Genomic DNA, 144,179 nt, shown 5'->3' on the forward strand with positions numbered 1-144,179 from the left:
GAATTATTCTAATTTGATTCACATGTTTCTTTTTAGTATTTAAGAAGGGAGAAACGTTTGCCAAAACCAACACTCCATATGCTGTGGGGGTGCCCTTTTTGTGCTGTAAATCACTGGGGCATGTGTCGATGTGTGCATGATTATATTCTTGTTTCAGGCACAAACCTAACCTTACTCCCTGTTTTGCCAGTCACTGTCTTTGTTAAAAACAGATTCACAATTGCTTTATTAAACCTTCTTGCTTTCTCCAATTTGATTGAAAATGCACCATTTGCCCACTATTTTTTAAACCCCCCCGAACACCTCTGTGGTGATTCCGGCTCACTCGCTACGCTCGCTCGCATTACCGTGTCACTAAAGCAGGAATGTCAAAAAAGTGTGTCACCAGCATGAAAAGTTTGGAAACCTGTGCAATAGAGAATGGTAAAAGACGGCAGAAGTAGCTGACCTCAATGTTGACGATCCACTGTTAGCCCGCTCACCTATTGTAACTTACTAGGCTTGGCCAGCTGGGTGCCCAGTTATCTGTGCAGAGCTCAATTCCCAGCCAATTCCTCTGTTGGTCTGCAAGGGCCGTCCCCTACAGCTGGGAAAGGTGACACAGGTGTCACAGCTGAGGAGTCTGCCACAGCGGTAAACTCTGCCAAATGCCGAAGCCAACTACAATAGCAGCAACTGTCACTGCCCACCGCCCTGCCACACACCACCACCAGTCCATCTCCATGAGCGGGCCAGACACTGTTGCAGCAGCAGGGAGCAACACCGGTACTGCAACAGTGCTGCAGGCAGTCATGGTAGGGAAACCCAACCATTTACCAGGTCAGCAGATGTAGGGGGCAGTAAGAATGCGGCCCAATGCAGCAATGTTTTCTGAAATATGTTCCGAGGTAGGTGAAAATGGGAGCCCCAGAGCTCGCCAGCTGCTCACCTCAATCGGTCTCAGTAAGCAGTGAACAGCAGCATCCTTTCCTCACAGCTCGTGGCCCCTTTTCCGCATGTAACATGTGGAGGGCATGAGCGTGGCGTGGGAGGAGAGGAATCATTGTATCAACTCATCATTCAAGCGGATGGGTTGCTTTGACATGTCCATCTTTCTTTTTTAATCTGTTAAAACAAGTGGCCTTGTACAGCCTGGGGCTGATGCCCATAGAGTACTGTGGATAGGGCCTCCCTAAAGCCAGTCCATGCAGACAACCCCCATGTATGTCCAAAAGGCTTGCACAGTTGGGTTTTGCTGACATTGTTGGTTAGTTGCAGGGATTTGTTGTATTTCATTATTTACATTTTCTTTCTGTTGCACTTCTTCACAAGTACGTATTACAGAGCTTAAGCTAGAACAGTAACAGTATTGAAAAATATATGCTCACAAAAGAGCATAACCTAGAAAAGCATTAATGGTAAAACAGTAAGGAAGAGGGTTAAGAATGTACACTGAATAAAACAAAGGTTAAAATGAGGCTATGACTCTCTTTGAATAAAACACCTCTTAATTTATGTTTGCAAAACTTTAGAAATTCAGGTGAAAAACAGAACGTGCATTTATGGTTTTTTATTAAAACTAAGGAAATACTGAAATTTGAAAACTATTGTTAACTTGCACAAGAGCCATGAAATCAATAACTCATACACGAAATGCAATGTGTATGACAACACAATATTCATACCAATAAGTAAAACTACCTAAATGCACAACATAGAACATACTTGTCTTCTTTTTCATAGAGCTAAACACAATATGATAAATAATCTCATTTATAATATTTACCACATTTGGAATTTCATCTGCCAAATCAAGAAAAAGGGAATAAACATTGAATTAGGTTTGCAAATAATGGTTTACATGGTTTCGCACAAGATATTTATTGCAGTCCCAAACATGCGTATAAAATATTACTAATTGCGATCACTACTGTCTAGTTATAGTTAGATCTGAGTTACCGTAGAAAGCAGGTTTTTTGTTTTGCTAATAACTTTTAATGCTGTTTTAAGAATCTTCCTAAAACTTTAAAAAAACAAGTTCATACACTTTTTTCCAGCCTTCAAGGTTTTGAGATGATTCATTGAATAGAGGTCAAGAACAAGGGGAGTCCCAAAACATTGATTTTCTATGTTAGTTACCGTAGGGAATTTGGGAAGTGATACGGAAAAAATGGCTGAAAGGAAACAATCTCGCAAAAAATTAGAACTTTACTCAGTCTGCTTTTTGGTGTAACTCCGTTTTGCCATTTTCTAGAAATTCGCATTTAAAGGGGTGCTACATTTGGTCATTAAGGGGTGAATAAGATAGTGATATCTTGGTTGTTGGTGTCCAGATATGCTCTCATTGGGCACTTTAAAGAGGGAAAGTCAATCCTGATGGGCTGCCACAGCATGAGCAGTATGTTGTGGCAGCCATTACGGGGCTCAGGAACCTGGGGGCATATGTATCAAACGATTTTGTATTCGCAAACGCTGCGATTCGCAAAAAAACAGCGTTTGCGAATACAAAATAGCAAAATGAGATGTATGAGCCATATCAGCATCGCATTCTTAAGGAATCGCTAATTTTGCAATTTCTTCATTTTGCGTAAGCATTTAAAAAATCACATATTGCGATTCCTTAAATGCTATGTAACACACACCCAAGTTGTGCGATTTCTCCTTAAGAAATCGCAAATTACCACCAACTTGGTGGTAATTTGCAATTTCTTTGAAAAATGCACTTTTTGGCATTTTTCAAAGTGCCATGTGGCGCACATACATGCCCTTAGGGCATGTATGTGTGCCATATGCACACACATGCTAATTTCAGGGGTGCATCAGGGTGTCATCATGACACCCTTGCACCTTTGAAATTATTCTCAATTTGCGATTAGCAAATTGCGATTCGAAATTTGAGAAAGACTTCCCATTCATTGCTATGGGCCTCATGGCCCATAGGAATGAATGGGAAGGTATTCCTTAATTGCGATTTCGCAATTTGCTAATCGCAATTAAGGAATTTTAAGAATTTGCAAAATATGTGCGAATTTTTAGATACATCCCGTTTTGCAATTCTCAAATAGCGATTCTCAAAAAATCGCTATTTGAGAATCGCAAATGGAGATTTTGATACATATGCCCCTTGGTCACTTATTGAAATGCATTATTGTGTATTCCAGGATTTGAGTGTCACAAAATAACAATATAAATCACTTGTTGCTGGTACCATGCTAATTTTAGGAATTGTGGTATGATTTATGGTGATTATTAGGCCTGGGCCAAAGTTCTGTTCCGCTCACGGAAATTGCGATAATTTGGCATTTTTGCGTTCCGCTGAAAGCGCGAAAATGTCAAAATTTCTGCAATCCGCATCTTACCGGTAATTTTTTTCTTGCTCGCGCTGTAAAAAAATGCATACTCGCGTGCGCGCGATCGCCTTACCTGAATCCCCACGTTCGCCAACAAGTTTTCCCGACTCGGTCGCGTTCTCCACGAGATGTTGGATTGTTGGTAGCCATTCTGCGCTGTCTCGTGACAGTTCGCGTCCACATTAACGTCATTTGTCGTGCGATCACGTCATTTGTCGCGCGATTACGTCTTTCTTCTCGCGATCATGCACCGCGAGAGTATGAGAAGATTGAGATCTCGAACACGTCATTCTCCACCGCGAGTGAGAGCGTGAGGACGCGGGCACGTCATATCGAACGCGAAAAGGAGAAAGAGACCCCAAACACGTCATATCCAATGCGACAGGGAGCGAGAGAACGCAATCAAGTCATTTTGGACACGCCATCGACAACCGGCGGAAGTAATGTGAAGCTCGAGAACTCGAAAATGTAAAAGTTTCAATTTGGAAAAGAATATCAGCTCTAGCAGCATGAAACCTTCTGCAAATGATGATTTGGGATGAAAACAACTTCTCAGATTGACATTTGGCTGTCCTTTTTTGTGCAAGGAGTCCTTTTTTAAAAAGGTGGGGAGAGGGAGGAAGTGCCACAGAATCTCCAACTTCCTGTTCCTGTCCAGCAGGCTCCTCCCAGTGCTTTGTCCATCTCCTGCTCATTCTGCCTTTGGACTTTGAGCTGCAAAGATCACTCTTTTTGTCTGCTGCATCATTGCAATTGGATTTGAGGATTTTTTAATTGGATATTTTACAAGTAAGTGGTTGTTGTGTCTGTTTGATTGTGGCCATTGCAGTTGTTGTAACTACAATTTATTTTTGGTAACTATCATCATTTCTTTTTTTTTAAATGTTGTGGGTAGTAGTAGTCAGTAGTAGGCAAAAGCTAGTCATGGCCTCATGGGAGAGTGCATGATGAAGCAACTGTTCCTTTGGTGTTTTTTTTTATGTATTTCATTTTCAAGCATCATTTAGGGCCTGGATGGCATTGGATTTAGTTGGGAAATGTGTTTTTTTGGGGTGGGCTTTCTGATGTTGTTGGGCCTGGCCATGTGGCTGGTGGCCATTTTGAAGCCTAGGCCTGCAAGCTTGCCTGGCCTTGTCTGCCAACAGGCCTGCTTTCATCCAGTAGGATCAGAGCAGGTAGCCACAGCTTTATTAATCAAGGGTTTTCTGTGTGGTCTGTTGAATTTAGACATCATTTAGGGCATGGATGGCATTGGATTGAGTTGGGGAAGTGTGTTTTTTTGGGGTGGGCTTTCTGATGTTGTTGGGCCTGGCCATGTGGCTGGTGGCCATTTTGAAACCTAGGCCTGCAAGCTTGCCTGGCCTTGTCTGCCAACAGGCCTGCTTTCATCCAGTAGGATCAGAGCTGGTAGCCACAGCTTTATTAATCAAGTGTTTTCTGTGTGGTCTGTTGAATTTAGACATCATTTAGGGCATGGATGGCATTGGATTGATTTGGGGAAGTGTGTTTTTTTGTGGTGGGCTTTCTGATGTTGTTGGGCCTGGCCATGTGGCTGGTGGCCATTTTGAAGCCTAGGCCTGCAAGCTTGCCTGGCATTGTCTGCCAACAGGCCAACTTTCATCCAGTAGGATCAGAGCAGGTAGCCACAGCTTTATTAATCAAGTGTTTTCTGTGTGGTCTGTTGAATTTAGACATCATTTAGGGCATGGATGGCACTGGATTGAGTTGGGGAAGTGTTTTTTTGGGGGGTGGGCTTTCTGATGTTGTTGGGCCTGGCCATGTGGCTGGTGGCCATTTTGAAGCCTAGGCCTGCAAGCTTGCCTGGCCTTGTCTGCCAACAGGCCTGCTTTCATCCAGTAGTATCAGAGCAGGTAGCCACAGCTTTATTAATCAAGTGTTTCTGTGTGGTCTGTTGAATTTATACATCATTTAGGGCATGGATGGCATTGGATTGAGTTGGGAAAGTGTGTTTTTTTGGGGTGGGCTTTCTGAAGTTGTTGGGCCTGGCCATGTGGCCAGTGGCCATTTTGAAGCATAGGCCTGCAAGCTTGCCTGCCTTGTCTGCCAACAGGCCTGCTTTCAACCAGTAGGATCAGAGCAGGTAGCCACAGCTTTATTAATCAAGTGTTTTCTGTGTGGTCTGGTTCCTATTGGCTTACTGCTTCCATCCATCCACCCCCTTTGCCAGCAGCAGCTCCATGGATGCTGAGATGCTCAAATAATTTAATGGCAAATAGGGTCCACCCCACTTCCATTACATTTTTATTTTGGTGGTTCTTATTAACTTTCCTATCCTTCCTGTGAGTGTAGTGTGTGACTGTACACAGTAGTATAACATAGCCCTTGTTATAAAAAAGTCATAAATGGCTAGACTATATCTTTTGTTTGCACTAGTACAGTAGTAAGTAACTGAACCACAACAACAAATGCAACATTTCACTGATGTTCTTCTCCTGGCTTATTTGCTTTTAGGTGCACAAAAAGCCAGAGGAGGAGGTGTCATCAGCATCACCCGGCTACCCGTTGTACTGACAGCCAGACAGAAGTCCTGCTGCGCATCACGTCCACGTCTGACCAGAACTTGTTGTGCATCTGCATCCTGCCTGACATCTGAAGAAGATGGCCCCAAAGAAAGGTACCAGGTCCAGTACCAAGAAAGTTGCCGGTGAGAAGAAGGAACAGAAAAAGGTGCCATTAACCAATGTTATTTTTGGCACCAAAAAAGTTACGCCTGCAGCAGCGTTGTCCGGGAACCAAGCTGGGAGCAGCACCTCAGCACCAGCGGTCCAACCCCACCAACCTAGACCCAAGGGCTTTAGTGTCGCAGAGGTAGCCAGTCTACTAACGAGCAGCGATGTTGAAATGTCATTATCGCAAAGTAGTACACAATCAATGCAGGTGGAAACTCAGCAGATATGTGTGCAGCCGCAACAAGAACAGCAGCAGCCGCAACAAGAACAGCAGCAGCCACAACAAGAACAGCAGCAGCCGCAACAAGAACAGCAGCAGCCGCAACAAGAGCCCACCATAGTAGTTGCTGCTCCTGACGTAGGGGCATTCAGGAAATCGAGCTTCCTGCAGACAAAGTGGAGCAAACCACTGTTTCAGAAGATCTATTGTCTTCCAGACCACCAGCAAGGAAAAGGAGGCTTAGTCCATCATCTTCTTCTTCAAGCCCCGCTTCTGATGATCGTGATGCCACTTGGCATCCACCAGCTCAGTCTGAGAGTGATGCACGCCACAAGACAATTCTTCTGAAAAGGAAGGTCCCAGAAAAACTTAGTTATGGAGGTAGATGTAGAAGAGGGAAGGCTGCTACTGAGTGGGATGTAGCACGGATATCACCAACACAGGTTACACCACCACTACCTCCAACTGCCATATTTTCCAAGGCCCGGCAGGGACCTACATCCAGCTCAACCATCTCAGTAGGTAGTGGTAGTAAAAGTCACAGTGTAGCTGCACCGGGTCACATTCCAAGCACACCCTCCAGTTCATCTGGTATTGAAAGTGGCACATCCAGCAGTGCCAGAAAGTTCTTCTCCCCAGTTTGGAACTTATTTTCTGTAGGCACCAAGGAGGAGAACGTTGCTATATGCTCAATTTGTCTACAAGGTTTTCGGCGGGGTAAGCTTGGTACAAACTATGGTACCGGAGGCCAAGCAAGTCATCTCAGAATACACCACACTATCGTATGGGAGAATCACCTACTTCAGTTAAAAGAAAGTAGAAAAACTCAACCCATTGAAGTTGGTCAGGAAGAATCAGGGAGCGATATTATTGCGGTGGAAGGTGAAGAAGAGGGAAGCATTTCTAGCCCTGTCCCCAGTAGTGTATTGGCACCGCCCACATCCTCCTCAGTAACATCTGAGTGGCACCGCAGTAAGAGCCATACTCAGAGTCAGGCTGAGACACCAAGGCGACCGAGTACCGCAATGAGACAAACTGTGTCGTTGAGCCTAAGTGGGTTAATGAAAACAACAGCACCACAAAGGAAAGTAATCCAGCCTTCCATTGAGAGCATGCTTAGGTTGGAGGGGCAGTTCCAACGCAACCACCCCATGGCACGGTTGTACAATTCGAAGCTGGCTAAAATGTTAACGCTGGACCTTCTCCCTTTATTTTTTGTGGAAGGGGTGGGTTTCCTTGAATTTGTGTCAGCCATCTGCCCTAAATGGAAGGTTCCCAGCCGGTCCTATTTCGCAAGAATTGCTGTTCCGGCACTACATCATGATGTGCTGGAATTGGTTGGACAAGCTTTGCAGCAGAGTGCTGTTCACAATATCCACCTAACAACAGACATGTGGGACAGTTGCCAAGCCACAGATTACATGTGCATCACTGCACACTGGGTCTCTTTTGTGGGGGTTAGAGATAAGCTATCTGCACGAGGTGCAGTTGACACAGCTGCTATTTTTAAAGGTACTCGTAAACATGCAACTGTAGCCATGTTCGCCATGGAGAAATCTCATACGGCTGTAAACATTTTGCAAGAGTTTCAAAGCAAGGTTTTTGAATGGCTGCGCCCAAGAGGGCTTAGTATTTGTTTTGTTGCCACAGACAATGTCAGAAATGTACTTAAGGCCATGGAACTTGGTTACTATTTCAGGGTTCCGTGTTTGGCGCACTGCATAAACATTATAGTTCAAGACTTTCTGAAAAAAGAACCCATAGTCAGCAACTTACTGGCCATCTGCCGAAGAATATGCACTAATTTCAGCAATTCTTTTAAAGCTCAGAAGCAGCTGAGCATCATCCAACGTGAATATAGGATGCCAGTCAAAGCACTCATCCAGGAGGTGGCAACACGTTGCAACTCAACGTATTACATGCTTGATCGTCTGTTTGAGCAGTACAGGCCACTCCATGAATATATCTGGAAAAGAGGGGATGCTACTGTTGTAGGCATGAACCTTGAGATGGCGCAATGGAGCCTAATTAAATGCCTGACTGAGATGCTTCGTCCTTTTGAGGTCTTCACACGTGAAGTCAGCAAGGAGGACTTTACAATGGGCCAAGCTATCCCATTATTGCAAATGCTAGAGCATCAGCTGAAGAAGGTGTCTGAATCACACAAAGGTGTAGAGTACAAAAGGGAAGCCTATGACTTGGTGGAGAGCTTAGCATGTCGCTTAGCTGAAAATACAAGGATAGAAAATAAAATTTTGTCACAAGAACATTACATTTGTGCCACAATTCTGGATCCACATGCAAAATTTGGACTGAAGACATTCTTTGCTTTTTCAGAGATTGATGTTGCCCGCTACAAAACTTATATAGCTGAGGCAGCCAGTAAGTTGGAAAACGAACGGCTGCTAATTAAAAGCCCACAAGATCAACCCACAAGATGTACTGCAGCAGGGCATGCAGGATCAAGTACAACTTTGTCGGCTGAGGGCAGTGCATTTGGATCACAACACTCACCATCACTATCGACAACAGCAACAATAACTGGATCATTAGGCCCAGTAGAATCATTAGACGATTGGTCTGTACAGTTAGGCATTAATAAGCACATTGCTGATGCACAGAGAAAAGAGCCCGAAAGCTTACCAGCAGCACCCCTGAACATTGAGCGGATGGTCCAGGCCTATCTGGACGACCCAACAGAGGTGTTCCTTGATCAAAACCCATTGCAGTATTGGTATAGGAAGAGGTCTGAATGGCCACTGCTCAGCAGGCTGGCGATAAGCTATCTGGCTTGCCCTGTCGCAAGAGTCTCTTCCGAACGTGTTTTCAGTGATGCTGCTTCCATTGTAACATTGAGAAGGGCCAGTCTCTCGCCCAAAAACATGGAGAGGTGAACAATGAACAAAATGAATCAGCACTTCATACCACCGAATTACACAATACATGAAGCAATGGAGGAAGATGAGGACAGCGGCTCAGGTGACGGAAGTAGTGTGTCACATGATTACCTACTACTGGCTGACCCCCAGAGTTTGAGGACGAGCTATACTTCCCTTTATTTGTGTGTCTGTAGTTCCGGTTACAAACTTGTGAATCACAACAAATCCATTACCACCGTCTTCTACTCTTCTTATTTAATATACAAGTTTCAGGTGTCTGCAATTTGACAGTACAGTCCTCCGAATCCAGCTCCTCCACTCCATCATACTGAATCTCCCGCCCAAATCCATTGCCCTCATGAATGATGATTGGATGATGGGAAATAGAAGAAAAAATTAAAACTTTCCTAGTCCCGTCAAAAGAAGTGGAGCATGAATCAGATGACTACTATAGCTATCCTCCTTTCAGAGCCGAGAGAGACTGCCCATTAACTGAAGATGAGATGGAACAGGTAATGATTGATGCCATGCATTGGACGCAGAGTTGCAGACTGAGTGATTTTGTTGTGTTTGTTGTGCATGAAGTTATGTCATTGTGCACTAATCATCTTTCTACAGTACACACTAAACTTAACTCAAGGTGAATTTTCCCCTTCTTGCAAATAAGAAATGTGTACTTCTCCTGCAGCTTGATACATTGCTTTTAATTCAATACATGAAGGGGACTCAATCTGCGCACTGAGTATGATTGACAACAGCACCGTCCATGATAATGATGGCGAAAAAGACGGCCCTTTAATTAAGAGGAGAGGGAACAGGTAATGACAATTAATGGCATGCATTGGACACCTGACTCTGAGTGATTGGTGTTTGTGTTTTCGTTGTTTGTTTGTTGTGCACAAACTGAAGTCAAAGTGTACTAGTAGTCTTACTGTACACACTAAAGAGTGACTCAAGTCAATAATATTTCTACTCTTGTTGTGTAATAACATTTTACTTCTACTGCTGGCCGATCTTCACAGTCAGTCAGTACAAGTATCAGAGATGATTGATGGAATAATAACAAGTCAGGAGGACGTTTCATGAGTGGCATAAAAGTTAAAAGCCTAAAGGTAATCACGTCAACAACCACAGCAGACCCAAATGTCTGTGTAGAAGTGGAGTCGAGTGTAGCGGTGGGATGACTGCGGTGCATTGATTTACTAACTTAAACTGTAAAATGCTATGTTTGGAATGGATAATGTGCTTTGCCTTTGTCCAACTCTTTAAAAAAATAAAAAAAAAGTACTCTAAACGTAGGATGTGCTACTGCTAAGCAACGTGCCGTCAGGCCTGTCACTGTGGGCCTGTTCTCTCCTGTTATTGTTGAAGATCAATGCTGGAAACATACTAGGGTAGAGATGATGCATACATGCCACCTCGGAAAGTGTTCTTGCTGCACTACACCATAATTTGTGCATTTGTTTCAACTTTGTTTCTCAATATCCCCTTTGTTTTTCTATCTACAATCACAGGCCGGGCCTTGCCCTATACTTGGGAAAACATTACAATGCACACTTACCTTACCAATAAATCAACATTTTTTTTCCAGCTGGGCAGTGGCGAGTGGCGACACCCAAGATTGATGGACGAGAGGACCAAGAGGAATGCCAAGATGCAAATCCAGTCTACATTTTTGACCAGGATAACACAGTAACAGTATTAACTTTCATCTTCTTTTAAATAATTTGATTCATTTTTTGTCTACAATCTTTACAACAGTGTGTTCTTGTTGTTGTTACTATCATCATTAGGTTTGCTCTCTGTTTACGATTCTTCCCTACCAATATATACAATTTCTATTTTCTATCTGTAAAAGTATTAAGGCCGGAACAAAAAAACAAGAAGTGTATGAAATCCGGGTCTCTCATCATCATGCATGCATTTCCTTTTCCTCCCTTAACATATGGATATGGTAGTCTTCAAAGATTGTCGTTTGTTTGTCCATGCATACTGTTTTCACTGTCAAACCTTTCCCCAAACCCCCTTCCCATCCATTCAACAAACCCTAACCCTCTTCCCCCTGGCTGTGTGACTTATTGTCGAGGTGTGACTAAATTAAATGTACACCAATACTTAATCACACACTTGCTGGGGCAGATGTGGCGAAAGCAACAGTACTTCAATTTCAAGGCAGAGCGATGATCTTCTTCTGCTTGCCCACGCATGAGTAGTATATTTTAGAGGTGATTTTATTTAACAAAGGAACATATACCTCAGCATTAATTGCCGGCATTGATTGGATTTGTTGTCATTCCTCATACACAGCACTAACTGTTAGGCTGTAGGCCTAGTCCAGTGACTCGACACAACTATAGTTTGTAACTCTGTCTAGTAGGCTATCCCAACCACCACTCTGTTTTTCTGTCAAATATTTGAGCATATTATTGTTGCTCGGTAAGTTCTGTACTGTACTTCATTCTACTACTCCTCTAACAGTCTCTCAAAGGCGATTGACTGTCTCCTTTTCTATTTTTGCAAATGCTGCCGCCCTGCCAGTGTCTACTACTACTACTATGCCACCACCACCCCAATCATGGCATGTATGAAAAAGGAAACCATCTTCACCATGCAGCCAGTGCTGTGCCACAGTTGGACATAAACATCAAGCACCGGTAAGAGAGAAGTTTGGGGAGGCAGAATTAATAATGGACATGTTGTCAATGATTTCATTTTCACACACCAGTCCAAAGAATGCATAGACTAGAGGACAGACTGAAAGTACTAGAAGGACAAGTCAATGAGTGAGGTGTGTCGCATCTATCTGTTTGTGTCTTATACAGTCAGCCAATTATTTAAATCAAACACAGGCTATGGGCATAGATGATGTTCGAGGTGCGGCAATTGGTCATTTCGGTCAAACTGATAGTATGTTTGTTAATATTGATATTTTGCCTAACCAAAGCGTTGGGGCAGGCTTGACAAGAGCCGCATCGATGGCTACCTGTGATGGGGCGAAGGCCAGTGATGGAAATTTGGCGAGAGGAGGGAGGGGGTAACCATCGATGTGATTTTTTGCCCATGTGACCTGACATACATTGGCGAGACTGGAAGGGAATGTAGACTCAGGATGGGCGCACATAAATCTAACATTAGCATAAAAAAACCTGCCGCTCCCTTGGTTTCTCATTGGATTGAATATGGCCATTCAGAACAAGATCTTAAATGGGTTATTGCGGAAAAGATACATACCCCTGCAGGCAAGGATCCTACCACCATTAGAAGGAAGAGGGAGGTCTTTTGGATATACTCTCTGAATGTAGTTGCCCAGGGTCTCAAAGAGTCTTGCCCCTGGGAAAACGCTATCACATGATGTTATTCCATGTGACCTACCAGTGCACTTACTTTGTGTTTCCTGGTCCCCTCATTGATTTATTGAGCATATTTTCCTGCCTGTTTTCTCCTTCGTTACGTTGAAACCAAATTTAGCTACATGCCTTAACTACTCTTATGGCCTTGTTTTAGTCTATGTTATTCAGTTCCAATATGGCCGCCTCGCCTTCAAGCCTTAGCACTGACTTAGTATGAGTCCCTTTTTTATCTTGGGAACCCTGTATACCAACGCGAGACTTCACATTATTGGATCCAGCTCGCGCCCTTCAGTATTTAAACCCTGGCTCTTGAGGGAAAAAAACTCTCCTGCAATCCAGCCATATCCCCTTTGGGATCGTACATTTGGATTACCACCGCCAGAGCGATCTGTATACTGATGGTAAGGTCACCACCACTAGCCTGGTTGTCTAACCTCCCCTCCGTCCGTGTAATTTGTCGGATAATGATTCCAAGCTTGCACGACGAATATAGTCCCTTACAGATGACCATTTGGCTTAAGTCTAAAGTCATGTCTGTTTCATAGACTTTCTGACTAAGAGATATAGCTAACTGTCGGTCTTGTCTGTTATATGGACTAACTTCAGCATCCCTCCCTTCCCGGTTTCAAACTGTTCCATCATGGCCGCCTCATTGAAAGTTCACTATGCGTCCTGAAACTAGTCCTATCTTTATTTTTAGATTCCGCCATACCCTATTGGATCCGAGTTGCATCCAAACATGGATCTCTTGAATTAACTACTGCGGAGAACCGTTTTGCGCTGATGAGGAGGATACTATTTGACTTTTCATATAACAGTGGCTTCTACTGCCAGGTAAGCGTGTTGTCCAGTACCCCCTAGATCTCCCAAGAGAATGTTACCACTCGGTCCCTCTCCTCCTCCCATGAAATGTTGATTTTTGATCCTTTCACCTATAAAGCTATTTATGCCTGTATAATCGGTCCAGATCCCCTATAGAAATCTTCTTTCCCCCCCCCCCCTTTCTCCCTTCCCATTCTGTATCGGATACTGATAGAAGCCCTAGCCAATGTTAGTTTGTGTGACCCTCTGCAGATTATCGGTATGGCTTCTGTCTATCTTACCACCGTTTCATTATCCACTCTATTGCAGGAACGTATTTATCCCCATGTCCTGTTTTTCTGGATTTGCATGTCCCGCATCGCTAGAGGAATTATCCTCTGACGCACCTAATCCCCTGTACGGAACTCTGTTCTTGTTGCGTCTGAACGTCTTACCTAAAGTTGACCCTATCATGGGTAAGCCGCATTACCTAGTAGAGCTGTAGTGATCCTGAATCTGGTACTGTCTAGATTTATCTCTTACCCCCTGTCCTGTTTGTTACTGTTTTTCCCTATATATAGAACTGACCTGTTGAGCTGTCTGATGCTCGTAATCGTTTTTTGAACATTACTAATAAGAGCTGTCTCTAAATATATACCTGGCTTAAAGGTATTGCCTGTTTCCTATTTCACCCCCGTCTTCATTTTTGGTTTATAAATAGCTTTTGCTTCGCACTTTCTCTATTATTCTTTACCCCACTTGAACTTTTGGCAACTTTCTGCCTATACTTGCACCCGTTGATATCTTCCTCTATTCGGCACTGGAGTCTTATTACTTGTCGATGAGCACTTATTCCACTGGGTGTACTTTGGCCTCAGTCAACTGAATTATTGTACTAAATAGATCATTATTATTAATATATCATTTATGTTTGAACCCTGGCCTAACTGACTCGTATCGTAGATTTCTCCCCTTTAGCCCTTGTGACCGTTAGGGTCATACTTTAATGCCTGAGAACCTTGGTGGAGATAAAATGTTGTCAACCATGTTTTTAACTTGGATGCTTGCTTAAGTTTTGATTTATTTTTTCTTGTTTCATTAATTTGATGATTTAACTTTAGGTTTCCTTTGTGTGTCCCACACGTTTACCATCGTCGTTGCCCTGATGAAGGTGTAGCCCTGTGTAGGCAAACACCGAAACGTGCGTTGGCTCTCACTTTTTCGTGCCTACCTGAAGACTCCGCCTGTCCTTAAAATCTGGGAGTGCACGAGTCCTGTGTAATCTTTATTGCGCCAAATTGTATATTCTTTTGATGTTAATTATTTTTAATCCAATTGTAAAATAATGTGGATTTGTGTTAGTATGCCTTTTGTTGAATACATGCGTATGTTGTGTGAATGATTGTATGTATGACTGTAGAGTGTGGGACGTCCATATATTTGTATTTTGGAACCTATCATCTTTTGTGTATCTTCTGTGTAAAGATTATGATCCTAACGTTTGTTATTTAAATAAATTATGTGTTGATAACTTTCTCTCCTTCGTTCCTTTGCCTCCCTGAGTCAGCTTTGGCCTGTGGTTTTCTTTGCATCCTAGACCCTAATTTTGGCTAACACATATCACTTTAGTGTAGGCAGTCGGCTTTCTTCTTTACATTTGGTTCTAGTTGTCCCCTAATCCCTCTGCCTACCCATTTTACCTACAGGGGCCCCCCTTCTATTGGGTGGAATGGCATGGGAACAAGATGTCACTGGTTGCAGCTTTGTAGCAATTTTCTGCAATAACTCTATGATGATCTCCTTCTTCTGTGTTTATAACTGAATCACCTCTTCCTCCCTGAGATCAATAAAGCTAATCCTCTGGCGAAAGATACTCTCTTTCCTCCTTCACAGTTGCTGGTGTTGTCGTAGATGATAGCTTACTCCACGAAAAAAAAAGTTGTGGATGCCAAATTGTTAGGAAATAATTGTGCTTATATAAGGTTGCCGGTGCATTTCTTCTTGAGCCTGTGAGGACTATGTGTAGCATTCTGGTGTATTTTGAGCACTGAGATACACTGTGTGAGGCTGATTGATGTATTGTCTACTTAGTAAATACAATTGCATTATCCTTGCATTAAAACACTAAAATCTGTATGATGTGAGCAGACGTAATGGAGGACTTGGCCATGTCAGCAGAAAAAAGCAATGTAATTCGACTATTGGGTCACTTTGCAAGTATGACTTAAGCCATTGTGTTGTCTGCATGAATTTTTTCCAATTATGGACAACGCAAGTGTTTATTAAATCTGCCCATGATCTTTTCTGCAAGGGAAACTCTACAACATAGCAAATCCCATTCCGGGGACTTCAGCAAAATATCTAAGTGTTTTGCATACTTTTAAGACATGAGTGTACGATTTTCAAAGGTACAAAGAAGATGTGGAAAGTTTTTGGATTGTCCACCAATTCAAAAATCCATGATGCAAGTAAATGGCTACTCTTTTACATTCAATGCCAATCTAATGTCTCCATCTGAGACATTCGGGATAATTGTTGTCTGTGTGAATCAAAAAGCTGTCACAATTCACCATATTTAGATCTATATCCCACGGTAGATTTCAGAATATGCATCAAACAGCCTCTAGTTAGAGGGCTGGGCCTCTTTCTTCACAGACACGTCTCTGAGAGAATGATACAACTGATTTTGTATGTTGATAGGAGAGCGAGAGAAGATTTTTGGGATCAATGTCCTTTTTTAGGAACTTCCTATATCCTGCAACCAATCCCTCCTTTGCTGAATACTGTTCTGAGGGTGCACACTGGACCTGACAGCAGTGTAGAGAGTCTAACCCCTGTCTGAGTTTCCCGGGATCCGGAATAAAGGATAACTTAGGAACTACATTCCTGAGTCAGGCTTCCTGAGCCTTACAAAGAGACCCACTACCTTTAAAACAGCAAGGCACTGGACTTTATTTTGCACTGTATAATTATCATCCAACCACACAATAGAATTATAAGGGGTAGAGTTACTAATATTTCATGTGATTCTGCACAGATATCTGGAGCATTTCTGCTCCTTCCTTGCGCTGAGGCTTCATACGCCTCTTCATATTTCCTCTTTCATATTCCTAATTACGACCTGCCGAATAAGGAGCTCTTCCCACTCCATCTAGCAGTGTTAAGAACCTAGGGTTCATAGTTGATGAGTCACTATCCATGAAACAACCTGTGGCTAAGAGGACATCCACCTGTTTTGCAGTTCTTAAGTGGTTAAAAATTATCCTGTGGCTGATTCCTTTCTCAGCACAGAGGACAGTGATCCAGGCCCTTCTGCTATCTAGACTGGACTATGGGAACATCCTGTATCTGGGAGGCGACAAATCCACTATCTACAGACTGCAACTTGTGCAGAATGCAGCTGCCAGTCTTCTCTATCGCCTACCCAAGTTTACCTCAGTCTCCAGCCCTCTTCTCAATCTTCACTGGCTGACTGTGTCGAACCGTATCAAGTTCAAAGCACATTGCTAAATGTTTTGGGGTTAATCTGGATCTGCTGCTAAATACCTCCTGGACTTGGGCCACCTATACCATCCTTCCCGTCCCTAGAGATCCTGTCTGCAGACTCGGTTTGTTGTACCCAAAACCCGTCTGGCTCGTATCAAAGGCCGTTCTTGTTCCTATTAAGGGCCACCACTATGGAGTTCCTTGCCAACTCCCTTGAGAGATTTGACATCCCTTTTTACTTTCCCTAAGGGTCTAAAAACCTTCCTTTTCTAACATACTTGTAGATCACTTCTTTCTTTTCCCTACTTCCGCCCTGCGCCGGGAAATCCCACGGGGTAGCTGCGGACATTATACGTTTGTAATAATAAGAATAAGAATTAAAATAAGAATAAGAATATGTTTCAGTTGGGTAGGTGCACCAGTTTGGCACAAACCCAGGTTTACAAGTCTTTGTAAATCTGAGTTTGCGTCAAAATACATGGGTGGGTACATGTGGGAATGCCCATGCTCCCCCCAAGTAAAGCCTACTCGATGGAAGGTAACACAAGACAGCATGATGCTCTGTGTTGCATTACTTTGTTTTCACTAAACCACACAAAGCTGTTCAAGGTGGCTTGGTGTGACTTACTAAATACCTGAAAGGCTTTTGTGTCAGTTGCAGCGCCACAAGAGTAAATCTGGGCCCACATTTTTAATATTACCATTTAAAAAACGTTCGAGCAGTTACCATTTTTAAAACACAGACGGACATATTGGGTCAAGTATTCTCCAGTGTATATTAATCTCAATGCCTCACAATAGAGAAGAACCCTGATAAATTACTGAGTGATTTAAAGTGATACTTTTCATTTGTTCAAACTAGCACCCTATTTTTGCAAGAGAGAAATACTTCCTGCAGCCATAATTTATATTTAAGCAGAAAATCCTAATGTTGAAGTGTGCATTGCTTAACTTTCCCAAAATGCAAGTAATGCGTGTGGATATATTCTTATCCATTATTCAAAGGGCAACGACAAACATTCATGCCACAAGTAGGCCCAGGAATAAGCACAAGAATTTAGGACGTGGTAAACAGACTTTTCCATATTAATACGTGATTTTTAAAAGAGTAAATTTCAAATGTCACGAACTGTTTATGGTTTGACAAAATGTAAATGTTCAGTCTTGCTATTTAAACTCAAGTACCTGTTTCCACTGTGCTGCTTAATGGTGCAGTTAATTTGAAGGCTGAGAGGTGCACGACAGCATTACGATGTAATTAAAACATGCACGCAGTATTTTAGTTACAAGAATGTGCTTCAGATAAGACAAGGTCGAATACCCTGAAAATAGTCAAGGATTGCAAACCGGTGCATTCTTTGCAGAGGTTTTCTTCTTCTTGTGCAAGTTTGTTTCTAAGTTTTCTTTCTTTTAAAAACACAAAGCTCGGAAGAATTTTTCAGCTTATGTTGCTGGCATTTCAAGTCGGAAATAATCTTTTTTGTGTGTGTTTGATATGCATAGGAGGGTTGAATGATTTTTAAAAGGCGTGTGCTTTTTCAATGTGCGAGGTCTGCGATTTCACATTTGGTGTGCATGCGTGTGTTCACTTTAACTTTCTCAGTAATCAAGCTTTTCTGACATTTAAAACGGAATATCAGTGTATTCAGTTTTCCAATAGTGGGATGATTTACATAGGTACAATATTTTCTTTCTGCTGAGATATTTTAAAAATAGGACCCCTACTTTGAGCCTTCTGTTTGTATACCATTGATCCTGATGTTGTCATGATATTTGAATAAAATATCTAGCTTCTCTAACACAACTTTCTGGCTATGCTCCTGAAAACTGTCTTGTAAATAAATGAAATAAAAATACACATCTGCTCACATGTAAACATCTAAATCATGCTTTATGCAAATTAGGTTCTTATTTGAACACAGCATGTAGATGACACTGTAATGTGTAGAACAAATAAAGACAAATCAGTTCGGCAACCTTGATGACTACAAAGGTAACATCACTAAGACACATATAATATACTCATTAGCTGTAACTCTTTAAAACAGTCACGTTATATTTCTGTAGGCATTTCCCCAACTGTATATGGGACTCAGGAAGCTCATATGAGATAATAAATCCGCAAAGATGCCTCTGGACCAATGTGGGATGCCCATGCCAAACCAAATATCCTCACCTGGTCTCAGTGGGCGAAGGAAACACCCATCATTGGTTCACAATAGGTGGCAATCTCAATATTTTCAACCATCGCACCATGGGGCTAGAAAGAGGTTTGGGAAGACCTCTCTGCCCCATGATGACAAGACACACACCCTTCCCTTTTGGGATAATTTTGGTAGTAGAGCTAGTTCACAATGCTTGTTGTGAGACATGGGCAATGAGATGCGCGCCTTATCTGGACAGCTGTAAATATTGAGGATGTTGTCCCACTTAAGCTTCTGTTACAATCTTATGACTTCCATACGCAAATATTTTATATACCTACAGAGGTGAATTTTTTGTAGGAGAATATTTTCAGCAGACGTTGCGACTGAAGCTTTATTGTAGTCATTGGTAAACATTTACATCCATTTCGATGCTGAAAGTTTACATATTATGCATTGGCAAGGAGAAAAATGACATCCAGCTCAGTCTAACGAGGAGGTCACATATGACTATTTATGCAGTCATCTCATAGCTTGTTAACCAATCCTTAAAAAAGATCAGTAAGTTAGTTATATCTGCAAATTGAAAGGTAAAACAGGGCAAGACAGTGTTCTACCTATACCAGACGCAGGTAAAAATTAACACAGGTTGAAATGCATAACATGCTCAAATTAGCTTCAGTGATGCATACCATCTGCAGGCTTGAAACATATGTTCTGTAAGAGTGAATTGTTAATGAATTGGCATGAAATATATGGTTGGTGTATGAAACATATCCCCCCTTACATTTACCATATATCATGCTGAGTCTGATGGAAAGTAGTGAACTTGATAGATTGGATTTTGTTTTTACCATTATGGCTTTAGCCAGGCTTTAGCTAGGGTGCCATTACTCATTTGTAAATTTAAGCAAAGGAGGGGAAATTCACTCTTCCAATGGACAGATTGCTTTGAGGATAAGATATACAACCCACTGCAACAATAAAACGTATTTGACAGTGGCAACCTGCACTATTATTTAAAGGTTTAGATTTATACATGTACTCGCCATTGGTATATGTATGGCCAAGTGATAACATCTGTAAGACATTGGGAAATTGTTTGAGAAGTGTGGAAGCCCCACTCAGGCAACAACCACTATTCTTGTCAGGGTGAACCATAAAAAGTCACTAAATTAACTGGTTCTTAACTGTCTGGTAGACAGGCACAAGCAGTCAGGCTTAATGTAGAGGCAATGTGTGCAACACTTTTGCAATAATGAAGTGACACAACACAAGAACATCCCAAACCAACATAGAATAGAGAACATTTTGATAAATAAAATGATGCCAGAATGACAAAACTCAAATCAGTAGGACCGTAAATATGTAGTTTCGAGATTTTAGTAGATATAGTATCTAAAATCACAGCAGGGGAAAGTAACTAGCGCAAGAGGGCCAAGATAGAACCCGAGTCACAGGCAGTAACCAAAATAATCCAGCTGAAAGAGATACCTATTTAAAGTCTGGCATGAGGTGTTCCGTTCATGGTAAAGGGGGACTCTAGGAACAGGGAGAGCTTTGCAGATGGTAGTCAATGTAGCACGAAGAGCAGGCTGGGCTGTGTGGGGTGTCGTCACTGTAGCGTGAATAGCAGTCCAGGCGTTTCTGATGATTGGTGCTGAAGCTTCGCATTGGAGGCAAACACGAGCTGTTGTTTCTGTAAGGCGAAGTGCAGATCTTGTGTTGCCAGTCAGGCCTGGCAGTCTCTGTAGCACGAGCTTGCTATATCTCTGTAGCTTAAGCAGGAGGTCAGCCAACTGACTCTTGATGTCACACAGGCCAGCCTGGGATGAAGATAAGCAGCTCAAGTTTTCTGATCAGACAGCAAGGCAGTTCTCAAGCAGCAGGGCAGTCCTCCGGTAGCAGGGTAGTCCTTCTTTTGTAATGTTCACAGACCTAGGAGACTTTTGATATGTGGCTCTGGAGGTCCAATAGTTATACCTGGTGCTAGTCTTTAAGTGGGGGGGACACCCTGCCTTACCCCCATTTCTGGTGCAGGAAAGCTCTTGCCTTCACCTTTCTTGACTCCAAGAAGTCTGGGGTGACAGATACAGGACAGGCATGGTGTAAGAGTCCATTGTGTGGGCAATGAGACAAAGCCCTTTGAAATGTAAGTGGGACTGGGTACAGCCTCTCCCAGTCTTCCTGCCAGGATGTCCCACCCTGGCCACACACAAGTGACCTTTGTTTTACTGTCCAGAAGCAATACACAAACTCCAACCAGAGCCATTCACATTCAAGTGACCCAGGATACTGACAGAAGGCACAAATGGTAAGGATAAGAAATTGGCAACTTTCGAAAATTGTGATTTAAAATTTGACTTTACCATTAAAGAGAATGTTAAAAAGAATTAATGTGAGTGTAAACAGTAGATCTCTATCTGGTCTCAATACACAATTACCACATAATAAATGTAATATGGTAACCCAATGTTAATTAATGGGGGAGATAGGCCTTCCAAATGTGAAAAAGGACTTTAGCGTTTTTACTGCCAGGACATGTAAAACTTAAGGACACATGTCCTGCTTTTAAATGCAAGTCATCCTTCTCCAGAAGCCTTTAGGGCCCTTTGTATGGGTGACTTAAATGTATGAAGAAGGAAGGATTATGCCTGAAAAAAGGTTTGGTTTTTCAGGTCAAAATGGCAGACAAAAACCTCAGTACACCTGTAGTGACAGGCCTGAGACAAGTTTTAAACGTCTCCTTTGATGGGTGGCACAATGAATGTTGCAGGCCCACTAGTACCATTTAAGTTATAGGCCCTGGGACATGTAGTACCATAAACCAGGGATTTACAAGTTAATTAATTGTGCCAGTAAGGTGTATGCCAATTTACCCTGTTTGAAGGAGAGAGCTCTAGAACTTTAGCAGTGGCCAGCAGTGGTAAATTGTGCAGAGTTGAAGGCAAAACGTTTTGCTTAATACCATACCTATGAAGCCAGGTCTAAAAGCATCATTGTTTTTCATTTATTTTCAGAAATAAAAAGTTTGACAAGGGATGTTAAAGTATCTATTTCAATTTCAGATTCTAAAACCAGTAAGAAGTCCCTCCAAAAAGTAAAATAAAAAAATAAATTGTAATGAAACAACTCCATTTTATTTGCCTCTATACCCTGTGTCCGAAGTACTACTCGTATCAGAGCTAGACATCTTTTTGTATGAGTCCATGGTATCTCAGACCTGAATAAAATCCTTTGTTGATAGAAGGAAATAAAACAGGAAAGACCAACATAGGCCAATGAAGAACCAGTGGAGTAACATAGTACGGATGGTAGTGAGCCAGACGCCATACAGTCATATACCACCATCAAATATGCACAAAGGAACTCTAAACTCAGTATTCTTTATGCTCAGAATGTTCTGGATGGTTGTTCCCGTGGCTCTTTTTCCATGATTTTTTTCTGCAGTTCTGTCTTTGCCATTATACCCATGGGGCTTGCTCAAAATGCATGGGGAAGTGTAGCATAATAGTACAGCACAGCTCTGCCTAATGAAGGCCTAGCTCTTTTCTCTATAACATGAAATGGAGAAGATGTGAAATTATGCCATTAGCCACATCATGTAATTACGCACAATTTGCAATAAAATGTTGCTGTGAATTCATGGAAACAGCAGAAAGCAAGTTGGTGTTGTTCCTGGTGCTTTTGCCTTGCGCACCATTGTGACCTTGAGTCAAAAATTGAAGCAAGGACTCCTGCCCAAAGATCTGGTGTGTATTTTCAAGGAGCACTTTGGGAGCTAACTTGTTCCTTGATCATCCTAGTCCCCTAATTTAACAATGTCAGTGTCTCCTTGTATGACTTACCTGGCTATTGGAAGCCCCATATCTCAAGACAATGCCTGGCAATTGCTTATTTAATGTGCTGCATCAGATAATCTCAAGTAGACCTCATGCTGTTTGTTGTAGCTTTCCCTTTAAGCTGTAGTTCTGTCATGGAATGTGATGACATGGGGTTAGAGTGTATAAGGGACTGAAGGGACAGTTGGAGCTGAAGTCTGCTGTCATTGCTGTGTATTTGGTGGGTGTTAAGAATAAACACTTTAAAGAGACTTCTTGTGGATCATCTTTATAATACTGTTCAATAAAAGTGCTCTGCCTGCTGTGCTCATCTTCACACTATGTCAGTCTTATCACCCTCTCTGTACAGTTGCAATGGGTACACCTTTGTTGTGAACACCTTGATAAATTGATCTATGTTTGGGAAATTATAATGAAGATACTCAATATTTCTGATAATCTTTCTTGTGACATGCTTATTTGTAAATCAGTCTCATTATCCACTACATTGTCAGAGTTGCATAACAAATTATACGATGTTTTACTGTCTTCTGCCCTCAAATCAATTACAACAAACTGGAAAAAATGCATCTTTACTATCAGTACCCTTCTGAGGGTGATTGAATATTTTTAATAGCCATGGAACCGATGTAACTCTCATTGGTGTTATGCATGATAATTCTGCTTACTAAGTATTTTGGAAACCACTTGATAATTACACTGCATTATTTTTATTTTGTCTGCTATTAGTAGTTTATAAATTAGTATGTTACATTTAATATGCTCCCTTCTCTGAGTAGTAGCTCTAGTTTGCTCCGTTACACTTGAGTTCTTTCGTTCAAACAATTAGTATATTTTATATTTTGGTTTTACAGGTACATTCCTCATTGCAATATGTATTTCAATAATCCAATTTTAACCGTGTTGGTGTTATTTTTAGCATTGTCCTTTCATTCCCCAAAAAATTCAATAAACTATTTTGAACCAGAAAAATTGACATTTACTAATACAACTTTTGAAGTTCAATGGTTCATCAGATAATATACAGGAAATATGGAGCAATGAAACCTGTAAACCAGCATGCACTGCAAATAATTCCTCTATTTCTGAATAGAGCAAAACATTTGTTTTTCATCCTCTATTAGATAATTTTCATTAATCAGGTAACACTGGCAACAGTAGTCAGTTAATAGTAAATTGTCATTATGGAATATACATATTGATGATCGCCACAAGGACACATTTTGTAGGGCATAAGTAATATCACCAGCTTCCAGTCCTTAAAACACTTGTCTACTCCAGACAAGCAGCAGACTATTACAAGATCTCTGATGGCATGACTGGAGCCCAATATGTGCATCCTATAGCTTCGATGACCCCTGATTAACTTGTTAGCTGCTATCACATCCACAATGAGTTGCTAAGCAGAAAAGATGGCTATTCAAGTTATCATGCCGAATAAAATAGGGAAATAAGGAAGGAAATACATCTATGGAGATTCGACTTGTGAAACACACTATGAAATGCACCTACCATAAAGCACACCAGAAAGCAGATGCTGAATGCCTGTCAGTGTGCACTTATCCTCTTCCCCCCCACAAGAATAACAACTTTCAGGTAGTACTTTATCCTGAATGTAGTACAGAAAAGGTTTATTACTATAGTTGTGAATGATCTGAGGCTGGATCCAAATAATGATGACGTTGGTTCATTTTCCTGGGTAGATCAGTCACTAGACATTGAAACCCCTGAGTATGCTACCCTCATTGAATGAATCTTGGACTAGTGACTTCACTGCCTTCAACACCAGAACCTTCTCAGGAAATGTTCCTAAAGTATGGAATACCCTACCAACACCAGTAAGACTGGCTCTATCTCTGTACCACTTCATGGGGCATATTCTCAAGGATCTATCGCCGAGTTATCGGCACTTTATCTCAGCCAAAGTCGCGATAAATTCATTGCCTCATTCACAAGCTGGTGCAAACAGCTGATACCACCAGTTTACCTGCGATAGTAGCCGCAAAAAACATTACCAGGGATTACCCCGGCAACTATAGCTAATGAGATGCAGAGTAGGCGTTCCCGAGCAAAAAGCCGCAACAAGACAATAGCTCAACATTCTCAATGACCAGCCAGATCTGCAATAAGAACACAAAACATGCGATGAGGCGCGTTAGCAGGAAGAAATTAACACCTGCTCTGAACTTGTGCAAAGTCGGATGACAACCTGCACCAGAAAAGGAAGCCCAGACCACAGACACACCTGAAGAACAACAGATGTCATGGAGCCAATGATCATGCAGCTCGGAGCCCCAACAGGACCACAACACGAATGCACGAATGCTGCATCTGTTGGAAGCTCTGCCAATGACAGTTTTGCGAATCAGTTACCGTCTGAGTTTCCGGCTTGTGTACGTACGTCACATGCATCCAGCCCTGGTTCCACTGTCGATCATGCACATTCAAGTGGCCCATGGAGGTCTGCCTATCCAACACAACGGTAGCTGAACTGGATTATGACTTGTGTGTGCGCCCCTGTTGGCCCACAAACAGGAGTGCAACCGGGATAGCCATGCATGGGATGCCCTGATCTGTGGCATTTGTGCTGGCAGTAGTGGATGGGAGATTGCACAAGTCATCAAGTGCAGTGACCACATCGAGGCACTACCCTATTGGGCTGTGTTGCGGATCAGTGATCGGAGCACATCTGTCGGGACCAGTTAATGGATTGGCTCTCCCTCGTGTTCCTTGAATTCGAGAACGACGTACTTCTGGAACTGATTGCCTATGAAGCAGCACTTGCACTCATGGATGAGTAACTACCTTCCAGAAGCCACAACTGATTGACACCCAGAGCACAGTCCCAACAAAGTGTTGCATCGTGGAGGAATGGTCCCATACGCCAGAGCAACAGTGGACATGTCTGCATTTCGCTCAGACTCAGAATGAATGTGTGTACACCTACGCGTGTTGTCACATACCTGTGAAAGGTGTTGCAGCCCCATGGGCGGAGCTGCACAGCGTTGGTTGGCAAGGTTCCAAAATCTGACATACTGCTGGAGGGAGACTACACACATGGCAATGTAGCACGACATGTGACCTTGTTGGTCCCTGTCACCTGCTCACTGTCAGCATAGCACACAGTCGGCCCAGTCTGGTCGTACAGCTCCATGCAGATCCCATGGGCTGTGAGTTGTGTCCCCTGACATGGGGCTATGAGCAGATGCCAAACATCACATGACTCGACCAGCAAGGCAAGGTGGGCTGAGACCGTTGCCAACCGTAAGGATATGTGTTCATTTTTACCTCCCCATTTCTTGCACCTCGACACGTTCCCATTCTGCCTGTAAGTGTCTTAAGCATTTATCTGCCTGTTGTGGCCCATAACTTGCCCATACTGACACGCACATGCTAATAAAGTCTACGCAACTGCAACAGTGTAAAACTGTGATGAGTGTTGATCAGTATGACAAATCGTGTGCCTCAATGAGCATTGTCCGTACACAGGGAGGGACAGACTGCACCTCGTACATAGGTGGTGAATCCCTATTGGCAGCTTCACCTCTGTGAGCCAGACATTGTGTTTGGGATAGTTGCTGGTAGACCTGTGCTCTTACGTGTCTTCAGAAATGTGAGTATGGTGTCCAACTTCTTGCCATGTGGATCTATATGATCCATTAAAACAGACTGTGTCCACACTGATGTGTGTGAGTACGTCATGCAAAGAGATGTTCTGTAGCCACATGCGATGGGGGACACTACTTCAGGCGGCTACCGATTCTGACATTTACACACACAGCCCCATATAATACATGGCCATGGGGCTACGTCAAGGGATGCACGATTGTTATTCATTTGCAATGAGGCCACAGCTAGTTCACACCTTCACATTCATCTAATTGTCCATGTGGGTCAGGGTCAAACATGCGCACTGATGACATTTACCAGGGTGTACCTTTTTTGTGCAATCAATGTCCCTACATTCATCCATTCTTGTACACAAGAGTGAACATAGACTTGACACATCTGTGTGATTTGGAATGTTTTATTCACATTCTGTGGAGTGTCAGAGCTGGAGGGGTACATGGCCAGTTCAAGCCCACATTACGTGGTTGCCTAGTGGTGGGATAACCAGAGTCCTCGGGGGAATGCAAAGTTAATTTGGAGAGGGAGAGTTCAGTCCTCAGCTTTGCTTTGTCATTGGTACAGGAGCAGATATGACAGTCCATGTCAGGGTCCAGGTGAATGTCGCAGAGTGTTCTGGGGGACAGTGGGAGATGTTGTTCCAGGGCATGATGCATAGGGCTAACCCAGGCAGGGACAGGCCATGTGGTGGCTATGGATGCTACTGTCTCCTTACTCACACAGTCATTACCCTCCACATCTTACTCCTCTGAGACGTCTTCTGTGTCTGGTGTGTCAGGTGTGTGTGGTGGTGTTATGGCTGCATCACTGTGGGGCACTGACACATCAGGGTGTGAAGGTGTTAGGGCTGCATCACTGTGTGCCAATGACACATCAGGGGGCAGAGATGTGTGTGTCGAAGTTCCAGCAGCAGTTATCTGGGACAGGCTCTGTGGCAGCAATGGCATGATGCAGATCTGCAAGGCCTGGAAGATCCCAGCTACATCTTGCGGGTGTGCAGCCGTGGTAGCCCTATTTCCAGCCTGCATTCACTCCATCGTCTCCATTGTCCTCCGCATCTGTGCCAACTCTGAGCTGTAATCACTGGAGCCTGTCTGACTAGACAGTTCTTGTATCTGAGTAATGGCCCCAGCGAGGTAAGCGAAGGATTGTCGGTGAGCATGGTGCGGACAGTGGGTGTCCTTTAGGGACTGTAAGTGGTCCCTGATGGGACTCAGACACCCACGTATGGCATCAAGTTTGGCTGACACGATGTCGAAACCCCCCCGCAGCTGATCAGCCATCTCCTCCTGGCATGCTCACACAAAGCGTTGGAATTCCATGTGTTGTTCATGGGGGTCCTGTGAGCCAGCCATGGTGGTGTGTGCTTCCTGCTGTGTGGTCTGTACTGGGGGTGGGGTCACCGTGATGCAGCTGGGCTTTCCTGCACCTGGGGATGGAGTCTGGAGGCTGTCCACAAGCCGTTGGAGGGTGTCTGGGCAAATGTGCAGGGTGTCCTCTTCATTATCACTGTAGAGATGTGTGGTCTGCTCTGCAGGAGGATTTGATTGTCCCTCTGCAATGTAACGGTGAGGTGCAGGTTAACAGTGTGTTCCATGTATGTTCATGCATTGTACATGTTTACATACAGATTGCATGACAATACATTGTGACTGTTTTGGAGGAGCTGGCTATTTGATGGGAGACAGTGGACATTTTAACTACATGACGATGTGAGGTTGTACTCGTACATTATCATCTCACAGTGTCATGCAATGCCAAATGTAATTGGCCAGTTTCTATGCATGAGCAGCACCAGTTGTGTCCTCTGTCCTGTGGTGTAGGTGTTGCACTTTGTACCCAATTGTCGTCAATGTTGATGTACTGTGATTGCTATGTGTGTGTGCTGTATTGTGGGTGAGTCGGCCCTGCAGCTCTGAATTGGCGGCCCCTTATCCCTTTGAGTCGGTGTGCCTTTGACTTGTGTGCTCTTCGGGTGCTGTGATGCTTCCGACTTGGGTCATTGGTGCTCTTGGACATATTTTGTACTCTTGTGCATTGTTTGTCTGCAGATGTGTTTTTGACGTCACGGGTTGTAGGTGCATGTGGATGTGTCAGAGTGTGACCTGGTCCTTTATGGATGTGGTCCAGACTCAGCCACCTCAAAGTCATGTCATGTATTGTGGTAAATAATTTAATTACCGGGACTTAATTTGATACAGAAACATAATAAAAATAGCTCAATAAATAAGAGGCAGAATCCGTGGTATTAGAGGTTCGGAATGGGCTTTATTCCAATGGACGATTCGAATCGGTTGCTCCAAGTTCCATCACCACGAAGGTTCAGGAAGTGAAGTACATACATTATTGATAATTAATCACTTTTATACAATAGGCATTACAGTGAAGCAAATGCAAGAGGCGTAACAATTGATAGTGTAGCAAAAGTAGGTGTAACTGGGTGTGACTAAAGAACGTCATCAGGTGTGATGTCATAATAGGGTGGTTCCATGAAAGAATTTCGCAATGTCAGCAGAAATACTTGGCAGAAATGCGCGCACAGCAGCATGACGTGTGATTGACGTGCAGCTAGGGGGTGAAGGGGACTTGACATTTAGCTCTACATGTGGCGACAGATGTCTGGAGGGTCAAGTCAACCTAATCCCAAATCATATCTAACATCCTATGTTTAAAGAACTATGTTATCCCAAAAGAGAGGTCTCTTAGAGTAGAATCTTATTCTATACTGACTATACTGACTGTTAGTGCGTGTACAAGCGTCTAAGTGTCTACACTAGATGCGAGGGCAGGAATCTTCCATAGTAACAGGGCTATGAATTACTTGCATAAAGACAGAGAAGCCGGGCCTTTGCTCGGTAGCTGGGAGAATGTTTACTTAAACTACTAGACAGGAATGCATTGGGCAGGGAGCGGAGCAGATAATTTCGAAGGTGAAATACAGTTTCTTGGCAGGCAACAGGCTGATGTCAGGCATCGTGAGCCGCGCAGGGAATGAGACAAAGTTCATGGTCACAAATGCAGGCTCAGACTGGAGCTTCAGAGACAGAAAGCAAGAAAAGCTTGATGACAGAATCAGGGCCTACTTGCCTGGACTGTAAAATGGCATAAGTGAACTGTATAAAGCCGGTGGCCTTTCATACTTAGGAATGGAATATCCAGCCTATTCATGGCGGATCCGAAAGAGGACATGTTGACGGTGGACGCACATGAGTTTGCGTCTTTATAACTGGAACTGGAGGGAACATACATGTACTTGTGATTCATACATGAAACCGTTGGGGTCCAAGATAGGGGACATAACTGATCGGAAAAATCCATATTTCCACATTCCCTCCTTGTCCCCTACTTGCCCGTCAAGAGATATCAATCTTCATCAATCCATTGATCTGTTCATATAGCATCATTTGTTCTTCTTTTTTCTTCTGGGACGAATGAAATCTTGGTGATGGAATACACGATGTGGCACACAGACCACAAATCGCTGGTCCACATTGTAGGCATAGACAGCAACTGAATAGTATGAGAAAGCCAATACCTAGGAAGGATAGGACCTTCCATCCAAAGGTAGATAATACACTCCAAAACCAACCGGACCAAGTCCAGGTGCCTGGATTCTGGTGTATCTGGCTTACAATCTTATGAAGGCGGGTTATGGCTTTATATACAGATGGCGAATTTTCTGGTATGAAAATGCAACAGCTTGATCCGATGACCCTACAAGCTCCGCCCCTATCGGCCAGGATGACGTCAAGGACAAGACGATTCTGAAGCACAACAATCCGCATAGCAGACTGTTCTTCTGTTAAATTGCCTAAGGCGGAAATAGTTTCGTTCACTACTGCTTCAAGGGTTCTAGTTAATCTACGTATCAGCTTACTATTAGTAACGGTACCTATATAGGGAAAGAGACCTTTATTGAAATCTGTGTATTTTTCCCATGCTGTTTCAGTGTAATCGACTATTGGGAGATCTCTCCTTTCTCTATTGTGTACTAAATGAGTATTTCTGTGATAATCAGGAGGAGCTAGGAAAACAGGTGGCAAAAGGAATCCAATGTAGCAGGTACCATCCCAATCTAGAGGCAAACGTACATATGCCGTCTGACCACATATAAAATAGGAATGACGGGAAGCTCTAAATGTCGACTTGCCTTGATCACTGAATTCTATTACAGTGGTGCATCTACTATGGCCCATATGTATGGAACCATTCTTTCTTACACATAATTCACCTTTTACTGGAAATACTGACATGGCGAGCAAAATTGGAGTAGCTTCAGATTCGATATTTAGGATCATAAGATTAGGCGTAAAATTACCTAGTCCATAAACTTCATTTTCTAGATCAGTTCCTGTTCTCTTGGGAAGTCCCTCCTTGTTAGGGTAGCAGACTTTAAGTAAAACTAAGTTTAAATTTCCCCATACCCAGTTGTCTTGATAAACTGCAGAATTTGAATCTAAGGAATTAATTAAACTAAACCATGCTCCACAGGAGCCGTTGTGTGTGAACGGGTATGGAAAAAGAGGTAGAATTCCTTTATAATTCTGATAGGGAGGGAGTCGGCCACATATCCAACAATTTGTAGCATTGCTAACCTGATGGGAATGATGTAACATACTAATAAACGTATTATTGCGCAGCGCAAATCTATAAGACAACTCAAGCGGAGGTAATTCACTAAAAGAATGTTCAGCAGTAACATTATAAACATGTCTAGAAATAGGATAATATATGTGCAACAATATACTTGCAATAATTATTAAAAGACTTAAGAAAAACAAAATTAATAACGTCACTGTGCAATGACTACGCAGTGATTTACAGTATGCATGTCGTTTCAACATTTTTCGGGTTTTTTCTCTATTCAGGTCTAAGGGATACATGTCAGAGACAAATTCAACCGCTTCACCTTGGAGAGGACTTAAACAATCAAATTGCCCGACTGGTTAGATCTGAGTTTTAGTTTATATTGTTCGTGACTACTTGATTCAACCAAAGGAAGTTTTGAGTCAATGGGTGAAGACACACGAGGTGTGATTTTTACATCCGATGGTAGTCCATAAAATTTCTTGATATGACTTGAATGTACCCAGCCTTTCCTGCCTTCGATCTTCACGGCTGTCCTTGTGGTGAGCAAGACCAGTTGCGGCGACCTCCACCTAGGATCCAGCTGAGTCTTTCGATCAAAGTTCCTCACCAAGACCAGGTCCCCCGGAACTACGTCATGGGGTTTCACCTCAGTGTTGTCAGGAAAAGCTGCAGCTACCTGTGAACGACAAGATTGTAGTGCAGACATCAAGGAAGCCAAATAATCTGTCAGCATATTACAGTCAATATCAGTTATTTTACGTGGTATAGGCGTCCCCCACATATTTGGTGGTCTGCCAAAGATCACCTCATACGGGGATAGCCCTGTTCGAGAGTGTGCTACCATTCTCATGTAAAAGAGTGCAACTGGTAATGCTACTACCCAGTCAACACCTTTCTCCCTGCATATTTTGGACAATCTAATTTTCAGGGTCTGATTATGTCTTTCCACGAGTCCTGCTGCCTTGGGGTGTCAGACACAGTGGAATTTCCACTGATAGCCTAACAAAAGTGAAACGTGTTTCATTAGTTCGGATGAGAACGGCTGGCCGTTATCTGAGTAGACAACACGTGGTAAACCGTATCGTGGGAAGAATTCTCGAACTAACTGTTTGGCAGTAGTCGGGGCAGTGTAATCTGAAACCGGGTATGCCTCTGTCCAACGGGAAAGAGCACAGACAACTACGAGAACATATTTGAATCCTCGACATCGTTCCATCTGGATATAATCCATCTGGAGGACTTCAAAAGGGTGATCAGGAGGCTGAAATCCACCCTGTTCTACGGGAATGCTTTTTCCTGGGTTGAACTGACAACAGATCATACAGGTACAAACTTTTTGTTTGGCTGCTGCTCGTAAATGTTTGTTGAACCAAATGTGTTGAATGCTGTCTAGCATAGCTTTTTCTCCTAGATGTGCTGGACTATGGACAGTGTTAATAATGACTTGGACCATCGAATCAGGAAGGAACCACACAGATTTTTCCTTCGTCATCCATCCTTGATCCGTTTGGATCCCTCCTAATTCAGTCCATTTCTTTATTTCGTCTGGAGTAGCGTGTGTCTGTATGTCAATTACATCAAGAGTGGGATCCTTAACCATCATGCAATGTGTTGGCGTCGGGACTTTTGTCTTTGTCATGTCGGATGTTTGAGTTTGAGCAGTCTGTTTAGCTGTTCTGTCAGCTAGATCATTGCCTTGAGAAATGATATCAGTAACTTTCGTATGAGCTTTACATTTCATAATTGATATTGCAGTGGGTAGATGTATTGCATCTAATAAGGCATGAATGAGGGGTCCGTGCTGAATGTGGGCACCGTGAGAAGTTAAATAACCTCTCTCTCGCCACAGCACGCCGAAGTCATGTACAACTCCGAATGCATAACGTGAATCAGTGTATATGTTGACTCTTTTATTTGTGGCTTGAATACAGGCTTGTGTCAGAGCGACGAGCTCTGCTGCTTGAGCGGACAAGGTATTTATGCAATTTGTTTCAATGATTTCAGTGTCTGTTGTGACTGCATAAGCGGCCACTAACTCTCCTGTACTTGTTCTCATACATGAACCATCTACATACAACGTTAGGTCTGGGTCTGACAATGGGACATCTGTCCATTGTCAGTCATGAGCTAGTGGGTCTGTTCCGATTACAGGTAAAAGTGTGGCAGGATTCAATGTGTTACAACGTCTGATTTCTATATGTGGCTGAAACAATGTTAATTCATACCCTGTAAGTCGCGCTATAGTCTTATGTTGTGTTTGCGTTCGATTCACAAGAACCTCTACTGCATGTGGTACTTGAACTGTCAATGGGTGTCCTAACACTATGGCATCGCTTTGTCTGATTGCTAAAGCTGTTGCTGCCACTGATTTCAGGCATGCAGGCAAAGCCTGAGCTACGGGTTCTAATGTACTAGAAAAATAAGCACATGGTTTGTGGGATCTTGCCTGTTCCTGTGTGAGTACTGACAAGGCAGTACCTTCGCGTTCTGTAACAAAGAGTGTAAACTGTTTATTATAACATGGTGTTGCTAAAACCGGTGCTTGGCATAAGGCTTTCTTTAGGCTTTCAAAAGCTTGTGCATGTTCCTGAGTCCAAGGGAGAACAGTCGATGTGGCTGCTTCCTGTGTTGTCAATTGAATGAGTGGTTTTGCTAGAAATGCATACTGAGGGATCCACTGCCTACAATATGAAGTGAGGCCTATAAAAGCCCGCACCTCCTTTTGTGTCTTGGGTATTGGCATGTTAGCTATTAACTGAATGCGGTCGGGTGTAAGCTGCCTTCCCTCCTTGGACAGCGAGTGTCCAAGATAAACAACTCGCTGGGCACAGAATTGCAGCTTAGAAGGGGACACCTTGTGCCCTTTTTCGGCTAGAAATTGTAAAACTGTCAGTGATGCTTTTTCACATTCAGGTTCGCTTCGGGCGGTGATCAGCAGATCATCGACATATTGAAGCAGGGCAGTGTTTACTGGCATGTGGATACTGTCGAGTTTCAGTGCTTGGCTATAGATGCTGGGGCTTTCTGTAAATCCTTGAGGTGCGCGTGTGAATTTAAAGCTTCGTCCATTTAAACTAAATCCGAACAAGTATTGGCTTTCCGGATCTATAGGGACGCTGAAAAAGGCATTCTTGAGATCAATTACAGTAAAGAATGTTGCTTCAGAATCAATAGCTGTCAGTAATGACGAGATATCTGGGACCACAGGGAATTGTGGCACAATGCATTTGTTCAATTCGCGCAGATCAATAACCAATCGATATACTGGCGGGGCCTTTGGATCTGTTCGTTTAAGAATCGGAATTATCGGGGAATTACATACATTGGAGTCTGTTTCCACAACCACTCCTTGGGCAATGAGTTCGTCAATGATTTGTAGTAAAGCCACTACAGCATCTGGTGGTAACTTGTATTGTCGCATTCGTGGTAATACCACTCCTGCCCTTAGTGTAACTCGATATGGTGTAATATTCATGTAACCAACATCAGTGGGGCCTTGTGCCCATAAATGTGTAGGTAAAGTCTGCAGTCGGGGATCCATGTCTCGAGACACATAGTGACCTTTGAAATCACGTAAAAACAATCTTACTCCTTCCGGAGAACAACATATTATAGCTTCTAGAGCTTTCAGTGTTTTTATACCTAACAAGTTTTCTGGACATGATTTAGTAAGCAATAAATCTGTATTTCTGGTCAAGGGTCCTATCGTAAGTGGAAGAGGCTGTGATACTTCATTAACAATAGGTTTTCCTGAAAAACCAAGGGAAATATTCTGTGAGCCTGAGAGGGGTGCCCCTGGAACTTCACTGTGTTTTATTGTTGTTCGACTTGCCCCTGTATCAAGTAAAAATTTTCTATCTTGGCCTAATAATTCACTATGTACATAAGGTCCTTCTTGGTCTACAGGGACCTCGATAAGGGGTAAGTCAACTTCCCTCTCTAGGCTGGTTCATGCATATCGTTGATAATCAGGATAGTCATACTGTGCGGTCTGGTACAGCTGTCGTGTCGTGGTTTGTGTGGCAGCAACCGGCAGCGCTGGTGCAGCTGGCACAAACTGTATAGACTGTTGTGGAGCTGGCATGGACTGTGCATGCTGCGGGGCTCCTTGTTCATTCTGATCCTGTCTAGGTGGCCGTGGTCTTTCCTGTGTTTTACCTGTGGCGATATTACGCTTCAGGACTGGGCAATCGTGTATGTAATGTCCTGGCTGTTTACAATAGTTGCATGTCCCTTTTACAGGTCCTGCTGACTCACCGGAATGTGTCGTACCCTTTTTATGTCCTTCAGCTGGAACTGTCTGAGAGACTAGCATTTTCATTTTCGTGTCTTTCATGCGTCTTTGTTCATGTTCTTGTTCCTCCCTAATTCTATTGTAATGGTACTGTAACATTTGTAACATTTGTGATGGGGTATTACCTTGCCAGGTACTCTCGAATTTTAATACTCTATTCTTCACTTGGGGCAAGGAATTTTCAACTAATTTTGTCACAAACAGATGTGGGTATGACTCGCTACTTGCTTTTATACCACTATTTATACCAAAACATTTTTCGAATCGGGCATAGAAATCACTAGTGTCTTCATCTTGCTTTTGTTTACAGGCTGAGATTGCACCCCAGTCTTCCTTTTTCGTGGTTAATAAACGTGGCAGTACCTGTACTAGTAAACCTGGTAGTGCTTTAGTTTTGTCCCCAAGCCCCGAACCTGGACCTCGGGCCTTTTCTTCATTTTCTAATGCTGTCCAATCTATCTTTTGGTCTCCTACCTCCCACTCTTTTTCCTTGAGTTTTTCATAAATGCCAGCAGGCATTAATACCTTTAATATTGTCATAATGTCGGGATAGGTATACTCTCCCATGAGTAACATGTCTTTAATTTCTCGGTGGAAACCCGCTGGGTCTTTGTCATGACTGGGTACCACTTTCTTCATTTCTAACAATTCTATTTTTGATATGGGCGTATATACAAATACACGTTTAAACTGATTGTCCTCGCCCTTTATTGGGTGTACTTCTCGTAAGGGATTCTGTCTGTCCATGTAATACATCGGTCTTTCCTTGATGGGCAGTGAAACATGTTCTGGACATACAAAAAGAATGTACTGCTTTCTGGATTCTAGTATTTCCTTAATTAACTTAGTACCTGAACCTCTCCATCTATTCGTGAGTAATTCAATCAATATATCAGGTAAGGGACCAGGATCTGAATGTTGGCTTTTATATAGTATAAGAAGTTGTTGAATCATATAAATCCCAGCTAAACGCTGTTCATCTGGGGTGAGGTTCAAAAATGTGTGTGCTACTGTATCATCACCATATTTTCCGGGACTGTCAACCCAATGAACGGCTGACCTGGCTAATTCTTGTTCATCCATAGAATCGAGTAAATGATAACCCCTTCGTTCTCGCAGTAATTTGTCAGCGGCTTGGAACGAATGCTCGGGGGACCTTATATTTATTATAGGTGTTTTGAAATTCCTGTTATTATCTGGACATATCGGACGTATCGGGTCAGTAAAACATCTAGTACTATTACAAGATCTTCCTCTACCTACATAGGCTATGGTTTCTGACTGTCCTGTGGACAGTCCTGATCCTTCCTCCTCCTCGTTTTGTTCAAACTGGTCTACCGCTAATCTCTCTTCGTGTAGGCGTTCTATTTCTTTACGGATCTTTCTGCACATGGCTATTATACATTTTTGCCTATCATGTCTCCCTTCTGATATATTCTGGCTCCATCTGGTAAGAGTTTCCATTGTTTCCGGGTCTACCCCCGGTCGGTCTTGATTTCTGATCACACAATTTATGAGGAAACGTAACAGTTCCCCCTGTATCTCCACTTTCTGGTATTCCATAGCTCTGTTAATACTTTCAGAATCTCGCTCTGTTTGGACAAAATGATATATATTATCTAGATGCACAGTCATTCCTGGTAACTTCCCTAAATACACCGCGGCTCGTCTGATACGTAATGATGCCATGATCATTTCGTCCTCTTTGCCGGGCACAGGGTCATATCTACAATCTATAAGAAGTTCCTTAAGCGTGCGGGCATTTATGAGTTTAGGGGTACGTGGATGTGCTGACTCTTGAAAGGTAAGTTTATTTACTCTGGGTGGCGTAGAAAAAATGTTGGTAGCACCTCCAGTAGCCCCGTCTGGAGTATCGGGCGTGAAAGGATTCGTAGAACGTGATACAGCAACTATAGGTGTGGGCACAGCTATAGAAGTAGCTGTAGGAACAGATGTGGAAACAGATGTGCTTGCCGGAATTTGTGTCAGGATTTGCTGTTGTAGAGATACAGATACAGGATCTTGGCGTTGAACCTCCCCGGCCGACGGTCTATGTGGGGCGGGGTTAGCATACTCGGGAGCTGCGTCATCTAAATATGAGGAAAGAAAAACATCTTCTGCGGTTCTAGGATGCCCCTTAGGATGTACTTTTATTGGAAATAATGGGGGTGGCAAGTCTTTTGGTATCCCCGGAGTAGCCTTAGGTAATCCCTCGGCCAGAAGGGGATACATACCCTTCATAAGGGCATTTCTTTGTCTGTCTACTTGTTCTGATTTCACTCGTGTACCTTCTTCAATTAATAGATTTTCTCGGACTTTATTTGAATTCTCTTTACTCTTCTCTTCCTGTCTACGTGCTTTTTCTGTACGTCTATACGATTCTTTACGCCATAACTCAACGGCGTCTTTCTGTGACTGTCTGGCTTTCCTTTTCCATAACTCTTCCTCTACTTTCACGATGCAATCTGCATCCCAGGTCCCAGCTGCGGGCCATCTCTGACTTTCTGGTAATTCCTTAGTGTAGTCTACCCATAGATCAAGAAATAATATAGCGTCTAAGCCATGTTTATGATACATGAAGTACCCTGGAGTGTCCCTAGGAGGAATGGGAACAGCTTCTTCGAGTACCCCTTTTCTAGTTGTGATCTGTCTTAGTTTCGAAAAGAGCGGCATATTGAGAACTGGTCTGATACTTGATCTTGAACAAACTTAATACAATAAACCACGATAATGAACAGTCATTCACACCACAATATGCAGGACGTATTAACACATTTAACATTTAACATTTAAATGAGCAACAATGATGATGACGATTCTAAGGAAACTTAATCACTAAACATAATACTCGGCATTAACTGAATTATTCTGAATTTATATACTTGATATACTAGATATACTGCTAAACAGTACAGATACACTGCTAAAACAGTGCAGACCGGATTTGTGTACCCAAACCCGTCTTGACCGGCACAACCTATGTGCACGTCAGAACGCCTCCCCAGTAATGGTACTCACCGGGTAGCTCGGAACGGAAGGCCTCGGAACGGAACTGAACTGAACTGGACCGGACTGGACTCGACTCGAAAACTTCGGCCACTTCGGGACATCGGAAACTTGGTGGGCCTCTGTATACCTCGGATCTTGCTCTCTCAGCTAGGCTCTGGTCGGGATACTTCGCACTTCTCACCGCCTCGTCTGGGTGTTGATCGCAGCCTCAGTCGCCCCCGCTTGACCGGAGGGAGATACAGGAAATCCTGCTGGTACGCGTTGTTGTCCGTCCAGCTGTGGCAGGAGACCGGGCCTGCAACGCACCGCCGGCGCGTGAGATGAGAAAGTGTCCCTATTCGGGCGCCATTCATGTGGTAAATAATTTAATTACCGGGACTTAATTTGATACAGAAACATAATAAAAATAGCTCAATAAATAAGAGGCAGAATCCGTGGTATTAGAGGTTCGGAATGGGCTTTATTCCAATGGACGATTCGAATCGGTTGCTCCAAGTTCCATCACCACGAAGGTTCAGGAAGTGAAGTACATACATTATTGATAATTAATCACTTTTATACAATAGGCATTACAGTGAAGCAAATGCAAGAGGCGTAACAATTGATAGTGTAGCAAAAGTAGGTGTAACTGGGTGTGACTAAAGAACGTCATCAGGTGTGATGTCATAATAGGGTGGTTCCATGAAAGAATTTCGCAATGTCGGCAGAAATACTTGGCAGAAATGCGCGCACAGCAGCATGACGTGTGATTGACGTGCAGCTAGGGGGTGAAGGGGACTTGACATTTAGCTCTACATGTGGCGACAGATGTCTGGAGGGTCAAGTCAACCTAATCCCAAATCATATCTAACATCCTATGTTTAAAGAACTATGTTATCCCAAAAGAGAGGTCTCTTAGAGTAGAATCTTATTCTATACTGACTATACTGACTGTTAGTGCGTGTACAAGCGTCTAAGTGTCTACACTAGATGCGAGGGCAGGAATCTTCCATAGTAACAGGGCTATGAATTACTTGCATAAAGACAGAGAAGCCGGGCCTTTGCTCGGTAGCTGGGAGAATGTTTACTTAAACTACTAGACAGGAATGCATTGGGCAGGGAGCGGAGCAGATAATTTCGAAGGTGAAATACAGTTTCTTGGCAGGCAACAGGCTGATGTCAGGCATCGTGAGCCGCGCAGGGAATGAGACAAAGTTCATGGTCACAAATGCAGGCTCAGACTGGAGCTTCAGAGACAGAAAGCAAGAAAAGCTTGATGACAGAATCAGGGCCTACTTGCCTGGACTGTAAAATGGCATAAGTGAACTGTATAAAGCCGGTGGCCTTTCATACTTAGGAATGGAATATCCACCCTATTCATGGCGGATCCGAAAGAGGACATGTTGACGGTGGACGCACATGAGTTTGCGTCTTTATAACTGGAACTGGAGGGAACATACATGTACTTGTGATTCATACATGAAACCGTTGGGGTCCAAGATAGGGGACATAACTGATCGGAAAAATCCATATTTCCACAGTATTGTGACTGCAGCCATGCTATCTGTCATGCAGTGTAGCGTGTGCCATCTTACCAGCCATACGAAAACATTGATACTAGAATCAGACAAAGTGTGGACTCAACGCAGCCACACAAACTGTAATTCACGTAACGTGATCTACCTACTTACCTGCAGCTGCGGCCTCCGATACATCGGTATGACCGCCCGCAAAATAAGAACTAGAGTCACAGAACACAGGAGCACAATCAGGTGCAAGAAGAACATTAGTAAACTGACCAGTCATTTCATCACCCAGGGACACACTCCCAATGACCTGACCTGGACCATCATCGAACAACTACCGGAACTGGCAGTGCTTAATGAGAAGAAATTACTCAGCAAGGAACAACGTTGGATATATCGCCTATCCACCCAAACCAATGGCCTCAACGACGCCATACCGTGGAATTCAGTCACACCCTAGACCTACACTAGTCACAATTACCTCGCCTGTGTGCAGTGGTCAGTCCCCCGTGCCATAGTCCCTCTGTACATAGACATAGATCATGCTCCCCCTTGTGTGTACCACTAGGCTGCCATTATCATGGGCACATGCTTCAACCCCCCTAATACTGCCATGTCAACTTTAGCGCGCAGCGCCTAGCAGCGCATGCACATTAAGCAGTGATTAACGGGCCGAATCACTCTGGGAGGCGGCGCGTCCCACAGGCATGTTTCCCCAATATTAGCGCATACATAGCCAACGCTGATCCCTTCGCGCCTGCGCAGATAAGACCACACCTAACACGGGTGTTGCCCCTTTCCCCGTACCAACAGCGGCATATTTTAGTTGCTACATGTACCTTAACGCAATCGCGCTATCATACTGAGCATATGCAAAAGACTAGAGTACAAATCACCTGCATTATAATCACGCATTCATACTGAGCATGTGCGAGAAACTAGTGTGCAAATCATGAGCATGAGCAACAACATAGCAATCGCGCTGATATACTGAGCATGCACGAGAAACTAGTGTGCAAACCACGAGCATGAGCAGCAACAACACAAAGGGGTAGTCTTTCCACCCTTACTATTCCCACAGGTGCTCTTCATTACCTTGTTAACCATAGTATAAAAAGCCCACACGCCGACAGGCTCATTCTACCGGAGGACGACGGCGGGGCAACAGGTACAAGGCAGGCACTGACCAGAAAGACTGTGAGTATGACAAAACCTGACAAGCCTCCAAACAACAAACTGGGTAAGCGCTTCTTTCCTCACAGGTCCCTACAGCCTATCTCTTTTTCTCCCATAGGGTCATCCCCTTACCGCTTCCCTCCAGGAAGCCTTGGCTAATAACCCAAAGCATAAGAACAATTTTCTTGCGCCCTGCCACACTAAGTCAACTCCTTTCAGTGTGATTTCCGTGTTTTAGCCACACCACGCTCCTAACTAGTCGCGTATTTTCACTCTGATGGCACCACCAGTACCATCACACCTAGCCGACTATAGTCCTCTCACCCTGCACTATAGATCCGGCCACCTAAGCATTGTTGACCATATGTCTAAATTGACTACTGACTCTCTCTGTAAATGTTTTGTCCTTGTTCTTAATGTTTGTTTGTACAGATATGCATGAGAAGGGAATCCCCCTCTCACATATAGAAAAACGCCTTAGTGAGTGTATCACATAGTCTGTACCACAACACTAAGTCTGTTTTATTTCACCACACCTTTTTTAAAACAACGGTCCTGAGGAAAGCCAGAACACTCTAAGGCACTGGCTGAAACATGTCGACCATCTGAAGGATGCAGGGGGCAGTAACTCGCCACCCTGATGCATGGAAATAGCAGGCCTTTCGCTGGTTTTCATTGATTTTTGTATCGCGCTTGGCCTTATCACAGCTTATTTTGCGTTTGTGTTTCACATTTTTGCAGCGTCGCGTTGACTTTATCGCGGACATTCGACACGAGCCTATCGCATGGTACTTCCGGATTGGGAATACCACTTTACCACGGTGTTATTTTCCCACGATAGACTGCGATGTGAAGAGTTGCGTTAATATAAAATTGCGATGGGTATCACACGTTCTTGAGAATATCCCCCCATATGTTTACTGAAAGATTACCTGATAATACAGCAGCTCAATATAAAAACCCATTGTGTCATTTTTTACCTTAAGGCCTCTCTTGTACCACCTCTTAAAGTAATATGGCGTGACCACTCTACAAGAAGAATCAAAATCCTTAGACCTTTTCTCTCAACTTTTAAAATAATTATAGTTTCTCCTGCCTATCAATCATGGCTATTCTGCTATCTCATCACTCAAAGAGAAGAATGCTTATCACTTTGATCATTCTATCCAGATGCTTTGTTTATGCAGCACTATATGGACCTTTGTCCAATCAAACTTGTTATTTACTCACAAGCTCTCTGATACCTAATCTCCTTCAGTTCAACACTGCCACTGTCCACTTGCGGCACTTGCCTGAACATGGAAAATCCCATCTCTAAAACTAATCCTTGGCAGCAGTTTCCTTACTGTGTGACCATCTGTTGGACTTGGCCTTTTTTGCATGGTCATCCCAGAACTTTTTGCCTTCCTCCTCTATTTTTTCTGACCTGTTGTTGGTAGTTTTATGACTCTGGGCATTTTACCACTGAAGATCAGTCCTAAAGTGCATGTTCTCTCTCTTATAAACTTGGTAAGATTGGTCTACATCTGTTTGGCATATTTAATTTACCTATAAGTCCCTTGAACAGTGGTATCTTATATACCCAGGACTAGCAAATTAAATACTACTGGTGGGCTTGCAGCGCTGCTTGCGCCTCCCACCGAAATAGCCTTCCAAACCTGTCTCAGGCCTCTGCAACTGCAGGGCCTGCGTGCACAGTTTACTGCTGCCGTGGCATATAAAGTGGTTGCCACGTCTGCAACTCCCCTTTTACTACATGTAAGTCACCCCTAAGGTAGGCCTTCCTATGGGCAGGGTGCTGTGTAGGTAAAAGGTAAGACATGTGCCTTAACTGTGTGGCATGTCCTGGTAGTGACAAAGAGCCTATTTGTTTTTTCACTACTGTGAGGCTGCCCTCTCATAGGGTTCCATTGGGAATTCCCTGGTATGTGTTTCAGTGGTAATTCCTGACATGAGAGGGGTAGCGTGTCCATGTTTGGTATGTTTGGAATAGTCGTTGTAAATCCTGCTTATTGGTGACAGCAGATTTATTATTACTATTTTAGAAATGCTACTTTTAGATGTGGGCATTTCTGTGTGCTGTGGGTCTTTTTGTCCTGCCTGGATGTGTATTGACCATCTGGTTCTGACTGACAGGGAAGAGGAGATGTGCATTCACTCCAGCCAGTCCCTTTGGGGGTTGAGGTGTGTTCTGCCTTTCCTGGATGACTCATCACTAGGCTGAATAGACTTTGGCTGAATGTAGAGTAGCGGGAGGAGTTTTCGCTTTCACCTGCAAAAGCCTGGTCTGCATTTAGAGTGGTGGGAGGAATTGCCCTTGCACCTGAATAGGGATGTGCCTGCCTTCTTCAATGCTGGCTCTGCCCCCCTGTGGTGTGTCTGGGGCCAAGACTTACACTATGAATGGCGGTGTTGTGCACTTGTAAAATATATTTTAAAGCGCCCCCAGGACAAAGACATTTGAACAAAAAGTAAAGGGGCTGTGATGCCATGTAAAGGAGGAGAAGACTCTGCGTGAATTGCTGTGTGCCAGGAGGAGCTGCTTTGGGACTTTGCTCTTCTGGGCTGCTGACCTACTGCCTATTGGGCTCATGGAAGGACTGCAGCACTGCCTGAGGAACCATTGTGCTGGCCTGCTAGCCTGCCCCTTCCTGGTGTGCCTCTTGTCTTGGGGAGGCATAGTGCGTGGAAAGCGCTTTTGTGAAGTGGCTGACAGTGCTTGTGGAGCGCAGCCCCACTTTCCTGCAGCTGGGAGAAGCATGTGAAGGTTATTGACAGCGAATGCAGTGCTGTGCTGCCTGTGTGGTTCTGCATGATGCCTTGCTCAGCAGGGGAGATCACACCGCAGGAGCTTCAGGATTGCTCCGGGGATGCAGTGGCTTGATTTTTGCCTACTGCCCACCTGTGGTAAAGAGGGACGTGACCTACATCTACAGAGGGACGGGTGGTGTTCCACAGCATAGCCCGGCCGCTGGGAGCAGCTATGCCAGCCATCAGGGATCCTCCTGAGAGTGCCCACCTCCCTGTTCCAGAGGTGAAGACTGGCGCAGAGAACTCTGCATTTGATCAGGGCAAGCTGCATGGTGGAGACCCAGTCCGGCATGTGGGGAGGACCGAGTGAGACTTCCCCGCCAACTTGACAGATCTTTTGGGGCACTATTTTGGCTCAATGGGGTGAGACCTCAGTGAGGCCACATGCTACATTCTGGCCCATCCCGCTGACCGAGCAACGTAGGGGCCATGATCAACAAGTAAGTTACGCCATGCACCCTGGCTTAGTGCAGTGGACGCCAGGGGTACTCTTTATTGGCAGGGACTGGGTGTGCTGCACCACCGCCCCCTTACTTGGTGCTCTGGGCACAGGGTACATTATTTTCTGTCGTCAGGGAGGTACTTGCTTGTTCTCCCCATCTACCGGCTGCATGTGTGCTCTGATACGGCAATATGTCTTGTTTTACCTCACAGTATCTGGATCCTGGTTATTAGTTCAGGAAGTTGCCCATTAGGATGTCATTGCTCATAGCTTGCAAATGTCAGGAAGGGCACCTAAGTGTTTAGTAATGTGATCTGCTTATGCCCAAGGTGGGCATGATGTGTTGGTGATACATGCACTGTACAAGTGGCTGCTACTGATGGTTTTGCTTAATGCTTGACGCTGAGTGTAACCCTAACAGTAGTTACTGGTTACCCTGCCTGTGATGTTTATGACCATGGCCAGATTGGCCAAGTGATTTATGTAATCCCTGTGAAGACATGACAAGCGCCTAGTGGCCCAGTATTATATGTGATTGTGATCTAATGTGTTTTTATGCATATTACAAAGGATATTTTTATATAACCTTGTTTGGAGTCTCTATTGTGGTGTGCCTAGTCTGCCACTGCTGTTGTTCAAACGCTTTACACATTGCCTCTGGGATAAGCCTGACTTCTCTGTCAAGCTACCAAGGGGGTGAGCAGGGTTTATCTTTGATGTGTAACTCCCTTGCCCCGAATAGAGTGGTGGGTTCTGCCTGGCTGTGTAACTCCCTTGCCCCGAATAGAGTGGTGGGTTCTGCCTGGCTTAGGTACCTACCCTAGCCAACCAGAAACCCCATTTCTAACACCATCAAATCACTTTGTAGTGTTGTGATAATATTTCTTATTTAAAAAAATCTAACCAGATGGTTTGTTTATACAACGCTCTACCTCCCTTTGAGCCAGCGAACATATTTGCTCACATGGCCCCTGTTACCTCATCTCCATATGAGTAGAACAGTTTCACACTTTAGTATATAGACCTGATGCTTTCCTCTACTGTGCCCTTCCAGCCTTATTTTTTGTCTTGTGTGTATTTTATAAAACTTAAAAATTCCAATGCATCTATGCATTGGTATAAATGGAATAGATGAGATAATTCCGTCCACAAAATGTCAAGTAATACTTCTTTCAAGCTATATACAATAGAAACCCAAGGTCCAATCTTCTGAGGTCCCCCTTAGATCTACTCTGTCATCTACTCTTTCCAAAATGTATCTGTAGTCCGTACACTTCAAAAATTGGGCTGATGAAACTCTTCCAATGCTGAAGACTACAAGATCTACTCCAGAAGGTATATAAAATGTTTTGGTCTAGGATGACAACGTTAGTCACCTGCCAGCCTCTTGTATTTATGTTGGCCCCCCTTTGTCTGTTGTACATTTAGAAAGTTATCCACATGTCATCCCCAAACCAACATACATAGAATAGGTCAATGGTCAACGCTCCCTTCATTATTATTATTACTATTATTATTATTAATTGTTATTATCATCATATGTTAATTGCAACTACAACTACAGCCTTACGGGTATCCTGGCACTGCACGACGTAAACCTGACCATTCGAAGGGGAGACTACTGCCTGTAGAACCGCTTTTTCAGAAGTTTCCGAATGATAAATGATCCTGAGTCAGTCAAATATGTCTTGGTATACTATTCCACAGTTTGGGTCTCTGAAATGAGTGCGCTCTACTGCTGGTTCTTGCTTTCTTGTCCCTACGAATCGGGAGTTTAGATACAGAGGCTGAGCAGAGTAATCTGCCTTGTTGGTATTGAGTATTACTATCTGCCAGGATGTGAGGTGCCTGTTGGTAGACCGTCTTTTGCATCAAGCCTACTACTTTACAAAACATTCATTTTTTTTCACTGGCAACAAATGCATGGAATCAAGGGCTGTAGAGGTGGAAGAACTACATTTCTGCCCAAGTGCCAGTTTGGCAGCTGTAGCTTGATTTCGTGAGAGACACTAAATTGTCTTCTCAATTGCACCAATGGAAATGGTATTACAGTAATTATTCTGGCCTTTGATGGTACTATGAATAATGTGGGAGTGACTGCTAATTGGAAGAAGAGGGTGGATTTTATGCAAAGCTCTCTTCTTTGTATGGCCTACTAAGGAGAGAGTAGGGTCTATTTGTACCCCCAGATCTCATATGAAGACTGCCCATACAGAAATTATCTCATCTCCTGCCAGTCAGAATTCATTTAGATGTCTGGTGCTTGCTCTTCCTACCTAACACCTAACCGAGCTTGGGCTCCATCTTGCTTGCATTAGACTGCTGTGAGTTCATTCTAAGCCATTTAGCTATTCTCTTCATGCACTGGTCAGCTGTGTATCATCTACATAATAAATTCAGTTAATTCCCAGCCCATGTATGAGTTTTAATGAGAGGCTTGATGTATACATTGAACATGGTGGGACTGAGAGAGGAGACCTGCGGAACTCCACGCTTTAGTGAGACGAAGCTGGAGCGAAAAGGAGGGAGTTGTACTGCCTGTTCGTGGTCAGATAGATATGAGCAACACCAGTCAAAGGCTTTTCCCCCTATACCAGCTTCCTCAAATCACTTGAGCAGGATGGAGTGATCCACAGTATGGAATGTTGCAGACTGGTGCAGAAGTGCCAGAACCATTTGCTGACCCCTGTCCATAGCCATCTCGATAATGTCAGTGACCGCAACCAGAGCTGTCTCGTCCCATGATGAGGCCTAAACCCACATTAGACCATGTTGAGCCAGTTACTGGCCTCAATATAGGTCAATTAAATGTAAGTGGTATGACTTTCCAATACTTTTATAGGAAAGGGAAAGCAACTTGTGAGTGGCAGCACTTTGAATGATAACATCTGTTTTTGCCTCAAGGACTAAAAGAGGCTCTCTCTGAATTATTCATGACCCTCTGTACTCCACTCTCAATGGGGTTGTGAGACTTCACTGAATGTGCTCTGCTGTGAAAGATGCTCTGTGCCTTGTGACATCTAAGAATGCCCTTGCGCTTGGGGAGAGCAAGTAACAACATCTCTGGTGCCCAGATGGGGAGGGTGTCCTCCAGCAACTTCATGATATTAAACTATGATGATAGCATAACCTTTCCTAATGGTGCTAAGAACCTTAGATATCTTACTATTTCACAGGAAAATGTGTTTGTTTCATTTACAAGTATTATAGGTTATTACCAACAATTTCCTCCCACCAGATGCATCTTAGTTATGTAATTTATAATGTATATGTAACTTATCTAATTACTATGAATTGCCTACTTTTTAATTTTGCTTTATGTTGAATGCTCCACAACCCATGTTATACCTCAATTTAACCAAAAACGACTGCAATTCACTTTACCCATACTGCTGACGCCTTCTCATGGTAGTGCCGCTTGTGAAATTAGTATTTTAGAGCCCCAGTCTCTACAGTGTCTATGTATGGATCTTACTGGTAAAGTATGGATGGTGCATCTGCAGATATTCCAGTCACTTTCCAAGCTCACTGCAGCTCGCCGCAAGACAATGACGAGTGGACTGGTGGCTTGCACTGCTGGGTGGAGAATTCAAGGCCTGGGAGCACCCCAATGGAACCGTGGACTCCTTGCCACACCTCAAGCGGAGACAGAGACAGATGGTAGTTTTTGAATTATTTACAGTAATTGTTCTTGCTGCCGCAGAGCGTCCTGTCCAATCGCTTTTTATTAGGTGTGTATTTGCGTGTCCCTTTTTTGTATGTTTGTGTGGATTTACAGTACCATGGTTATCTGAAATAACATAGACAGTTTTTTGAATAAACATAACATACATGCCTTTGTAGTCAGTCGTCTTACAGACTGTACTAATATATCAAAATGTATAAATATATATGTAATGTAGATCAATGTGAATTTGGGAGAACCTCCTGGACCTGATATTCAAATAGAGGGTTATTTTTTCCTTTTTTGTTTAAGTAGATTAATAAATGTATTTATAAGAAAGATTACTAATACATAAATACAGTTCATGTGTGTATACAATTTGGATTACAAAAAATGACGTATTACGAAATCTAAAAACGTTTGTTTCAATTTTTTCTTAGTATGAAAGGTCCAAATGTATTAATAATACCTAAGAAAAGAGAACATGCCTATCCTCCACAGGCACTGCCTGAGCATCCAAACAGGACACTCAGATCAATCATGACACTGCTCCTGCAGCATTGTGATTGGCTGGGAGTGTCCGGAAGCCAGAGTTCTACTGGTGCTTCCTGAATATCCAGGGGTGGCCGGCATGGCTGGTGGGTGGTGGGCAGGCGTGGGGTTCGCAGTGAGGGGGATCACGAGGGTGTCACGGGGGACGAATACAAAAATAAAATAAAATAAATAAACTTACCTTTCCGCCGGGTCCGGCGTCTCTGCTACTGCTCCCCTGTCTCCACTCCAGGAACAGGAAGCAACAGTCAGGCTCCCTCCCCTAAACCAATCACAATGCTGCAATGCCGCATTGTGATTGGTCTGAGCACCGTGACACCATGCTCAGCCAGAGGTTGTAGGTGTGGTCATATTCTTCTTGCAGGCTGAAATGCATCCTGCATGGAGAAGGGTAAAGTGTGCATCACTGGGTTGGACTGCTCGAGAGGAAGAGGACAGAGTAGAGTCATGTGGCGGCGCGGCACTGACGGAAAATATAAATACATATTTTCATAATTTTTTTTTGGGGGGGGGGGTTTATTGTAATCCATTCCATCCCCACCCCACCAACCCTGTTCCAAGGCAGCCACCACTGATAATACCTCCTTTCGAACCAGTACTGAATTGTTAAACTCCACATATTTGTTATCATGGGAGCTATTGTTCTTGATAGTCAACAGAGAATGGTATCTCTCCCTATATATTGTCCGAGCTCCCACAAATTTCCTTAAGAGCTCAGAGTAGCCAATCTACCTATTCTAACATACATATGGCACTATTGACTGACTCAGTATTGGTTAGTTTACCTTCAAAACAGTGCGCATCTTCTTTTTATCATCGGAGGTCTAGCATTTCTTATTTAAGAGTTCTCACTGCATATCCTTGCTGGGGCCCTCCGACCTGTGGGCAATTAAAACGTGACTTGTATCTGGATATAAAAGAATAGATGTGAGGGAGACGTTTTTCAGTTCAGGAACCTCAAGTGTGAAACTCTTCGTGTGAGCACACCTGATTATCACAAACCATATCGTGTTTGGACTGAGTAAAGAAATGCTACGTTTTCATTTACCAAAAGTGCTGGTGATGCCTTTTGTGGTGTGGGGGTATCTCATATAAATATCTCTTGGTGGCAAGCGTCTTCTTGTGGGGAATGCCATATTTTGTAAAAATGCCTATATAACACACACTTAACTGTCTTACATTCTCCACTGACCCACCACCTTTACTCGCCTTCATCCCTTACTTCCCGATGTTCCACACTTCCTAAGCTTCGCCAAGGTCGTTATACCAAATTCCCAACTGAAGCCTTCCACGTGGGTATACTTGACATCAACAGTTATGTGTTCCCCATATGTGGCACACAACTGCATCACGGCAAACCCACTTGGCATATTTCAATTTGCAATATGTCCACCAAATGTATTCCAATTTACCTTACACATAGCAACAGGAAGAAGTTTCCCTGATGTATGATTTTCTCTGCAATTAGAGGGAGGGTGACTAGAAGTGCAGATGACACTTAGATCACAGGCTACCAAGTTTTGATTCTGAGCAGTGCACAAGTAGAGAACACTGGCCCCTTAAGGTCATCCAGGTGTATTTTTAAGAAGCAAGCAAGCCACAATAGCGTTCTTCAGAAGCGATGGAAAGGCACTTATTGTTAGTAAAAGAAAGCATTAGAAATATTTAGTAAACTCAGTTGTGTTAGCCAAATCTCCCATTTGTCTCCTTACTTTACTGCATCAGTACTGTTCACATCATTTTCTAAATTGCTTAATGCAACTAAACAAGTTCCGCCATGCTGATTTAGGCTAATGGACCCGTGCTTCTTAATGAATTGGCCACTCTCTTGGGCTGATCTATTATAAAATACCAATGCTCAGTAGTAATTAACATATAATCAATAATCATGCAATATAGAAACAATTGTATGTAACTTCATGTGATACAGGACAAGATTGTATCATTTATACATGTTAACAATGAAAATGGAATAGAGTTTAAATATACATTTGCGAAATAAAATATCAAACAATGTTGTGTAATATTCAAAGGGAGCCATGATTTGAGACACATATTTAAGAAAGGAAGGAAGGTGAGTCAAGGGCTAAGCAAATACTTATACATGGAAGTTGAAGTGCATCCTTGGGCGAAAAATATACGTAAAGATGTTTAAGCAGCAGAATCTGCTCAATTAAGGATTCCGCCAGCCTAGCACGTTTTCACACTTTGTATGTTGATCAGACCCGCTCAAAGGTTTACTCACAGCCTTTCAGGAAACTAAACTGGTCTGGGACAGATTCAGTTGTTCAGGCAAACTCAATGACCTTGCAGCAAATAATAGGATTGGCCCGAAGAGAATTGACGATTTGGATTAGTTGCCAAGCCATGAAACAGGCTGGGTTGAGCTACAATATGTTTCAGTCACAGTGATAAAGTGATTCATCAGGTTGGGACCGACGAGGCTGACCTCTGTCTTCACAGTGAATCAGTTGGCCGCTGGACACCCAATCAAGCCTTTCTAAATCAATTTGGTAAGCAGTAGTGTGGTTCAGGCTTATGACAACAGTCACCTCACCTCACAGCACCATCTGCCCCTCCAGTGACCCTATTCATCACTGGACTGCACAACCGCAAGGAAAAAATGAATCCCACCTCCTGTGGGCCGGAATGGCTAATCTTCATTTCAAGCGAAGTCTCACAAAGTAGAAAAACACGTTACCCACATTTATACTTTGTTGCCAAAACGTTTACTTTAACCTGGCCTGGTACAACATTTTAAGTTGAATCTGTATGATGTTCATGTATCGCTTATGGGAATCATAATGCTAATTTGCCTCTCATCCGGTGATGGAAGAGGAGGGACAAAAGATGGAATTGAACCTCAACATCCACTGCACCAGGGGCGAAACCAGCAGGCATTGTCCTACCTTCTTCAGGTACCACCGTTCATCCCCCATTGAAAAATGGATGACAGAAGACATTGATGAGGAAACCTATTTTCCATTAGTCAGAATGTCTGACTTAAGGTACTGAGGGGCATATTATCAAGAAACAGCGTTAAAATTATCGCCGCTTTAGCGGCAGAAAACTGCCGCTGAAACGGCGATAATGGGATTGAAAATATGCCCTTGAGAAGTCCAATAGAAGCCATGTTCTGGTGTCAACATGGGCTTCTATTGGAATCCTCCAGGGTATATTAGCAAGTCCATTATCGCCGCTTTAGCGTCAGTTTTCTGCCGCTAAACCGTGCTTGATTATATGCCCCCTGAGGTCCTTTGGTTTTGAAATGCAAGATCTTTTGTGTGGATTCAGAGGTGTCTTTTTCCTTGCCTTTCAGTAAAGCTCAGTGATATAAGTTACTGATATTGTCTCAACTTTTCTGTAAACATGAACCTGTTTAAAGAAGAAAAACATGTATAGTTAACAGGTCTCACAAGTTTTTTCTTCTATGCTACCATATAATCCGACGATAATTAGGACATTTACATGAAAATGTTAACAAATGTAGCTCCATGATTTACTTCTATGCTATTTTATGGGGATAGAAAAATATGTAATTGTTAATATGTAACAGAAAAGCAGGTCATGCTTCCAAAATCTGCAGATTGCAAGCCCATAGCAAGAAACAGGTAGGTACTTGTGGCATATTATAACACGAGCATTGCTGCTTAAAATAAGACCACAATTTCGCTGATGTTCAGATATGCACGTCTTACATGCCCAGTAGCAGCTTGATTTTAGCAGAATCCATGAGACATGACTGCTATTCATTAGCCGTCATTTCTTCAGCAGCCATTAATACATCAGTAGCAACGCGAGTCATTTTGAATTTAGAACTCGTTTTGTCAAGAACTCTTATTGTCTAAGCTTTTATCATTCAAAAATGTAACCCTCCGGTTGCCAAAAACTTTCTTCCATCTGAATGTCATTGCGAAAGCGTTGGCATATAAATGATTTAATTAATGAGTCTTTCAGAAAGTAGTAGAATAATTAATTGGGCTGAAAGTGCGAACAACAGCCAGCTAATAAAAGATATGTTAATATTCAGCAACTGCAAAAGAAACGGGTTTATTAAAGAAAAGAAAAAGTACGCTATCCATCAACAAAATAAGAATAAAAAGTTAGAAAATTAAAAACAAAAGTAGTACAAATGTTTTTTCGCTCTCAAAGCACAGTAAAAGAGCCTTGCAAATAGTTGTTAAAGTGAAAAATACGTGCAAACCTACTCTTAAGTCGTGTAATAAAAATAGAGCAATACAAGAATAAAGGAACCTGCAACCATGACAAATAAAGAGACGTGTTTACAGGGACTAAAACCTGCATCATGAGATGAATATGTGGAGGTCATTACTATCAAAGACCTTAAAGACAATGTTCTGTAGCTATGCCTATTTTAAGAAATTGGGTTATTAGTTGAGAGGGGTGGAACCCTACTTAAATAAAATAAATGCAGTGCTTGTCAGGGTGAACCACAAAAGTCGCTAAATAAACCTGTGCTTAACCCTCTGATAGCTTGGCACAAAAGCAGGAAGGCTTAACTTAGATTTAGATGTATGCAGCACTCAAAAAGTATTAAAGTGAAACCATAGCACAAGAAAAATCAAGTAAAATGTAATAAACAAAATGATAACAACGCAACAAAATTCATATCTGTAGAACTAGAGTTATGAGTTTTAATATCTTAACTGAAAAGAGCAGCACAAAGCTCAAAGCACACCCCAAAGTTATCTGGTTGAGCTGGACCAGGGAAAAGTCACAAGTTCAGGCCAAACGTGATGGTGTGAGGGCCAGATACAGGGACCAGGTAGTCCTGCTGAATAGTTACCTTCTCAAGTCTATGCAAAGCGTTCAGCTCACACTGGGGGGGGGTCATGAGAAGATCATTGTCAGCATGAGGAGCAACGTGGGAGTTGCCGCTGGAGATTCACATAGGTGGTCGTCATGGGCTGTTACTGTTGGCCTGAAATGCATATCTTGCGTTGGCAGTTGATGCAAGCAGTCGGTATCGGTGCACAGAACAGGTACTACTGAGACTTTGTACTGGCGCTCGCCATGGCCGGTCGACTATCAGCGCAAATATGTCACTTTGCAGTCGCGAGGAGTCCAGAACGTCTATATCGTCACTTTCTCTTGATGAGGAGTGCACTCTGATGTCAGCCAAGGGTCTAGGACCTGTGGCGCACCTCTTGCAGAGGATAGCAGCAGGACTCAGACAGGGCCAGGCAGGTCCAGGTGGTGCTGGTCAGCTGGACAGTAGCAGGGAGGCATCTGGAAGCTTGTTGTGTTCCTGTAGCTCAAACACGTCAGCCAACTGACCTTGGGAGCCACTTCTGGAAAGCCGCAGCAAGTCCAATCTTCCTTCTTCAGACAACGTGGGAGTTCTTCTTCTGAATCTTCTACTGCTCCACTTGTGTTCTGAAGAGAGATTCTGAACGTGCCCCATTTATACCTGGTGACAGTCTTTGTGTGGGGAAATTTCCTGGTCTATTCCCAAAACGAGTTCTGGCAATATCCTCCCCTTTCCCTGGTCCTAGCTCTAGAACGCCTAGGGTGACAAAGGCAAAGACCGGTCTGGTGTCAGGTTCCTTTCTGTGAGCTTTTAACTATAAATAGAGCAAGGCAGAAGTCCCCCCTTCCCCTGGCTATCCTATCAGGAAGACCCTCTCCCTCAACACATAGGCCTCTTTTGTCTTAATGTATGGAAGCAGTATGCCACCCTGAAAAGGAGAGACATTCACAATCATGAGACCCAGGACATTGGTAGAAAAGCACAGATGGTTTGGGCAGAAAAATGCCAACTTTTTTAAAGTTGCCTTTTTAAAACGAACTTAAAATCTGACTTTATCATTAGAGAGGATTTTAAATTACAATGTATTCAATGTTCACAGCATTTTTTATCTGCCCCCAAACTGAAGTTAGCACTTCAGTAAGTGTAATAAAGTAACCCAGTTTTAGTCTTTGGGAGGGTGGTCATACAACAGTGTAAAACGACTTTAGGAGTTTTCCCCGCCATGACATCTAAACATTAAACCCGCATGTCCAACGTTTTATATGCCATGTACCTTGCCCTATGAGCCTTGAAGGCCTACCTTATGGGTGAGTTACTAGTATTGAAAAGGAATGTTTAGGCCAGGCAAAAGGTTTATTTTCCTGGTCACAATGATAGTTTTAAACTGCACTACAGGCTACAGTGGCAGGCCTGAGACATGTTCTAAAAGATTACTTTAATGGGTGGCGCAAAGTGTGCTTCAGCTCACTAGTAGCATTTAATTTACAGGCTCTGGGTACATGCAGTACCGTTTACTAGGCACTTACATAAATTAAATATGCCACTTAGGTGACTGCTAATTTCACTATGTTTAAAGGAGAGCACCAGCATTTAAGCACTGTTTAGCATGGAAGAAGTGCACCAAGTCCTAAAAGCAAGCATAACTGGGTGCAGCAAAGCAAGGGAAAAAGTAGGCAAAAATCTGGGGTGACTCTGCAGAGAAGGCCGTGTCCAATACCTATATTGTTAGAACATGTTCTACTGAAGGCCAAGAGCAGTAGATCTAGACAAAGCATCTTAAATCTTCTTAAAAGCGTATGCACAATAACATTATTCATTACCTCCCCAACCCCTTTTCTAAGACCATACAGGCACCTAGTGAACTAGCATATTTGAATTAAAAGTTCCAACCACCTGCCCCCCATCCTTCTTCAAAGGACTCCTCCCCTTACTTGGACAATTAAAGGGGGCAAAATCCAGCATATGTCTTGGATTTTGTGTGTGCTTCCTTGAGACAGCAAGTTAAGGCTGACAGGCTCAAGCTTCATGATCCAGCGATTTGGTGGCTGCAAGATTTCTAGGTAGGGATCTAGGGTTGCTGGACACCCTGGGAAAAGAACAAGCCAATCACTCTGAGTCTGTATTAGGTAGAGCAACATGCTGGACATTTAGCCAGGGTTAAAATGGAAATGTGAAGCCTTTAACCTATTTTAGCGTAACAGAGCGTAGGAAGAGATTAAGACTTTTCCTCCATTTTCCATACAATCTGGTTTTCTGTGTTAATATGTTGGTGCCAAGGCCTTGTAAATTTTCACAAGTACAGAGCCTTATTTTTCGATTAACCCTTTTGTATTTATAGCGCTTTACATTGAAATCATAAGCATGGGGAACTGCTGCATTGTTGACCCAGGGGTAAAAAATGCTTTATGGTCATGTAGTCGGTATTTTGCATATGTATCTATGCAGTATGAGTGGCAGTCTCCTATTTACGGGCTGCACGCTTTTAATTGGAGAGAGGATGTGGTCTAACGGCTAGAGCTGCCGACTTTGGTGTTGGAAACCAATGTTCGATCCTCGGGATTGCGTCCACATTCTGTGATTCACTTAATCTCCCTGTGCCTACCACAAAACAAAATAAAAAGTGGATGTGTCCTTGTGCAGCGTAACCGGTGCTCATGTAAAGCGGTCTAATACCTTCGGGTCGAGGTCGCGCTATATAAATCTGCAAAACAAAATTGTGTCTGTTTCGGAGTATTTCCTGCCTCGGTGTTCGGAGGAGTGAGACAGAGACGCGTTGGAGACAGTCAGCTCCAGCTGGCTGTCAGTGTGGGGTCGTGCTTCAAGCTGTACTCTATGAGTGCACTTGTGACGACATAAACAAGTTAAGGAACTTGTTACAAGCAATTTTAACATTGTTTTTGTGAGAACATTGGATGGAAAGTTATTAGAGAGAAATTGCAATTTAAAGGATGATTTCTCAACTTGCATGTTGTAGTGTCAGCTTCATTGGCGGGTGTCTCCATTTTATGTCAAATAGGCTGTGTGTAGAAAGGTATAAATAATCTAGTGGGTGTATGGGTTAATCCCTACATCACTAGTTTAAAAAAAGATCTTGGATTAAAGGATGTCTACATACATTTTTGAATCGATTGAGAAAGTGTAAGTCAGGATCTTCTAAAATAGCTATATGTATCTATCTCTCTCACACTCTCTTTTTCCCTCATATATATATTCACATAAAAAACAAAGATTGAAGTTACTTTATAGTTACGTGTTGGAATGGGACATGAGTTTACATAAAATATAAAACAACTGTAATACGCCAGCTATAGTTTAGTTAATTACCTACACCTTGCGCCCCGGCATGTACTGCTCATGATCATACGTTTTCCATCACTCATGACATGTTAAATTACATTTTTGTTGACTTCACTGATTGTATTTAAATAAGAAAATCAAACATTAATGGGATCATTCAATAATTTCCATAGTGTGCTATAGGCTTTCAAAAGGCAGCATTACCACAACAATCTAAATTGATGGTGAGACCTTCAGTCAGGCCATGCACCCAACCATCGACCAGCACTCAATACCTGCTGTGCATGGTCGTTACTCGTGCATAGCAGGATTTGGCTGCAGGGCCTGGCCAAATTGCCCAATAACTCACATGCAGCTAACACCAGCTGTGCACTGCCTTCAGCTGGGCTCTGCTCACAACCCACTATGTATGGCCTAAATGCAACACACAGTGTAACCCAACCCCTGCTGTGCATGTCTTTGGTCATATGTAGGAAGGACCAGCTGAAGGGCCTGGCCTTCAGGTAGGAACTGTGCTCAGCCCCCGCATTTGCTGATGCATACCCCTGTGGTTCATGGGTTACCCACTGGGTCTGGCATTCAGCCAGGCCCTAAACTCATCCTGCCACAAACACCCAACCAACATCCTTGTCCCTTTTTTAATTTAAACATGCCAAAATTAATATAATATCTGAGCACATAAGCAGTGCACGATGGGCAGGGTACGCAGGGAACTCTGGGTAGATCCCAAGTTTTAGATGGAGAGCAGCTCCACAATATGGAGCTCTCTACTTCACCACAACATGCTGAATCTGCTCACCTAAAGTTTCAGTTGTTTTTTAAGCATAGTTTTTAAGCATGGGATTAGCACAATGGCACCCACAGGCCTATACTTGTATGTGCAGAGTCCTCCGCCTTGACTGCAGAGTCTCTGCAGTCATAAGCTTGTTATTTACTCATAGTTTGTGAATAGCAAAAAATAGTAAGTTTACCTAAAAGTGTAAGTTTACGTTTGTGAATCAGGCCACCAGTGTCAAATGTTGCTGCTTGCTGTCATATTTATTAAAGAAACTGGAAGTCAGACGGGACAAAGGCAGTAGATCGTCTGTGCACATCTTTCCTTGCAAAAGAAGGCAATTTTTCCCATGCCAAAGTAACAGGAAGTAGAAATATTCCATACTACTGTCTTTTCGGTTCAGGAATCACAAGGGGGGTTCAGACACATAACATATTTGAAAAGAAAAAAACTATTTTGAAGAAGACCTATTTCCAAGTGAAAACATTACAATGGATAACTCCATAGTTGTCTCCGAGAGAGTGGTTGCCTGTACTGGACATTCAATATACATATCTAGATGTTCTAATATTTCAACCACGTCATAGATTCCTAAGGTTCTTTGTGGAAAATGTTAATTGACAGTACCGTGTGCTTCCCTTCAGGCAGTTCTCATCATCAAGGCTGTTCACAAAGGTCTGGCACCATTAGTAGCCATCCTCTACAACAAAGGGATTTTGGTACTTTTTCTTTAACCTGGGTGACTGGTTGATACATTCAGTATGATGAACCAGTGCTCAGGAGCATACAGTAACTGTAAACCAAATTCTTGAAAGGCAGGAATTTATAATCAACCACAAGAAATGTCATCTGACTCCAATTCAGGATCTGGAGCTCAATGGGGCATGATTTCATACTCAACAGGTTAGGTGTTCCTTCCTTAGATGAGAGCACATGATTCAAGTCACCTGGTAAGCCCTGTGAAACACAGGGTGAGATGTGAGGGATGTGGGATTTTGTTTTCTGATACATATCCTACGAAATGGTTCATATCCTTATGACTACATTAAAAGGCATAATTGTTTGTGCAATTGGCTTGGCTTCATCTTGGTCCATGGGTCCCTGGGTTTGGTGTCTTCTCAGTCTTAGCCTAACTATGGACACATGCAAGATTGGGTGGGTGGCTACACTGGGGTATCACTTGGTTTAGGAGAAATGTCTTCTGTAGGATAAAGTCCATTCCTTAAATTTCAAAGAGATAATAGTAGTGCATTATTCTCTTCTGCATTATTCCCATTTTCGGCAGAACCAAGTGGTACAGGTGAGGACACACACATAGTAACAACAATCAGTCAGATACAGGCTCTTGTTCTTTAGAGAATTTATTAGCCCTCCTGGAAATCAGCTTGTCAGAAAGATACATTGTCTTTTTCTCTCAGGTTATCAGAGTGCTTCCCCTTCCTGCAAATTTTGCGTGGCACCTCTTATATTCAAGGGAATATGTCTATTGTTCAGAACACCCCAAATAAATCTGTGTGTTTACACAGGAGATACTCTTTTCCAAACGTTCTGTCCAGGTGTCCAGATGGGAGTTGTTGCTGAGTGAATGCTTTGTCCTGCCTGTGGCCACTTATGTTTTTTTTATGATTTTCCTCCATCTCCTATAACATCCAGGCTTCTGTCTTATTTTTGGAAAGGGAAGGTAGATCTAGTGTTGTTAGCACCTCTCTCACTGGGAATATGCTGGTTCTGGTACTCAGGATAATGCCTAAAGTACCATAGTGGGTCTTCCTGTTGAACCAGTGCCTGCTTCATGCTCCTTTGTTTTCTCTTGTCCCATATCATAAGATGCATTGTGATGCATGGCTGTTGAGAGGAGGACTTTTATCTCTAGTTGCTTTATCAGTGCAAAATTGTAGGCCTCTTTCAATTAGACATTCCTAGAATCATTATTGATCTTCCTCCTCTGATTAGGGTGTTGCTAGATCTTTAAATCTGTTGGATTTGATAAAGGTGTTTAAGAACAATGGGTTGGCAGTTTCCACTTTAAAAGTCCAGTCTTCAGCAATAAGAGAAGACTAGGATATTATTTTACTGAGACCCTCTGTGAGAATGATGGATTCTTTGTGAGATCTTCATATAGTTCTTAGGCCATTGCAATCCTCTCCCTTACCCTTTTTCTGATGTAGATCTTAAACATCTAACGTTTAAGATATTCTTTGTAGTTGCCCTAACATCAGCATGCACATTAGATTAAATGTTTTTTTTGTCTATCGGACACCATTATTTGAGGATCTTTTCAGGGAGATTGCCTCTCTTATTAGGACAAGAATTGTGTTGTAAGATGATGTCTAATTTTCATCAAGAACAAGATGTCATTTTTAGTTATACATTTTGTTCCAAGCTCTTGATGTAAGGTGTAGGATGTGATTGACTAAGGCATACCTTGTAGATTGTGAACAAAACATTCTCCTCAAAGCTGCAAGGAATTTAGACTTTAGACAAGTGTAATTGCACAGCAGGTAGCACAGGACATATTGGCCAAATAGGGTCTATAGATTTTCCTACAACAACCCTCTCATTGCAGAAAATAACACCACTCACTTGATCCATAAGGGATTTAGTAACGCTATTAGTTCAAGACTCCCTCTGACTAAATTCCAAATCTGTTATTTATATGCATTAACTCTTTCTAAGATATTAATCTAAATAAATGTCCCAATTCTTTTAGACTCACATCATAAACTTTGCCTTAATTGTGTTAGTGTTTAGGCTTCTCTCATCCACACAACAGAAGTCAAAACAAATCAGCAACTAGAGGTAATTAGCATTGACAGACAATGGAGCTTTTTATCTATGGTGGACTGGTCATCAGACAAATATGGTGGCAAAAGCCCTATCTCTGCTGGCCCTGTAGCCCTTCTACCAAATTTAGAATTTCCTGACAGTCTGTTGGGGCATTTTCACTTAAGGATTTGTGCTGGCACTGCAGACCACAAATAAAATGCTAGATGGGTCACTAATGTCATGGCAGTCCATGTTGCATTTCTCCAAGGAGATCTTTTCCTTACAAATAATAACCCGGTCTTAAAATGGCCTTATGTTGTAGTTTACCCCAGTTTTAGGGCCCAAATTTACAACAGAGTAGCAGGGGTCTCAAGCTGATGGCCAATTTAGAACCTTCTGGGGAAGGTGCTAATTTGATTGTTAAACATCATGATGACTTATTTGACTACTTGGGTGGAATATTTTCCAGGGAATGTAAAAGTTTATGTTAAACATCATGATGACTTATTTAACTACTTGGATTTGGCTTTTTCACAGGGAATATGAAGGTTTACTTAAAAAACCTCTGAAACATCCATGGTACAATAGGGAGTGCAGACTTGCTAAAGTAGCTCTAATCTGGTCTATCCTACCTAATAATAGTGGGCAAAGTGCTCAGGACAGACGGAATTACAAGGCAGCATTGAAAGAAGCTAGTTCTAAACGGTAGGAACAAATGTGGGGGGACTTGGATTCAGCAGTTAGAGCAGGTGATAACAAATCTTTCTGGAATATACTTGCCCATGGTAGTCACTTTGCTACATCTCAAGTTGATTACCATGTTCAATCACAAACCTGCGTTAAACACTTTGAAGAGCTTTATTCTGCAACTGAAAGGCTTCACTGAGACTCATTGCAGCTAGGTCTATCTAGTTGCAATGACTCACCTCCTTCCTGAGAACTGACAGTTAAGGAATGCATCAATACTTTGTCTGCTGTCATTCCTGGAAAGACCCCGGGATCGAATAGTAGGCCATGTGATCTATTTGCAGCAGAACCTAGAATATGGGCCCATATCTGAATATCCTCTCAAACTCCACATAGGGGAAGGCCATCCTTGTCCTTCCTGCCATTTTGCGGCGATCATTCCAATCTATACAAATGGGAGTCAAGAGGATACCTGCAACTATAGACCTATTAGTTTCGTAGATGGGCTACAAAAGCTCTTTTGTCTCCAACTTCTGGGGAGGCTTACTCAGTAGGCCACAGAGAATAACATTTGATCTGACCTCCAAGCAGGTTTTCAGAAGAAGATAAGCACAATGGATCAAATCTTCTGTTTATGTAACATATACAGGAAAACAGTATTACTAGAGAAAGACCACATTTATGTGGTATTTGTAGATTTAAAATCCACTTTTGATTCCATTCCTTGGCAGAAGTTATGAGCTGTTCTGAGTAATATGGGCACTCCGGACAATATTCTATCTATCTTGATAAGATTACACAAGACTAATTATGTTTGTGTGAGGTGTGGGAAAAGGGATGAGCAGTCTAATTGTTTTAGAATTGAAAGGGTGTTCGCCACAGTTGCATCTTGGTCCAAACGCTTTTTACATTTTATATATATATAGGCAGGTGCAATACCTAGATTTCCCTCTGCACGATGAATCAAAGGTAGGGGCTCTTAAAAGTGCCTGCGTATGGCATGCTGCTTATCTTTGAAACCCCTGTTGGTCTACAAAACTTAGTGTATTGTTTCTTAAACTTCTGTACTTAGAGGGGACTGGAATTGAATATTAATAAGACTAAATGCATGGCTTTTACCAGGTATAGATCTGTGAAGAGCTGTATTCGGGCACATAATGAAGTGCTTGAACAAGTCTCTGAGTACTTAGGTGTTAGATTGACCAACAAGCTATCATGGTCCTTGCTGATCAAAAAGAGTGCTCTTAAAGCTCCAGCAGGAATCCAGGGATATTCTTAAATTGATAAAGAACACTAAGTCAGAGTTCCGTACCCCTGCAGTGGAGATTTATAATGTCAAAGCTAAAGGGTCTTTCCACAAAGAAAGGAAGGTGCACTCTATCAAAAGTCATACAAGACCAAAACTTGTGCTTCAGATAGTTTTCTTCTTTTTATTTGAAGTTGCTTGATAAAACACAGGCACACAGCCAACGTGTTTAGTTCCCTAGTGCTTTGGGAACTTCATCAGGGCTTGCTACAACTATTTTCAGACAGACCAAGCTAAGTTAAACAGGTCTTTTTGCAGCGATATATCAAGAGTCCGGTCATCTATTCAGCTCCATAAATACAAGTGATTATACACTTTCAAATGGTAATCACAGGAAAGGCCGTCAGGACATAGAGTGGAACTCCTTAATCCAAAAGGTATTCGGGTACAAATCAGACCCGCGATCGAAACCTTAATCAATATAAGACACGCATCCAATACGTAAATATCTCGGTGATTTAGTAATCACAAACGTAAGAAAACAATCCTCATTAAGTATCTATATTCCGACGTGTGTCGCCCAACCAGTATGGTAGCTGTTCTCTAAGAGTCAATATCATTAGGAAAGGATTTGTTCTTTACAGATCAGAGCTTTGGGGTTATGCAAATGATAGGGGTCTCATAGCAGCAGAAACTAAATTTGTGAGGTCACTACTAAATCTCCCGCATAGTGCCCATCATTTACCACAACTACTTTATGTAAGCATTTATCTGATTTCCCCAGTGTAGAAATTTAGACCATTATTGTTTTGGCATAGATTGGAGTCCAATGAGGAATTGCCCTGGTAAGATGCCACTTATGAAATTATGCGCTCAAATGCTTGGTGGCTTGTATAAATTAAAGGACAGTTGAACGGGCTAAAGAGAGATTAAATGTTATCCTAGGGGATGGGGAACTACACAATTGCAAACTGGGCAGTTTGACAACCAGCTTTTAGATCACAAAACTGTTCCATCATTTGTACCCTTGCTTGACAAAATCTTATGCCCTTTAGCAAAACAGTTGTATACAAAGTTTGGATTTGGAAAATTACTGATGAGCAGCTTTCGTATTTGCTGGGGGAATGATTATTGCACTAGCACTTTATGTCCCACATATCAGCAGAAGTCTGAATCCCTGCACACTTCCTTTTTTTCTGCAATGGTTATGTTACACCTTGTAAGAAGTTTATTAAGCTGGATTGTATCACTATAGGAACTAAACAATATGCAAATGCACAAATGAATGAATTTAAATCAGTATTGCTAAATATTTATTCGTTGGCTTGGATTATATGCAAGAACATGTTATTGTTCAATGCCAGCCATCAATCTAATGCATGATCTTAGGGTGGTGTTCAACTACTCTTGCACTTCATTGGTATTTACCATGTAATATGCTACTGCTGTGTCTTTTTTGTTTTATCTACCGTCCTGTTTTACTTGACGTGATTGTGCTGTAGGTCTTGTACTTTTATACTTGCAATTTAATATATTTTTTTGAGTATTTGTATAGTAATGGATCATGATGAATTTATTCTTTATGTTTGTTTTATTATTCCAAAATAAACATATATATATAATTGCATTTCTTTTTGTGTTGCAGAAGAAAAAGACACAAAGGGGTTTCTTTTCAGGAAACATACAGTCAATATCTGTGGTTCGCAGGGAAATTTCTCGCTTTCCTTTGGCAATGTTTTTGCATCGCTCCTGTTTGCATCTGCTGTGGTCTATGAGGACAGGAAACATCAGTGTAGGAAGGCCAAATCTATATAAGGTAAGCCTTCTGATGCTTAACATCCAGCAGCCCTGTGGTGGGAACACCGCTAGAATGAGGTTTCCGATGGCAGAGCCATCTGAAATTCTATCATCAGAAACACAGCCATTCACCTTACACCACAGTAATAGGAGTAAGTTCAGTATTTGATGCAAAATTACCTAAAATTATGCAATTATGTCTGTTTGTGTCATTATGAGTAATTTGGCACGTAAATCATATTGCAGGAGCACAGGAACAATGAATATATCAAGCTTGAACAGCTGCTGCCTGCTGCTGTTCATGTTCTGTTGCATTTAGGCTTATTCTCGTAGTACAAAATGCATCCCTGAGTCCATTCTGAACAAAGAGTGTATTTTACACTACGAAGATAGCACTAAATGCTAGGTAATCGTCTTTATGTAATTCTGTGCATTCTCACATCATTTAGCTGTAATTTCATGGATTTATGATACAGAATAATTTATGTGACTTATGTACGCTAATATTATAGAAGAGGCAGGAAACTTGAAAGTTGATACCAGATATTTGACCATTTACAGCAGATTTCCTGCAGTCACCAGACTCTAAATGACCCCACTTGTGGGAGACGTTTTAAAACTCCCACCAAACAGGAGCTATGTATGCTGCTCCCTCTGGGCTGGTGCAATATCTCGATCTGTTTAGGGAAACAGATCTCCTGTCTACTCCCAGTTGGCTAGAGTATTTTTAAAGCTCCTGTTTGGTGGGAGTTTTAAAAATGTTCCCACCAAATGAGAGCAAACACAATTGCCCTGCCCACGTGGGTGTGGGTAGAAAAACTACTGTGTCTCAGCGATGGACTCTCTGGGACACATTATGTGAGCCGGCCCCAGGGGATGGGGTCCCCCCTCCCTTTCTATAGCAGTAGCATCCCTAGGGGATGAGGTTCCCAGGCACCCTTTAAAAGCTCGGGGAGAGGGGACATGAAGTCCCCTTCCCCTTAAAAAATACAGTGGGCTCTAGGTAATGGAGTACCGTGGACCGAAGGTGACCTGGAGAGGTGTTGGCGAGCACCTCTCCACTTAAAAATACTTCAGGCCCGGGGAATGGTGCCCTTAAGGCTAAGAACAGCCACGAGATGGGCCCTGGACTCCCCTCCCCTTACAAAATACTTTTGGCCCTGTTGGATGGGGTTCTCGGAGCCAAAAATGGCCTAGAGAGGGGCCACACATCACCCTCCCAAACAGAAATAAACATACATTGTCCCTCCGGGCCCCGGCCCACTCTGGGGAGTTTTAGAAAAGATGCTCAGGATCCTCCGTAAAAATGTGGAAAATTAAAAAAATTATTTTTAGCAGAGCTAACTATAACTTGCATAAAAGATCATGGAAGGCAGAAGGGAAGAGAGGGGCTGGACACAGGCAAGAGAGGCCAATGGAAGGGGCTTCACAACAGACCACTGAAGGTGGGCAGGAGGAGCAATTGCAATACAACAGAGCATAAGGGCAGAAGAGAGTGGCAGAAAAATGGACCATGAAGGACAGGAGGGAGGGGGTGGGGCATGGAACCTGGGCAATGGAATGCAGGATAGAGGGGGAAGGGACAGGCCGCAGCCATCTGACCATGCTGGGCAGGTGGGAGGGGTAGTGGCAGTTCAACACAACACTCAGAGTAGACAGGAAGGGCAGTGGCAGGTCCATGGAACATGGTGGGTAAAGGGAGTGAACAGGGCAATGCACACAGATATCAGAGGGCAAGGGGATGGAGGGTAGGGGCAGCAAACTAAGCACGGAGGCTAAGTAGGAGGGCAATGATAGGGGCATAGACTCAGGCAATGGAGGACAAGAGGAGTGGTCAGTGATATTAAGCTATCTGGAGGGCAGTTGGTGTACATTGGATCGTGCAGGGCAGGGGGAGGGGGCATGTGAATGGATGCAGACAACACAGTGCAGGGAGGAGGTGGGTAGGGGAAACAAGCTAACAGTGAAGGGAAGGTGGGAAGGGCAGTGGCAGAACAATGGCCATACAGGGCTGGACAAGGGGGCAAGGGTATGAACTTGAACAATGGAGGGCAAGGTGGTGGGGGAAGGGGCAAAAAGCTTGGATGAGGCCAGCACAACGGACAATGCCAGGCAAGATCCTGCCTCCAGCCCCCCCACTGTGCATTACGATTGACTTATTTTTCTTTAAAAAACCCTCTAAATTCACTGCAATAAATAAATATTAACGTGATGTTATAGTTAGGAATTCTAAGAATATCTAACTTTACATTAAAAACAAACCTTAGAACTTCACTAAAAAACCAAAGGTTAAGGGGATGTTATAGTTAGGTGAAAATGTCACGTAAAACCTAACATGTGAAACAGAAAAAAAATCAATGAAATTCACCAGTTAGAATTATCTCAAGTAAGTGTAACTCATACCCTAAAGTAACTATAACTTGTGACCTCACCATGCACTGCTTATATCCTTCCATATTAAATCACTCAAGACATATTGATTGACTCCATCTATAACATCCCAATTCACATAAAAAATGTCATCATTGTTGATAATACAGTTGTCCCTTTTAATTGCTGCTGGGTATGCAAAGATGCCAAATTACCTACAAGCTCTGCCCGTTTGCCCTCCCCTTCCACATTAGTAGTATGCAATAATGCTGTGTCTGGGTGGGTTGACTACAGGGCTGGCCACAGTCCAGGACCTGTTGCAACCTCCTGCAGTGCACGGCCAAAGGCCGTGGGTAGTGTAGGGTTGGCTGCCTGTGGGAGGGTTAGCTGCCGTCCCAGACCACTTCCCACTGTGCATGGAAGAAGGGGTTTGGATTTACATATGGTAATTAATTATTACTTTAAGCAAAACAAAACTAGAAATTCACTTATAAAACCACAGGTTAAAGTAGTGTAATAGTTAGTTGTGACAAAAAGGTCTGTTTTTGTTTTTTTAAAAACCTTAGAAAATCACTGAAAAACAAAGTTTAAAATTGTGGGCCTCATTACGATGTCAGGCGAACTTACGCCTGCCCAACACTTTTGCGATTTGGAACTGCCCAACATTAGGTCAGCGGTTCCAACTACAAGACTAGGATGTGACCGCCCGTAGGGCTGTTGCAAACTAGGCCTGGGCGAAAATTTCTGTTCCGCTCGCGGAAGTTGCAAAGTTTTGGCATTTCCGCGTTCTATGGAGAACGCGGAGATGTCGAAACTTCCGCAATCCGCTGAGAAAGTAGAAGTATTTTCCTGTTCGTGCTTTAAAAATGCATTCTCGTGCGGTGGTAGCAACTTACCGGATCCTTGCGTTCGCCGACAAGTTTTCCTATCAGTTTGCGTGCACCACGAGATGTTGGATTGGTGATAGCTGGTCGCGCTATCCCGCGAGAGTTTGCGATTGCGAATACGTCATTCGACCCGGAACAGGAAATAAGCATCGCGAGCAAGATGGCCGCGCCCATTAGCGACCGTATGGGCAAGTTAGAGATATATTTCGCCGCGAGCACGCAAAAGCACATCGCGAACGGGTGGGAAAAGTAATCTCCGCGTCTTCACGAAAGTTCCGCGTGCTCGCGGAGATTTAGAGCAATTTCGCGATAATTTGCATAGGGCAACTACGCAATTTCCGCCCACCCCTATTGCAAACATCCATTTTTCGATGGAAACGTGTGCGGCGGGCGGAAAAGTCCCACAGCACAAGCTTTCATGTTTGTAAACATCCCTGCACCATGTGGTGTCTGCCACACAGTGCAAGGATGTTCTATGGTGCCCTCCAGGCCCCATTGAGGAGGGCAATGAGGTATGGGGCTCTGCCAGGGGCCCCCAAAGTCATTTTCCAACAGTCTTTCCATGTCGTTAAGGCCGACATGGAAAGGCTGTCAGAAACCGACATCTTAATCCCGACAGCAGAGCCAAGGCTTTCTCCTCCATCATTCAAGGGATTACAATTCCGCTCCTCTTCCGATGGGCTTACAGAGCCTGTCAGAAGAGAAGCGGAATCCCCTCACAGGTTTCCCTCCAACTGCCATCATCATAATAGGGCGGTCGGAGGGAAAGCCTGGAAGCCTCTGACATCCAAATCGGGCCCAATGTTGTTCTATCAATTTATCAGGGACAACATTAATGGTTTGATCTTAAAAAAACACAGAAAGTTACCAGTTATAGTTAGTAGTGCTAACTATAACTTGCGCCCCTGCCATGCATTGCTTCTGACCTCATATATGACATCACTCATGACATGTTCTATGACATCACTGATGGCATCACTTATCCTCTTGTCTCTTTTTCTCTCTGTTAGCAATGTTTTAGCAACTCGGGTAAAAAGGCTGGTGGTGTTGTGGCCCACTTGTCATCTCTGCCTGAAGTAAAAAATGCTGTTTTGTGTCAAGCAAGGCACATTAATTGGTCTGGTGGCTCCAGCAGCAAGCACATCCCAGCGGTGCCCACAAGAGCAGGAGCAGCAATATGTCTCCACTCAGAGAATGCAATATGATCTCATCAAAGGCAGCCACACAAATTCCTCACTTTTGACAAGATCACCTCACAAAACAATCCACCTGTACAACACAGCTGCTCAGCATACTTTTCCAACCTCTTCTTTCCACCAGCACCTTATTTTTCCACTCTGAGACTTTTAAACTCGTCCCAAATTTCTGACTGACTTCTAGAGATCCATTTTAAAGCAGCTATTGTTAGATGGATTTGTTAGATGCTACGGAAAACATCACAAAACCAGGTTCTCAGCTGCAGTGACAGCACCTCTGCCAGAAAATTGCAAGAGCGTGAAAATTGGCAGCAACAGCTTGGCCCTTCCTTCCCCCGAGCACCACACAGATGAAAAAATACATTTTCACTCTTGTTTTTTGTTGAAGCTCAACTTTTCATGTCTTGCAAGAATTTGTAACACATCAAAATAATGAGCAAACAAGAAGAGTGTTAAAGTTAACTTCTCCAACCCACCATCACCACATTCTTTCCCTCCTCTTCTCACTGAAGTGCAAATTAAGCACCATCAAGGATGCTGAAGAAACCACATTCTGCAGTGAGAAGATGGACACAAGACACAACCAGTGTGCTTTTCACAACAATCATCAGCATCATACAACCTCTACTACCTGTTATGACACCTATGTTGTCAAAAAACCCTCTCAACTATTTACCCCTATGGGCGGTTTCCTACGCTACAAAATGGATCCATGGTACATGTGAGACAATGAGTTCTGCCCATCTAATCCAGATGTTTTGCTTTTTGAGCATCTGGTTCTGGACATTTTACTGTGGGGGAGCCTCATAACCTATGACTCATCCACAGTAAACTCATGGTAAATGGACTACGCTTGCTTGCCACCAGTGTCCACCTTTTAAGATAAGGCCACTATAACTCAGCAAGGGTAAGGAGAAGTTGGCTGGTTACAAGTGAACATGTGTGCACATGTGTGTGCACACATGTAAGGGCTGTACCTCCTGTTGTGCGCAGCCCGGTACTATGCACAGGTAGCCTGGTGCAGAAGGTACTCTGCAGGATTGGATATTGACCTAGTGTAGGTCTCATAATGTTAGTGTACACTCATAGGGAAAGTAAGTGTGGTTTACTGTCTTGTCTGCAGTGCCACTCCTTTATGCACTTATGTTGAGGACTGCCTTAGAGTGCAACTTTGCTTCACTTTAGACTACAGAGCCTAGTGACTTATTAAATTAGGACATAACCCATGCAGCAAAATCAATTCCGCAAATTCCAAAAAGATATTTGTACAGCGTATGGGTCATCTAGGATTGTCATATTTTCATGGTTCAGCTCAGAATCAGAGCCCAGACCTTTTTTCACTCTGCTGTGCAAAGTTAATTACATTTCACTCCAGTGGAGAAACAAAGGCCTCCCCACACACAGGGAGCAATTAACAGTGGAAGGGTGGAATTCTCTGCACCATCAATCAGCTCTCACACTGTGTCAGGGATGGCCTACTCAAGCCCACAGAACAAAAGAGCCCAGATATATGAAGTCAACACACAAGGGGGCTCCCTTTGACGATTTGGTGGGAAAGGCCATGTCAGTGATGTCAGCGAGGGGTGGAGCAGAGGCCTCCAGAAGAGATGTGGCAAGTGACTCCTGGGTGACGCCATTTTGAAATATCCCAGTAGGCTGTGCAGGAAGGTTGGAGCGGGTGGGGAGGTGATGTGGTGCACCAGAATAGGCCAGGCCAGAGGTGCCTCACTTCTGCAACATACCGCCCCTACTTGAAAGGTGATATGCAAGAGGGAGAGCTAGCTCGACATCTGGAAAGAGGAACCCATTGACATCCATCTGGACCTAGGACTCTGCCTACTATTGCCCCTAGAATCAATGAGGCACTCCCTAGGACCAGGGGATCTGGCGTCCTTACAACCCCTGAGGAAGAAGAAGGGCCCAGGGGAACTAAAGGACAAAGGCTGGGGCAGGGAGCCAGTCAAACTAGCCCCTGCACAATGTGCTGCCTTAGAGGGCAGGAAATTGTGCCAAGTGGCAAGGGTTTGCCACCCCGAGCAAAATAAGCCCAAAAGCATGCAAAACAGCCTACTGGGGCCTGAGATAAAAGCCAGAAAAGGATTTTAACTTCTGACCCCCAGCGCAACTTCAGAGCACATGGAGCTCCACTGAAGGGTGATTCTCTACCCCCGGGGGGGGCCAGGGCCCGAAGGTTTACGCAGGAGCCATTTCATCTTTGAGAGTCTGCGGCAGCATAAGGAAGTGCTGCCCACCCGGGGTGCCACCAGACCAGGCAGGGGTGGCCTGCCTAAGCTGCCTCCAACACACGGAGGGATGTGAGTCCCCGGGTGGGATTGGCACCACCAATTAAAAAGAAACCACAGCACAACGTGTAGCTGCGTGGCCAGAAGAGCATTAAAAAAGCAAGGCAGTGGCTCTCCCAGCACAGAAGGAGAGCCGCTCATTAAATATTCATTGCTCCTGTGCCCCATAATGCCCTGTGGTGATGAAACTGATACCAAGCTTTTCTGCTACTTGTTGTGGCCCCAGGATGGTGGGCTACCATCAAGCATCTAAAAAAGGAGCACAGGGGAGTTGCAGGAGCCTAGGTTTACAGGGTTCAGGAGGAGATGACTGCCCAGGACTTTCTTCTGCACTCCCTAGGCTGGAGCATATGCTCTTCAGTTGGGAGTGCTGCACTTCCTAGGGACCATGATTATGGTCACAGTCAGTGTGGTCTGAAGGTGGCCACAATAATGTACACATTGTGCAACACCCTCGAAAGGGTGAAGTTTATTGTTACATGCTTTGTGATATAAAAGTGAAACACTCCAAAGGGGTTGGTTTATAATTGTAGTTTTACTTGTTTGTTGAAAGTAGATAATAAGCACACAGACCCAAGAGAAATTCATTTTGTAAATGCTTTATTGAAGTAATAACGAAGACAGTAACAACTGATCAAAGCGCATGTGCTTTATTAATTTTATTAAGTGTATTCACACCTCCTTATTTTTTAATACTGCATTTACTCCTAAAATGATGGCTTTTGACATGTGGTTTGCTGATTATGTGTGTACTAAATGTAGTTTTCCTTGTTCAAAAGAAAAAGCACAGACTGGACATTCATTTATTGAGTGTTATTATTGCCTGTCAGCATATGGTGGTTACTAGCCCACACCACCTCCTTGAGTAAGCCTTGGACCACTCTGCTCCACTAGCCTGAGAGAGTAAAGTGTTACAATGAGGTGTTTGCTTGCCATTGGAGGGCAAATATGGACTAAATACTTGTGCCACACAACTAATGGCCCAATTTATTACAGTATGTGAGAAACTGTCTGCCAGTCCTGGCTTTTTATTCAATGGCACGTTACAAGCTGTATTTTTAGCCCATAAGCCTGGTCCTCTGACCCACTTCAGCTACAACTCCAGCACCCTACATGATCTCAACCACGGATGCAATAACAACTGCCAGCTCTCGACACCGACCAACACCCATGGCTCTGTCTGCTGCCTACACTGCCGCTGCACCTTCACCCACCTATCATACCCCACCAGCATCTCCCAGCCTACTGGACATCATCACTCATAAACCACTCAACTTCATCCTCCTCAAAGTACGTTCCCTACAGAAGCATGCCATAAAAATCTGGAACCTCCTCAACACCTACTCACCTGATGTCCCCTACCTCACGGAAACCTGGACCAATGCCAACTCTTCACCAGTAAACACCACCGCTATATCCGCCAGATACAAGATCTTGCACAAGAACCACCCCATCTGCCCAGGAGGAGGCATCATCATCGTGCAGAAAAACATTCTCCGCATGACCACCCTCCCAGATGACACAAAGACCCTCATGGAGCACCTACACTTCCAGATCCAGACCAACCACAAAAAAACCTTCTGCTGAACCCTCATCTACAGGCCGCCCAGCCCCACACTCCCTTCACCAATGCAATTACAGACCTCATCGCACCCCATGCCCTCGCATTCATAGACTACATCCTATTCAGAGACCTAAACTTCCACCTGGATAACGAAGGCAGCTCAAACATCACATCCCTTCTAGAGAACCTTGCTAACATAGGGCTGAAACAACTAGTCACCACCCCCACACACACAGCGGGATATACACTAGACCACATCTTCACTGGAGGAAACAGCATCTCCTACAGCCACACCACAGAACTCCTCTGGACAGATCACCACTGCATCCACTTCTCCTTCAAAAATTCCACCGTACACAAGCACGCACCCCACTTCCCCTGTAGAAGCTGGAACAAAGTCACCAAAGACCAGCTCACCTCCACCCTTGTCAGCAGTCACCCCACCACCGACTACATCAGACGCAAACACCGCGGCATGAAACCACCACTATTGGATCACGAAGTGCGCCGACACACTCACTCCCTCAAGAAAACCCCAGAAGACAAGAAAGTAAACTGTTTCGCCCCTGTACTCCAAGAATCCAGACGCTCTTGCAGACACCTCAAAAAAACATAGAGAAACAACAAAACCCCAGAAAACATGCACCGCCTACAAAGCAACCACCACCACACACCACAAACTCATTAAATTCAAAAGGAAGAAATCTCTCCAAGATAGAATCCTCACCAACGCACACAACACCAAAGAGCTCTTCTCCATCATCAAGAAATTCACCAAACCCTTCAGCAAAACAACATATGTCCATCCTCCCAAGACCTCTGCAACAGACTCAGCACCTTCTTCCACCACAAGATTAGGATGATCTGCAACAAACTAGGCAACCAAGACCACCTCACCACTCCAGCTCCCCCCTCATGCTATGCCACCCAACAGAATCTTTTTTAATGAATTCCGCTCACAACATGAAATGTTGAAGACCATGAAAAGCCTCCACTCGGGAGCACCCTCCGACCCCTGCCCACACAACATCTTCCACAGAACCGCCTCTGCAATCACACCCAAACTACATCAGATGATCAACTGCTTCTTTGAGGCCACCACCTTCCCCGAGGACTGGAAACAATCTGAAGTCAACCCCCTCCTGAACAAACCCTCTGCGGACCGGACGCACCTCAAGAACTTCAGGCCCATCTCCCTGCTTCCATTCTAAGCCAAGTTCATCGAAAAGGCCATCAACACCCAGCTAGCAAATTTTATTGAAGCTAACAATGTCCTTGACATCTCCCAATCCAAATTCCAAAGCAACCACAGCACCGAGACCGCGCTACTCACTGCCACCAACGACATCTGCTCTCTCCTCGATCAGGGCAAATTGGCAACCCTCTTCCTCCTGGACCTCTCGGCTGCATTTCTAGGCCTGGGCGCACCTGTAAGACATACAATGTAGGAGTTTTTTCATGGAAGAAGGATGGCAAGGAGCAGGAAGGAGAGCGGCCAGGCAGAGGAGAAGGCAGCCACGCAGGTATGTGCCTTCTTTTTTAAATTTTAAATAATTTGGAAGGGGGGAGAGAGCGGAGCGGAGTTCCACAGAGTTTTTTCAAACTCCATGGAGCACTGCGTAGAGGCACTACGCCAGCTCCACCCACCCTTATTGTGAAGTGCCCCAGGGCTCCTCCCTCAGCCCCACCCTCTTCAACATCTACATGGCCCCCTTCACAACCATCATCGGGAACCACGGGCTCAACATTGTCTCCTACTATGAGAACACCCCACTGATCCTCTCCCTCACCAGCAAACCCAACATCACCAAGCACAACTTCCAAAAAGGGATGAAAGACATCACCACCCGGATGAAGAACAGCTGCCTGAAACTCAAACTCAAAGTCAACAGAAGTCCTTATCCTTGGTTCCACCCCCTCCATATGGAACGACTCCTGTTGGCCCTCCACCCTTGGAAATCCCCCCACCCCAACGGACCATGCACAGAACCTCAGCTTCATACTACTCATTTCTCACAATGAACCGCCAGATCAACGCCATATCCTTGACTTGCGTCATCACCCTCTGCATGCTTCGAAAAACTTTCAGATGGGTTCCAACCAAATTCAGAAAAACTGTCAAGCATGCACTCATCAGCAACAGACTGGACTACGGCATTGCTCACTATGCCGGAATCAACAAGAAATTCCTTTGCAAACTCCAGACTATCCAGAACACCACAGCCGGACTGATACTTGACATCCCCTGTCAGAGTCACATCACCAACAATTCAGCGATCTCCACTGGTTTCCAATCAAAAGAAGAATAACCTTCCAACTCCCCACCCACGCATACAAGGCCCATCACAACACCAGACACGAATACCTGAACAGCTGCTGCTCCTTCCACGCACCCAAAAGACACCACTGATCATCCCAGCTCTCTCTGGTCACTGTCCCATGTATCAACAAGATCCGAATTGAAGGAAAAATCTTCTCCTACCTCACAGCCAAAGCATGGAACACTCTCCCCCTACCACTCCTGCAATCTTCCACATTACCCCAGTTCAGGAAGGACATCATGACCTGGCTCTTTGTATGACCTCAGCACTCAACAGAGCCGCCTCCTCAGCAGGTTAGTAGTTGAGCTTTACCAACCCTGATTCATTAATTGATAATGTTCAGTCCCCGCAGGGCATAAATTGAGAGTATATACAGGTAGATGGTGTCTACCCACTCTTTTCACAGGGTGGATGGTGTCTACTCAGCCAAGAGCTTGGGCCCCACAGTAATATGGGAACCTTCTCCCTGTGTAATTTTCAGACACCAGGAGATGCAGGCAGGGAAGGGGCTTATCAGATTCCAGCTGGACCCAAAGCAGAAGGCAAAGTTAAGGGGGCATCAGACCTCAATTTGTTGCAGTATCCTGGCTGGGAGCTATCTGGAGCCTCACTCCTAAATGAAATGGAGAGGAAACAAAGGCTCACAGCTTGCTATTACTTTATATATACTAAAGAGAGGCATTATTTGTACGTTGTTCAGTCCCTGTATATAAGAGATGTGCATGTACTGTAGGAATGTCAGATGTGTTGATCTGTCCCAGTATTTACACAAATAACAATTTGAATACCACTATTTTTTATAGCGCTATAGTGCTACTCATCCTATTGCAGGGTGTCAGAGCAATTTACATCACAAATGCACACAATACATTGACAATAAACCACATGAGTGTAAATCAATGTACAGGATGTGTTACATAAGACAAGTTGTAGGAGCCGCATGCCCTTCATAGTTCACTGTCCTATATTAGAAAGATGACAATTTATGAACTTCAGGTTCCAAAAGGATCCCTTACCCATTGACCTAAAATAAAAATCTATCATCTGCATTTTACACAATTTGCTTTGCAGAAGACATACTTATCTTCTATGCTACTTTGATTCAAAACTGTGACTAGACAAAACACAGATCTCTCCAGCAAATACGTCAACCTCCAGAGTTATCTTTCCATTATTATTATTCAATGATGCAGTTGCCACACAAAGATCCCTGCAGCAGGTGCCTTAACCTCATACGATATTTTAAAATGCAGACTTTGCAACCAATTAAGCAGAACAGATTTACTGCCAAATTTCTCCTTGTTGCCAATTTCTTTGTGACAGGGTTTTAAAAGATAAATGTATACGTAATATAGATCATGAGAGACATCACCATTCTCTTCTTGAAGTATTGACAGTCATTATCCCATTAAATAATATTAGTACTAATGACATAAAATTAGTCAATTTACTCAATGCCAAAGGATCTTGATAAACATTACAGTTGAATATAAGGTTGAATATAACTCTAAGGTTGTTGCCAAATTAGTAATACAAAATAATATTCATTTCATAAAGATGGAAGTATATGTATCATTTAAAGCAGAAAGTAATAACAAAACTAAATTCAAACTTTTGGACCCATGATATCTAGCACGTTATGAAATATAGAGCTGACACAGAGTACCATATAACAATCTGCCAAGGAACTGAGGGCAGAGGGTAAAGAATTAAAATCAAAGAGCAAGGTGAGTAGGATGAACATAGCAACACATGGTCCTGGTTACCAGCCATTTATGGAGTGTGTTCAACAAGCCATAATGAGTTCCAGTCAATTTTGTCAAAATATCATACGAGCTATTTGGAACATTGCTGGCTTATCAAATGCTCATCTGTATAGAAACTAAATTCACTCAAAACAATTTTAGATTTTAGATTTACAAGAGACTTGGGAAAATAAACATTTCTGCTTGGACTCATACTTTCTTATCAATCAAACAGCAGTGAAAGTTTCATAAGTTGACTCAAAAGGTGGTCTCATTATACTATTGTGCCATACAGTAAAATGGCATTACTATATATGAGTCACTTTGTACCATGGTTTGCAAGATATTAGGTGACAACTGACTATACAATAGGTAAACCTCTGCTGTGCTTTGATGTGTATGTTTGCCCAGGCTGTCACTTGGGGTGGGAGTGACTCCTGTAATTTGCTGTAGATTGATTACACAAACTTACAGAAAAATGATGTGAAATTACGAGAACAGTGTAACCCAGCACTTAGTGCGATTTTCTTAGTACAAAATGCACCCTTGTATCCAAAATGAACCAGGGAATTGATTTTGAACTATGAAAAAAAAGCACAAAATGCAACAGAACAGGAGCAGCATCAGTCAGCAGCCACTAACTCTCTTTTCCTGTGCTCTTAGTTGGGCATTTTTGCCCCAAATTACTCCAAATTATGCAACAGGCTTAATCATGGCAATTTCTGTAATTTGATCAGATACAAGTAATTTGGCTGAATGAAGATAGACCAGGTCAACCTTAGTGGGGCATTTAATGGCACAATCCCTAGTGAGGCATCAATGAAGGTTTGTTGTGAAAACAAGAAGGTAGGAATATCCCAAAAGCTCAGACACTAAACACGATTTGCCCATCCCTCCCCCTCTACAACGCACTGTATAATTTTGTCACATCCTTTATTCCCAGTAGCTGATAAGATTATTGTAATTCCTATAGATGTAATTGATCTTGTAATACTTAAATGCCACCTTAATTTAGAGGAAAATCCATGCTCAGGATGAAATTTAGGCGATGGTGATGGTTGGGCTTCACACTACCTGAATCTACTGCTCTCCTAATTCAGTGAACCATCTTAATGCATTTTAGACACATATTTAAGAACATATTTATTAAAAATGAAAACACACCCTGTACATTGTTATGAAAATTTAGCAAGCATTTTAAAATTATTTAAAAAAACCATACTTGCTAAAAAGAATCTATCCCAGAAGAATTAAAACTCCACATTAGAGAATAGGAGTTAAAAATAGATTTAAAAAAAATGTTTTGAAAAATTTATGCTAATCCTTCATTCTCTCTGAAAAGTGAGAGACAGTGATTATGGAAGGACCTAATATGTCTGTGCAAGAGTGCCTTGGAAATTGAAGAAAACAGATTTTAGCATGGGTTGTTCAAAGACTTGAAACAAAAAGTTCTAAAAAATACTGGTCCTTAATTGCTTTAAATATGGCCATGGGATACCCAGATACAAATATTTCCATTGCAGGAGGTATTTGGTGCATCTACGTAAAAACAAAAATATTTTTTCTTTACAGTGAGCAGATATCAGTCCCTTCTGTTACCAAAATTGAAAACTATTAAGGTGGTGAAATCATGATAAAACCAATTCCCTTATAAAATCTTGTGAGAAGTACAAATGCCCACAGACCAGATGAATTGCACTGTGCCATTTCGGAACAAAGTTGGAAAATCTGAAGTGGCATGCTTACCATCCTATTCAAGGAATGTTTGGCAACAGGCTAATGCCCTAGCTCTTCAAGGGGCACTGTATTACTAGCATTAAATAAAAGGATGTAAATTATTACCCAAACATTTTAGATAGAAGACTCTCCTAGGCGCCACTAGAAAATCTTTAGAAAAATAATTATCTACAGAACTGGTTGGCAACAAATAACATACTCCCCTTGAAACAGCCTGGATTTAGACCCATTTTTTCCTGCCTAGAAAACCTTTCTATATGAAGCGTCATATTAGAAGAAAACATATTTACAAAGGACTGGATTAACATATGGAAATTAAATATTACTTTAGAGTATAAAAACCCAAGAAATGTGCTGAGAAACACAAAGGTTACAGGGACATTATAGTTATGAAATAGCATTGAAAAACCATTGTTATAGTTAGGAAACAGAATTTAAAAAATCTTAGAAACTAGTAACTATAAATCAAGCCCTCGACACGTACTGCTAATTACCCCCCATAATGCATCATTCATGACATCTTCTATGACATCATTGAAAATAACAGGGCAAAATTTGCTGTAAAATCCTTGATGCGAACACTGCGCATGGTGGGGGTGCATGCTATACTTACCTTAGGGCACATGTTATAGTTACCTAAGATAACTCTAACTACTGAATTGCTATGGATTTGTGTGTGTAAAATCTGAACCTAACTACAACGTCCGTGTAACCTTGTTTTTTTTTAAAGAATTTCTCAATTTTTTTAATTCTATTTCCTAAATACCACATTCCTGTAACTTCTGTTTTTTTCAGTGAATTTTTGAGGATTTTCTCACTAAAGATTGATTAGTAGCCTACTTTGGGATGCCGGTTTAAAAAGAAGTTGGTCCCATACGTACAAGGGACAACTTGCAGTAATGTCTTGTCTTGTTCATAAGCAACTGCATGGTTGTGAGTCTTATACAGTGTCTTTCACATTAATTTGGGTGTAACATTCATTAAGCAGGTGCAGACTTGCTGACTTTCAATTATGGCACAAAATGTAGACACAATAAGGAGATTAAAAGTGAATGAATTGTTCAACAACGTTGGCACATATCCAATAGCCAATCAGGCCAGCACAGCGGATTTATCAATCAATCAGAAATATTTTAGTCTTGAAAAACTAAGAAAGAAATAACTAAATGGCGGGCAGTGTTAACACTTGAAGAGTATTTGGAGTATGATCGTGCGCTGAGGGGGTCTAAGGATTCTCATCGCCCTCTTATAGGAACAGTCAAATCCTGAGATGCTCAAAGAATGGGCCTTGAACGAGCGAGTTTTCCGATAATATGATGACAATCCTAACTAAGGGGGTCATTAGGATGGCGGGCAGACTTCAGCGGTAACGGGACTGCCTGCCAGCTATGGGGCAGTCCCGCGCCCCTGATAATGAAGTGACCGCCACCACAGCGGTCGCATCTGGCAATTTAACATTGTGGCGGCTGCTGCTGGCTGCAGCACCCACCGCAATGTTCAATGGGCATGTTGTACATTTCCATGCACAACGTGGCAGGCACCGTGCGGTACCTGCCACCTTTTGCATGGAAAGGGGGTACCATGGGTACCCCCTCATTGCACAAGTGCCCCCCCACCTGAGGGGGCCAGTAATGGACCCCCGGAGCCGGCCTCTGCTAGCCTTTCCATGTCCGTTCCACCACCATGGAAAGGCTGGCTGACGCCAGCATCGTGATCAGGCTGGCGGTACCTTCGAGGCACCGCCCCATAACCCCGGCCATATCTGGACCGCCAGGCAATCGATTCGATTGCCTGTGGTGGAAGCGTGGCAGGTGGTCTTTGTGCCCGCCACGCTTGTGGTACAATTCCCCCCGCCATCCTGATCTGGCGGGGGGAAATGGGCATGCAGATGGTGAGGGACCGCCACCGCCGGGCAGGCGGTGGCAATCCCTCCACCATTCCAATCGGGCCCTAAGTATGCGTGACAGGAACACAAATGTTTATTGAAGGAGATTGATCAGTATAAAGAAATAAAAAGTGGTGAAGATATTGAACTATTCAATAAGAGGATGGAGGAAATCACCCAAAAAATAATTATACATGAAGAAGAGATAATATTAGAGAAACAAAGAACGTTGGCAGATGACCAGAAAATCTATCAAGAAGGAAAAGTCTTATCTTTCAGGCGAAAGTATAACTTAAAAGGGAACCTCAAAACATCCAAGAATCTGGAACCAATAGAAAACGATTAAGACAACAGACCTGAGTTGGCTGATTCTGAGTGATCGCAATGAGGGCCGTGTCTCTGAAGAGGGCTCAAGTGGTCTATCAGACACCATTCAACAGATATCAGGAAATATTTGAGAGACATTTTGTTTTATGAACCAAGAGATAAATCAGCAGAGCTGAAGGAAGGGTCGGGGCAAATGATGAGAAAGAAAAAGAGGAGGCAGAGGAAGAGGTACATGGCAACAAGGAGAGGAAAATGGAGCATGACCGGCAATGACTTCCATGGGAATGAAATCAAGGGGACAAAAAATGGGACAATGAATACATACAAAAATGTGGTAAACATATCTAACTGCTCTCTTTCTCCTATAGTGATCAAATTTGGAAATTAGTACTATCCTTTCCACCTGTTAATTGTTTTAATTACTCTCAAAGTAGAATACAGCTCCTTCTATTTATTAGGAAGCTGAAGCTTCATACATGGTTTGAAGACAAAGGGGACAGGAACCCTACTATGAAGAAAAAAAAATACATATAGTAAATTAGATATAGGAGATGTTGACCTTCTATTCACTCTTACCTTGAGGCTATGGGGGTTGATCTGGGTAAAAGTTCTCCCAGGATTTAAAGCCTAAATAAACTTTCAAACCCACCCTTTCTTTCAATGCAATTGACACTTTTGAGCAAATGGTTATCAATGACTTTAAAAAAATGGCCAAGAAAAACATATAGAAACCAGATAACCTAAACAAGAGTGAAAGGATGGCCATGAGGGCCCTGCAGGAGGACTGCAAGATTTTCATACTCCAATCAGATAAGGGCGGCAATGTTGTTGTCTTCTATGTAGAGGACTATATGAAAGAAGGAATGAGGCAATTGAACAGTGGTGAATGTTATAAAGGTGTTTCTAAAAAGAAGTAGAAATGTCTAATATCAAATACCAGGGAATGCTTGTAGACTGGAGGGGCAAAGGCTCATTGAGTGGGAGGAGTATTATTTCCTGCTCCATAAATTGCCCAAAATCTCAATACTATACTTGCTGCCTAAAATACATAGGAACTCAATGAATCCACTCAAGAAGACCTATTTTCTCTGCTTTGGGCTCCCTGCTAGAAAATACTGCTAAACATATTGAACATTTTCTATGTCCTTTTGACCTGACCTTTCCCTCCTACAATCAGGATAGTAAAGACTTCTTACCTAGGATATACAACATACCCTGGGAGGGTTATTTTCTCCTTATTAGCCTGAATGTAGCTATTTTGTATACTTGTAGCAGACATAGGGATGGAATTCAGACATGCAAGTTTTTTCTGAGGGCACGCTCACTTTCCTTCCTGTTTCATACTGAAATGAGCATAACTATGATTGAGGTTTGTCTGGTGAACACGTTTTCTCTTCAATAACAATCTATAGAGGCAAACTTAAGGGATGGCTATAGACATCTGCTTTGCTCCTAGTTATGCCAACCACCTTATGGGAATGTGGGAGCATCAGGTGTCATAGGCATTTAAAGAATATAAACACACATTGTATTGTGGGCACGATACATTGTTGACTTGCTCCAGATATGGAAGGAAAATGAGGAACGTGCATCTAACTTTATCACTTTTATGATGGTATTAGCAATGTGAGCATGGATTTCCTTGTCACAGTAGAGGGTAGTAAACTTACCTCTAAATTACACCATAAGAGTACAGCTTGAACACTCTATTACATGATCAGAGTAGCCACCCAGAAAGCTTAGTTAAGAGTATACCATATGATGAGTTTTTGCTGGAGTGTAGATGTGCACTTGTGTCAGTAATTTCAAAATGAATGTGAGATTGAAAATCTGCTTTTCTTGAAAAAGGCTGTGGATACTGCAGTCCCCAATAGATCCAGATATATCACCACATACAGCAGCAAAGCCAGGGAAGTTAGTAATAAACTCAACAAACACTGGGGATATTAAGTACTGAGGAGACTATGTCGGACCAAGTGGAAAGTCATCTCAATGTTACATTCAGAAATGGCTCAGCTGTTAAGGATAGACAGTGCAGGAATGAAATTACCACCAAAGTAACTAACTCCACTGTACCTGTTAAAAGGCTTTTACAAATGTAGGAGTTGTAAAACCTGTAAGCACAGTCAAAATCTGAGACGGTACTTTTCTCCTCCATTGCACACAGAGAAGTATATTGACAAACATCTGACCTGTCTTTTAGACTATTGTGTTTATGTGCTACTTGGTCCATGTGATAAACTGCATGTGGGAAGTACCATTCACCCATCTAAAAAAGGGGTGTTGGAGCACATGCAGGCCATCAAGAATGGGGATAGACAGTACCCAATGGCACATCACTTTGAACTAGTGCACCGAAGCAATGGGGATTTGCTTAGATTTTTTTGCTATCAATAGAATACCAATATCAGTGAGAGGAGGCAACTGTGCACGGAGCCTTAGACAACTTGAATATAGGGGTATTTTAGAATTAACACAAAAAAATCCCATACGGGCTCAATGCAGATGCGGATTTGTACATACTTTGGGAGATTAACTGTCTGAGAAATGGTAAGTAAGAGATTTGAGAGTTAATTTTTTTTACAGAATCTATGGAACATGCATTGTGTGGGAGTCTTCAATAGGACTGACCTGTTTTTTTTTTAGTTCAGGGAAGATTGTGGTCACATTTTTTTTTAAGTGTATAACAAAGCTGTGAAATTTGTGATCAACATCTGAGAATATGATTTTAAAGTGTATATTGTTATGCTTTATGTTTTCACCGGTAAAGGCCCTCCGGTTTGCACTTGCCAAGGTATAGGTTTTAGTCCCATGTGAGGCTGCCTTGGATTGAGCTCCTTTCTTCTATCAAGCTCCACCGAGTCCGATGAGCAATTGGAAAACAAAAGAGCTGAGATATCTTTTCTTCTTTTATCTTTTCTGTACTCTCTATACTTTTTTGGGTTATCGTATGATGAAATTGTAATTTTGAATTTGAACTCTTGACCTGATGTGTTGCACACTGGCACTAATAGATATAAGGATTTGACATATGATACATTTGACACTTTGAAAATGATATGCAAAGAATATATGTGTTCCTGAACACACGATCGGTAGGGTTGCTGTTACCACAATCGATAGATATATAAACATTGTCTGGCCCACTGGGGCACAATTTCTGGATCAAAATAATGTAATAATATGAAAATGCAAGAAATTAAAAAATGTAAAAATTGCATAATATAAAGGTGTTGAAAACTGGCCCTCTGTGGGGTCACCCCAAACATTTTGCCTTCTTCCTCCTCTTTTTCCAACCCTCGTTTTGTTTGTTTTACTACTCAGCACACTTTACTACTACTGACCAGTTCCAAACTGCATGTGCTGTCTCCTCTGCACATGGTATAGTTGGTTTACACATGTTTTGCATATTTGATGAACTGATAAGTCCCTTGTAAAGTGGTATATTATATACCCTGGGCCATTTACTTCAAATACTACTAGTGGGCCAGCAGCGCTAATTGTGCCACCCATATAAGTAGCCTTTCAAAACTGTCTCATTCCTGCAAATGCAATGCCTTTGTGTGCAGTTTACTGCCACTTTGACTTGGCACACAAAAAAAATGGGTTGAGCCTTAACCCCGTCCATGCCCATGACGGAACGGTTCCGTCATGAGCATCGGTTGCGCTGTGCTCATGACGGAACCGTTCCGTCATGGCCCCGCCCGCGCTCGAACCCTTCAGCACCGCGGGGGAATTCCCGCCGCGCTGAAGGGGTTAAAATCCCCTATTATTACATATAAGTCCCCCCTAAGTAATGCCCTGAGTAACCCTAGGGGCAGGGTGCCATTTAAGTAAAAGGTAGGACATGTGTGTTTAATCTTTACATGTGCTAGTAGTGACAAACACCCAAATTCATTTTTCACTATTGTGGGGACTACCCCTCTCATAGGCTAACACTGGGAATTTCCTTATTGGCTTTTAAGTGGTAATTCCTGATCAGAGAGGAGTAGGTTTTTCATGTTTCATATCCCTCAAATGATAATGATAAATCGTCTTTACTGGTAAAGTTGTATTTAACATTACTGTTTTAGAAATGCAACTTTTAGAAAGATTAAGAAGTATTGGGAAAATATAAAGAACGGAACAGAATATGTAACAAAAATGGTAACCCTGAACCATGAGAGGACTCAATCAGCCACATATCGCCGGCCTGCAATGATAGTGAGCAGCTATTCATAACTATCCAGTGGGGGAAGCATATGGGTGAGGAATGGAAGGGGGATGGGAGGACACTGCTTCACCTCCCAGCACGGTTCACCCCTTAGAATTATGGAAAATGCAGTTCATTTTAAATGCTTACTTGAGTTTTTGCTGAAGTGCTTCACCAAAGTTGGTGTAGGTTAGTGCTGTCAATCTCTAGACACGTGTTTCTGGATATTATCCTTCATCAGTAGAGATAAAAAATTCAATTTATCTGGGGTTGCTGAGCAAGCTCCCACAATTTCTTCAGGTCTCAGTACCTCTCACAGGTGCACAGGTGCCTCTCCAAAAGCTCATCGGCTCAATGGCTCAAGGGGGCTTTTTCAAACATTAGTGGGATGGGAGCACACATCTTCACCTCCCAGCACAGTTCACCCCTTAGCATTATGGTAACTGCAGTTCATTTTAAATGCTTACTTGAGTTTTTGATGAAGTGTTTCACCAAAGATGGTGCATGTTAGTGCTGTCAATCTCTAGACATATGTGTTTCAGGATATTATCCTTCATCAGTTGAGAAAAAACCCAAATGTATCTGGGGTTGCTGAGCAAGCTGCCACAATCCTTTCAGGTTTCAGTACCTCCCACAGGCACACAGGTGCATCTCCAAAAGCTCGTCAGCTCAATGGCTCAAGGGAGCCTTTTTAAACAGAAGGGGGGTGGGAGCACACTCAATCACCTCCCAGCACAGTTCAGCGCTTAGTTTTATGGTAAATGTATCTTCATTCTGATGGCCTTGCCTGTGCAGGATGGAAGGGAGGGGCTAACACTTCACCTGAATATGCTGTGTCCACACACACAGCTGGTTATCCCCCTCAGATAGCCTTAAAGACAGTACTGTCTTTTTTATAGTTCTTTTTATTGGCATTTTACATTTTAACACGTTTCAGCAGAATGTTATATAGTTGTAGGTCTTTCCACAATCCAACTTTTGGCATACAACACTCTGGTCCAATATTGTATCTAGTTGTTATTATCATTTTACAGCATTGCTATTCTCAGACGGTATCCCGTTACTTTTACGAAGGGGAGTACGACAACGTTACAACAGTAGAATGAAATAGCATTTGAATGGAATTGATTTGCCACTTTTTAAAGAAAGATTGGGAAGATAAAAAGAACGGAAGAGAAAATATAAACAGAACGGGTAACCCTGAACCATGAGAGGATTCAATCAGCCACATATCGCCGGCCTGCAATGATAGTGAGCAGCTATTTATAACTATCCATGGGGAAACCATGTGGGCGAGGGACCTGGTAGCCATCACTAGACAGCATCTGTCTAGTATTATAATGAGTGCTCTCTGCATCCATGGCTATTCTTTCTGTCCTACACATGGAGTGGGGGGATCCAGCCTGCTCTGTTTGCTGCAACTCGGTGGTACATTAAAGTCAGCGTTCTAAGGATGTCCCCAATGTATCTCCTTATCTCTCTGATCACTGGGTGTTCCAACCTCTTCCTCCTCTAGCAAGTTGTCATTCCCCTCCGGGTCACCCCTGGAGCCTTGTTCCGGGTGTTCCCATGTCACCAGCACTTCAGTCCATAAGTCTGCTATAGGGCGAGTTTGTACCCCTCTTGCCTCCTCTCTAACCAATGCCCGTTCCTCAGCCCTCGCCCATTGGGTGACATCTGTCCTTCAAGTCTGAACTCTGGGTCCCACTACTGATTTCCAACTCATGTCTAGTCTTCTTTTGGCTAACACTGAGGGCAGATCTATAAACCTTGTACCAAATGTTTGTGATTTCGGTCTCGGGTACAGCCCTAGCACTCATGCCTCCAGAGAACAAGGAGGAGATCTTCTGAATGTGTTCCTTAGAACTGTAAGTTCTGCCTCCCAGTAGGGATGCAGCTGGGGGCAGCACCACAATATGTGGGTGAAATCCACATAAAAGTGTCTGCACATAGGGCAGGGGAGAGGGTCACCTCCATAAACACCCTGGAGTTTGTGCGGTGTCATAAAAGTCATAGGTATATAGTTGAATAGGAGGTATTTCAACCTTGTGTTCCAGATTTCTTTGGGGGAGGCTAGTATCCTCTGCCACTCTGGGTCTGTCAGTTCACGTTGAAAGATCTTTTCCCATCTAGCCCATTGAACAGTTAAGGGGCTGTGGACCATTGTCCATAAAGACCAGTAAACCCAAGCCACCAGGTGCCGACTTACACCCATGGAGACCAATAACTGCAGTACAGCATTGGTTGTGGTTCCTCCCTTACCCTAGCCAACAAGTCCCGGAACACTTGTGTTAGTGCTTCATACGTAAGGAATTGGCCTGGTGGTAGGTTATAATGTTCCACTAGGTCCTCTAAAGGTACTGGGGTGCGCAGCTGGTAACAATATATGACCGTAATCTGCCCAGCCTCCATTCAGGTCGACAGCTGCTCAGCCTTGAAATAGTAGAGGGGTTCTCCATAAGGGAACCCCAACATGGGGCAGTGCCGGTGCATACAACGGCATTCCAGCATTTCTTTAAACACATCTGCAGATAGTAGAACCCCAGGGTGCTGGCTGGCCACTGAAGAGCTAAGCAGTTTAGCTAATAAAGTCTCCGTAAGTGTTGAAGGTCCAACCACTCCCAGCTCGCTACAGTCAGTTTGGTCAAGCCACTGGAGCTGTGAAGGCAAAAAATATAATTCGAAATCCAGGACACCCAAACTTCCCTCCTCCAGGGGGCACTGGAGGACTGTCAGGGCTACTCTGTGATGGTCACCATCCCATATCAGGTCATGTAGCAGAGTGTTTAGCTGTTTAAACTGCGAGACCAGCACTACCACCAGTAAGTTTGTGAAAAAATATAGGAGTCTCTGTGGTATGACCATCTTAGTCACAATATCCTAGCCTTGATGGGTAGTTTAAGCGAGCGCCAGAAGGTGGCACATGCTCATATAGAGTGGTGAGCCTTCCCCAAGTTGGCCTCCCAGAGATCCTCCAACTTATGAAAGTAATGGACCCCCAGATACCTAAAGGTGATAGGCAACCACAACAGAACAGATGAGAGGCCCAGCAGTTGCTCTGCTCCCAGAGAGACAGTGAATATATGCGCCTTGGTCTTATTGAACCGTAGACTGGACACCATCTCAAAATCCCGTAGGAGTTATGAGGGTCTGGGGATGCTCTGGGCCCCATCTCTCAGATAGAGAAGTATATCATCTGTGTACAAGGAGATAATGTGTTTTCTCCCCTCAACCGTCATGCCAGAGCCCTGGCCTTCCTGTCTAAGGAGCTCTGCAAGAGATTCAATGGCCAGTACAAACAGCAACAGCAATAGCGGTCAACCTTGCCTTAACATAGCCGATATTGTGGGGAGAGTGTAGATGTGGAAGTGGCCCAGATACTTGCAACATGGATTTTAATGCATCTCCTCTCTGCATGTGGCAGGACTGGTCCATCGACCCTGTTGCAGTCATTCAATGTTCACATCGCATCAGAACCAGCACTTTGTCTCCAGAGATCAACACATCGTACAGCGTAACACCACTGCTGCAGCTTGGTGAGATCGACGCATCCCTTCCACTGTGTGGCCTTCTCAACTCTGGCACCCATCTTCAGAACTGACACTTTGCCTTTACTGCATGGAGAAGATTGAAGCATCTCCCTGTTTGCAACCATGAAAGGTACTTTCTTCACGGGGCCTACATGGGTCATGAATATAATGTCAGAATATAATAATATATTTTCCTAACCCTATGTAGAGTCTTTTTGTGGTGCATTTATTGTGTTACTGTGTGTGTGTTGCACAAATACTTTACACATTGCATCTTTAGATAAGCCTGATTTATCTGTGGTAAGCTACAAGAGGGTGAGGACAGGTTATAGTCTGTGTCTAGCTTACCCTGACTAGAGTGGTAGATCCTTCCTGACCTGGGCACATACCTCAGCCCCCCAGATATCCCATTTATGGCACAAGGATATATGGTATCCATGTAGCAAATAATTTACTTGCCATAAACCTGCTAGTGGTGAAATATTGGTTAAATATGCTAATTGGGTCTGAAGTCAACATTAAGCCTGGGCGTTGAACTACGCTCCGTTTGCGGAGCTTGCGAAGTTTAGGCAACATCGCGATTCGCGTAGAGCGCGAAGTTGCAGATTGCTACGCAATCTACCGCGTAGCATAGTAGTTTTCTTCCTCGCGCGCTCAATATTCATTCTCGCGCGCGCGGTAGCGTCTTACCGTAATTCTGCGCTCACCAACTCGCTTTTCTGTCCGTTCGCGTGCGCCACGAAATTTGTAATGTGGCTGCCCAAGCCCGCGAGAGTGTGCGCACGTGAACACGTCATTCGGGCGCGCGAGCTGACTTCCGCCGGCTGTCTTGGTAAGATCGCGATCCCGAACATTCAAAAACTACAATCTGGCGAAGAATATCTCTCGAGCTTCATAAAACCTTCTCTAAAATGATTATTTTGCTCAGAAAAACTCCTCAGATTGTGATTTTGCTGTAGTCTTTTGTGTAAGGAGTCCTTTCATTTTTTTTACTCTTTTTTTCAAGAGGAAGGAAGTGCCCCTGAGTCTACAACTTCCTCTCCCTGTCCAGCAGACTCCTCCCAGTGCTTTGTCCATGTGCTGTTCACTTTCATTTGGATGGAGCTGGAAGGATCACTTCTTGTGTCTGTCTGCTGCATCATACCATTGGATTGGATTTATTTGAGGACTTTTTGATTTGAGATTTAATTTACTACAAGTAAGTTGGAGAATTGCTGTGTTTCATTGGGGCTTGTTTGTACCTACATTTTTCTGGGATTTTCATTGTTTTTATTGTTGTGGGTGTCCTGTACTTTCAATAGGGGCCTAGTTGTTTTTCTCTGCAATTTCAGCCAGTAGGGTACCCATGGGTCCATGTTTCGGGGTGTCTGTTGAATTTCAACATCATGTAGGGCATGGATGGCATAGGATTGAAATGCTAAATGTGGCTGTGGTGTATTTAACTGTTTGTGTGTGTGTGTGTGTGAAATACCTTTGTTGGATGTGTGTGCTTGATGTGTAACTTCTTTCCAATCCTTTCGTAGCCCTGTTGATTTTCATTTTCGTATTAAAGCTGTGTTGTTTAGCAGGCCTCCGATGTCCGGTCATTTATAGGCCCGCTTCAGTTCATTGTTTTCCATGGCCTGTTGTGACTGTGAGTGGCCATGTAGCTTGTGGCAATTTTGTGGTGGTAGTTTAGTAGTGTGTGCTTCTTTTTCCATAAAGGCCTGCATTTCTTTTCTTTGTTCCCCTTGGCTTATGCTTGTTGTTGTTGTATCCTGGCCATGTGTGTGGCGGCCATTTTGTGAAGGCAGGCATTGTGCTTTTGCCATAGGCTTACATTGTTTGTCTTCCATTTCTTGTTGTTGTGGGTGTGTAGTGGCCATTTTGTGGAGCCATCCAAGCAGTGTGCTTGCTTTTGCCATTCTGTTCCATGCTTGTGGCCTAGTCTGCCAGTAGGCCCAGAGGTAGTCATCCTCAAATCTTTGGTGCATTAAAATTACAGTTTGTGTTGTCTGTTGAATTTTTTTTACACCATGGATGGCTTTGGATTGAATTGCAAAAGGTGTTTTTTGGGGTGGAATAGCAGTTTTTGGGTGTGTGTTAAATAAATAGGGCTTTTCAGCCAGTAGGTAGCCCTAGGGATTCAGCTCGCGTACTTTCGGTAACTCTACACAGCACAACAACGCACACGATAAATACTTTTTGTACAGTTCGCGAACACGCAACATTTGCAATCTGGCAAACACTATCTTGCGAGCAACATAAATCCTTCTCGAAAACGCTGATTTTGTGCATTTTGCAAAAAAAAACTCCTCAGGTTTTCATTCTGCTGTAGTTTTGGAGCACGGAGTCACTTTTATTTTTTTTTAAATATTTAGGAGAGGAAGTAAGTTCCACAGAGACTACAACTTCCTGTTCCTGTCCTTTGTAATCACTTTTTTTGTTATTATTGTGGTGGGTGGCCTGAGCATGTGTGGCTGCCATTTTGTGGAGGCAGGCATTGTGCTTTTGCAATAGGCCTGCATTGTCTGTCTTGTATTCCTGACCTTTTCTTGTTTTTGTGAGTGGCCTGGCCATGTGGTGGTGGCCATTTTGTGGCACCAGCCACTGTGCTTTTTCCATAGGCCTCCAAGCTGCTTTTGTGTTGTGCGTTAAATTTCAACATCATGTATGGCTTTTGATTGAATTGTAAAATGTGGGCTTTACTTTTTTTCGGAGGAATATTTCACTTTTTGGATGTTGTAAATAAATGCCTTTAGTTTTTATGTGTATATGTTCGTTGTTCTTGCTCCCTGATGCTGCATCCATCCCATAAGATGCACACATTTTTATTTAGGGCAAACAGGCTACACTACATTTATGTTTTTGTTCTTTGCTATTCTTCTTCCTGAGTGTACACAGTACCAGTATACCAGGAGCCCTGGCCTTGTCAGTCTCATAAATGGCTATACTATTGTTGTTCACTGACTTCATAAAATGTAATAATTGTGACCACTCACCAGACACTAAGAAGTTATATATTATATTATTGATCTTTTGACTGATGTTCTTCTGGCTTTTTTGCTTTTAGGTGCACAAAAGACTGAGGAGGAGGTGTGTCATCATCGCCCGTTGTGGTGCCAGACCGACGTCCTGCTGCTCTACACGACGTGACGTGTGAGTGACCTGACCAGGCATCTCTGCAACTTGTGCAACTGAGTGCTGTTTTGACATCTGAAGAAGATGCCCCCAAAAGAAAGCAGGTAGCAGGTCCTCCGGTACCAAGAAAGTTGCCATGGAGAAGAAGGAACAGAAGAAGAAGGAAGTGTCACTTAAGTCTGGTGTGCCTCCCAAAACCTTTTATGGGACACCAAAAATGACGCCTGCAGCAGTGGTGTCCGGGGGCCAAGCTGGGGGCAGCACCTCCGCATCAGTGGGCCCAACCCACCAACCCAGGCCCAAGCAGATGAGTGTGGAAGAGGTAGCCAGCCTTATGGTGGAAAGCAGTGATGCTGAGCCTGAACTAAACTTATCGCTATCTCAAAGTAGTACACAATCAACGCAGGAGGGAACACAGCAGATAAGTGGTCAACAGCCGCAACCACCGCCCGCAATAGTAGCTGTAGTTCCTCCCGAAGTAGGGGCAGTTCAGGAAATTGAGCATCATGCAGAGGAAGAAGAGGAAGCCACTCCTTCAGAAGTTCCATTGTCTTCCAAATCCCCAGCAAGGAAAAGGAGGGTTAGTACATCAAGTTCTTCACCAAGCCCCCCTTCTGATGATCTAGATGCCACTTGGAAGCCACAAACAGAGTCTGAGAGGGAGACACGTCACAAGAGCAGGCATGGGAAAAGGAAGGTTCCAGAAAGCCTTACACTTATGGAGTTTGATGTAGAAGAGCAGGATGATGATGATGAGCCAGTCATCACGAACATCACTCCCGGGCCTGAGGAGATGGAGACCAACATTTTTACACTATGCAAAATGGCTGCGAGGGAAGTAGCACGCATACCTCCAACACAGGTAACACCAACACGACCTCCAGCTTCCATATTTACATTAGCAAAGGGCCGGCAGTGTCCTACATCCAGCACAAGCACCACCTCAGCAGAAGTAGGTAGTGGTACTGCACAGAGTCAAATTCAACACAAACCCTCCAGTTCATCCGGCACTGGAAGTGGCACCTCCAGCAGGAGACAAAAGTTAAGTTCTTCAGTGTGGGACTTCTTTACGGTTAGAGGAAAGGAGAACATTGCTATATGCTCCGTTTGTCATACCTCTGTTAGTCGTGGTAAGCTTGGTACAAACTATGGTACCTGAGGCAAAATGACCCATCTGAAAAAATACCACGCAATCCAGTGGGAGGAGTACCTTAGTCGCATAAAAACTGGAACCATTGCTGTTGGGGATAAACGAGTAGAAAGTCCGCTCACGGTGGAATAGGAAGAAGAGGGAGACATTCTCTGTGGTAGTGGTACACAAAGTAGCCCTGTCCCCAGCACTGCAGTGGTAATGCCCACATCCTCAGCCACATCTCAGTGGCACAAGAGTAAGAGTCAGCCTGAGACACCAAGGAGTACTGCTTTCAAAAAAAGTGCGACGTTGAGCACAGGAAGGAATACCACGCAGCCTACCATTCTTAGCATGTTTACTAGGCCGGAGGGGCAGTACGAGCGCAACCACCCAATAGTACGTTTATACAATGCGAAGCTGGCTAAAATGTTAGCACTAAACCTTCTCCCTTCTTCTTTTGTTGAAGGGGTGGGTTTTCTTGAATTTGTGACCACCATCTGCCCAAAAAACAGAGTGCTGTTCAGAGTATCCACCTGACAACAGACATGTGGACCAGTTGCCAAGCCACTGATTACATGTGCATCACTGCACACTGGGTCTCTTTTTCGGGTGTTAAAGATAAGATATCTGACGGTGTTGTTGACACCGCTGAGATTTTTAAAGACACTCGCAAACATGCAACTGTAGCCATGTTTGCTATGGAGAAATCTCATACTGCTGCAAACATTTTGGATGAGTTTAACAGCAAGGTGTTTGAGTGGCTGCGACCAAGAGGGCTTACCATTGGTTTTGTTGCCACGGACAATGGCAGTAATGTAGTTAGGGCCATGAAAGATGGTGGTTATTTCAGGGTCCCGTGTTTTAACATTGTTGTTCAACACTTTCTGAAAAATGAAAGCAAAGGCAGCAGCTTACTGACCACCTGCAGAAGAATATGCACACATTTCAACCATTCTTTTAAAGCCCGAAAGCAGCTGAGGGTCATTCAACGTGAGCATAAAATGCCAGTCAAAGCACTCATCCAGGAGGTGTCAACATGTTGTAACTTAACTTATTACATACTTGAGCGTCTGTTTGAGCAGTACATACCATTCAATGCTTATGTCATGAAAAGTTCAGGAGATCCTACTGTGAAAGGCATGACCGTTGAGATGGCCCAATGGGACCTCGTTAAATGCCTGACAGAGATGCTACTTCCTTTTGAGGTCTACTCTTCACACGTGAAGTCAGCAGGGAGGACTGTACTATGGGCCAAGCTATCCCATTGTTGTACACGCTGGAGCAAGAGCTGAAGGAGGTGTCAGAAATATATGCAGGTGTGGATGACAAAGTAGATGCATATTATTTGGCGGACACCTTAGCCGCTCGCTTATCTGACAATAAAAGGATTCAAAATACCATTGTGTCACATCGACATTACATTACTGCCGCAATTTTGGATTCACTTTACAAATTATTGCTGAGCAGTAATGAAGTAATTCCTTTTTCAGAAGTGGATGTTGCCAAGTACAAAACTTTGATAGCTGAGGAAGCCACTGACTTTGAAAACGAACGGATCTTAATTAGAGGTACGCCACCCCAGGGCAGAAAAAGTACTACAGGGCACCCAGAGTCAAGTTCTACTTCGGAGGCCGAGAGCAGTGCGTTTGCCTCCCAGCAGTCAACAACACTGCCAGCAATAACATCAACAGCACCAACAGGATCATCAGCCACATTCAAAAAAACGGCAGGTGATTGGTTTCTACGGAAAGGGTTTTGTATGTCCATGACTGATGCAAAGGCAAAAGAGGCCAAGCAAATTGGAGCACCCCTGAACATTGAGCGGATGGTTCAGGCCTATCTAGATGACACAACAGAGGTCTTCATGGAGCAAAGCCCATTGGTGTATTGGTATGGGAAAAGAAGCCAATGGCCAGTGCTCAGCAGGCTGGCAATAAAGTATGTGGCTTGCCCTGTTGCAAGTGTCTCTTCAGAGCGTGTTTTCAGTGCTGCTGGTGCCATTGTTACTATGAAAAGGATCAGTCTCTCACCCAAAAGCGTGGAGAGGTTAACCATGATCAAAATGAATCAGCACTTTATACCACCGGAGTACAAAATACGTGAATCACAGCAGGAAGAGGAGAGCGACTTCGATGACATAAGTAGTGGGTTCTTACATGACTTACTTCTGTCCAAACCACCAGAGTTTGAGGACGAGCTCCTCTTCCCTGACAACTAGGCTTTCAAATTGTTATCCCTTCCTTTATTTGTGTGTGACTGTGTATCTGTTTTTCTGGTTCAAAATCTAATCACAACAAATCCATCAACAGTCCCCTCTTTTTATTTCCCTTTTGGAGTTGCACGTCTGTGCATAACTGTCCACTCCACTCCTCAGAGTCCTGCTCCATCTTCCTTACTCTCCCTAAATACATTTCAAGCAAGCCAGACATTGGATGGAGATGGAGAATAGTACAATACATGTTGCCTCTAACAGTCCCTCCATAAGAAGTGAAGCGTGACTCCATCTATTTTCCGTTTTGTTTCCAAGCCGAAAGAAACTCATCACTGACTGTCAGACGGCTAGGCAGGCATCAGATCTGACAGCCAAAGAGAACAGCAAGACAGGTAATGAGTGATTATTATGTATGATGGCATGCATTGCATTGGATGCTTGCTGACTACGAGTGAATGTGCATGAAGTCGAACTATACTAGTTTATCTACAAAGTAAAAGTGACTCAGGTCAGGTGACAGTCAATGTTTGCTTGTCGTTTAATAACCACATTGTACTCCTACCACTGCAGGTGCCACCCAATATCCGCTGCAATTTTTTAATATGGAATATATTATAAACTTAATCAGTCACTACGAGTTGGTGTTGGAGAACACGTACCACACAGTCATGATGATGCTGCTGAGCATACTATCTTTGCACACAGTCAGTCAGTTGGATCGGAGATAATTGATGGAATAACTGCGTTTCATGGACTGCCTTAGGGTAAACAGTTTTAACAAGAACCACAGCAGACCTAGGCTACATGTCCATGTAGTGGTGTGGACTGGAGTAGAGTGTAGTGGTATGAGAGACAGTGGCGCATTGATTTAGTCACTTCATTTGGAAAATGCTAGGTTGCTGCTGTGCATATGCCTTTTGTCTGGCTCGGTCAAAATTTAAGTTAAATGGGGGTAGGGTGCCTGGCCTGTGCCGCGGTTGGCCTGTTCTGTGGCTCTGCAGTGTGCTGGCTCCTGTCCCATTGTTGTTGTAGCTTAATGCTGTAGAGTAGACACTATGTATCCTATCCAAGCTGCCTCAGTCTGAAAGTGTTCTCTCAAGAGTCTTGTCTTCCCTTGTTGCACTCCACTGTAATTGAGTTTATTTTTTTTATTCAGTTATTTTTCAATACCCCTTTTGTTTTTCCATCTACACTTACAGGCCGGCCTTTAACCTGTGCTATAGTGGGAGAAACAACTCACACTTACCTTACCAATCCGCATCAGGCAGGCAGTGGTACCCAATATTGATGTGCGGAGTGTCCATGGAAGGGAGGACCAAGAGGAATGACGAGAATGATGCAACTCCACATTTGGACCGGGATAATACAGTAACTTTAGTATCATTCATCATTCGTCTTTAAATTTATTTGATTCCTCTTTTCTCTTTAATCATTACGACTGTGTGTTGTGGTTTGTTTGGTAATTGATCCCTACAACTATTTTTTAATTTCCGTTGCTAGCTTCAAAAAATAAAAGTAAGCCCGGTACAGCATGTAATTTGGTTCGGTCTGAGGGTGGCAGACAGACAAGGCAAATTTCATATTAATAATTTCTGCCCTGTACTGTCTAATTGTGTAGTAGTAGTTAGTAAGTACAACTCATTATCATTAACCATCAAGTTCTCCTCCTCAGCATGCATGCATTTCCTTTTTCTCACTTTATACTTTGATTTATTTGATAATGGATCATGGTTGTCTTACAAGATTGTGTTTTACTTTTGTTGTATCCATGCACACTGTCTGTTTTTCTTTCTCAAAAACCCCCTTTCCATCCATTCATCAATCCCTAACCCTCTTCCCCCGGGCTGTGTGATTTATATTGAGGTGTGATGTGACTACATTAAATGTACACCAACAATTGATCACATGCTTGCTAGGGCAGATGTGGTGAAAGCAACACTAATTGAATTTCAACTAAGGCAGGGCAAGGATCTTCTTCTGCTTGCCCACCCATGCTGTAGTTTACTTTGTTCTACTACTACTCCCACAGTCTCTCAGTCAAGTGACTTTCTCTTTCTTTTTTCAAATGCTATTGCCAGTGTCTACTACTACCACCACAATAATGGCATCTTCTCCATTCATTTGGGAAACCAACCATTCAGCCATCAGTGTGCCGAACTTCATCATCATCAATCACAGGTAAGATACGTTTGGTGGGAGGTATAATGACTAGGAGAAGAGAATGACAGTACTAGTATGACAATTAAAAGTAACTTAGCGAGGGGTACCACATCTATCTGTTTGTGTGTTACAAAATCGGCAGATCTTTTAAATCAAACACTGGCTGCGGGCATGCAGCAGCAAGGAAAGAAAGTAACAAACCATGTAACTTACATTGAATTCAGAAAACAGTAACCCACCACAAAACATTAACATCATATCTTTAAGTAAATTATATAAAATTTAATATACCCTAACAAAAATAAACTACCGCACTCTGACCTAACCCACCCCCCTCCCTAACCCCAACCAATGTCCAAAACGAAAGTCCAAGTCCCAATGTCCGAAAATGAAACCCCAACACCCAAAAACCCACCCACCAACAAAAGGAATTAAAAAAGGGGCAAATGACAAGGTCCTCTAAAGTCGGCGGGCCTTCAGGTGTTTATCCACCAGGATTTTTACCCGCTCCTCTAGGTTCCACTCCAAGCGGGCCATCCGGCGGAGCAGCTGGCGGCAAAATGCCATGCAGTTACATGCAGGGTGGGGGGCAGCAGTGGTAGAGATGGATGCGCGGCGGCGGGCGGCTGCCGGACCACGGCGCCGTAAAGCTGGAGGCAGGGCCTGACTGGGGCCCGGGGCATTGGAGGAGGCTGCAGCTGCAGCCACCTCCGCCTGAGCCACCAGCCGGCGATATTCATCGCAAATGGCCTCCAGTTTACAGCGCCGGGCCCTGGCGGCCAACTCCTTCCCCGATGGTTTTGGTGTGGAAGGAGTTTCTATATCAAGAAAGAAAAGAACATGTTGTAACCAATACTCATAGCAAAACAGAAACACTAAAATCATTCAACACATAGTGTCACAGTATCACTAGCAAGCACAGTACATAACATTTGTGATTTGCTGGTAAGTATCTATACTCCTACTTCCTCGGACTCTAACATTTGTGGGAGTTTCCGACATTATACTCGCACTATGTACTCCGGTTCACCAGTCGTGTTGTTGTTATCTCTAGTTTAGCGCAATTACATAACCTTGTTGTAGCCGGCATGCCAGCTCAGTCAGCTAAGCTTGCACCCAAGAGAAACAGATATGAGTCACATGATGCAGACTCACGTTAGTTTTATTTACTACTACTGTCTGCAGGTGGGTAAGCTCATATTTTTGTATTACGGCCGGTGGCACTGGCCATACTCTGTCTGTTACATGAGGGCAAATGATCGATTTCACTTACACCCTGCCCTGGGTACTACAAAAAGGCTGATTATTTATCTGAGCCAATGATCATTGCTTATATTTATATTATAGATGCTAATACGACATCAGGTCAGTAGCGGTTGGTGGTGGGAGTGCTGCCGGCCGGTGACGTGGGAAGGTGCAGGGAGGGGGTAGTAAACTATGGATTGCAGACAATCACAGGTAATTAAACAATACATATCAAAAAATAAAAAAATCGTTGCACGCACTGTATCGCATTCGGAGGTGCAGTGCGCACAATGAAAATAATGTTATGTTTTTTTATGTTGATTACCTGTATTTGGCCGTAATATATAGTTTACTTGCCACCCACCCTACCCCTCCCCATGTCACCGCCTGCCAGCACTCCCACAATCAACCGCTACAGCAAAGGGTACTTTGCTTTCATTGATTGTGTAACCATAACCAACAGATAGGCCACCCTTTGCAGGCTGGCTGACCCAGTCGAAATACATTAACATAGGTAGGGAGTGGTCCCCGGAGTCGGAGGAAGGCGCTTCGGCTTGATAATATATAATGTATATATATATATACTGTGATATTTTCACGTGCGTGTTGGCAGCGCGTGTAAGAGGTCCCGTTCTTCAAGAGTGCTGCGGCTCTGCTGATTCAAGTGGCAACACTTTATTTTGTTTTTCGAGGGATCGAATTGCCGTAGTACCGCCTCGGATACCAGGTTGGGCAAGTGGCCACTGCCAGGAGCAACTCGTGACTGCACGTGAAGGCGGAGTTATTATATTCACGCTTTATGGTCCTACCTGACATTGGTGTACTGAGGCAGAACGTTGGGGACCTGAGGAGGAACTTGACTTCAATTACAGGCTTCGCCAAGAATTACAACACCCCCCGCTTTGCCAGGTAATTCAGTGTTCATCAAACCAGGACTCCACCAGGGTACTCACCTGACTGTTGCATGATGGGAGCTGTAGTCTTTAACGATCTGACTATAGCTGCAGGCAATCTGGTGGTGTCAGCTGACTTTCCTATCGGTTTGGGACCGCAGGAGTTCAAAAGGAGGGGCTTGGTGTTTTCCTGTTGTTGGTACAGCGTCTGATGAAGGCATACTCGCCGAAATGCATTACGCTCTGCAATCTGTCACAGTAAAAGGTTCCTCCACAAGTTCCCCGTTGCGGCCTCTGATCTCTTCATTGGGAGTGGTTTATCTGTGATATATATATATATATATACATATATATATATATATATATATATATATATATATATATATATATATATATATATTCACAGAAAAAACCATAGGTTTCAGGCACGTTATAGTTAGGAATTAGCATTTAAAAAACCTCAGAAATTCACTGAAAAAACCATAGGTTTCAGGGGTGTTATAGTTAGCTGGACTTTTCACTTGTACAAAACCATTGAAATTCCCCCGTTATAGTTAGTTCAGCTAACTATAACTCGCGCGCCCGCAATGCACTGCTGATGACGTCACATATTACATCACTCATGACATGGTCAGTGACATCACTCATGACATCACTGATGACATCTCAAATGACATCACTGATGACATCACTGATGACATCATCCAGTGAATGTGTGTTTTTCTGAAAATTAAATATGTTTTATATATGTATATCTCAAGGTCGATGGAATAATAAATGGGTATATAAGTGTCTAAATGGATGATTTGTTTTTGAAAAATTGATTGTGTAACTGACTGATTAAGTGTATCATAGTGAATACATGGCTTAGTGAGTAATGTTTAAATATGTAAATATCTGTATCAGTCTCTCACTTTGTGTATAAGTGGCTGCATGGGTTGGTGAGTAGCTACATGGGTGTCTATATAGGTTATTAGTTGGTTTTTTGAGTATCAGTCTGAGTGTCTGCATGGTTCGGTGGGGGGTATTACGTAGTGCATAGGTGCATGAATGAGTGACTCACTGTTTGTATGTGTTGAACACAGCATGTGTGCAGGACTGTATGGGTGGATGAGTGTGTGTATGGGTGTGTTAGTGAGTGAATGACTGTCTCAATAGTGTCTTTATGAGTAACTACATATGTTTTAAACTAGTATATGTGACTATTGTTGTATATAAGTGAGTGTATGTGAGAGTGAGAGATTGAAAGAGTTCCTGTATGAATAAGTATGTGTTTCTATAAGTGATTGTTTAAAAGACTAAGTATGTGTAAGTTTCTGTAGAAGTAAGTGTGGTGGTGTGTGTATAACTGTATATGCAAGTAAATGGATGTTTGATTCTTTATTAGCATGAGTGACTATGTGTGTGAGTAACTCTATGGATGAGTGGCATTGTGTAACAGGATGTATAGGTGTATGAGTACATATGATGAGTGAGTACATGTATGAGTGACTGTATAGGACTGTTGGTGAATGAGTGGATGTGTATGTGGATCTTAGAATTACTGAAGAGGTTGTTGTAACTGGTATTGGTATGTCCATTGTTTTGAAAATTTTAGTCTCTATTTTTGAATGTGTGTATCAAAGGTTATATTAGGGTGAGAGGAGGTCTGCCACTCTATCACAAGGATGATGTCATCAGTGATGTCATTTGAGATGTCATCAGTGATGTCATGAGTGATGTCACTGACCATGTCATGAGTGATGTAATATGTGACGTCATCAGCAGTGCATTGCGGGCGCGCGAGTTATAGTTAGCTGAACTAACTATAACGGGGGAATTTCAATGGTTTTGTACAAGTGAAAAGTCCAGCTAACTATAACACCCCTGAAACCTATGGTTTTTTCAGTGAATTTCTGAGGTTTTTTAAATGCTAATTCCTAACTATAATGTGCCTGAAACCTATGGTTTTTTCTGTGAATTTCAAAGGTTTTTTAAATGCTAATTTCTAACTATGCCTACAGAGATAGGACATGTGAAGAAAGAAGAAAAAATGCACAGAAAGAAACAAAAGAAGTGCAGAAAGAAGCAACAGAAGTCCTCAAATACGAAGATAAGTGCAGGAAGAAGGATAACGTGCAGAAAGAACAAAAAGAAGAGCAGAAAGAAGCCTTGTTGCAAAATCATCCTGTACCCTCAACTTTTTCAGACGGATACTGGTGGTAACTGAGTCTGACTAACCAGTCCTAGAGCCAGTGCTATGTTAAAAGACACTTAGAATACAGTGAAAACACCTACATACACTAGGGAACATTATGCGTTGGGGTCCCCCTGTGATTAGCATGACCTCCTCTGTAAGCCCCTAGTATATAATAGGGCATGGGGATTAAAACTACCTCTTAAAACAGGCCACAGGGCGTTTTTGCACACGTTAACTCAGGCCCCGTCCCCTCCATTCACCACTGTGTAAACACGCCCTGTGTCCATTTTTAGTTGGGAGATTAAGTTCATTTGAATCCTGAGGGTCCCTAGGGTCCAACTAGCCCACTAGGTACCTCCAGTAAGTGCCACAGAGCTGCGTTGCAGAGAGGTGTAAAAAGTGGCACGGCCTGGACCACCTCTCTGCAATGCAGCTCAGTGGCGCTTATTGGAAGCACTTGGTGGGCTAGTTAGCCCCCAGGGGCCCTCAGTATTGAAGGGAAATTATATCCCCAATTTAAAACGTGCCATAGTGCGTGTTTGCACACGTCACCTCAGGCCCCGTCCCCTCCCTTCACCACTGTGTAAACGAGCCCTGTGGCTGTTCTAAGTTGAGAGATTAAGTCCCCTTGAATCCTAAGGGTCCCTGGAGTCAAACTAGACCACTAGGTACCTCCAGTAAGGGCCACAGAGCTGCGTTGCAGAGAGGTGTAAAAAGGGGCTTGGCCTCAGAACACCTGGCTGCAGCGCAGCTCCCTGGCGCATACTGGAGATGCCTGTTGGGGGCGCGTTTGCAGAGTGCTGCACGGAGGGGGCATGGCCTCCGGCACGATGCCAGGCTTTTATTTATTTTAGTTTTTTAAGAAGGGGGGCTGTTTGGTTCCCCTTCTTATTCTAATTTATTGGCCCTGATGACCCCATCCCCCAGGGCCAGTCTCCTAATTATATTTTTTTGACCCCAATCCCCAGGGCCGGCCACTGTTTTTTATTATTTTTAAAAAATATATATTTATAGACACACCTAGGACATGCTGGACAAACTGTACGCACCTATCACCATGACGATTTGCGTGACATTCATTAAAAGGCGACTATGCATGCAATGAATCCACGTGGAATGTATTTACACCACTAGTGAAGCTCTGACATGTCTGATGCCCTACCGTGCCTAATCCTGGTAGACACCCTTGTCGTTTATTTATACAAACATGGGTAGCTATTGACGGGCACATTTAATACACATGCACATCAAGCCATTCAAAGGGGATTCGACAAAAATTCGACCAAAACTATGCAAGAAACCCCCCTCACGGTTAATAAAACACACATCCACTGCCGGATGTGTAATACTTTTTATTTTACTCTCTGGAAAGGGGACGAACATCACTTGAGATTCACAGCGTGCTCCTGACAGAGCCCAATGCTGTGTTACACCCACCATTGCCTGCCGCGTGCCACACACCTCTGTGTTGTATTCCACTAGCTAGTGCATATGCTATGACACTCTCTAGCCCATGTGCACTGTAACACCACCCCGTGAATATGTCATGCCACACTTGTCTTCGCACGGGTTATATTGCCCCATCTAACGTGCCTTTCTCGATGCCTATGTTATAACGCACAGTGCTATGCCATACATATTACAATCTGGGATCCATATCTTTGTCACAGTGCATATGCAACGTTACACTCCCCAGCACATATTTTATATTACAACTTTAGAGACTATTTAGGTTACACAACACTGCCCTGTGCATATTACACTCCAAGGCGCATATCGCATAGCACGCGCTAGTGCCTGTGCTATCTCGCGCTCTCCAATGAATCTGTCATCGCGCACAATGTATTGCATATTATATTTCACGCCCGGTTCATCTTATATCACACTTTTTGGTGCATAGTTTATACCATACACTATATCTAGTTTTCATTTTCAATCGTGCGCTCAGGACTATGTTCTATATAACACTGTGTTCACCTACCCTTTTCACGGGCATTACATTTTGCGATAGGGGGTGGAGGGTCAGGGGGTGTTTCTGCCAAGTGAGCCCGGAGTCACAGTCACAAACGTCCTCTTCTTCCTGAATAAAAGTGAGATTATGCTGCATACTTGTTCATATTTTAAGTAGTTCGCACAGACACAATGTTTTAAAAACAATAAAGTTCCTATTACCCGCCTTCTCTGAACAGTTAGCTTGCTGCCCCATCCCCTTCCTCCCTATCCTCTGTTGTGTGAATCCATGGACTAGCCTCCTCCCTCCTGCCATGCATGGTCTGATGTGCTGCCACTGCCCTCAATTTAGTATGATGTACCAGTCCACTCCTCCTGCCCTCCATTGCCCAATTCTATGCCCCATCATTGACCTCCTGCTTAAACTCTGTGCTTAGCTTGCTGCCCCTATTCTCCTTCCCCCTGCCCTCCGATGTCTTTGTGCATGCCCCTGCTCCATCCTTTTTGCCCACCATGTCCCATGGACCTGCCACTCCTATCTACTCTGAGTGTTCTGTTGAGCTGCCACTCCCCTCCCACCTGCCTAGCATTGTCAGATGACTGTAACCTGTCCCTGCCACCTCCACCCTGCCTGTCCACATGCCATGCCCCTATCCTCTTCCTCCTGTCCTACATGGTCCATTGTACTGCCACACCCTTCTGCCCTCCCTGGTCTGTTGTGCTGCAACTGCTCCTCCTGCCTGCCCCGTGTGGTCTGTTGTAAGGTCCCTTCCCCTGAACTTTCTTGTCTGTGCACAGGTCCTGACCCTCCCTTCTATCCTCCATCGTCCTTTGTGCATGCCCCTCCACCCTCCTTCTTGCCCATCATAGCCATTGTGCTGCCACTAACCCTCCCACTTGCCATGCATGGTCTTCTGTGCTGCCATGGCCCCTCCCACCTTCCCTGTGTGGTCAGTTAGCTGCCCCTGACCCCCTCCCACCTTCCCTCCATGGTCTGTGTGTATGCCATCACAGTCTCACTGTTGCTCTTCATGGTGTGTCTTGCTTCTAGTTCCCATCCTGCCTGACCTCCATGGCTATCTTGCTGCTCCTGCCCTGCCCCCTTGCCCCCAGCCCTACTCCCTCCCTCCTGGCTTGTCTGTTCCATTGTAATGCCCCTGATCCGTCCCTCCTGCCCTTTATGGTCTGTTATGCTGCAGCTTTCTCTCCTGTCTGTCCATTATGGTCAGCTAGCTACCATTGCCTCTTGCCCCTCTGTTCTCTGTTGTCCATGTGCATGGTCCTGTCCCCTCCCTCTTGCTTTCTATGGATTGTTGTGCTGCACTCCCGTCCTGCATGCCCTGTGTGGTGTATTGTGCTGCTGCAAACCCTGATGCCTGCCCTGCAGGGTCAGTTTGGTGCACCTCTCCATGTCCCTCCTGTCCTCTGTTATCCAAGTCCATGTCCCTATCCCATTTCCTTCCATGATCCAATGTACCATAGTTGCGAACATTTTGAACTTGGTAAGAGGGAGATTTTGAAAAAAACTGGGGTATTGATTTTCCCCTTTGAGTTACATTGAAAAAGAGGATATTGTAGACAGGAGACAGATCAAATAAAGCCCATTTGAGCTTAAAAATATTGGACGTTTCCTGGCTGAATCGGGTCTGTTGGCATGTATGGTTGTACTACCATTGCCTCTTCCTTCTGCCCACAATGGTCTATTACATTGCCACAGCCTTGAAGGAGGGTAAATTTTGTATCACAGGGGGCCCCTGGCCCGTTCTGTCCACACCTGAAGTATGAGACCCTTGTCCTTGCCCTGCCAGCTGCATTTGTAGGCCGTATTAAATTGACCAGCGGGTCCTGTGTTGCTATATAATTATCCTGAGACATCCTTACCACTCAGCCAGCATAAAACCCCTGTGTAGGCCCTTCTGTTCAATATGTAGGCCTCTTTGTTAAATTGACCATAGCTCTGCAATTTTAGTGTATAGCAGTCTGAAGGCAGGTCTGCGAGGCCTTCTTATCCAAACTAGTAGCCCCCACCCTACCCGAGTGCTCCGTGCTCGGTATCAAAGTTCAACATCCCCCTGAAGCTGTCGACATACAGTAGGCTGCATCCTGGACTGGTACTTGCTTCCTGGGCAGGTTTCCCGCTTTTAAGGAAGAGGCAACCGCAGAGCGTCAAGTTAGGAGAACTGAGGAGATTTTATACATGAATATATTAAATTCCCGTACAATACCCATTATTTTCTGCTTGCTCTATGGAACTTACGATAAGCGATTGGCCTGAGAGACTGACCTTTTCACCCAGTCCATTGTCAGCATTAAGTGGGTAAATGACGAAATGTCTGGTAAAATCTGCAGACGAAGCTTTTGGGTAGCATACGTAGGTAGATGTAGCGTGCAAAGGAGCCCACAAAATGATATAAAAAGGGAGCACCCACAGATATCGACGGACTACCTCGCCGTCTGTATGTAGGTTAACAGGCAGTGCAGGTTTTCCCCAAGAGCTGGGAGCTCTTGTCTTCCTTTGCTTAAAATGTCTTGCTCTGCTTTGCTTGAAGTATCTTATTCTATTTTACCTATATGAAATGTCATGTTATGTTTAACCATTGTTCTCTTTACTTTTGCATTTAAAAGATTTTGTATTGTAATTGCAGGAATGCTTGCTCTAAGAGTAAACGTGAGTGTTCCTAGGTAACATTTTCCATGGTGTAACTTGTTTCTCATGATGCATTTATAGATGTGTTTTCTCTCTCTCTCTGTCAGTACATTAATTGAGATACAGAGAATATTATGACAGCTGTATGATTATCTGGATTCTGTATTTTGTACTTTATGTCTCTATTCTGCGGTTTCTTTGAAGTTGCATCTTCTCATTAAACTGCCATTGTATTCTGCCTCCAATTCCATGTCTCATATGTCTGTTTTCTTCATTTTTGGAGCAAGCGTTCCTAGGCACCCCGGCTCAAATTAAGGTGGCCCTTTTGTCCCTGACTCACTCTCCTGCTCAGTTCTGTGGTGGCTCCCGGGGATCTGGGGACCGCCCCTAGCTTCCTTGACCCGTAATAGATCTTCCCTCCAACAGCCTCTCTTGCAAGTCCTGTATTGTTGGTTTGTTGCCCCTGCCCCCCTTTCCACTGCCCTCCATAGTCTGTTGTGCTTCCACGGCCCTTCCTGCCTGCTCAGTGTGGTTAAATTGTTGCCTTTGCACCCTCCTACCTGCCTTCAATTTTCAGAGTCCGTGCCCCTGGCCTCTGCCTCTCAACAGTATCCTAATGAACAACTAGATTGCTAACATTCTATATTTATTACAAAAGTGTGGAACGCCTGACATCATCTTGATGTAAACAAAACTGTAATACCTAGAGCATTTCCTTTAGAAATTACATATATGAGAGGGTCTTATTGGTATCAAAATTATGGTTAGTGCTCTAAAAGACTAAAATAAGGACATATTTTCTGAGTTTTCAAATAGCGACAAAGCACTTTTAAATTATTTGTTATCTTTATGTTTTTTTATCCAGTTGACCACTTGATTAAATGTTGCACTTAGGGGAGAGGATGTGGTGTTACTTCCAGAACTGCAGACTTTGCAACTGGGGAACCAGGTTGAAGTTTCTGCTTCAGCTCGACATTCTGTGATTCTGGTCAAATCACTTAGTCTCCCCATGTCTACAACCAAAATGAATTTGTTCTTGTGTGATGTAACCAATGCTCATGTAAAGCACTCCAATACCTGACAAGTCTTCACTATATAACACTGCAAAAACACAAAATAATAGGTGTTTTGCACACTTCTGTCATTGGGCTATATTTGGGCTACATCTGGGTGATTTTGGGCTACATTTGGGCTCTTTTGTCTCCGGTGGCCATCTTGGGAGATTTATTTGTTATGAAGTTTCCTAATTTCCTCATGTACTGCAGTCTCCTCAGTAGGAAATGCTTTCAGTTTTTTACTTTGATTCCATCATGAAGGTATTCAGATATGTCACACATTTGCCATAAATTCTGAATGTTAGCACTCTAGTTGCTCATTAGATCACTGTAGTAAAACTACTGCACCATGGAAGTCTGCTCCTGGTATTAAAAGTGCATGTTTCAGTCTGCATGTCAGAATTTTTTAATGAAATAGAAGAGGATTTGAGAAGTCACTCAAAATGTGCCCTCATTTTCTTTCTTCAGCATTAATCATAATTTCTATGGCAAAATGAACCTCCTCATTGTGTTCCTTTTTAAATTAAATGTTTTAAGTGTTACCAGTTTATTCCAATCAAGATGGCTTCAGGTGTGCCATACTTTTGTCATAATGAAGACAGTAAGCGCTCTAGTTGTTTTTAAGAACATTCTGGGACATTCTGTCATTGGGCTATACTTGGGCTACATCTGGGTGATATTTGGGCTACATTTGGGCTCTTTTGTCTCTGGTGGCCATCTTGGGAGACTTATTTGTTATGAAGTTTCCTAATTTCCTCATTTACTGCAGTCTCCTCAGTAGGAAATACTTTCAGTTTTTTACTTTGATTCCATCAAGAAGGCATTCAGATGTGTCACACATTTGCCATAAATTCAGAATGTTAGCACTCTTTTTGCTCATTAGATCACTGTAGTAAAGCTACTGCTCACCAGGGAAAACTGCTGCTGGTATTGAAAGTGCATGTTTCAGTCTGCATGTCAGAATTTTTTAATGAAATAGAAGAGGATTTGAGAAGTCACTCAAAATGTGCCCTAATTTTTCTTTCTGCAGCACTAATCATACTTTTTATGGAAAAATGAACCCCCTCATTTTGTTCCTTTTTAAATTAAATGTTTTAAGAGTTACCACTTTAATCCAAGCAAGATGGCTTCAGGTGTGCCATACGTTTATCATAAGTAGGACTGTTAGCGCTCTAGTAGTTCTTTGGAACACTCTGGGAAGCTGCAGTAGAACACAAAGGAATCAACTGACAGTCTCTGCCCTTGTTGGATGTACATGTTTTACTGAGAATGTCAGACTTCATTCTCACATGACTGAGAAAGATAATGTGAATTTACAGAAAATAAGCTCTCAGTTTAGCCTATAGATCACCTTTCAAACCTCTGTGGTAAAAGCATGAGAAAATATTTTTCTCTCAATCATGATATCCCAGCAGAAGGCTTTTTCACATGGTGAAATCACCTTAGAACATACCACAATTCCTAAAATGAGTATGGTACCATCAACAAATGATTTATAATGTAACTAAAGTCTTAAAACCTTCTATTAACTGCAATGCTTTTTAATGAGGTGCTATCATGTATATTGGTCCCAAGATGGCTGCCAACACTTCTTGGATGAAGTGCTGACAGCCAATCAGATCTCAGGATGAGATGTGTGGTTAGGCTCCGCCCACATATATATATGCTTTTAAATGCTATTTTCTCAGGAAATACTGAACAGATTTACACCAAACCTACAAAAGGCACTTCCTTGACCTACGGACTACCTCTCTGCCAAATTTCTAGTAATTCTGTTCAGCCGTTCGGGCTGTAGCTTGTTCTAAAGGTCCTATGGAAAAATGCATGGGAAAAACGCGTTTTGGGACCCCCCTTTTATCTCAGCCCCCGCTTGACGAATCCACCCGAGACTTTCAGGGTAGGAGCGGAGCGGAGCGCCCCACCTATTTTGAGAAATTCGCGAGGATTCATTGACCGGCGCCAAAGTTATTCAAAATAGAATGTTGCGGATTTCCTATGGAAAAGGGGTCCTAACTATAACTACCTACTGGCGACCGCCAGTAGGTAATATATATATATATATATATATATTACCTACTGGCGGTTATAGTTAGTGCTGGCAACTATAACTCACGCGACCGCAATCTTCTGCTGATGACATATGTGTCTTTATAAAAAAAAATATTTGTAATATATGTATAGCTAAAAATGTATGGAAGAAGACATGGGCAAATAAGTGTCTAAATACAGTATTAGCATCAGCAGAGGATTGCGGTCGCGTGAGTTATAGTTGCCAGCACTAACTATAACGGGGCAATTTCATTGGTTTTTTATCAGTAAAATTTCCGCTAACTATAACATGTGTGAAACCTATGGTTTTTTCAGTGAATATATATATATGACGTGCTTGCAAACTACTGCGAGTCACCTGTATTCTGAAAATACTACCTATATTCCCCTCCACTTTGCTACTGTGGCGCAGTTTCTTTTACATTTTCTTCAAAGTAAGACTCTCCAGTTACACTTTCCACCTATGCTGTCTATTGATGATAGTACTTCCCATGCATCCATTGAAGTAAATGTTTATCCTTCTTTTTTATATATCTCATAACAAACCTTAGTTGGTTTCACCAACAACCACCCATGCTTCCGCTCCTTCCTTGCTTTCCTTGGCTTTGAGTTTGAACCAAACACCGCTGATTCTTGCTATCTAGTACTATCCACCCATACTGTGTCGCCCACCCAGGCAGGCATTCTCTTTCACCTTCCACCCATCCTTCAACAACCCATGCATCTGATCTGATTACTATCAGCCACCAATGCATGCTTCCAACATATCCTTCTATGCCAGTCAGTCATATTATTTATCTCTCCCGTCCTTCCACTCTTCCTTCCCTCTTTGTTCAACACATCCATCAAGGTCATCTGATTTTGGAGTCAAATAGAAAAGGCCATTGGTTACTCAACTCACGCTGCTAATGCTAAGTAAAGGGTGTCTTCTTCAACCATTGTATAATGTTCACTACAGCTTAATAAGTCACACAGTACAGTGAAGTAGTGAACACACTTCCATCTAGTAGTAAAGTCAAGAAGTAATGAATATAACTTACCACCGCCGGCCACTGCTTCTGGCTCCCCCTGCCGCTCCTGCAGGTGCCGCCAGTTCTCCTGCCCCCTCCGGAATGGCCGCATCGCCTCTGGTCCCGCCGGCACTGGTGGTTGGTAGTGTGCCTAGAAAAGCATCACAAAGTTTTAGATGCCTGGAAACCTCCCCCTATTTTATTAGTGTTCACTTGGAACATTGAAAAAAAAGTTAATACAACATACATCAGCACTAGAGTAGTACAGTCAGTAGACAGACACTAGTAGTGATATGGTTCCTAGGGTCATCTAGTCCTACTCTACTCTTTTGAAAGTTAGCCTGAGCCATGTGCAGTGTAAACCTTTTAGAATCATCATGTCGACTACTACTCTTTTGGCGCATATTTAATTATATCTGGCAGCTTATTGACATGTGCAGTAGATGCCTTTGAGGCCACATGACTGTTGCGTACAAGTAAAGAGGTCGAAAAACAAGCCACTTTGTCATTGAGTTTGGTTATTCCGTATTGCTTAGCCATCACATACATGTTACACTTTTTGCCATGACTGCAAAATGCTTGCATTCACCAGTATACTATCTAACGGCTAACGCGCAGCATTTTTCTCATATAATAGGCGGAAGATTCCCTTCTACAAACCAGAGATTTACAGAGCTTATGATGCATGATGTAACCAGTATTTCTACGTTCTACGGTGAGGGGTCTTCCAGAATTCTAAAGATCTTGGGCCATATGTAGGTAACATACAATTTACCGATTCATAAATACCGAATTTTACCGAATCGGTATTTATGAATCGGTAAATAGTATGTAGGTAAACATGCGGAAAAAATTACCGATTCGGTAAAATTCGGTAAATGAGTACCGAATCCAAAATACCGGACGGAATCATGAATCGGTATTTTCCGAATCGGTAAATACCGAGGTGGTATTTACCGATTCGGTAAATACCGAATCGGAGTTTACCGAATCGGTAATTCAAATATACATCACTTGATGAATCAGCCAATCCAGTGCAAGGCCAACCCCACCCAACCAGGAAGTGGCCACACCCAGGCAGGTGCACACAATCAACAGACTCTGGAGAGGCTGGGAGTGCAGAGCAGAGCAAGGGAGCCAGTGCCTGATTGTGAACCTCAAACTGACAATGTCCAGCCAGGAGACAGAGAGAGATGGAGGGGAAAGGAGGAGAAAACAAAAATTTAGCCCAAAGGAACTGCAGGTACTAGTGGAGGAGGTGGTCAAGCAGCACCAGAAGCTGTTTGGAAAGCAGTCCCTGCAAGTGCCTGAGTCGGAGAAGAGGAAAACCTGGCTGGGAATCCAGGCGCAGGTGAATGCAATCGGAGTGACCCCCAGGGACATAGACGTGCTGAAAAAGCGGTGGTACGACCTACGTATTGTCACGAAGAGGAAGATGGGGGAACTGCAGAAAGAGGCCAGCCGGACTGGAGGGGGAAGGAACAGAGCACCTGCCCTTACAGAACTGGAGGAGCTGGTGGAGTCCACAATAGAGCCCGAGAGTGTCGTGGGGATTGGGGATGCCGACAGCTCTGCCAGAGCCGCCACCAAACAAGGTAAGACGCATGCACAGCAATGTGGCCCCCCTACCCCTATCCCAACTCCCCAATTGGGCAATGAGTATCCCACTCCAGTCCATGTGTTAGTGCATACTAGCAATGCATTATGGGAGATGTAGTCTGGGAAACCCCAACCATGAACTGAATAGCACAGAACAACAAGGCATGTTACACACATTAGCGAAAAGCAGGCAGAGGACAATGTGAGAGTGTTTCAGAAATGTATTGTGATGCTAGCAATGCAGGGCTTCAGGTACACTGAGCTGATGTTGCATTTCTGTCCACAGACGATACATTGCGCAGGACTGCACATGAGACGGGAGAGAGGGCACACCAGAAAGACAGCTCAGGGAAGGGCACCACAAGTACTGCCCAGAGATCAGCACCACAGCCAGCCTCACCACCACAGCCAGCCTCACCACCACAGCCAGCATCACCACCACAGCCAGCATCCCCACTCATGCTGGAGTCACCGGCATCATCACCGCCTGCATTGCTCAGGTCGAGGAGGCGTGCTGCTTCCAGGTTGCAAGTGTCGGAGTCCTCATCTGAAGACTGCAGGGGGCCGGAACCATCCACTGTGCCCCTGGATGGTAGCCATGCCAGTGTGCCCTCCGCCTCTGAGGGAGCACACACAGGTGCCAGACGTCGCCGCAGGGCTCGGGTGCAAAGTCCACCACCACAGGGTGAGAGCCATGGAGTGTTCTCGGGGCTGGAGGCCACCATGGTAAAGATACAGCGCCTACAGGCAAAGGCAATGATGTCAGTGCAGCGGCAAATGCGGGGACTCCAAGATACATTTGTAAATATGGACAGGGGCATCAGCGCTGTGGCTGAGGGAATGAGTGAGATGGCTGCGGGCATGCGGGACATGTCCCAGTCCGTCATGCTGCTGTGCAGAAAGTTTGATGCGGACAGAGCTGCACAGCGCCAGGAACGGCAGAGAAGAGACAATCATACAAGGGCAGTCAACCGGCTGGCAACTGCCACTTCGCTGCTCTGCAGGCGCTCTGTGGCAATGCAGGAGGGCCTGATGCACTGCAGCAACGACGTCTCAAGGGGGATGGTGAGGGTCACCAGTGCACTGGAAGTGCTACTGACAAGCCAGTCGGCCACAACTGGTGCTGGGGATGCTGAGGACAGCGTAGAAACCACTAGCAGGAGCAGCATTACCCCCCCTGTCCCAGATACACGGAGGAGCAGCAGGCGGCATGGGGCTGCCACTAGCGAGGATGCACAATCAATGGCATCCCGCACTGTAGTGCGTGGGCGCAGACACTAATGCTGCACAGTATAGCATGAGACAATTGGGTGAAGTAACCCTTGATTTGCAACTAGTGATTGCACATTATTGTGTGGACAGGTTTTTCTTTGTGTTGTGGCGTAGTGCCGCATAATTAAACTACGTCATGCCATCCAACTACTGGCTGTGTCCCCTACTTACTCAGAAATAGTTGCATGTGATCTCTGCCAGTCTCTCTCTCCCATCTGTTGCTGTTGCCACTCCAGCTGCGTTGGCCTCTGGCTGTGCAGACTCATCATCATTGTCCTCAAAATCAGTTAGTTCCACCTCTGTACCTCTCTTCGTGGCAAGGTTGTGCAGCATTGCACAAGTGGCAATGATCTTGCAGCAGATGATGGGTGTGTACTGGCGTGCGCCTCCGCTTTTGTGGAGGCAGCGGAACCTGCTTTTCAAAAGTCCAAACGTGCGCTCCACCACATTGCGTGTTGATTTGTGTGCCACATTATATCGTCTCTCACTCAGGGTTGATGGGTGTAGGTAGGCAGTGAGAATGAATGACCGCACGGCATATGCACTGTCGCCTAGGTGAGTAAGAGAGAACCATCAGTCACATGCCTCAATACACAATAATTTGCACTGAGTATTAAGGAGCGTCACAGTGATTTACCTAGCAGGTATCCTTCTCCAAATTCTCCGGCAAGCAGTCGTGTGTAGATCCCACTGTTCTGGAAGAAGAAGGAGTCGTGGGTGCTCCCAGGAAACTTAGCTACGATATCAGTGATAATGTTCCCTGCATCGCAGATTACCTGCACATTGATGGAGTGGGTGGACTTTCTGTTCCTGTAGATGTGCTCAGTGGCTGCTGGTGGGCAGATTGGAATGTGTGTGCCATCAATACAGCCTATGACATGCGGGAACTGTGCCATCTGGTAGAAGTCTGTCTTGGTTTTCTGCAGTTCAGCCTGTGTGTTTGGGAAGCTGATGTAGTGTTGCATTCTCTGCATCATGGCATCCAGGAACTTCCTGAAGAAACGGGACAGGCAACTCTGGGATACACCACCTACCGCAGCTATCACCCCCTGGTAACTGCCAGATGCAAGTAGATGTAGGCTACAGAGAACCAGCACATGTGGTGGTATGGCATGCGCCCTTGTTGTTGGCTGGTCCAGGAGTGGGTGCAGATCCCTTATCAGGTCCATGATGGTTTGTGGGTGTAGCCTGTACCTTTCATGTATCTCAGCCTCAGTCTGTTGAAAGAGTGTGATGCGCTGTCTGTAAATGCGTTCCTCCCGTCTCCAAATCCTCAGACCTGCTGCCTGTAGACGTAGGCGCCTTGCAATCACATACAGAGCGGCCATGGTGTCCACGCTGTTGCATTTTGGGATTGCTTTTATGTACTGTTGCTGATTACCACCTGCTTTCAATCTGTGTCAATTACCGACTCTTAAATACCGAATTTCATGGATTTCTTAAATACCGAATTTACCTACATCTCTTTTCTCGTTTTACCACTTCATATTTACCAAATCGGAAAATATGTATTCGGTAAATATGAATCGGTAATTTAGAATTCGGTAATTATGAATCGGTATTTACCGATTCATATTTACCGAAACCTTTGTTTTGGCCTCCTACATCTCAATTGACTAAATACCGGTCGGTAACGGGATATTTACCGAATTTTGTCCGTTACCGACCGGTATTTAGCTACCTACATATGGCCCCTTGTCTCTTGTCTCTTGTTCTTTTTGTCATGCACTTGTAAATGTTTACTGTTTTAATCTTATGCTCTTTGCTGGCTTATTGACGATGGCTGTAGTAAATTACATTTCATATAATGACGTACAGAGCTTGTTAGTTGTTACTTGTTTCAAATAAACCGTTTGAACTTACACATAAACTCAGTGGTATTTGGTGTGGTGGGGTGGACTTACACAAGTGAGTGAGCAAAATGGTGTTATGTTCTGGGTTGTCTGTCTCAGTCCTCATCAACATTGTGTATCTACTTCGTGGGGGGAGTCGGGAGTGGGACCCTAATGTGAGACACTATAGCTAGTCAGTCAGGTGATCATGGGTTCTTCGGAATGAGGTGTGATCAGTAAGGTCCAACCTCCCATCACCAACATCCTATTTTGTTGTGCATAGTTCTGTATGTGGCTCTGCAGAATCACTACAACAATAGTAGTATTATGTACTATCCGATCCAAAATACTAGTCAAATATCTGGTTGGGCATGTTGTTTGTGGTAATTGTCAAAGCCTCAACATTGAGAAGACTAGAAGAGGACAACCCAAAGGACAGGACACAGTGGCTAGAGCTATTGGTCAATCAGAGTTTTATTATTCCAAAGAAACCCTTCAATAAAGAGTGGGCAACTGTGCAAGCTGCACTACAGACAGAATAATAGTAGTAGTAGTAGTACAGAGAGTCATAGCAGAGGCAGTTAGAAGGAACTTAGTTAGAGGCAGGGATAAACAGAATTTGGAAACAGATAGTCAATGTCAAAAAAGCTTTTGTAAAAAATAGAATTAGAAAGTGGAACCATAATTTATAGTTCAGAAAAAAAGATACAGTAAAAGTTAGGGAGATATAACTGTCAATATAACCACTGGAGGACTTACTGGGGCCAGCAGCAGAAGCCTAGGTAGAGGAGCCGTCCTGTGGTTCTCCCGCCGACTCTGACCCCGTCTTCTTGCCCCTGGGTGGTGCTGATGATCATGTAAAATATAATAAAGAAAGAGACAAACATTAAGGAGTGCTGTGAAACAATAATAATAAATCATTTGGAAAAATAGGTCAAAAAACATTTTAGGAAACAACAATTGCAATAAAATTGACCTATCTAATCAGATGGATTGACTACTGGCTGCTTCCTGCATTCACGGATCGTCTACTTATTTATGGACACTCCAGTGTTCCATAATCATTCTGATTACAAATACTAACGAAGCCTAGTAAGTACCACCTGACCTACACCACCTATTCCAGACGTGCCAATTGTTCACTAAGTCTGCATTTCCATTTTTTTTAGCCATCAAATGCATAGATGAGATGGAGGACACATGCATAAATTTGTGCATACATACAACAAATTGTGGGTTAGTTGCATGATTCTGATCTAGTTCTGCTACTGACTGATCATGCTAAGCCTACCACTCACTAAACAAAGTACAAAAGGTTCTACGGACGACTGGGGTAAGCAGCTCTCAGTGACAGAGGAGGCGTCACGCAGACCGCATAAAACAATTATTAACTAATACTAACAAACTAAACCTAGTATCCAATATCCATCCTCCACTATTTCACAGTAGGACAATGGAAGGACTAGAGTCTCTCTAGGAAATCGCATTAACTAACTTCAGTTCTCTAAAATAAACTCTTACATAATCAGCACAAGCTAGCGCAGCCGCAAATTAAGTTGCAAACAGGTAAGAGTACCACCGAGCACCTGGGTCCTACAATCACAGAAGATTTTGCTTTTTGGAACGTAATTTACCAGCAACGCGTACCACGCAGCAGTAATCTTGTTATTCGTCAAATTTAATTTATACACAAAAAGTTACTCACCAAGCCCGACGACCTCGACACCTAGCAGGTCCAACAGGTCCTGCTCCCGGTCCAGGATGTCGGACCACCGGTGGGCCAGCTGATTATGGGTGCGCCAGACCCCTGAGCACCGGAACACTGCCCAGCGCACCTTCGCCCACCGACGGTGTTGCTCCTAGTAGTGTACCCGGAGCCGGGCCTGCCGCCTGCTGCCAAGGTCAAGGGGAGGTGGCGCTGATTGAAAAAAACAAGGGCGGCCACCTCTGCCTCCCCAAAAAGTTGCCGGGCCTGCACCTCTGCAGGATGCATTCTGCCGCCAGGCAGGTGGCCCTTGTCTGCTCCTGCAGGTCCCTTGCCCTTAGCACTAGGTGTGCCCTTGGCCATGGTTCTGGGGTGGGTGGGAGGCGGAAAAGAAAAGTTAGAAGGGGAATAAAAATTTAGGGGGAAGAAGAAAGAAAGAACTTTATAAAAGTAAAAAAAACACAGTAAAAGTAGAAATAAAATGCAAAATATAAACTTAGGGAAAGAGAGAGATAGATAACTAAAAAAAGTCAGAAAAAATGTTTTAAATACAAAGGATTACAAAGATTAAGGGAGGATAGAAAAGTAGGCCCAGAACCATAGCATAGAGTGAAAAACAAGATGGCCGCGCCCATTCGCGACCGCGTGGGTAAGTTCGCGGGATATTTCTCGCCAACATGCAATATTCGTCGCGAACAAGTAAAATGCGCTCCCGAACATGACATGTGCATTGCGAACACGCTATCCGTGACCCGGAACAGGAAATAAGGCATCACGGGCGGGACAATTGAAAAACAAGATGGCCACGCCCATTGGCGACCACATGGGTAAGATCGCAAGAAATTATCCCCCGAGCATGCAAAGAGCTCCCGAACACGCTCACCGCGCTCCCGAACAAGAAAAAGCCATCGCGAACGGGAACCCCAAGCAACTACGCAAGCTCGCGAAGCTACGCGTAGCTCGTGTAGTGCAAGAACATCTTCGTGTAGCTTCACGAAGCGCGACTACGCGGACTACGCCCAGAGTTAGTCAACATAGCATCTGCCTTGATGTGTATAACACATAACATATTGCAAGATGGTCAAAATATTTTCTGTGCACTTAACTTCCGGGATTGTGAGGTCTGATAGAAGGGCTATAATATGCCCACTTCGGCTAATTGCATTGTGTGCAGTATTAGGGTATCGTAACATTGAGTGTGCTTTGTCCGCAACTTTTCGATGGCAGGAATTTGAGATATGTGACGATCCGATTTCTTGGTATACACATGGTATATACAATAATTTCTGTCACTCAAAATATAGCATCACAACTGCCGTTGAATATTATGGTATTGTATAGCTATGAATGTTCATCCAGCTTAAGATTGATAACACAATTCGAGTAAAAGTGTAATTGATTGCACTGAGATGCACAGCACCTATTTTGTTCAAAGATGGCCGCAATGTTTTGTGGTTCATCCGGAGGTGTTTCACAACTTTTTTTATGTTTACTCTCACACTGTTTGTTTAAAAAAGATGCTAGAACTTCAACCAACTCACCCATGACCAACGCACATACACACCGAAACACGCTGGGTTTCTCTCTTTATTTCTGCCATTGCACCGTATTAAAAGCACTTTGTTGAAGATGCGAGTGTAGCGGATTACATGGCACCGGAGTGTGCAGCTCACCGTGAAGCAGAGGGAGTTTTTCTGTATTGTTGGGTCCCTCACCTGGTCACAGAGAGGTTTGCAAGCTTGAGGACTTGTAAGGGCTTATATATATAGAAATTTCCCCGTTATAGTTAGTTCAGCTAACTATAACTCGCGTCCCCGCAATGCACTGCTGATGACGTCACATATTACATCACTCATGACATGGTCAGTGACATCACTGATGACATCACTGATGACATCATCCAGTGACTGTGTGTTTCTGCAAAGTTTAAATATGTTTAAAATATATAGGGAAAGGTGTATTGAAGAATGAGTAGGCTTATAAGTGTCTGAATGGATGATTTAGTAGGTGCGTCACTGACTCTATAAGTGAGTGATTAAACTTATCTTACTGAATGCATGAGTTAGTGAGTAAACAGTGTGAATGTCTGTATCCGTCTACCTGTTGGTGTGTTAGCAGCTGCATGGGTTTGCGAGTAGCTACATGAGTGTCTATAATGGTTATTGATTGGTTGTCTGAGTATCTGTATGGGTGCCAGTATCTGTACGGGTGTGTGTGACTCTGTACATAGATGTATGAGTGGGTGATTCAATGGGTGCATGGTTTCAAGAGTGCATCTGTGATGGACAGTATGTGTGGGTGAGTGTGTGTATGGGTGTGTTAGTGAGTGAATGTATATCTCAGTTGTATATGTGTGAGTAACTACATATATGAAAGGCAGTATATATGTGTGTTGGAGTATATAAATGACTTTAAGTGAGAGTGTGTGATTGTGAAAGTGGCTGTATGGATGACTGTGCTTGTATCAGTGATTGTATAAGAGCGTAAGTATGTGCTAGTATTTGTATGAGTAAGTGAGCTGGTGTGTGTATAACTGTATAGGTGAGTAAATTGCAGTATGATTAATTATTTGCCTGACTGACTAGGTGTGTGAGTAATTCTATGGAGGAGTGGCGGTGTGTGAGTTTCTATATAGGTGTATGAGTGCATATGATAGTCCTGTACTGAGTGACCATAAGTATGAGTGACTGTACGGGTGAGTGAGTGGATGTGTGTGTAAACCTAAGAATCTGTGAGTGGGTATGTAGTTATTGGTGTTGGAGTGTCTATGGTTTTGAGAATGGCAGTCTGTAATTTAGAGTGGGTGTATGAAAGGTTATATTAGGGTGTGAGAAGATGGATCAATTTATCACATGGATAATGTCATCAGTGATGTCATTTGAGATGTCACAGACCATGTCATGAGTGATGTAATTTGTGACGTCATCAGCAGTGCATTGCGGGGGTGCGAGTTATAGTTAGCTGAACTAACTACAACGGTGGAATTTCTATGGTTTTGTATGAGTGAAATGTCCAACTAACTATAACGTACCTGAAATCTATGGTTTTTTCAGTGAATTTCAAAGGCTTTGTAAATGCTAGTTTCTAACTATGCCTACAGAGGTAGGACATGTGAAGAAAGAAGATACAACGCACAGAAAGAAGCAAAAGAAATGCAGAAAGAAGCAACAGAAGTCCACAAAGATGAAGAAAAGTGCAGGAAAAAGCAAGACATGTGCAGAAAGAACCAACAGAGGAGCAGAAAGAAGCCTTGTTGCAAAATCATCCTGTGCCCACAACTTTTTCAGACGTGTACTGTAGGTAACTGACTTTGACTAACGAGGCCTAGAGCCAGTGCTATGCTAAAAGACACTTAGAATACAGTGAAAACACCTACATACACTAGGGAACACTATGCGTTGGTGTACCCCTGTGATTAGCATGATCTCCTCTGTAAGACCCTAGTACATAATAGGGCAGGGGGATTAAAACTACCTCTTAAAACGCACCATGGGGCGCGTTTGCACATTGGTGAAGGGAGGAGGGGCCTGAGGTGACATGTGTGCAAACATGCCCTGTGGCCGTTTTAAGTTGGGGGATAAAGTCCCCTTGAATCCTGAGGGTCCCCAACTTAAAACGCGCCACATGGTGTGTTTGCACACATGTCACCTCAGGCACCGCCCCCTCCCTTCACCACAGTGCTAACATGCAGCTCCCCATGTGGAAAAGCAATCTGCTTTGCTTCATTGAAGCGAGAGCAGGGAAACCTGCTCTCGCTTCAATGAAGCAAAACATCAGTGTCCCGGGAGTGGGCACCCCGGGACCCTGGGGGGGTGGCGGTCCCCAGGGCCATCACTGGCTCCATGAGGGGGGACGCGTGGCCCCCTCACAACCAATGCACAGCCCCGGGGGTGGTGGTCCCTGGGACTCGGGGATCCGTAACGGACCCCCAAAATAAAGCACCGGGGGTGGCAGTCCCTGGGGCAGCAGGGGGCAGTGTGCCCCTGCTAATTAAATAGTGAAAGCCCCGGGGCCCCCCACAGATTAAAAAAGAAGCCCCAGGGGTGCCGGTCCCCGGGGCTGCAGGGGGCCATGTGTCCCCCCGCAAATATTTTTGAAAAGTCCCGGGGGGTGGCGGTCCCTGGGGCAGTGTGGAGGGGATTGGGCCCCCCCACACATTTTTTTATATGACCCCGGGACTTGGCCCTCTCGGGGCTAATTAATAACAAAGCGCGGGAGCCCGCGCTTCGTTTTTAAAAAATTTTGTGGCCGGATCCGCAGAGCCTCGGCGCATCTTGGCGTTTAAAAAAAAAATATATTTTTTTTGGCCCTGGGGGTCCTTCTGGGATGCCCTGAGCAGGCCTAGGGGGTCAGGGTGTTTCTACCCTGCCCCCTTTTCTTGTTTTGTGCCTACGTTTTTCTGTTTTCTTGTGCCTCGGTTCTACCGAGGCACAAGATTGCTGCCAACACTTCCTGGTTTGGAGTGTTGACAGCCAATTAGCATGAAGCTCATGATCGGGAGGGTGCGCGGATCCTCAGTGCCTCTAAATATTGAAACTTTAATTTTGAATTTCTCAGCAACTACTGAACGGATTCACACCATTTAAAAAAAGGTCTCTTCCTGAACCAAGGGCTACCTTTTTGCTAAATTTGGTGTAATTCCGTTCAGCAGTTTGGGCTGTAGTCGTGTCTAAATTTTCCTACGGGAAAGAACATTAAGAAAACGCGTTTTGGACCCCCCTTTTTTCTCGGCCCCTGGTTGGCGAATCACCCCGAAACTTTAAGGATAGGAGCTGACCGGAGCGAGACCAAAGTTTTGAAAATTTTGCGAAGATTCGTCAACCGGCACCACAGTTATTGGGAAAGGATAAAACGCTTTTTGAATAGAAACAAGGTCCTAACTATAACTACCTACTGACGACTGCCAGTAGGTAATATACATCTATATTATCTATATATCTATGTAGCCAATCAAGTAATACCCTGTATGTATTTTATTTATATGTCTTATGCCTGTCATACCATCTATGCTCATTGAACCATTTGAACATTGCACTTTTGCTAAATTTTGCACTAATTCAGATTTTGCACTATTGCTTATGTTTGGTATCAATGAGCTTAGTCCATCTTATAGTTAAAATTCATTTTAAATGTATTTTAACCAGTCTTCAACGAGACCCTTGTACTGTAGTTTCAGCATTTAAGTTGTTATTTGGAACATGTCTTCTATGTCTATTGACCCGCTGGTCACCTGGTTGGCACTATTGCACTTTAAATTCATTGGCTGCCTGTACAAGCGTCATGTGATCAAGGCCTTTCTGAGGCCGAAACGAGTCATGGCGGTGCACGACACTCTCTTGGATTAAAACACGTTTGCACTGAATTTACTGGGTCCGCTTTTTGATGGTGTGACGAAGTTCTTGCATATATATATAAATATATATATATATATATATATATATATATATATATATATATATAGATATATACATATGCATATATATAGCTCTTTAATACAAATATTCAAATATTCATTTTACAATAAGTTCTTTTTGATATTTGATATTTTAAATTAATACAACAATATACATATATATGTATGCATGTGATCAAGGCCGCATGTCTGGCGGCCAAAACACGTCATTTGGACACTTGGCGCTTGAATAAATCATCATTTAACTCTCAACTTTGCCTTTGGAGTCTGATTCCTGGTTTTGCGCCTTTCTTTGGATGGTGGGACCCTGGGATCCTGCTGTGGAATATATATATTGTACAGGGGGCGGGCAAATGTCTAACCCCCTTCAAGCCACCATCTAAATTCTACCCTATTACAATCAAGGATACAATTGATAGCTTTCAGGAGCAGGTTATAGCTGATCTAAAGAATCTCAACAAAATAACCAGCAAGGCTAGGCAAACAAGAAATAAAAACATCAAAGAATTACAATATCATCAACTGATGACCAAAATAAAAAACAACAAGGAAATAGTAATCCGCAATGCAGACAAGGGTGGTAACGTGGTTTTATTAAAAAGAGAAAATTACCTGAAAGAAGCCATGAACCACCTAAATGACAAATCCTGTTATGCGACGAGCAATAGAGCCATGTGGAATTCAATTAATTCAACATACCAAGTAAAACTAATGGCCTGGCGAGAAATGGGACTGTTAACATCTGAAGAGTACAAATATCTGTGGACTCAAAAACCAGTTATCCCTATTTTATACTTTATGCCTAAAATCCACAAAGATAAAATCAACCCGCCAGGAAGACCAATAATTTCTGCTCGTAACAGTATTTTTGAAAAAACCTCCAGATATGTGGATTTTTTCCAACAAGACTTTGTTCAAAACCTGACATCGTACATTAAAGACACGGGCGATTTTCCAAAGAAAATAAAAGACTTTGAATGGCAGGAAGATTTCCTTTTGAGTGCGTTAGATGTAACCTCACTGTATACATCAATCAAACACAATGATGGACTACGAGCTTTGAAGTATTTTTTGGCAAGAAGAGGAACCGTCTACGCTGAACATAACCAGATGCTAATTAACATGGTTGAACTATGTCTGACTAACAACATTTTTATGTTTCAAGATGCATTATTCCAACAATTACGCGGGGTGGCGATGGGTGCAAGCTTCTCCCCCAGCTACGCATGTTTACACATGGGCTGGTGGGAGGAGCTTGTACTCATGACCAAATATCATGACATCTTTGAAAGTAATATCCAATGTTGGTTCAGGTTCATTGATGACCTGTTTGTGGTGTGGAAGGGATCAGAACAGGACGCTAGGGATTTCATTAACCAACTAAACACCAATGACCTAAACCTAGAATTTACCTCTACTATCAGTAAAACAGGTATAATATTTTTGGATGTGGAGGTATACATAGAACAAGGCAGGACGGAAACGAAATTGCACAGAAAACCAACAGCAGGCAATTCTATCCTGCATGCCAACAGTTCCCACCCCAAACACCTTATTCATAGCATTCCCTATGGGGAATTGCTACGAATAAAACGCATCTGCAGTGATGGTGGATCCCTGAAAATAGCACACCAGGAATGCATCAATCGCTTCAAAATGCGAGGTTACAGCAATAAATGCCTAGACAAAGCCCTTACCAAATGTAACCAGGTCAACAGGGATACTCTGATTTGTCCTACACCTAAACTGGAAGCCTCTGACACAGAAACACCTGATAACTTTAGATTTATCTTCCAATACAACAGACAAGAGGGGGCAGTAAGGAAAATACTTAACAGAAACTGGTACCTCATCAAACAGGACCCAATAATTGGTAAAAAAATCCCAAAAAGACCAACTATCACCTATAGACGAGGAGTATCTATGAAAGATATGTTGGTAGACAATGATCCGTGTGGGGTGGGAGTCAAGGGATCTTGGCTGTCACAACGACGGGGATTCCTCAAATGCAGGATCTGCAAGGCCTGTGAATATGGAATCTCCACAACTAATTACACCACACCCTTCGGGGGACCCAACAGGGAAATTACCAAATCATTGAACTGTAAATCTGACCATGTAATTTATGTTTTGGAGTGTACATGCAAACTAAGGTACATAGGGAGTACCATTCTCCCTGGGCACAAGAGAATATTACAACACATTCGTGCCATCAAAAACCACGACCAGGCATATCCAGTGGCACGTCATTTCCAAGAAATCCATGAAGGTAACCCTAAGGATTTAAGTTACTTTCTCATTGACTCTGTCCCCAAAAACAAAAGAGGGGGTGACCGTGAAAAATCACTTAGAGTTTTGGAAATGTATTACATTCTCAATCTAGACAGCAAATATCCACATGGATTGAATAGCTCGGAGGAGCTACACGCTAGCCTGTAAACATGTACACCAAGTTATGTAAAATCCCTGATACACACATCTTTACATACATAACTACAGTTCTTTGATTTTCCATACTGTAATGAGAATTTAATCTAATTCAAGTTTTGAAAGAGGATCCCTTGTTGACCTGCACCTCACTTTATTGTCAAGCCCTAGTAGCAAGTTACTATACATATATTTGTCAACTTCATAGTTACTATGAAGCTACTAATATCTTTAAAACTGCTTTTTTTCCTCTCTCGGGTCTCTTTTTATATATAATATTTTTATATTATTATACACATATTTTTACATATATTTAATCATCACTTGTCACTTTTTTAGAAGTTTGAAATTCAAACACTTTTTAGCACAACAACACTAATATCTAAGTAGATACCAAAAAAAAATGTTTTAAATAAAAATCAAATAATAAGTTGAAAATCACAAAAAAATAATAATTATTTCAATGTGACGAAACATATCGGGGATGATTCTACAATGGGCAATCTAATCTGTCCCCCTTTTTTCTATTCTTTTTAGTCTTTCGAGTCTGTGATCATCAAACGTAGAGAACCGTGGCTCCCAATATGCTATCACAATTAGTCAACAGGGGTCATGGTAGACAAAATGAATTGTAATATTGAATTTTAAATTATGATGTATTTTATAATCTTACACTCGAATTTCTTTGCATTTAAGTATTTATACTATATATTTATTCATACATTTATATGTTTTTATACATGTCTATATGTCTATATATATGAGGTATTTATATAAGATTTTATCTCTACATGTTTACATATTTATATATATTTATAAATTTATTCTGAAGATTTTAATCTTTCTAAATATGACACGATGAACATAAGATCGCTCATTCTGATATTTAAATCGTTATTATAATCTCTATACTAACTCGAAAGAACTGATACGTTAAAGACTCGGACAATGATGAAATTAACTGACTGTGAGTAAAGTTTCAAATGTTTCATTTGTGGAAAAAACTGTCGAAACTCATTTTACCCTACCCCCTTTAAAAGTGCAACACAACTGGTGGTTCAGCGTCATGTGATCAAGTCCCCCAGCAGGGACGAAACGCGTAATGGCTGCTACTCTGTGGATGTAACCTAAGGACATTAAAAAACTTCGATCTTTAAGGATTGTGGTCCGTGCTCTTTTTCCGTGGCTGCGTGGCAGAATCGCGGAGTGTAAGAGTGCTTGCAAATATATATATATATATATCTATATAGATAGATATATATATTCACTTAAAAAACCATAGGTTTCACACATGTTATAGTTAACTGGACATTTCACTCGTAAAAAAACTATGAAATTTCCCCGTTATAGTTAGTGCAGGCAACTATAACTCACGCGACCGCAATCCTCTGCTGATGACGTCAGATATTACATCACTGTATTTAGACACTTATTTACCCATGTCTTCTTCCATTAATCTTTAGCTATACATATATTACAAATATTTATTTTTCATAAAGACACATATGTCATCAGTGATGTAATATCTGACGACATCAGCAGAGGATTGCGGTCGCGTGAGTTATAGTTGCCTGCACTAACTATAACGGGGGAATTTCATTGGTTTTTTACGAGTGAAATGTCCAGCTAACTATAACATGTGTGAAACCTATGGTTTTTTAAGTGAATTTGCAAAGTTTTTTAAATGCTAATTCGTAACTATAACGTGTGTGAAACCTATGGTTTTTTCAGTGAATTTGTACGTTTTTTTAAATGCTAAGTTATGTATTTAATATTTTTTTTTTCAGGTTTTTCACTGTGCGCGCACCGTGCACGCGCTGTGGGCGCAAAGTGCGCTTCGCGCACCGAGAACCCACGGTTCGCAGTGCGTGCTGTGAGCGCGCGGTGCGCACACCTAGCGATTTAAAAAAAAAAAAAAAAAAAGTTTTTCTCCCTGGGGGTCCTTCTGTGACCCCCTGACCAAGGCTAGGGGGTCAGGAACTGTCCACTTTGCCCCCTTTTCACGTTCTCCACCTTTTTTTTCACCCCCTCAGACTGCGAGAGACAAAATGGCGGCCGACACTTCCTGGTTTCGACCGATTCGAATGTTTACCGACATTTAACAACCAATCAGAATTGCGCTCGCGCACGGCAGGGTGCGCGCACCGTGCGCGCACGGTGCGCGCGTATAGATATTGATATGCTTTTAAATGCTATTTTCTCAGGAAATAGTGAACAGAGTTACACCAAAAGGCACTTCCTTGACCTTATGGCTACCTCTCTGCCAAATTTCACGTAATTCTGTTCAGCCGTTCGGGCTGTAGCTGCGACTAAAGGTCCTATGGGAAAATGCATGGGGAAAACGCGTTTTGGGACCCCCCCTTTTTCTCGGCCCCCGCTTGACGAATCACCCCGAGACTTTAAGGGTAGGAGCTGAGCGGAGCACCCCATTAGTGTTGAAAATTTCGCGAGGATTCGTCAACCGGCGCCAAAGTTATTCAAAATAGAATTTTGAGATTTCCTATGGAAACTAGGTTGTAACTATAACTATCTACTGGCGACCGCCAGTAGATAATATATATATATATATACGAAGAAGTCCAGTCCAGCGGGAAGGATAGGCGGCCCACCAATCAAGTGTCAATACTTCTGTTCCGAGTGAATAAAATAAACTGAACAATGCGTTTCAGCCGAAACTGCCTTTGCTAAGTTCAAAGGGCATCAGAAATGATGCACAATACATCCGCCCACGTAATGATAGACAGTGAAATAATACTTCATGACATCGATGTTGAATGGTTTTCAAAGTTACAAATGATAAATTTGAAATTAGTAACAGTAAATTCACTGAATCCTCGATGGGAAACAAATGGTGAAATAAGAAACATAAACAATGAACATTTCATAGTTTGCATGATGATGATCTGTATATGCTCTAAACGTTTCATGCTCTTAATATCGTAGCAACAAAACAATGACACTAATATGTTACAAAACACAACGGGGCAAATTATCATTGCGCCTAAGCATTGATAAAGTTCAGAAACTCCCACTGGAGAATCACTTATAAACACCTGATCCAATAGTAAGGTATTCCAAATTCAATTAATAAAAGCATCAGAGAACATGTTTTTATCTGATTTGTGAAACACTAAATGGCCATCTGGGAAATTGATCAATGGATAAATAGCCAAACACCAGAAACCATATTCAAGAAGGTAACATACCAATTCATCAAAGACCTAAAGTATAATCACATAAAATACTTTAAATAAAAGAAAGGGAGGATATTGCACACATAACAAAAAGATGTCCAAAAAATTACAGTGATTCATATTGTGCACTCAAACACACCCAGTGTGGAATAATAATAATTCATAATAAAACAGCAAAAAATGCGTATAGCCACACAACTAAGCCATTTTCATGAATGGTAAGATAGCAAACCAATCAAGTCCGGACCACACAATTTAGTCAATTTAATTTTATAAAATCCATAATGGATGGACAAATGTCCTCTAAACAATCCTGTCTTATTATTGAGCCTAATAAATGGTCCATGTTGCAGTATCATATGCCAAACATGAAATAAATGTGATCTGAAAAACTACAAATAGTGTGTTTTTAAAAAAATCATTGTGCAATTCTTTCATCATGGGAGAAAGTCGAGAGACAGTAGAGAAAAAGCCTAGCTAAACAGTAAGACCACTACACCCCTATATGGGTAGCTAACTCTTCCCCTGCATTGAGGCCATATGGTATTCTAGAGTTAAGGTCAATAATAAATCTTGATTCAAGAATTCTCAATTGTTTATCCCTGTCACCACCGCTGATGTGTTTTAAGATGCGATCTATTCCCACATTTTCAACAAGGTCCAATCACTATTATGTTTGTTGTAGTAATGTCTGGCAACCGGGCAACTGAAATCCAGATTTACTATTGCCCTCTGATGTTCAAGAATACGTTTTTTGACTGCTGGACTGGACTTCTTTGTTTATCTTTGGGGGGGCTGTCAACCCCGGCTGGGACCGACACTTTACAAGCAGACTATCGGCATTTTTGGCAGCACCTGGCGACTCATTACGATTATATGCCGTTTCAGCCGCTCCAGCGAGAATCTTTCCTGGCCTGATTTATATCACGGAATTTGCGGAGGACGCGGTAAGTGAGCATGGTGGGTTGATCTTGGGAGGGCTACTGAAGCGCAAGGGGGCGGAAGACATTTTGGGCTGGGATAGCTTCCTAATTTCTCCCGCTGTTGCTTTTCTCTCCGCAACGAACCGCAATTGAAAAAAAATATTTTGTCTGGAGCAGTGTCACTCAGTGACTAAATAGAAGTCTGTTGGGTCTTTTCAGTGGCAGTACATTCCAAGTGTGGGAATGAATGAATTGGAGGCGCTTTCCCTGTTTAATGAAGAAGCAGATGCAGGCGCATTATTTATAACCATTGGACCGGCAACTGGAGGTAGAAATGTGAATTTAAAACAGAACCTCAACTTACTTTAAAAATTGGCCAAAAGAGAACTGAATAAATGGTGGGAGATGACTTACCTTGCCAACTATGTCGAAGTAGGTCATGTCTCTAGGGGTCTGCGAATCGCTATTATTCAAACATATGAAAACCCCAATGTAGATCTTCTCACAGAATGGGCATTCTTTATGGCAAAGACTTGCAAAGGGATGTTGGAAATGCTCATTAAGTACGCAAAGATTGATCTAAGTAAACCATGATTCCCATAAAGAAGATAAAGTTGTAGTTGAATTTATGAAAGGACTGGAATGGCATCTCAAATCATATGAGGATACAATCAAGATGAAGAAATAGCGTAAATTCCTGTGGGATAAATATGATTATGCCGAGGGAATAATTCTAACATATGCTAAACGATTCGACTGGATGCAAAAAGATCGGCAGTTGATACAACTACAAAAACCAGTTGACAATTCGTGCCTACGTCACTCCGCACGTAGCATTTTTTACGGGAGCCAAAAACTGCCGGGAAATTGAGGACGACGCGAAGAAGGAGCACCGGTACGCGACGGACCCCAACCTACACGTCATCCCGGCCCTCATAGCCTACGACCTCATGTTCAGAAACCGACGCAGACGCCGCAGAAGGTCAGAACAACCCCCAGGGGCAAAAAGGGGGGGGTGCAAGGGGCAGGAAACATAACCCACACCCCACAAAAAACAAAAAATCCTGCACATTAATTACCTCCATGGTCTGGTCACTTCGGGGGGCGTGTCCACCATTCCCACGTCCCGCCACAACGGAAGTGGACGTGGACGCGCACCCGTCACCACCACAATGGTGGTACGGGACGTACCCACGCCCCTCAGAGCGTGGGTATGGTCCGTACCACCATTGCAGTGGTGATGTAGAGGTATGCGTGTACGGACCGTACCCACGCCCCCAGAGCGTGCGACGGTCCGTACACGCGTACCTCTACATCACCACCACAATGGTGGTACGGACCGTACCCACGCCCCCCAGAGCGTGGGTACGGGCCGTACCATGCGTACCCCTACGCCACCGCCACAATGGTGGTACGGCCCGTACCCACGCTCTGGGGGGCAGGGGTACGGGCCGTACCACGCGTACCCCTACGCCACCGCCACAATGGTGGTACGGTTCGTACCCATGCCCCCCAGAGCGTGGGTACGGGCCGTACCACGCGTACCCCTACATCACCGCCACTATGGTGGTACCGCCCATACCCACGCCCCCAGAGCATGGGTATGGGCCGTACCACGCGTACCCCTACGGCACCGCCACAATGGTGGTACGGCCCGTACCCACGCCCCCAGAGCATGGGTACGGGCCGTACCACCCGTACCCCTACAGCCCCATTACATGATGGATACAAGGCGTACACACGCCACGGATGTAGGTGTACGGCTTGGTGCAGCACATCAGCTGTAAATTGGGGGTGGTGTATGCCCAGGACAGCAGTGTACCACAGCAAGGGCACAAGTGGGTGGGTGGGACAAGTTGCAGAGGAATACCAGCAGTAGACACAGACATGGGGGTGGGTGCAGAGGACTCCCAGCAGTGGACAGAGACATGGGGGTGGGTGCAGAGGACTCCCAGCAGTGGACAGACATATATGAGTGGGTGCAGAGGACTCCCAGCAGTGGACAGAGACATGGGGGTGGGTGCAGAGGAATATCAGCAGTGGACATACATATATGAGTGGGTGCAGAGGACTCCCAGCAGTGGACAGAGACATGGGGGGGTGTACATCATTATCAGATGACCACAACTCCATGGGTGTATGTACGCATCCCTAACTTTGGACAATGATGATAGTGCCATAACAACACATCACTGACAGCAGTCCCACTCCCAGGAGGATGTCTTTCCCCCACTGCATGACACACCACATGTGGGTGTGAGGACAAATAACACATGCATACCCACCCCTGGCAGATGCAGCACAATACACACACTGAGATCATGCCACAAGACTGTATAGTCATGTCACTGCCTAATAAACTAAGAGAGCCAAAGAGAACACACACTGTCACACACATCCCAGGGCTGATAGGAATGTTCAGGTGCTGCGCCAGCCACCAAGATGTTGTCTGTCATGGAAGGAATAGGGTGGAGTTCCCACAGATACAATGGCCACAATTGTGAGTCAGGTGTTCAAATACCCAGCAGAACAAGTACCATATGTGTACTAGGCTGGGATTACACACACGCATTGTGCGGAAAAGGGACAATTTCTCCATGAAGGCATGGCAAAATACTCTATACACAAGTACAGTGAGTCCCAAGGATGGCACAGACGATGCAGCCGGAGACATTGCTGAGCAGGCATGGCCAGAGTTGAAAGGATCCATCACCAACAAAGGAAATGTAGACACAGGGCAACACAACAATTGTGCAACCCTCTGCAGGGGAGATGTCAGATGCCACAGAGGAAGGAACACTCCTAGGGACAATGTCTCGAAACACAAAGAGCAGACACGACCAAAGATTCTTTGCAGAGACCTTGTGAGGGCACGCAGATACCAGGTTCCACCCCATGAGATGCAGACTATAACATGTCCATGAAACATAACACATTCCCACAACCCCAACTCCTGGAGCCTCAGCATCAACATCAATACATGAAATGCAAGACTTTTCAAAACGGAAAACAAAATGCTTTATTCAGCATGAAATAATAAGATGTAGTAAAGAACACTATGTACAAAGGCCAATGGCCAGTCCAGATATGAAGTCCTTGGGGGGGACATATGGCCACGCGTCACCCCTAGCTTGCCTGCACATACTAAACCTCTGGTTCAGCAACTGGGGGGGGGCATCATGTGGGGAAGGACCAGGCACCGCAGGGACAGGAGGGGGAAGGGTAGGTGTGGTGGGTGCAGGGACTGATGACTCCACCACAGCGCCAAAGGTGGAGGTGAGCTCGGCGCTGCACACTTCTGCCAGTTCTTCAAGCGTCTCCCCTGCACCCGGAGAAACTACAGGCCCCAAGGAGGGGGGGGGGGGGGTCGGAGGGATGGGTTGCAGCGCTTCTGGGGGAGGTGGTGGACAGGCTGGGGGACTTAACTCCCCTACCCGTGGAGTGCCTTGACCGTTTCCGGCCAGGTGAACTAGTGGGGCTAAGGCCCAGTAAAGTAGTCCTCCTTCTCCGAATCTGGGGCAGGGGAGCCAAGGGGAGTGACATTGGAGGGACTGGGGAGTGAGTCATGTGGACGAGGACTGTGGCTGCATGCCTGCCTGTGTGCCCCAGACCCAGTGGGTGTGCCTGCTTCCCCCTGAGTCCGCGTGTCAGGAGGTGTGCGCTTGCCCTTACGTGGTGGTGTGCTGCTTGTGTCTGGTGGGGTACGTGTGTGTGGATGTGTTGGTGTGCTTGGGACAGGCATGGGTGTGGGACTTGTGGATGAGGCAGGGGTGGGGGGGATGCAGCGCTGCAGGTGACTCACTACTGCCGTCAGTGACGAGTCCAGGGACCTCAGCAACATCCGTTGGTCAGACATCACTGATGACATGCCCTCCATGTACGACACCATCTGGGTCAGCAGTCTGGTGTGGCCATGGAGGACAGTCAGGATCGATGTCTGCCGAACTTACAACTGCCGCTGAATGTCCACAGACTTGGCAGTGAGGACAGCAGGGGGGACTGGGGCAGGGGGTGCGGTGCCTGGCACGAAGGAGACACGGTGTGGCCTAGCACGGACAGAAGGGACCCGAGCAAGTGGGAGGGCGGTGATGGGAATGGATGGGGCGGCGAGAGATGTACTGCTGCTTTCAGCTGTGGGAGCAGCCTCCGCCCCCTCTGGGAGCTCAGCCTCGGACCCGTCTGCCTCGTAGTCAGTGTTGGTCCTGGGCAGGTCCTCCGTCTCACTCCCCTCGCCCTCCGTGCCACTAGATTCCACCAACTCCTCAGCAGTGGTGGCACCACTGCTCGATCCCTCCTCCACCTCCCTGCCGGTGTCTCCCTCGGTGTCCTCCGATGATGCTGTGGGCAAGGTGAAGAGACAGGAAAAAGTCAGTCACCTGTATACATCTGTTACATGAGTCCAAACTAAATAGGCAATAGCGCATATCAGGAAAGGCATCATGAGTAACATATAGGATACTCCCCACATATGTAAGCCCTGCACTCCCCAGTTGGTTGAGCCACCATGCCACTTGGAAACAATGAAAATTAGGACACAACAGCAAATAACTTGAAATCAAAAGATCATGAGAAGCTAGTGTCTGGGATCAGTTGAGCACAGCAAGACTATGAAGGCATGCCACCTCTTGTTCACTGTGAACCAAACAGTATTGTCGCACCCCAGGCCAAATACCACATACCAAAGCAGAAGGTGTCCCCACACTCAGAGACCTGTGAGTACTTTTGACACCCCAAAGAAATACATTGTGACTCCTGGAGAATCACAACCCTTTACACAATGGACATGTCTAGAATGTGTGAATGTGGCACTCTGTGAACACAACACACATGTGTCTGTATCGCAGAAGTCACACAAGGAGGTGCACACCAAACTACATGTACACAGTCATTGTCTGAGCTGCCAGACTCATTCAAATCAGCCACTGTTAGGCTGAAATGGCGTATCAGTAAGTACATATACATGGCACCACGGTGGTCTGGATGACTTGACACTCGTAAGTTGGTATCAGCAACAACCAAGGACTAACCCAAATGCTACCACACTGTGGGAACATGTATATGTATGAACTCCAAACAAGTTTTGTTCAAACGGTGCCTTACTTTAAAATGTGCCAGCGTGTCCCTGGAAAGTGTAAAGGTGGTGTCTTGTGCACTTCCTTGGGAGACATCTGTCATGCAGGCACATCATTGTCCTTCACAACAAAACAACAAGGTCAAGCATATGAAACATTGAGACATGTTGACAGGTGTAGTGAGTGCCAATGGACATTTTCTCTGAGTAACAACTTGAATAATGTCATATGTCACATGGCTATCCGTCACCTAATCACACAGTTGGCTACACATATGACCTACTGACTGTCATCTGGAGTGGCACACATGTCCACACCCAGGACAATGCATAAGCTAATGGGCCTGCAATTGTTTAGCAAAAAAGCCTAGCTGTACTGTGGGTTCTCCCTCATGGCAAGCCAGAATGTACCCACAGATGTCAGCACACAAAGTCACAACTGTGTAGCATCTGAACCACACACAGGTGCCAAAAATGTACAAGCAAGATACATGATTGTCAAAAACTGACACAGGCTATGAAGCACGAACATTAAGCACTGGCCAACATCACGGGGGCACTGCACGATGATTTTCTGTACTGCGAATCATCACACACAAGTCAGAACTGGCAATGAAACATCAGGGTTGAACATGTACGCCCCTCCCGCACACACCCACCCATACCTGAGTCAATGTGACTGATACCGATCAAGAAGTGACACCTCTTATTCAGGTTTACAATAACTGTGCTTGAAACCTAGCTTCATTAACACAACATCACCTTGTAGGGCTGCCAAAACATATTGATCACAAACAAACATCAACAGATTGCTGTGAATAGCCACACAGGCACTGGCCAGTGTGAGTATGCACAAGCAAACTGGTGTATCCCTGTCCAGTGGACAAATGTATCACACATGTGAAAAATACTACCTAGGGCAGGGAACAATGCCACAGAGGCAGAGCCATGCTGAACCCACAGTGAATGTGCACAGTGTTGGATGACACACATGAGTAAGAGGGCAGGCTGTGTCAGGGGACCGTAGTGGGCACACTGCTCCATGGTCCTGGAATGAGCTGACTGTTACAGGAGCAACTGTCCCGGCATTATGCATATATCCCACTCATGCACATCATGTCTGAGGCCACAACATTGGTAATGCATGCTGCAAGTCTGTTCATTTGAACCCTCACACTCCTATGTTGAGACTCAGCATCAGTGCCAACAATTATGCACCCCCAAATGACTGAACAGGACAGGGCACAGGCAGACCACCCCCACACATGATGCTGAAAGCAGTGTGCACCTTGATAAACTGGCAGCCTAGATGACCATGTGCAATAGTGATAACACACAGACCAGGTAACACATGTCAAGGAGGGGAAGGGAGGAAGAACAGCACAGGTTGAGTTGGGGGAACAGGATATGCACTGCACATATATAGCCTGGCAGTGTATCCAGGCGACTGAGCAGCTACTAAAGCTGGCGGCACACAACAAACACACATGTACCTACCCCCTTCCTGCTGCTGTAACTCCTGTATCCGCCTATCCAGGTCAGGGAAGACCACCGCCAGGACACGCTTCATCTGGTGGGTCAGGCGCCGGCGCCCGCCATGCTTGTGAGGAGCCTCCTCCTTCAGCATGACCCGGGCGATCCTCCGGGTCCAGCACCGGATGTCTTGCCATCTCTTCCTCACTTGTGGCAGACGCCGACTGCGACCCTCCACCGATTGAACGGCCTTGACGGCCTCCTTCCAGATCTTCCCCTTCTTGTAGGCGGTTACCTGTGTGGATGACAAAGTGGGACAACATCACTACACCTGCACCATGTCACAGAGACACACATTTGAACAGCTTTGATTTGTTGAACAGGGTATAGTATGCTGGCAAGTAATAGCACCTTATTCATAGGGACTTTTTCCACTGTGGACGCACCAATACACTACATGGCATAGTAAGTACACAGGTGGCATGAGGGGTGCGAAACAATCCCTGATCATGGCACACACTGTGCATCCCAAGCAACACAAGGCTGATGGACAGCACCGCAAAGCAGTCACATGCCCCAGGCCACTGACGAAACGTCAGCAGAGTACACAGACACACACAGGCACACATCAATCACCTGCCATTGGCAACAGCGGATGCAAACCTCACTCTGCACATGTGCCACTTGCCAGTGGGGTCACAGGTGTGGGGCTAGCTCAGCAAGTCAGACACACAGCACGGCTTACTTCACACATCAGATGGATTGAGCAGTTGCCTCGTCCATGCAGCTGTGGTGCACACTTCACATAGACACTCACCCACATGACAAGAAACATTCACACACATCAATGTCCAGGGGGCGTACACATCATTTGGACACTCTCACCACTCTCACCACAGCTCCACTCAACTCTCACACACATCTGTGGGTGCAGTCACCTGTCACACCGGGGTGACCACTGAATCACCGCAGGACAATAGAACAAGAATGCCCAAGAGGATTAGGCTGGCTGAATGTGCCATGCACTATGCAGTGAATGTCACAGTAAGCACAATGCAAGTGAGGAGTGCACACATGAACTACATCAAGCCCTGCATGAGAGACATAAGCCATCCACCCCCCCTGGGACCCATTCCAACCAACATTGCATGTCTGTCACACCTGGACACAATGCCAGAAGTGACAGACACAATAAATGTGCACAGGCAAAGGTAGTGGAGTCAGCACTCACCTGCTCCCCTGGTCGACCATACAGCTTGGGGTACCGTGGGAGGATCACATCCAGCAGGGTCTCGTTCTCCTCCTGGGTGAAGGGCTGGGCCCTCTCCACAGTCCTTGACATGGTGCCAGAGGGAGACAATACAGCAGCAGTGGTATCGACTGACATGTTGTGCAGGCAAGTGCCCTCTCATGGGTTCTGCCTGCCTTATATCTGCCTTGCTGGCCTATTTCATTTACAGGAGTACAGAGTGATTGGTCAGACTCATTTGCATCCTACGTTTCCTCCGATCCCTTTAAACATACACCAGTGACAGCCTTAGCATCTTTCGATTTTGCAGCATCATGTCAAGTCAACAACCACTTTGCAACAATGTATAATGTGGCCAACTGCTTTTTCCAGACCACATGATGTTAAATTTTGAACTTGAAACTCGGTATCCATGACAACCAGCATGCATTTAGGCCCTAATACTTGTCCCTCATGTGTCCCCATTGTAATTCTCAAATCCCCACACAGGTACGGCGCGTTTCACACATACCCTTAGGGCACCATCACTACAGTGATACGGGCCGTACTCACGCGTGTACGGCCCGTACACGCGTGAGTACGTGCCTATCACTATAGTTGGGGGTACCGTAGGGCCTAGTGATACGGCACGTACTCACGCGTGTACGGCCCGTACACGCATGAGTACGTGCCTATCACTATAGTTGGGGGTACCGTAGGCCCTAGTGATAGGGCACGTACTCACGCGTGTACGGCCCGTACACGCGTGAGTATGTGCCTATCACTATAGTTGGGGGTACCGTAGGCCCTAGTGATAGGGCACGTACTCACGCGTGTACGGCCCGTACACGCGTGAGTACGTGCCTATCACTATAGTTGGGGGTACCGTAGGCCCTAGTGCTAGTGCACGTACTCACGCGTGTACGGCCCGTACACGCGTGAGTACGTGCCTATCACTATAGTTGGGGTACCGTAGGCCCTAGTGATAGGGCACGTACTCACGCGTGTACGGCCCGTACACGCGTGAGTACGTGCCTATCACTATAGTTGGGGGTACCGTAGGCCCTAGTGATACGGCACGTACTCATACGTATACGGCCCATACATGCGTGAGTACGTGCCTATCACTATAGTTGGGGTACCGTAGGGCCTAGTGATACGGCACATACTCACGCGTGTACGGCTTATACACGCGTGAGTACGTGCCCTATCACTAGGGCCTACAGTACCCCCAACTATAGTGATAGGCACGTACTCACGCGTTTACGGGCCGTACACGCGTGAGTACGTGCCTATCACTATAGTTGGGGGTACCGTAGGGCCTAGTGATACGGCACGTACTCACGCGTGTACGGCCCGTAAATGCATGAGTACGTGCCCTATCACTAGGGCCTACGGTACCCCCAACTATAGTGATAGGCACGTACTCACACGTGTACGTGCCGTACACACGTAAGTACGTGCCGTATCACTCGGACCTACAGTAACACAACTATAGTGATAGGCACGTACTCACGCGTGTACAGCAGGTACTCACGCGTGAGTGCGGCCCGTACACACGCCCTCAGAGCGTGTGTACTGCGTTTCACAGCTTACACTGGTGATAGGAGGCGCACACGAAAGGAATGGAGGTGTCAGACTCGCACAAGGCTGGACATCAATTCTTTGTCAGTGCAGTCCTTCATGTGCAGGGCCTAGGTGGGTCAGGCCGTGATGTGGCACATGTCTCCTCATGTTGTGGCACAATAGATGTGTGATGAGCTGTTTACACATGTCATGTGTGATGGGGCACTACGTGGCACACTTCCCCTTCACACTTTGCACATGTGTGCATGTAGGACACACATGTCAAGCACTGCATCACTGGTATGGCACAGTCAGCAACACCCGCAATTGTCCCCTGATGCCAGGTACATGGATAATTACACCTGACATGTGACTACCAGCATGCCACGATGTGACTATGTCATGTGTGTGTCATGTGTTCCCATGAGCTTGCCGTTGGTGTTTTGTCAACTCAATCTGCTGTTGCAGCATCCAACATGTGTCTGTGTGCATATGTGCAAGACACACATATACGCACACCATGCCACATGTGGACTCACACGTTACATGTGTCATGATGGTTCGAAGATGACTTCCTGACGTGAGGCAATATCTGCATTCTCTCAATGTCTGTGTCATCAGTTTTTGACATGTACCCCTTCATGGAAATGTGTGTTATCTGTCCTTATTCAGATGACATGTGACCTGTGCGTCTAGACTCCCGCCAGCTGTCTGTATGAGATGACATCCTTCAAATGCTGATATGTGAATGTCTGTCACTCATGTAATGTGTCTGGATTGTCACTTACACTGGCCCACAGCTATTTTAATGGCATGTCACGTCAACATTGCCATGCAACTATTGTGGCTGGCTCTTCGTAGGAGTATCACCTGGCTGGCCTACGTGTCCTGGATGTATTGCACAGCCCAGACTCTGTATTAGGCAGATGTTTATTAGCTGTTGAACATGTGCTCACCTCAGTGACATTGGTGTGGTAATGTACTCACTCTTTGTTATTCCTTCCAAATCTCTGCAGGGCACCGCCTCTCCCCAGACGAATGCCAGACCTGGATGCCATGCGTGAACATGACTGCATACGCAGATACCGCTTCTCGCAAGAGTTGATAGAGGACTTGACCCGCCGGCTTGCACCACACCTCCAACCACAACACAGGTATCCTACAGCTCTGACCCCCAAGATGAAGGTGATGGCAGCCCTACATTTTTTTGCCACCGGCACATTTCAATTGACCATAGCTGATGTTGGTGGCATGTCCCAGACAATGTTCAGCCGTGTCCTGCATGATGTTTTAGAAGCCATGTTGGTGCACCTGGATGAATTCATCCATTTTCCCACTCGTGAGCAGTTGACAGGTGTCAAGGGTGAGTTCTATGCCCTAGGAGGGGTGCCTCATGTAATTGGGGCTATTGATGGGACACATGTGGCTTTGGTACCACCACAGGCACAGGAGGTAGCCTATAGAAACAGAAAACATTATCACTCCATTAATGCCCTTGTGGTGTGTCTTGCTAACATGCTGATTTCCCATGTCTGTTCCCGTTTTCCAGGGTCCGCACACGATGCATACATCATGAGGCGTAGCAGGGTGCCAGAAATGATGCTGCAGCTGCACGCGGAACGAGCATATCTTGTTGGTGGGTATACTCTGTTAGTCCTGTGATTAGCGCTATCTTTGTATCTTACGGCATCTCCTGACCCACTTCTTCACATGATGTTTCCATGTAGGGGACTCTGGCTATCCCAACATGCCATGGCTGATGATGCCTTTCCGCAACCCCAGAACAGCCGTAGAACACCGGTACAACGACACCCATGGGCAGACGAGGCGCGTGATTGAGAGGACGTTTGGACTCCTGAAGAGCAGATTCCGGTGCCTCCACAAGACCGGCGGCGTCCTCCCATATGCCCTGGTGAAGGTCTGCAAAATCTTCATTGTGTGCTGCATGCTGCACAACATGGCAGTGGAGAAGGCCGTGCCACTCATCCTTGATCCGGATGAGCAGGATCATCCACCCGTGGAGGATGAAGGGCTTGGGCACGGGGCAAGTGAGGATGAAGATGAGGATGAGGATGAGGACATCCAGAGTCAGCTTATTCGCAACTTCTTCTCATGATGGTGAGTCCCTGTGTCTGAGTGTGCACGCTTTGAGCCTTGTGTGGCATGTGTTGCAATGTGTGTGTCCAGCTGACTGTGTGCTAAGTGACTTGGAGGTGTGTTCTAATGTGTCATTCAAGTGATGATGTAATTCCACACATTTTAGCTGGGACACTAAATTTATTATGAGCATGGTGACAACATCATTCCTGTAGAGTACATGTACATGTCTGCGGATTACTAGCTCTTCGCTGACTTGTTGTGTGTCTGTCCTCCCCAGGTTCTTGCGGCTGTCATCTGCTGATGTCATCAATGCCCTCCTGCTATTCCTCATGAGTATTGCAACGTGTGCTGGATCAGAGTTACATGCACAGACATGGTGAAAAGTCATTTTGGGTAAGGAGTGCAGCAAGGCATTTTGTGGGTGGTACGTGTTTGTGATATGTGGGGACTGCTCCTGTGCATTTTGTGTTACCATGCATACATGTCGACTCACCATGGGCTCCCATGAATTGATAGTCACCCTTCCTGACAGTCATCTGTAATGGTTTGTGGATTCTGATGAAGGCATCAATGTGTGTATAACGTCCCTCAGGAACATACGGGATGCTAATGGTGGACATAGTGTGGGACATCCCCATATGAGGCTCAATGGGGAATTGCAGACTCTCCGTGTGCAGCAAGGGGTGTTAGGCTCAACTCCTTCACTTGTGTACCAGCTCAGTAGGATTTACCACATCTGTGTGTTGAAGGGGGTGTCCAGTGTAGGTCACACATGGTCTGCCAAATGACCTGTGAGTCTGTTCCCTTAGTGTGAGGCTGAGTAATAAAGGTGTTCGTCACACTCCAAGGTGCCTCATCTCTGTCAATGCAGGTCTCTTGCCACTTTGCATGCGGCATATCTGGCATTGTTGTGGAAGATTATGCATAGGAGTCCATGTGTAGTTTAGCAACATGTATGCAGTTGCTCATGGATTAGGCTCCCTATTGGGCATGAAGTACATGGTCGTGTATGTTTTTTGGCATGTTGGTCCACAAAATGGGCCATCAACAGCTGCTGAGGGTGTGTCTCCTGTGAGCAGGTTGGCCTTCAGTTTCCTGATCCGGTGTCATGCTTCTTTGGTGATTGTGCATGCATTGTCTCTGGGTGTGCCATGTGACACTGGACACTGCTTACTTTACACACGCGCCTGTTGCAGTTGTCCTTCTGACATCCTAGTCTTTGTGTGCAAATTCTGGCGTTTTGCAAGGAGATACCGCCTGCTGCTGCGGCCCCTGCAGCAAGGGCCCACAGAGTATCCAGATTTGGCAACACACACGCCTCCAAGATGCTCCTCACTTCCTCCCTCCACCCATTCATTTGGCTGTCCTCAGCTTGTCTATGCCACTTTTGCCGCCACGCGGTGCCAAAGGCTGGACCATCAGCACATGCAAGGTGCACATTGCACCACCATCCTGTCCTTGCATAACCCAAATCACACTACAGTCTGATGTAGCAGCCACACTCCGAGCTATGTGCATCCGCACATCTAACGCCTGCTGTCAGACATACCCTGGGCACACACACGACACCTTTGCATGCTGAGTGTGCAACTCCAACTGCCTACAGTGCGCTGCCCCACCTTCCAGGCCCTGTCACACCAACCAGGTCACGTCCCTAATACTCCACACCGGCTCTGTAGCCCAGCAAGGGCATGGCAGTGGGACTCAAGGCTTCAGCATGTAGTATGGTGTCATTGTCTGGGACATGGCACAGGTATCATCTCTCAGCATGTCAATCTACAGAGTGTCCAGGACCCCCCTCTCCACCGACACAGACATTGGCAGTTCCATCATTCAAGTATGCATGAGATCCATTGATGAATGGCTGAACATGAGCCACCTGAGGCTGGACTTGTACAGGACTGAGGTGATCATCTGAGGATTGTCCCCTTCCAGCTGGGTCAAGTGCTTGTGTCCCACCCGCAAGAGCCCTGCACAAGCACCCAGTGGCCACACATACAAGATGGTGTGCATCATGTTTGGCTCGCTCACATATGCCATGCTAGTCCACAGCATCTGTACCTCATGCTGCAACGCCCTCTGCATTATGCACATGATCCACAGATAGATCCACTCCAAGAAAAGACAGACCATCCCCCAGGTCCATGACAACATCCGTGTCAAATACTGCCCTGCCCTCTACGGAGCAAGTACATCCAATCTCCCAGGAAACTTGTCCACATCCAGGGTGCATCTGCACACCTCAGCTTCAACACCCTGCGCCCCAGCCACCTCACCGTCCACCATAGATAGCTGCAATGGATTACTGTCTGCTGCAGGATGACCTCCACACTCCCCACCCACACTCAGGAGGCAGTCCACAACCCCGACCCCAATCAACCTTGTACGTCTGTCATCCTAGATCCCGTTGGGCCATCTCCGTGCATCCAACCGTGCCCTGGCCACCGTTCTTCACATCCACCGTACTCCAGCATACAGGACATTGTTCTCCCACCTGGCCACACATACCTGGGACTCCCTCCCAGGGAACCTCCACATGAGCCATGACCTCTACGCCTTGATGATAATCTCCCAAATAGGTCTGTCCGCACAGTTTAGCAAGCACCCCCTCGTAAGCCAGAGGCCATCACAGGTGAGTGTTGTGCTCCATGCCTACATTGAATGATACCTTGTGACCCATGTGTGTCCTGTATCAGACTCTGATCCCAGGGTATGGATGTCTGGAGTTAGTTCAACACTCAGGCATAGTTTGACATTTCCACACACATATGTCGTTGAATAATGCAAAATGACAGGAACGTCTCATGACCAAAGTAATATATTTATTTGTGGTGGGGTACGTGTTTTGGTAGATGAAATTAGGTGCTCTACCGGGGGAATAGAATCCAAAGTTCACAGGGGGAGATGGTATCCTTGGCATTGGAAGTCATCAGAGTCCAGGGCACAGTGTTGGTCATCATTGGTCAGACTGTGACCAGCAAGTCCATGTGGTAGAGAATGTCATTGCATGAGGTGCTGCTGTTGCGCCAGAGGGCCAGGTGCCAGGCCAGGTGACCTGGGAGATATGGATTGTCCGCTGACTCTCACAGTCTTTTCCGTGGACGACCCACCTTCCTCCGGGGATCCTCAGATGGAGGCCTTGACGATGCTTGGGACGCTCCGTCAGACGAATCCTCCTCCTCCTCCTCCCTCCCTGTGTCTGGTGCTGGTCTACGCCTGGTGGCACAGGGAGGGTTGCCCATGCTTTGGGCGATCTGACGGAGTGATTGGCTCATGTCCCTGTGCACCGCCAGGAGCTCAGTCAGTCTTGCCCCATCCGTCCTTGGTGTTGTTGATGACTGGCATGATGCTCGACCTGCAGGTTCTTTATCTCATCGAGGGTCCCCTGCATCTCTGAGAGTCTCGACACGACCTGGTTGATGCCTCTGGTGTCACACCGGTATGAGTCCAGGATGTTGCGTATGTGTGACATACCGGTGTCCTGAGCTGGCTGGTCAGGTTCGCGGCTCCGCCTGCCTCCACTCCCACCACCCCTGCCCACTTGAGCCTGGCCTGCCCTTGTAGGCACATCGGGTCTACGGGACCCCTGAGGGATGGCATTTGCAGGGTTGCCTGCCTCCTCCTGGGTGCCCGGAGAACCTTGTCCCTCCTGGTCAGACTGGCTCTGTTGTTCAGTGCGAGCAGGGCTCGTGGGTGTGTCCTGGGACGTGGCAGGAATGGGGGAGGTGGTTGGCACAGATGTACCTGACGCAGGTGCTGCAGGGGCTTGGGCACCAGAGCGTCCAGGTTGGTCGGGGTCATCCAAGTGTGGTGAGAGTCGTCGCTGATGGTGGGATCATCTTCACGCGGAGCCTGGGACTGTGATTCTTCCCCCCCCAGTGTTGAGGGGAGATCGACGACGTTGCCCTGTGTGTGAGAGGGAGACAATGTTAATGGTGTTTCATGCGACATCTATGTTTCATACATATTCTAGTTGACACAGTTCCTCCAGGTAGTTGGATGTGCCTAGCATTCCTCTCAATGTCCACTTGGGGATGGGTATGTTGCGGGGGACAGATTGGGATGTTCTCCTGAGTGTTTGCCCTGTAGATTGTTGGCTATGATGCTTATTTGGCTATGGATTGGTCTTGTTGTGTCACATGTCCATTGTGGGAGTGTATAAATCCGTTGCCTGCCCCGAGGGTGTGTGCTTGTGTTAGGGGGGGTGTGACTGGGCCTGCTGTTGTGTGTAGTGTGAGTTGCCATTGGGTCTCCCAGGTGATGTGTCTGTCCCCTCATGGTGCATGCTGGCATGACAGTGAGTGTGAGTTCCTGTGCTAGATACCTGTGCTTGTGGAGTTGGTGTTTGAGTGTACAGTGGTCCCAGGAGGGCCTTGTGCTGCATACAGCAGGGCCAAGTGTCAGCTACCTTGTCAGTACTTTGCCAGTCCCTGTGCATTGTGCATGGGTATGTACCTAAGCCATATGGGCTGAGGGCATTGGTGTGTGCGTCTCATTTTCACAATGTGTTGTGTGGGGCCCACCCTCCCAGCCTCCCAGACATCCAGTCTTGGGTTTGTGGTTGTTGTAGCCTTGGACATGGCCTTGCCTTGATTTGTGAAGGGTGCATGGAGACGTTAGTGGCATGAGCGTGGTTTTTGAGTGTGGTTGTGTGAGGTGAGTGCTTGGGGGAAGTTGCGTGCATTTGATGTATATGGTGTGTGGACCCCATTGCCCCCATGTTACGTAAGTTGTTTGTGTACTCACCAGGCTCTGCGACTCCTTCGACTCCATGTACTCCCACCGATGGTAGCAGGGCCATCACCTTCTCCTCCCAGGGATGGTAGTGTACGGGTCTGCGGGGCGGCCCACCTCCAGTGATGTTACTCTGGGCATATTCTTTGTTCATTTTCCTCTTGACCGCCCTGCGCAGATCGT

Source organism: Triturus cristatus, chromosome 4_1 (assembly GCF_964204655.1).
Source record: "Triturus cristatus chromosome 4_1, aTriCri1.1, whole genome shotgun sequence".
Taxonomy (NCBI): Eukaryota; Metazoa; Chordata; class Amphibia; order Caudata; family Salamandridae; genus Triturus; species Triturus cristatus.